Raw genomic sequence first — 144,179 nt, 5'->3', positions numbered from 1 at the left:
AATGAGAATGGCGCTCTAACTGCCAGCAAAATGTTGCACGCAGTGCACTTTTGCGATATACGCACATCACAGGCACTGCAAGGATTTACCGCAGTGCTTTGCTGAATACCGGCTATCAGCAAAGAGCAGAAACACTACCCACCAAAGCACCCCAAGAGTGAACTGGCCCTTAAGAGAACTTGATTGGTGATTACAAATTGTTGCAACCTGCAGAGTAGAACTCAGGGGTGTATTTAAAATGATTTAAATACACCCCCAAATTCTAATAATGGCCTCCTCCTCCCCATAGCCATACCAATCCTCACCAAAAAGGGACAAAGCATAGAAACGCAAACAAAACAAAAAAAGATGCAGGCCAACAATTGTAATTCTGGAAAATACCAATTGCACTAGCAAAAACCCGGCAATGCAATGTGCATGTTCATCGCCGTGCTGTTGCTATTGGCAAAATGGGAACGATACAATTTTTAAATCGAAATGTGCTTAATAAAAAAGGGCCCTAATTAGTTAATCTCCATCTAAGATAGTTTATTATATTCTTTTTTTAACAGAGTCCTTTGGCTAATCCAGTTGGCTAAAAGTAAATCACATTTTGGCAAATAGGATTGTAAGCCGGCCCACCATGGTAAGGTAGACTCTATTAGGGCGGGTTAGGTGATGGGAGTGAGAGAGGAATAGAGTATAGTGTTTTGGAGAGGGAAGAGGGGGATAGGTGGTCTTAAAGGGTACCACTCTTACACCCTCAAGTGCAAAGTTGGGGAACACAACGACCACCTGATAATTAATTGGGATCCAGCTGGTCCCCCTTAGGCCGGGTTCAACACAAAGGCAAATCACAATCGCCTACGGAGTATGATTGCATTTCTACTAAGCAACTGTGGCTCCATGTTGCAGTGATTGCGTTTTTCGGTCTCATTCCAGAGAATGAGAATGGTGTTCTAACTGCCAGCAAAATGTTGCACGCAGTGCACTTTTGCGATTTACGCACATCACAGGCACTGCAAGGATTTACCGCAGTGCTTTGCTGAATACCGGCTATCAGCAAAGAGCAGAAACACTACCCACCAAAGCACCCTAAGAGTGAACTGGCCCTTAAGAGAACTTGATTGGTGATTACAAATTGTTGCAACCTGCAGAGTAGAACTCAGGGGTGTATGTAAAATGATTTAAATACACCCCCAAATTCTAATAATGGCGTCCTCCTCCCCATAGCCATACCAATCCTCACCAAAAAGGTATAAAGCATAGAAACGCAACAAAAAACAAAAAAAGATGCAGACCAACAATTGTAATTCTGGAAAATACCAATTGCACTAGCAAAAACCCGGCAATGCAATGTGCATGTTCATCGCCGTGCTGTTGCTATTGGCAAAATGGGAACGATACCATTTTTAAATCGGAATGTGCTTAATAAAAAAGGGCCCTAATTAGTTAATCTCCATCTAAGATAGTTTATTATATTCTTTTTTTAACAGAGTCCTTTGGCTAATCCAGTTGGCTAAAAGTAAATCACATTTTGGCAAATAGGATTGTAAGCCGGCCCACCATGGTAAGGTAGACTTTATTAGGGCTGGTTAGGTGATGGGAGTGAGAGAGGAATAGAGTATAGTGTTTTGGAGAGGGAAGAGAGGGATAGGTGGACTTAAAGGGTACCACTCTTACACCCTCAAGTGCAAAGTCGGGGAACACAACGACCACCTGATAAATAATTGGGATCCAGCTGGTCCCCCTTAGGCCGGGTTCAACACTGGGATCGCAAAAGGCAAATCACAATCGCCTACGGAGTGTGATTGCATTTCTACTAAGCAATTGTGGCTCCATGTTGCAGTGATTGCGTTTTTCGGTCTCATTCCAGAGAATGAGAATGGTGTTCTAACTGCCAGCAAAATGTTGCACGTAGTGCACTTTTGCGATTTACACACATCACAGGCACTGCAAGGATTTACCGCAGTGCTTTGCTGAATACCGACTATCAGCAAAGAGCAGAAAAACCACTTATTAAAGCACCCCAAGTGTGAACTGGCCCTTAAGAGAACTTTATTGGTGATTACAAATTGTTGCAACCTGCAGAGTAGAACTCAGGGGCATATTTAAAATGATTTAAATATACCCCCAAATTCTAATAATGGCCTCCTCCTCCCCATAGCCATACCAATCCTCACCAAAAAGGTACAAAGCATAGAAACGCAAACAAAACAAAAAAAAGATGCAGGCCAACAATTGTAATTCTGGGAACTACCAATTGCACTAGCAAAAACCCAGCAATGCAATTTACATGTTCATCGCCGTGCTGTTGCTAAGGGCAACATGGGAACGATACAATTTTTAAATCGAAACGTGCTTAATAAAAAAGGGCCCTAATTAGTTAATCTCCATCTAAGATCGTTTATTATATTCTTTTTTTAACAGAGTCCTTTGGCTAATCCAGTTGGCTAAAACTAAATCACATTTTGGCCAATAGGATTGTAAGCCGGCCCACCATGGTAAGGTAGACTCTATTAGGGCGGGTTAGGGGATGGGAGTGAGTGAGGAATAGGGGATGGCGTTTTGGAGAGGGAAGATAGGATAGGTGGTCTTAAGGCGTACCATTCTTACACCCTCAAGTGCAAAGTCGGGGAACACAACGACCACCTGATAAATAATTGGGATCCAGCTGGTCCCCCTTAGGCCGGTTCAACACTGGGATCGCAAAAGGCAAATCGCAATCGCCTATGGAGTGTGATTGCATTTCTACTAAGCAATTGTGGCTCCATGTTGCAGTGATTGCGTTTTTCGGTCTCATTCCAGAGAATGAGAATGGCGCTCTAACTGCCAGCAAAATGTTGCACGCAGTGCACTTTTGCGATATACGCACATCACAGGCACTGCAAGGATTTACCGCAGTGCTTTGCTGAATACCGGCTATCAGCAAAGAGCAGAAACACTACCCACCAAAGCACCCTAAGAGTGAACTGGCCCTTAAGAGAACTTGATTGGTGATTACAAATTGTTGCAACCTGCAGAGTAGAACTCAGGGGCATATTTAAAATGATTTAAATATACCCCCAAATTATAATAATGGCCTCCTCCTCCCCATAGCCATACCAATCCTCACCAAAAAGGTACAAAGCATAGAAACGCAAACAAAACAAAAAAAATGCAGGCCAACAATTGTAATTCTGGAAAATACCAATTGCACTAGCAAAAACCCGGCAATGCAATTTACATGTTCATCGCCGTGCTGTTGCTATTGGAAAAATGGGAACGATACAATTTTTAAATTGAAACGTGCTTAATAAAAAAGGGCGCTAATTAGTTAATCTCCATCTAAGAGAGTTTATTATCTTCTTTTTTTAACAGAGTCCTTTGGCTAATCCAGTTGGCTAAAACTAAATCACATTTTGGCAAATAGGATTGTAAGCCGGCCCACCATGGTAAGGTAGACTCTATTAGGGCGGGTTAGGTGATGGGAGTGAGAGAGGAATAGAGTATAGCGTTTTGGAGAGGGAAGAGGGGGATAGGTGGTCTTAAAGGGTACCACTCTTACACCCTCAAGTGCAAAGTCGGGGAACACAACGACCACCTGATAAATAATTGGGATCCAGCTGGTCCCCCTTAGGCCGCTTCAACACTGGGATCGCAAAAGGCAAATCACAATCGCCTACGGAGTGTGATTGCATTTCTACTAAGCAACTGTGGCTCCATGTTGCAGTGATTGCGTTTTTCGGTCTCATTCCAGAGAATGAGAATGGTGTTCTAACTGCCAGCAAAATGTTGCACGCAGTGCACTTTTGCGATTTACGCACATCACAGGCACTGCAAGGATTTACCGCAGTGCTTTGCTGAATGCCGGCTATCAGCAAAGAGCAGAAACACTACCCACCAAAGCACCCTAAGAGTGAACTGGCCCTTAAGAGAACTTGATTGGTGATTACAAATTGTTGCAACCTGCAGAGTAGAACTCAGGGGCATATTTAAAATGATTTAAATATACCCCCAAGTTCTAATAATGGCCTCCTCCTCCCCATAGCCATACCAATCCTCACCAAAAAGGTACAAAGCATAGAAACGCAAACAAAACAAAAAAAGATGCAGGCCAACAATTGTAATTCTGGAAAATACCAATTGCACTAGCAAAAACCCGGCAATGCAATTTACATGTTCATCGCCGTGCTGTTGCTATTGGCAAAATGGGAACGATACAATTTTTAAATCGAAACGTGCTTAATAAAAAAGGGCGCTAATTAGTTAATCTCCATCTAAGATAGTTTATTATATTCTTTTTTTAACAGAGTCCTTTGGCTAATCCAGTTGGCTAAAAGTAAATCACATTTTGGCAAATAGGATTGTAAGCCGGCCCACCATGGTAAGGTAGACTCTATTAGGGCGGGTTAGGTGATGGGAGTGAGAGAGGAATAGAGTATAGTGTTTTGGAGAGGGAAGATGGGGAGATAGGTGGACTTAAAGGGTACCACTCTTACACCCTCAAGTGCAAAGTCGGGGAACACAACGACCACCTGATAATTAATTGGGATCCAGCTGGTCCCCCTTAGGCCGGGTTCAACACAAAGGCAAATCACAATCGCCTACGGAGTATGATTGCATTTCTACTAAGCAACTGTGGCTCCATGTTGCAGTGATTGAGTTTTTCAGTCACATTCCAGAGAATGAGAATGGTGTTCTAACTGCCAGCAAAATGTTGCACGCAGTGCACTTTTGCGATTTAAGCACATCACAGGCACTGCAAGGATTTACCGCAGTGCTTTGCTGAATACCGGCTATCAGCAATGAGCAGAAAAACTACTTATTAAAGCACCCCAAGAGTGAACTGGCCCTTAAGAGAACTTTATTGGTGATTACAAATTGTTGCAACCTGCAGAGTAGAACTCAGGGGCATATTTAAAATGATTTAAATATACCCCCAAATTCTAATAATGGCCTCCTCGTCCCCATAGCCATACCAATCCTCACCAAACAGGTACAAAGCATAGAAACGCAAACAAAACAAAAGAAAGATGCAGGCCAACAATTGTAATTCTGGGAACTACCAATTGCACTAGCAAAAACCCAGCAATGCAATTTACATGTTCATCGCCGTGCTGTTGCTAAGGGCAACATGGGAACGGTACAATTTTTAAATCGAAACGTGCTTAATAAAAAAGGGCCCTAATTAGTTAATCTCCATCTAAGATCGTTTATTATATTCTTTTTTTAACAGAGTCCTTTGGCTAATCCAGTTGGCTAAAACTAAATCACATTTTGGCCAATAGGATTGTAAGCCGGCCCACCATGGTAAGGTAGACTCTATTAGGGCGGGTTAGGGGATGGGAGTGAGTGAGGAATAGGGGATGGCGTTTTGGAGAGGGAAGATAGGATAGGTGGTCTTAAGGCGTACCATTCTTACACCCTCAAGTGCAAAGTCGGGGAACACAACGACCACCTGATAAATAATTGGGATCCAGCTGGTCCCCCTTAGGCCGGTTCAACACTGGGATCGCAAAAGGCAAATCGCAATCGCCTATGGAGTGTGATTGCATTTCTACTAAGCAATTGTGGCTCCATGTTGCAGTGATTGCGTTTTTCGGTCTCATTCCAGAGAATGAGAATGGCGCTCTAACTGCCAGCAAAATGTTGCACGCAGTGCACTTTTGCGATATACGCACATCACAGGCACTGCAAGGATTTACCGCAGTGCTTTGCTGAATACCGGCTATCAGCAAAGAGCAGAAACACTACCCACCAAAGCACCCCAAGAGTGAACTGGCCCTTAAGAGAACTTGATTGGTGATTACAAATTGTTGCAACCTGCAGAGTAGAACTCAGGGGTGTATTTAAAATGATTTAAATACACCCCCAAATTCTAATAATGGCCTCCTCCTCCCCATAGCCATACCAATCCTCACCAAAAAGGGACAAAGCATAGAAACGCAAACAAAACAAAAAAAGATGCAGGCCAACAATTGTAATTCTGGAAAATACCAATTGCACTAGCAAAAACCCAGCAATGCAATTTACATGTTCATCGCCGTGCTGTTGCTATTGGCAAAATGGGAACGATACAATTTTTAAATCGAAACGTTCTTAATAAAAAAGGGCCCTAATTAGTTAATCTCCATCTAAGATAGTTTATTATATTCTTTTTTTAACAGAGTCCTTTGGCTAATCCAGTTGGCTAAAAGTAAATCATATTTTGGCAAATAGGATTGTAAGCCGGCCCACCATGGTAAGGTAGACTCTATTAGGGCGGGTTAGGTGATGGGAGTGAGAGAGGAATAGAGTATAGTGTTTTGGAGAGGGAAGAGGGGGATAGGTGGACTTAAAGGGTACCACTCTTACACCCTCAAGTGCAAAGTCGGGGAACACAACGACCACCTGATAAATAATTGGGATCCAGCTGGTCTCCCTTAGGCCGGGTTCAACACTGGGATCGCAAAAGGCAAATCACAATCGCCTACGGAGTGTGATTGCATTTCTACTAAGCAACTGTGGCTCCATGTTGCAGTGATTGCGTTTTTCGGTCTCATTCCAGAGAATGAGAATGGTGTTCTAACTGCCAGCAAAATGTTGCACGCAGTGCACTTTTGCGATTCACGCACATCACAGGCACTGCAAGGATTTACCGCAGTGCTTTGCTGAATACAGGCTATCAGCAAAGAGCAGAAACACTACCCACCAAAGCACCCTAAGAGTGAACTGGCCCTTAAGAGAACTTGATTGGTGATTACAAATTGTTGCAACCTGCAGAGTAGAACTCAGGGGTGTATTTAAAATGATTTAAATACACCCCCAAATTCTAATAATGGCCTCCTCCTCCCCATAGCCATACCCATCCTCACCAAAAAGTTATAAAGCATAGAAACGCAAAAAAAAACAAAAAAAGATGCAGACCAACAATTGTAATTCTGGAAAATACCAATTGCACTAGCAAAAACCCGGCAATGCAATTTACATGTTCATCGCCGTGTTGTTGCTATTGGCAAAATGAGAACGATACAATTTTTAAATCGAAACGTTCTTAATAAAAAAGGGCCCTAATTAGTTAATCTCCATCTAAGATAGTTTATTATATTCTTTTTTTAACAGAGTCCTTTGGCTAATCCAGTTGGCTAAAAGTAAATCACATTTTGGCAAATAGGATTGTAAGCCGGCCCACCATGGTAAGGTAGACTCTATTAGGGCGGGTTAGGTGATGGGAGTGAGAGAGGAATAGAGTATAGTGTTTTGGAGAGGGAAGATGGGGAGATATGTGGACTTAAAGGGTACCACCCTTACACCCTCAAGTGCAAAGTCGGGGAACACAACGACCACCTGATAAATAATTGGGATCCAGCTGGTCCCCCTTAGGCCGGGTTCAACACTGGGATCGCAAAAGGCAAATCACAATCGCCTACGGAGTGTGATTGCATTTCTACTAAGCAACTGTGGCTCCATGTTGCAGTGATTGCGTTTTTCGGTCTCATTCCACAGAATGAGAATGGTGTTCTAACTGCCAGCAAAATGTTGCACGCAGTGCACTTTTGCGATTTACGCACATCACAGGCACTGCAAGGATTTACCGCAGTGCTTTGCTGAATACCATCTATCAGCAAAGAGCAGAAACACTACCCACCAAAGCACCCCAAGAGGAGCTGGCCCTTAAGAGAACTTGATTGGTGATTACAAATTGTTGGAACCTGCAGAGTAGATTTCAGGGGCGTATTTAAAATGATTTAAATATACCCCCAAATTCTAATAATGGCCTCCTCCTACCCATAGCCATACCAATCCTCACCAAAAAGATACAAAGCATAGAAACGCAAACAAAACAAAAAAAGATGCAGGCCAACAATTGTAATTCTGGAAAATACCAATTGCACTAGCAAAAACCCGGCAATGCAATTTACATGTTCATCGCCGTGCTGTTGGTATTGGCAAAATGAGAACGATACAATTTTTAAATCGAAACGTTCTTAATAAAAAAGGGCCCTAATTAGCTAATCTCCATCTAAGATAGTTTATTATATTCTTTTCTTAACAGAGTCCTTTGGCTAATCCAGTTGGCTAAAAGTAAATCACATTTTGGCAAATAGGATTGTAAGCCGGCCCACCATGGTAAGGTAGACTCTATTAGGCCTGGAACCCACTGAAAACCGCAAACGCAAAACGCAACCGCTAGCGTTTTGTCTGAGCGGTTTGCAAGCGGATTCATGCGCGTTTTTGGTCGTGTTTCGCAACATTGTATTTTTTTCCCCAGCGGGTGCCTAGCGTTTTGCGTTTTGCGTTTTTATCCTGATTGGTCCTGTGAATTATTTTTCATTTTGTTACAGTGTGCTGAACCGCAAAACGCTAGCAAAACCGCTCAGTTTAGGTTTTGCTGAGCGTTTCTGCTAGCGTTTCAATACTTTACATTGAAGCGCTAACGCTCCCAAAATGCTGCAGGTCCTGTGTTTGCGTTTCTGGGAAACGCAAACGCTCCTGTGGAAGTTGCCCCATCCATTAACATTAGCCCAGCGTTTTGGCAAACTGCTAGCGTATCGCAGTGCTGCCAAAACGCTGCCAAAAGCGCTCCTGTGGGTTCCAGCCCTTAGGGCGGGTTAGGTGATGGGAGTGAGAGAGGAATAGAGTATAGTGTTTTGGAGAGGGAAGAGGGGGATAGGTGGACTTAAAGGGTACCACTCTTACACCCTCAAGTGCAAAGTCGGGGAACACAACGACCACCTGATAAATAATTGGGATCCAGCTGGTCCCCCTTAGGCCGGTTCAACACTGGGATCGCAAAAGGCAAATCACAATCGCCTACGGAGTGTGATTGCATTTCTACTAAACAACTGTGGCTCCATGTTTCAGTGATTGTGTTTTTCGGTCTCATTCCAGAGAATGAGAATGGTGTTCTAACTGCCAGCAAAATGTTGCACGCAGTGCACTTTTGCGATTTACGCACATCACAGGCACTGCAAGGATTTACCGCAGTGCTTTGCTGAATACCATCTATCAGCAAAGAGCAGAAACACTACCCACCAAAGCACCCCAAGAGGAGCTGGCCCTTAAGAGAACTTGATTGGTGATTACAAATTGTTGGAACCTGCAGAGTAGAACTCAGGGGCGTATTTAAAATGATTTAAATATACCCCCAAATTCTAATAATGGCCTCCTCCTCCCCATAGCCATACCAATCCTCACCAAAAAGATACAAAGCATAGAAACGCAAACAAAACAAAAAAAGATGCAGGCCAACAATTGTAATTCTGGAAAATACCAATTGCACTAGCAAAAACCCGGCAATGCAATTTACATGTTCATCGCCGTGCTGTTGCTATTGGCAAAATGAGAACGATACAATTTTTAAATCGAAACGTTCTTAATAAATAAGGGCCCTAATTAACTAATCTCCATCTAAGATAGTTTATTATATTCTTTTTTTAACAGAGTCCTTTGGCTAATCCAGTTGGCTAAAAGTAAATCACATTTTGGCAAATAGGATTGTAAGCCGGCCCACCATGGTAAGGTAGACTCTATTAGGCCTGGAATCCACTGAAAACCGCAAACGCAAAACGCAACCGCTAGCGTTTTGTCTGAGCGGTTTGCAAGCGGATTCATGCGCGTTTTTGGTCGTGTTTTGCAACATTGTATTTTTTTCCCCAGCGGGTGCCTAGCGTTTTGCGTTTTGCGTTTTTATCCTGATTGGTCCTGTGAATTATTTTTCATTTTGTTACAGTGTGCTGAACCGCAAAACACTAGCAAAACCGCTCAGTTTAGGTTTTGCTGAGCGTTTCTGCTAGCGTTTCAATACTTTACATTGAAGCGCTAACGCTCCCAAAATGCTGCAGGTCCTGTGTTTGCGTTTCTGGGAAACGCAAACGCTCCTGTGGAAGTTGCCCCATCCATTAACATTAGCCCAGCGTTTTGGCAAACTGCTAGCGTATCGCAGTGCTGCCAAAACGCTGCCAAAAGCGCTCCTGTGGGTTCCAGCCCTTAGGGCGGGTTAGGTGATGGGAGTGAGAGAGGAATAGAGTATAGTGTTTTGGAGAGGGAAGAGGGGGATAGGTGGACTTAAAGGGTACCACTCTTACACCCTCAAGTGCAAAGTCGGGGAACACAACGACCACCTGATAAATAATTGGGATCCAGCTGGTCCCCCTTAGGCCGGTTCAACACTGGGATCGCAAAAGGCAAATCACAATCGCCTACGGAGTGTGATTGCATTTCTACTAAGCAACTGTGGCTCCATGTTTCAGTGATTGCGTTTTTCGGTCTCATTCCAGAGAATGAGAATGGTGTTCTAACTGCCAGCAAAATGTTGCACGCAGTGCACTTTTGCGATTTACGCACATCACAGGCACTGCAAGGATTTACCGCAGTGCTTTGCTGAATACCGGCTATCAGCAAAGAGCAGAAACACTACCCACCAAAGCACCCCAAGAGTGAACTGGCCCTTAAGAGAACTTGATTGGTGATTACAAATTGTTGCAACCTGCAGAGTAGAACTCAGGGGTGTATTTAAAATGATTTAAATACACCCCCAAATTCTAATAATGGCCTCCTCCTCCCCATAGCCATACCCATCCTCACCAAAAAGTTATAAAGCATAGAAACGCAAAAAAAAAACAAAAAAAGATGCAGACCAACAATTGTAATTCTGGAAAATACCAATTGCACTAGCAAAAACCCGGCAATGCAATTTACATGTTCATCGCCGTGTTGTTGCTATTGGCAAAATGAGAACGATACAATTTTTAAATCGAAACGTTCTTAATAAAAAAGGGCCCTAATTAGTTAATCTCCATCTAAGATAGTTTATTATATTCTTTTTTTAACAGAGTCCTTTGGCTAATCCAGTTGGCTAAAAGTAAATCACATTTTGGCAAATAGGATTGTAAGCCGGCCCACCATGGTAAGGTAGACTCTATTAGGGCGGGTTAGGTGATGGGAGTGAGAGAGGAATAGAGTATAGTGTTTTGGAGAGGGAAGATGGGGAGATATGTGGACTTAAAGGGTACCACCCTTACACCCTCAAGTGCAAAGTCGGGGAACACAACGACCACCTGATAAATAATTGGGATCCAGCTGGTCCCCCTTAGGCCGGGTTCAACACTGGGATCGCAAAAGGCAAATCACAATCGCCTACGGAGTGTGATTGCATTTCTACTAAGCAACTGTGGCTCCATGTTGCAGTGATTGCGTTTTTCGGTCTCATTCCACAGAATGAGAATGGTGTTCTAACTGCCAGCAAAATGTTGCACGCAGTGCACTTTTGCGATTTACGCACATCACAGGCACTGCAAGGATTTACCGCAGTGCTTTGCTGAATACCATCTATCAGCAAAGAGCAGAAACACTACCCACCAAAGCACCCCAAGAGGAGCTGGCCCTTAAGAGAACTTGATTGGTGATTACAAATTGTTGGAACCTGCAGAGTAGATTTCAGGGGCGTATTTAAAATGATTTAAATATACCCCCAAATTCTAATAATGGCCTCCTCCTACCCATAGCCATACCAATCCTCACCAAAAAGATACAAAGCATAGAAACGCAAACAAAACAAAAAAAGATGCAGGCCAACAATTGTAATTCTGGAAAATACCAATTGCACTAGCAAGAACCCGGCAATGCAATTTACATGTTCATCGCCGTGCTGTTGCTATTGGCAAAATGAGAACGATACAATTTTTAAATCGAAACGTTCTTAATAAAAAAGGGCCCTAATTAGCTAATCTCCATCTAAGATAGTTTATTATATTCTTTTCTTAACAGAGTCCTTTGGCTAATCCAGTTGGCTAAAAGTAAATCACATTTTGGCAAATAGGATTGTAAGCCGGCCCACCATGGTAAGGTAGACTCTATTAGGCCTGGAACCCACTGAAAACCGCAAACGCAAAACGCAACCGCTAGCGTTTTGTCTGAGCGGTTTGCAAGCGGATTCATGCGCGTTTTTGGTCGTGTTTCGCAACATTGTATTTTTTTCCCCAGCGGGTGCCTAGCGTTTTGCGTTTTGCGTTTTTATCCTGATTGGTCCTGTGAATTATTTTTCATTTTGTTACAGTGTGCTGAACCGCAAAACGCTAGCAAAACCGCTCAGTTTAGGTTTTGCTGAGCGTTTCTGCTAGCGTTTCAATACTTTACATTGAAGCGCTAACGCTCCCAAAATGCTGCAGGTCCTGTGTTTGCGTTTCTGGGAAACGCAAACGCTCCTGTGGAAGTTGCCCCATCCATTAACATTAGCCCAGCGTTTTGGCAAACTGCTAGCGTATCGCAGTGCTGCCAAAACGCTGCCAAAAGCGCTCCTGTGGGTTCCAGCCCTTAGGGCGGGTTAGGTGATGGGAGTGAGAGAGGAATAGAGTATAGTGTTTTGGAGAGGGAAGAGGGGGATAGGTGGACTTAAAGGGTACCACTCTTACACCCTCAAGTGCAAAGTCGGGGAACACAACGACCACCTGATAAATAATTGGGATCCAGCTGGTCCCCCTTAGGCCGGTTCAACACTGGGATCGCAAAAGGCAAATCACAATCGCCTACGGAGTGTGATTGCATTTCTACTAAGCAACTGTGGCTCCATGTTTCAGTGATTGTGTTTTTCGGTCTCATTCCAGAGAATGAGAATGGTGTTCTAACTGCCAGCAAAATGTTGCACGCAGTGCACTTTTGCGATTTACGCACATCACAGGCACTGCAAGGATTTACCGCAGTGCTTTGCTGAATACCATCTATCAGCAAAGAGCAGAAACACTACCCACCAAAGCACCCCAAGAGGAGCTGGCCCTTAAGAGAACTTGATTGGTGATTACAAATTGTTGGAACCTGCAGAGTAGAACTCAGGGGCGTATTTAAAATGATTTAAATATACCCCCAAATTCTAATAATGGCCTCCTCCTCCCCATAGCCATACCAATCCTCACCAAAAAGATACAAAGCATAGAAACGCAAACAAAACAAAAAAAGATGCAGGCCAACAATTGTAATTCTGGAAAATACCAATTGCACTAGCAAAAACCCGGCAATGCAATTTACATGTTCATCGCCGTGCTGTTGCTATTGGCAAAATGAGAACGATACAATTTTTAAATCGAAACGTTCTTAATAAATAAGGGCCCTAATTAACTAATCTCCATCTAAGATAGTTTATTATATTCTTTTTTTAACAGAGTCCTTTGGCTAATCCAGTTGGCTAAAAGTAAATCACATTTTGGCAAATAGGATTGTAAGCCGGCCCACCATGGTAAGGTAGACTCTATTAGGCCTGGAATCCACTGAAAACCGCAAACGCAAAACGCAACCGCTAGCGTTTTGTCTGAGCGGTTTGCAAGCGGATTCATGCGCGTTTTTGGTCGTGTTTTGCAACATTGTATTTTTTTCCCCAGCGGGTGCCTAGCGTTTTGCGTTTTGCGTTTTTATCCTGATTGGTCCTGTGAATTATTTTTCATTTTGTTACAGTGTGCTGAACCGCAAAACACTAGCAAAACCGCTCAGTTTAGGTTTTGCTGAGCGTTTCTGCTAGCGTTTCAATACTTTACATTGAAGCGCTAACGCTCCCAAAATGCTGCAGGTCCTGTGTTTGCGTTTCTGGGAAACGCAAACGCTCCTGTGGAAGTTGCCCCATCCATTAACATTAGCCCAGCGTTTTGGCAAACTGCTAGCGTATCGCAGTGCTGCCAAAACGCTGCCAAAAGCGCTCCTGTGGGTTCCAGCCCTTAGGGCGGGTTAGGTGATGGGAGTGAGAGAGGAATAGAGTATAGTGTTTTGGAGAGGGAAGAGGGGGATAGGTGGACTTAAAGGGTACCACTCTTACACCCTCAAGTGCAAAGTCGGGGAACACAACGACCACCTGATAAATAATTGGGATCCAGCTGGTCCCCCTTAGGCCGGTTCAACACTGGGATCGCAAAAGGCAAATCACAATCGCCTACGGAGTGTGATTGCATTTCTACTAAGCAACTGTGGCTCCATGTTTCAGTGATTGCGTTTTTCGGTCTCATTCCAGAGAATGAGAATGGTGTTCTAACTGCCAGCAAAATGTTGCACGCAGTGCACTTTTGCGATTTACGCACATCACAGGCACTGCAAGGATTTACCGCAGTGCTTTGCTGAATACCGGCTATCAGCAAAGAGCAGAAACACTACCCACCAAAGCACCCCAAGAGTGAACTGGCCCTTAAGAGAACTTGATTGGTGATTACAAATTGTTGCAACCTGCAGAGTAGAACTCAGGGGTGTATTTAAAATGATTTAAATACACCCCCAAATTCTAATAATGGCCTCCTCCTCCCCATAGCCATACCAATCCTCACCAAAAAGGGACAAAGCATAGAAACGCAAAAAAAAAAAAAAAAAAAAGATGCAGACCAACAATTGTAATTCTGGAAAAAACCAATTGCACTAGCAAAAACCCGGCAATGCAATGTGCATGTTCATCGCCGTGCTGTTGCTATTGGCAAAATGGGAACGATACAATTTTTAAATCGAAATGTGCTTAATAAAAAAGGGCCCTAATTAGTTAATCTCCATCTAAGATAGTTTATTATATTCTTTTTTTAACAGAGTCCTTTGGCTAATCCAGTTGGCTAAAAGTAAATCACATTTTGGCAAATAGGATTGTAAGCCGGCCCACCATGGTAAGGTAGACTCTATTAGGGCGGGTTAGGTGATGGGAGTGAGAGAGGAATAGAGTATAGTGTTTTGGAGAGGGAAGAGGGGGATAGGTGGACTTAAAGGGTACCACTCTTACACCCTCAAGTGCAAAGTCGGGGAACACAACGACCACCTGATAAATAATTGGGATCCAGCTGGTCCCCCTTAGGCCGCGTTCAACACTGGGATCGCAAAAGGCAAATCACAATCGCCTACGGAGTGTGATTGCATTTCTACTAAGCAACTGTGGCTCCATGTTGCAGTGATTGCGTTTTTCGGTCTCATTCCAGAGAATGAGAATGGTGTTCTAACTGCCAGCAAAATGTTGCACGCAGTGCACTTTTGCGATTTACGCACATCACAGGCACTGCAAGGATTTACCGCAGTGCTTTGCTGAATACCGGCTATCAGCAAAGAGCAGAAACACTACCCACCAAAGCACCCTAAGAGTGAACTGGCCCTTAAGAGAACTTGATTGGTGATTACAAATTGTTGCAACCTGCAGAGTAGAACTCAGGGGTGTATTTAAAATGATTTAAATACACCCCCAAATTCTAATAATGGCCTCCTCCTCCCCATAGCCATACCCATCCTCACCAAAAAGGTATAAAGCATAGAAACGCAAAAAAAAACAAAAAAAGATGCAGACCAACAATTGTAATTCTGGAAAATACCAATTGCACTAGCAAAAACCCAGCAATGCAATTTACATGTTCATCGCCGTGCTGTTGCTATTGGCAAAATGAGAACGATACAATTTTTAAATCGAAACGTTCTTAATAAAAAAGGGCCCTAATTAGTTAATCTCCATCTAAGATAGTTTATTATATTCTTTTTTTAACAGAGTCCTTTGGCTAATCCAGTTGGCTAAAAGTAAATCACATTTTGGCAAATAGGATTGTAAGCCGGCCCACCATGGTAAGGTAGACTCTATTAGGGCGGGTTAGGTGATGGGAGTGAGAGAGGAATAGAGTATAGTGTTTTGGAGAGGAAAGATGGGGAGATATGTGGACTTAAAGGGTACCACTCTTACACCCTCAAGTGCAAAGTCGGGGAACACAATGACCACCTGATAAATAATTGGGTTCCAGCTGGTCCCCCTTAGGCCGGGTTCAACACTGGGATCGCAAAAGGCAAATCACAATCGCCTACGGAGTGTGATTGCATTTCTACTAAGCAATTGTGGCTCCATGTTGCAGTGATTGCGTTTTTGGGTCTCATTCCAGAGAATGAGAATGGCGCTCTAACTGCCAGAAAAATGTTGCACGCAGTGCACTTTTGCGATATACGCACATCACAGGCACTGCAAGGATTTACCGCAGTGCTTTGCTGAATACCGGCTATCAGCAAAGAGCAGAAACACTACCCACCACAGCACCCCAAGAGTGAACTGGCCCTTAAGAGAACTTGATTGGTGATTACAAATTGTTGCAACCTGCAGAGTAGAACTCAGGGGTGTATTTAAAATGATTTAAATACACCCCCAAATTCTAATAATGGCCTCCTCCTCCCCATAGCCATACCAATCCTCACCAAAAAGGGACAAAGCATAGAAACGCAAACAAAACAAAAAAAGATGCAGGCCAACAATTGTAATTCTGGAAAATACCAATTGCACTAGCAAAAACCCAGAAATGCAATTTACATGTTCATCGCCGTGCTGTTGCTAAGGGCAACATGGGAACGATACAATTTTTAAATCGAAATGTGCTTAATAAAAAAGGGCCCTAATTAGTTAATCTCCATCTAAGATCGTTTATTATATTCTTTTTTTAACAGAGTCCTTTGGCTAATCCAGTTGGCTAAAACTAAATCACATTTTGGCCAATAGGATTGTAAGCCGGCCCACCATGGTAAGGTAGACTCTATTAGGGCGGGTTAGGGGATGGGAGTGAGTGAGGAATAGGGGATGGCGTTTTGGAGAGGGAAGATAGGATAGGTGGTCTTAAGGCGTACCATTCTTACACCCTCAAGTGCAAAGTCGGGGAACACAACGACCACCTGATAAATAATTGGGATCCAGCTGGTCCCCCTTAGGACGGTTCAACACTGGGATCGCAAAAGGCAAATCGCAATCGCCTATGGAGTGTGATTGCATTTCTACTAAGCAATTGTGGCTCCATGTTGCAGTGATTGCGTTTTTCGGTCTCATTCCAGAGAATGAGAATGGCGCTCTAACTGCCAGCAAAATGTTGCACGCAGTGCACTTTTGCGATATACGCACATCACAGGCACTGCAAGGATTTACCGCAGTGCTTTGCTGAATACCGGCTATCAGCAAAGAGCAGAAACACTACCCACCAAAGCACCCCAAGAGTGAACTGGCCCTTAAGAGAACTTGATTGGTGATTACAAATTGTTGCAACCTGCAGAGTAGAACTCAGGGGTGTATTTAAAATGATTTAAATACACCCCCAAATTCTAATAATGGCCTCCTCCTCCCCATAGCCATACCAATCCTCACCAAAAAGGGACAAAGCATAGAAACGCAAACAAAACAAAAAAAGATGCAGGCCAACAATTGTAATTCTGGAAAATACCAATTGCACTAGCAAAAACCCAGCAATGCAATTTACATGTTCATCGCCGTGCTGTTGCTATTGGCAAAATGGGAACGATACAATTTTTAAATCGAAACGTTCTTAATAAAAAAGGGCCCTAATTAGTTAATCTCCATCTAAGATAGTTTATTATATTCTTTTTTTAACAGAGTCCTTTGGCTAATCCAGTTGGCTAAAAGTAAATCATATTTTGGCAAATAGGATTGTAAGCCGGCCCACCATGGTAAGGTAGACTCTATTAGGGCGGGTTAGGTGATGGGAGTGAGAGAGGAATAGAGTATAGTGTTTTGGAGAGGGAAGAGGGGGATAGGTGGACTTAAAGGGTACCACTCTTACACCCTCAAGTGCAAAGTCGGGGAACACAACGACCACCTGATAAATAATTGGGATCCAGCTGGTCTCCCTTAGGCCGGGTTCAACACTGGGATCGCAAAAGGCAAATCACAATCGCCTACGGAGTGTGATTGCATTTCTACTAAGCAACTGTGGCTCCATGTTGCAGTGATTGCGTTTTTCGGTCTCATTCCAGAGAATGAGAATGGTGTTCTAACTGCCAGCAAAATGTTGCACGCAGTGCACTTTTGCGATTCACGCACATCACAGGCACTGCAAGGATTTACCGCAGTGCTTTGCTGAATACAGGCTATCAGCAAAGAGCAGAAACACTACCCACCAAAGCACCCTAAGAGTGCACTGGCCCTTAAGAGAACTTGATTGGTGATTACAAATTGTTGCAACCTGCAGAGTAGAACTCAGGGGTGTATTTAAAATGATTTAAATACACCCCCAAATTTTAATAATGGCCTCCTCCTCCCCATAGCCATACCCATCCTCACCAAAAAGTTATAAAGCATAGAAACGCAAAAAAAAAACAAAAAAAGATGCAGACCAACAATTGTAATTCTGGAAAATACCAATTGCACTAGCAAAAACCCGGCAATGCAATTTACATGTTCATCGCCGTGTTGTTGCTATTGGCAAAATGAGAACGATACAATTTTTAAATCGAAACGTTCTTAATAAAAAAGGGCCCTAATTAGTTAATCTCCATCTAAGATAGTTTATTATATTCTTTTTTTAACAGAGTCCTTTGGCTAATCCAGTTGGCTAAAAGTAAATCACATTTTGGCAAATAGGATTGTAAGCCGGCCCACCATGGTAAGGTAGACTCTATTAGGGCGGGTTAGGTGATGGGAGTGAGAGAGGAATAGAGTATAGTGTTTTGGAGAGGGAAGATGGGGAGATATGTGGACTTAAAGGGTACCACCCTTACACCCTCAAGTGCAAAGTCGGGGAACACAACGACCACCTGATAAATAATTGGGATCCAGCTGGTCCCCCTTAGGCCGGGTTCAACACTGGGATCGCAAAAGGCAAATCACAATCGCCTACGGAGTGTGATTGCATTTCTACTAAGCAACTGTGGCTCCATGTTGCAGTGATTGCGTTTTTCGGTCTCATTCCACAGAATGAGAATGGTGTTCTAACTGCCAGCAAAATGTTGCACGCAGTGCACTTTTGCGATTTACGCACATCACAGGCACTGCAAGGATTTACCGCAGTGCTTTGCTGAATACCATCTATCAGCAAAGAGCAGAAACACTACCCACCAAAGCACCCCAAGAGGAGCTGGCCCTTAAGAGAACTTGATTGGTGATTACAAATTGTTGGAACCTGCAGAGTAGATTTCAGGGGCGTATTTAAAATGATTTAAATATACCCCCAAATTCTAATAATGGCCTCCTCCTACCCATAGCCATACCAATCCTCACCAAAAAGATACAAAGCATAGAAACGCAAACAAAACAAAAAAAGATGCAGGCCAACAATTGTAATTCTGGAAAATACCAATTGCACTAGCAAAAACCCGGCAATGCAATTTACATGTTCATCGCCGTGCTGTTGCTATTGGCAAAATGAGAACGATACAATTTTTAAATCGAAACGTTCTTAATAAAAAAGGGCCCTAATTAGCTAATCTCCATCTAAGATAGTTTATTATATTCTTTTCTTAACAGAGTCCTTTGGCTAATCCAGTTGGCTAAAAGTAAATCACATTTTGGCAAATAGGATTGTAAGCCGGCCCACCATGGTAAGGTAGACTCTATTAGGCCTGGAACCCACTGAAAACCGCAAATGCAAAACGCAACCGCTAGCGTTTTGTCTGAGCGGTTTGCAAGCGGATTCATGCGCGTTTTTGGTCGTGTTTCGCAACATTGTATTTTTTTCCCCAGCGGGTGCCTAGCGTTTTGCGTTTTGCGTTTTTATCCTGATTGGTCCTGTGAATTATTTTTCATTTTGTTACAGTGTGCTGAACCGCAAAACGCTAGCAAAACCGCTCAGTTTAGGTTTTGCTGAGCGTTTCTGCTAGCGTTTCAATACTTTACATTGAAGCGCTAACGCTCCCAAAATGCTGCAGGTCCTGTGTTTGGGTTTCTGGGAAACGCAAACGCTCCTGTGGAAGTTGCCCCATCCATTAACATTAGCCCAGCGTTTTGGCAAACTGCTAGCGTATCGCAGTGCTGCCAAAACGCTGCCAAAAGCGCTCCTGTGGGTTCCAGCCCTTAGGGCGGGTTAGGTGATGGGAGTGAGAGAGGAATAGAGTATAGTGTTTTGGAGAGGGAAGAGGGGGATAGGTGGACTTAAAGGGTACCACTCTTACACCCTCAAGTGCAAAGTCGGGGAACACAACGACCACCTGATAAATAATTGGGATCCAGCTGGTCCCCCTTAGGCCGGTTCAACACTGGGATCGCAAAAGGCAAATCACAATCGCCTACGGAGTGTGATTGCATTTCTACTAAGCAACTGTGGCTCCATGTTTCAGTGATTGTGTTTTTCGGTCTCATTCCAGAGAATGAGAATGGTGTTCTAACTGCCAGCAAAATGTTGCACGCAGTGCACTTTTGCGATTTACGCACATCACAGGCACTGCAAGGATTTACCGCAGTGCTTTGCTGAATACCATCTATCAGCAAAGAGCAGAAACACTACCCACCAAAGCACCCCAAGAGGAGCTGGCCCTTAAGAGAACTTGATTGGTGATTACAAATTGTTGCAACCTGCAGAGTAGAACTCAGGGGTGTATTTAAAATGATTTAAATACACCCCCAAATTCTAATAATGGCCTCCTCCTCCCCATAGCCATACCCATCCTCACCAAAAAGTTATAAAGCATAGAAACGCAAAAAAAAAACAAAAAAAGATGCAGACCAACAATTGTAATTCTGGAAAATACCAATTGCACTAGCAAAAACCCGGCAATGCAATTTACATGTTCATCGCCGTGTTGTTGCTATTGGCAAAATGAGAACGATACAATTTTTAAATCGAAACGTTCTTAATAAAAAAGGGCCCTAATTAGTTAATCTCCATCTAAGATAGTTTATTATATTCTTTTTTTAACAGAGTCCTTTGGCTAATCCAGTTGGCTAAAAGTAAATCACATTTTGGCAAATAGGATTGTAAGCCGGCCCACCATGGTAAGGTAGACTCTATTAGGGCGGGTTAGGTGATGGGAGTGAGAGAGGAATAGAGTATAGTGTTTTGGAGAGGGAAGATGGGGAGATATGTGGACTTAAAGGGTACCACCCTTACACCCTCAAGTGCAAAGTCGGGGAACACAACGACCACCTGATAAATAATTGGGATCCAGCTGGTCCCCCTTAGGCCGGGTTCAACACTGGGATCGCAAAAGGCAAATCACAATCGCCTACGGAGTGTGATTGCATTTCTACTAAGCAACTGTGGCTCCATGTTGCAGTGATTGCGTTTTTCGGTCTCATTCCACAGAATGAGAATGGTGTTCTAACTGCCAGCAAAATGTTGCACGCAGTGCACTTTTGCGATTTACGCACATCACAGGCACTGCAAGGATTTACTGCAGTGCTTTGCTGAATACCATCTATCAGCAAAGAGCAGAAACACTACCCACCAAAGCACCCCAAGAGGAGCTGGCCCTTAAGAGAACTTGATTGGTGATTACAAATTGTTGCAACCTGCAGAGTAGATTTCAGGGGCGTATTTAAAATGATTTAAATATACCCCCAAATTCTAATAATGGCCTCCTCCTACCCATAGCCATACCAATCCTCACCAAAAAGATACAAAGCATAGAAACGCAAACAAAACAAAAAAAGATGCAGGCCAACAATTGTAATTCTGGAAAATACCAATTGCACTAGCAAAAACCCGGCAATGCAATTTACATGTTCATCGCCGTGCTGTTGCTATTGGCAAAATGAGAACGATACAATTTTTAAATCGAAACGTTCTTAATAAAAAAGGGCCCTAATTAGCTAATCTCCATCTAAGATAGTTTATTATATTCTTTTCTTAACAGAGTCCTTTGGCTAATCCAGTTGGCTAAAAGTAAATCACATTTTGGCAAATAGGATTGTAAGCCGGCCCACCATGGTAAGGTAGACTCTATTAGGCCTGGAACCCACTGAAAACCGCAAACGCAAAACGCAACCGCTAGCGTTTTGTCTGAGCGGTTTGCAAGCGGATTCATGCGCGTTTTTGGTCGTGTTTCGCAACATTGTATTTTTTTCCCCAGCGGGTGCCTAGCGTTTTGCGTTTTGCGTTTTTATCCTGATTGGTCCTGTGAATTATTTTTCATTTTGTTACAGTGTGCTGAACCGCAAAACGCTAGCAAAACCGCTCAGTTTAGGTTTTGCTGAGCGTTTCTGCTAGCGTTTCAATACTTTACATTGAAGCGCTAACGCTCCCAAAATGCTGCAGGTCCTGTGTTTGGGTTTCTGGGAAACGCAAACGCTCCTGTGGAAGTTGCCCCATCCATTAACATTAGCCCAGCGTTTTGGCAAACTGCTAGCGTATCGCAGTGCTGCCAAAACGCTGCCAAAAGCGCTCCTGTGGGTTCCAGCCCTTAGGGCGGGTTAGGTGATGGGAGTGAGAGAGGAATAGAGTATAGTGTTTTGGAGAGGGAAGAGGGGGATAGGTGGACTTAAAGGGTACCACTCTTACACCCTCAAGTGCAAAGTCGGGGAACACAACGACCACCTGATAAATAATTGGGATCCAGCTGGTCCCCCTTAGGCCGGTTCAACACTGGGATCGCAAAAGGCAAATCACAATCGCCTACGGAGTGTGATTGCATTTCTACTAAGCAACTGTGGCTCCATGTTTCAGTGATTGTGTTTTTCGGTCTCATTCCAGAGAATGAGAATGGTGTTCTAACTGCCAGCAAAATGTTGCACGCAGTGCACTTTTGCGATTTACGCACATCACAGGCACTGCAAGGATTTACCGCAGTGCTTTGCTGAATACCATCTATCAGCAAAGAGCAGAAACACTACCCACCAAAGCACCCCAAGAGGAGCTGGCCCTTAAGAGAACTTGATTGGTGATTACAAATTGTTGGAACCTGCAGAGTAGAACTCAGGGGCGTATTTAAAATGATTTAAATATACCCCCAAATTCTAATAATGGCCTCCTCCTCCCCATAGCCATACCAATCCTCACCAAAAAGATACAAAGCATAGAAACGCAAACAAAACAAAAAAAGATGCAGGCCAACAATTGTAATTCTGGAAAATACCAATTGCACTAGCAAAAACCCGGCAATGCAATTTACATGTTCATCGCCGTGCTGTTGCTATTGGCAAAATGAGAACGATACAATTTTTAAATCGAAACTTTCTTAATAAAAAAGGGCCCTAATTAACTAATCTCCATCTAAGATAGTTTATTATATTCTTTTTTTAACAGAGTCCTTTGGCTAATCCAGTTGGCTAAAAGTAAATCACATTTTGGCAAATAGGATTGTAAGCCGGCCCACCATGGTAAGGTAGACTCTATTAGGCCTGGAATCCACTGAAAACCGCAAACGCAAAACGCAACCGCTAGCGTTTTGTCTGAGCGGTTTGCAAGCGGATTCATGCGCGTTTTTGGTCGTGTTTTGCAACATTGTATTTTTTTCCCCAGTGGGTGCCTAGCGTTTTGCGTTTTGCGTTTTGCGTTTTTATCCTGATTGGTCCTGTGAATTATTTTTCATTTTGTTACAGTGTGCTGAACCGCAAAACACTAGCAAAACCGCTCAGTTTAGGTTTTGCTGAGCGTTTCTGCTAGCGTTTCAATACTTTACATTGAAGCGCTAACGCTCCCAAAATGCTGCAGGTCCTGTGTTTGCGTTTCTGGGAAACGCAAACGCTCCTGTGGAAGTTGCCCCATCCATTAACATTAGCCCAGCGTTTTGGCAAACTGCTAGCGTATCGCAGTGCTGCCAAAACGCTGCCAAAAGCGCTCCTGTGGGTTCCAGCCCTTAGGGCGGGTTAGGTGATGGGAGTGAGAGAGGAATAGAGTATAGTGTTTTGGAGAGGGAAGAGGGGGATAGGTGGACTTAAAGGGTACCACTCTTACACCCTCAAGTGCAAAGTCGGGGAACACAACGACCACCTGATAAATAATTGGGATCCAGCTGGTCCCCCTTAGGCCGGTTCAACACTGGGATCGCAAAAGGCAAATCACAATCGCCTACGGAGTGTGATTGCATTTCTACTAAGCAACTGTGGCTCCATGTTTCAGTGATTGCGTTTTTCGGTCTCATTCCAGAGAATGATAATGGTGTTCTAACTGCCAGCAAAATGTTGCACGCAGTGCACTTTTGCGATTTACGCACATCACAGGCACTGCAAGGATTTACCGCAGTGCTTTGCTGAATACCGGCTATCAGCAAAGAGCAGAAACACTACCCACCAAAGCACCCCAAGAGTGAACTGGCCCTTAAGAGAACTTGATTGGTGATTACAAATTGTTGCAACCTGCAGAGTAGAACTCAGGGGTGTATTTAAAATGATTTAAATACACCCCCAAATTCTAATAATGGCCTCCTCCTCCCCATAGCCATACCAATCCTCACCAAAAAGGGACAAAGCATAGAAACGCAAAAAAAAAAAAAAAAAAAAGATGCAGACCAACAATTGTAATTCTGGAAAAAACCAATTGCACTAGCAAAAACCCGGCAATGCAATGTGCATGTTCATCGCCGTGCTGTTGCTATTGGCAAAATGGGAACGATACAATTTTTAAATCGAAATGTGCTTAATAAAAAAGGGCCCTAATTAGTTAATCTCCATCTAAGATAGTTTATTATATTCTTTTTTTAACAGAGTCCTTTGGCTAATCCAGTTGGCTAAAAGTAAATCACATTTTGGCAAATAGGATTGTAAGCCGGCCCACCATGGTAAGGTAGACTCTATTAGGGCGGGTTAGGTGATGGGAGTGAGAGAGGAATAGAGTATAGTGTTTTGGAGAGGGAAGAGGGGGATAGGTGGACTTAAAGGGTACCACTCTTACACCCTCAAGTGCAAAGTCGGGGAACACAACGACCACCTGATAAATAATTGGGATCCAGCTGGTCCCCCTTAGGCCGCGTTCAACACTGGGATCGCAAAAGGCAAATCACAATCGCCTACGGAGTGTGATTGCATTTCTACTAAGCAACTGTGGCTCCATGTTGCAGTGATTGCGTTTTTCGGTCTCATTCCAGAGAATGAGAATGGTGTTCTAACTGCCAGCAAAATGTTGCACGCAGTGCACTTTTGCGATTTACGCACATCACAGGCACTGCAAGGATTTACCGCAGTGCTTTGCTGAATACTGGCTATCAGCAAAGAGCAGAAACACTACCCACCAAAGCACCCTAAGAGTGAACTGGCCCTTAAGAGAACTTGATTGGTGATTACAAATTGTTGCAACCTGCAGAGTAGAACTCAGGGGTGTATTTAAAATGATTTAAATACACCCCCAAATTCTAATAATGGCCTCCTCCTCCCCATAGCCATACCCATCCTCACCAAAAAGGTATAAAGCATAGAAACGCAAAAAAAAAACAAAAAAAGATGCAGACCAACAATTGTAATTCTGGAAAATACCAATTGCACTAGCAAAAACCCGGCAATGCAATTTACATGTTCATCGCCGTGCTGTTGCTATTGGCAAAATGAGAACGATACAATTTTTAAATCGAAACGTTCTTAATAAAAAAGGGCCCTAATTAGTTAATCTCCATCTAAGATAGTTTATTATATTCTTTTTTTAACAGAGTCCTTTGGCTAATCCAGTTGGCTAAAAGTAAATCACATTTTGGCAAATAGGATTGTAAGCCGGCCCACCATGGTAAGGTAGACTCTATTAGGGCGGGTTAGGTGATGGGAGTGAGAGAGGAATAGAGTATAGTGTTTTGGAGAGGGAAGATGGGGAGATATGTGGACTTAAAGGGTACCACTCTTACACCCTCAAGTGCAAAGTCGGGGAACACAATGACCACCTGATAAATAATTGGGTTCCAGCTGGTCCCCCTTAGGCCGGGTTCAACACTGGGATCGCAAAAGGCAAATCACAATCGCCTACGGAGTGTGATTGCATTTCTACTAAGCAATTGTGGCTCCATGTTGCAGTGATTGCGTTTTTGGGTCTCATTCCAGAGAATGAGAATGGCGCTCTAACTGCCAGAAAAATGTTGCACGCAGTGCACTTTTGCGATATACGCACATCACAGGCACTGCAAGGATTTACCGCAGTGCTTTGCTGAATACCGGCTATCAGCAAAGAGCAGAAACACTACCCACCACAGCACCCCAAGAGTGAACTGGCCCTTAAGAGAACTTGATTGGTGATTACAAATTGTTGCAACCTGCAGAGTAGAACTCAGGGGTGTATTTAAAATGATTTAAATACACCCCCAAATTCTAATAATGGCCTCCTCCTCCCCATAGCCATACCAATCCTCACCAAAAAGGGACAAAGCATAGAAACGCAAACAAAACAAAAAAAGATGCATGCCAACAATTGTAATTCTGGAAAATACCAATTGCACTAGCAAAAACCTGGCAATGCAATTTACATGTTCATCGCCGTGCTGTTGCTATTGGCAAAATGGGAACGATACAATTTTTAAATCGAAACGTGCTTAATAAAAAAGGGCCCTAATTAGTTAATCTCCATCTAAGATAGTTTATTATATTCTTTTTTTAACAGAGTCCTTTGGCTAATCCAGTTGGCTAAAACTAAATCACATTTTGGCAAATAGGATTGTAAGCCGGCCCACCATGGTAAGGTAGACTCTATTAGGCCTGGAACCCACTGAAAACCGCAAACGCAAAACGCAACCGCTAGCGTTTTGTCTGAGCGGTTTGCAAGCGGATTCATGCGCGTTTTTGGTCGTGTTTTGCAACATTGTATTTTTTTCCCCAGCGGGTGCCTAACGTTTTGCGTTTTGCGTTTTTATCCTGATTGGTCCTGTGAATTATTTTTCATTTTGTTACAGTGTGCTGAACCGCAAAACGCTAGCAAAACCGCTCAGTTTAGGTTTTGCTGAGCGTTTCTGCTTGCAATACTTTACATTGAAGCGCTAACGCTCCCAAAATGCTGCAGGTCCTGCGTTTGCGTTTCTGGGAAACGCAAACGCTCCTGTGGAAGTTGGCCCATCCATTAACATTAGCCCAGCGTTTTGGCAAACTGCTAGCGTATCGCAGTGCTGCCAAAACGCTGCCAAAAGCGCTCCTGTAGGTTCCAGCCCTTAGGGCGGGTTAGGTGATGGGAGTGAGAGAGGAATAGAGTATAGTGTTTTGGAGAGGGAAGATGGGGAGATAGGTGGACTTAAAGGGTACCACTCTTACACCCTCAAGTGCAAAGTCGGGGAACACAACGACCACCTGATAAATAATTGGGATCCAGCTGGTCCCCCTTAGGCCGGTTCAACACTGGGATCGCAAAAGGCAAATCGCAATCGCCTATGGAGTGTGATTGCATTTCTACTAAGCAATTGTGGCTCCATGTTGCAGTGATTGCGTTTTTCGGTCTCATTCCAGAGAATGAGAATGGCGCTCTAACTGCCAGCAAAATGTTGCACGCAGTGCACTTTTGCGATATACGCACATCACAGGCACTGCAAGGATTTACCGCAGTGCTTTGCTGAATACCGGCTATCAGCAAAGAGCAGAAACACTACCCACCAAAGCACCCCAAGAGTGAACTGGCCCTTAAGAGAACTTGATTGGTGATTACAAATTGTTGCAACCTGCAGAGTAGAACTCAGGGGTGTATTTAAAATGATTTAAATACACCCCCAAATTCTAATAATGGCCTCCTCCTCCCCATAGCCATACCAATCCTCACCAAAAAGGGACAAAGCATAGAAACGCAAAAAAAAAAACAAAAAAAGATGCAGACCAACAATTGTAATTCTGGAAAATACCAATTGCACTAGCAAAAACCCGGCAATGCAATTTACATGTTCATCGCCGTGCTGTTGCTATTGGCAAAATGGGAACGATACAATTTTTAAATCGAAATGTGCTTAATAAAAAAGGGCCCTAATTAGTTAATCTCCATCTAAGATAGTTTATTATATTCTTTTTTTAACAGAGTCCTTTGGCTAATCCAGTTGGCTAAAAGTAAATCACATTTTGGCAAATAGGATTGTAAGCCGGCCCACCATGGTAAGGTAGACTCTATTAGGGCGGGTTAGGTGATGGGAGTGAGAGAGGAATTAGAGTATAGTGTTTTGGAGAGGGAAGAGGGGGATAGGTGGTCTTAAAGGGTACCACTCTTACACCTTCAAGTGCAAAGTTGGGGAACACAACGACCACCTGATAATTAATTGGGATCCAGCTAGTCCCCCTTAGGCTGGGTTCAACACTGGGATCGCAAAAGGCAAATCACAATCAACTACGGAGTGTGATTGCATTTCTACTAAGCAACTGTGGCTCCATGTTGCAGTGATTGCGTTTTTCGGTCTCATTCCAGAGAATGAGAATGGTGTTCTAACTGCCAGCAAAATGTTGCACGCAGTGCACTTTTGCGATATACGCACATCACAGGCACTGCAAGGATTTACCGCAGTGCTTTGCTGAATACCGGCTATCAGCAAAGAGCAGAAAAACTACTTATTAAAGCACCCCAAGTGTGAACTGGCCCTTAAGAGAACTTGATTGGTGATTACAAATTGTTGCAACCTGCAGAGTAGAACTCAGGGGCATATTTAAAATGATTTAAATATACCCCCAAATTCTAATAATGGCCTCCTCCTCCACATAGCCATACCAATCCAATTTACATGTTCATCGCCCTGCTGTTGCTATTAGAAGAATGTGAACGATACAATTTTTTAAATCGAAACGTGTTTAATAAAAAAGGGCCCTAATTAGTTAATCTCCATCTAAGATATTTCATTATATTCTTTTTTTAACAGAGTCCTTTGGCTAATCCAGTTGGCTAAAACTAAATCACATTTTGGCCAATAGGATTGTAAGCCGGCCCACCATGGTAAGGTAGACTCTATTAGGGCGGGTTAGGGGATGGGAGTGAGAGAGGAATAGGGGATGGCGTTTTGGAGAGGAAAGAGGGGGATAGTTGGTCTTAAGGGGTACCACTCTTACACCCTCAAGTGCAAAGTCGGGGAACACAACGACCACCTGATAAATAATTGGGATCCAGCTGGTCCCCCTTAGGCCGGGTTCAACACTGGGATCGCAAAAGGCAAATCGCAATCGCCTGTGGAGTGTGATTTTTGTTGCACGATTGTGGCTCCATGTTTTCGATTACTATTCCAAAGAATGAGAATTGCATTCCAACTGCTAGCAAAATGTTGTATGGAGTGCGTCTTTGCTATATATGCACATCGCAAGCACTGCAGGGATTTACCAAAGTGCTTTGCTGAATACCGGCTATCAGCAAAGAGCAAAAACATTCCCCACCAAAAGCACCCCAAATGCCAACAAATTTCTGTGTGCGATACAAAGTAAGGAAAAACAGAGAGTGCATTGTAATACAGAAATTGGTAAACATCATAAATAAACAATGGCTCAAAATACAGAATTGGTTGACAAAGTAAGTACAGTGACAAATGTTACATGATGAATAAAATGTAGAACACATTACACACAAAATGGTGAGAGAGCCTTGTCCTTGTGAGCTTCCTATCTACAGGAATGGGAGGATGGGGTAGTAAACAATATGTACAGTATACCAAGAGGTGATGTGTTTTTAGGTTACCTAATGAGGAGCAAAACTTGGCCAAAGACTGATGAGGGAATGGTCTAAGTTGGAGTTTGTTTCTCTGTTGTATGAAAGAACTGGAAAATTATCACCACCTTGTCATCCTTTAAGTTGTGACCTCAGACTACTATTGAGTGTGACCATTATTTTAGGGTCATATACAGTTGTCAATCATTTGTAAATGGTGGTGATAAATGACTTTGGGTACCTCTTCCATTTGTAGTGCTGCAAGACTGTCTTACAGGATGTATTCTCTGCAGAATCCTGCACCTGGCCTCCAGTACTACAGAGTGAACAGGAGCTGCTTTCCATTCCTCCCTCTTCCCCAATGTGTATCCAGACTAGAACAGCAGTGAAAAGCACCACCTGAGAGGGTGTGTGCCAGAGACTCCCAGCATCCTCTATCTATGCCCAGCTTAGTATTGTGAGGCCATAAAGAAATCCCAGCATCCTCCTAGCTGAGTATTGTGAGGCCATCAGGTAATCCCAGCATCCTCTATCTATACCCAGCTTAGTATTGTGAGGTTATAAGGTAATCCCAGCATCCTCCTAGCTGAGTATTGTGAGGCCATCAGGTAATCCCAGCATCCTCTATCTATACCCAGCTGAGTATTGTGAGGCCATCAGGTAATCCCAGCATCCTCTATCTATACCCATCTTAGTATTGTGAGGCCATAAAGAAATCCCAGCATCCTCCTAGCTGAGTATTGTGAGGCCATCAGGTAATCCCAGCATCCTCTATCTATACCCAGCTGAGTACTGTGAGGCCATCAGGTAATCCCAGCATCCTCTATCTATACCCAGCTTAGTATTGTGAGGCCATAAAGAAATTCCAGCATCCTCCTAGCTGAGTATTGTGAGGCCATCAAGTAATCCCAGCATCCTCGATCTATACCCAGCTGAGTATTGTGAGGCCATCAGGTAATCCCAGCATCCTCTATTTTTATCCAGCTGAGTATTGTGAGGTTATAAGGTAATCCCAGCATCCTATTTTCATACCCAAGTTGAGTATTGTGAGGTCATCAGGTAATACATAAAACAGCTGTATCTGGTTGGTGATTTTTTTTATCTGGAAACACATCAGGATTGCAGCACATCAGGATTGTTTGAATTTCATTGATAGTCTGTTCTGTATTGGAGATAGGCAATTTGATGCAAATAAAGCCAAGTTGGTGCAAAATTATGCAACTCTAATGCAAATATATGGCTTGGCCAAATAAATGAAGGCTAGGTGGGATTTGATTGCTTACTAAAGTTTGCATAATTCTGCATCAACTCAGAACTATTTGCATCTCATTGATCATCCTCATTCTGACCCAGATCATCCCATAACCAGACAGGAAGAAACAAGTGGGATAATACCTGACGTAATACCTATCACTTGAGGAGGTGGGAAATAATTCTGAATTGATGCAGAATTATGCAGCTTAAAAATTGACCTATTACATTCCCCCAAGGTTGAATACTATTGGTCCATTTTTAAAATGCATACATTCACATAATTCTACATCATCTTAGAATTATTCCTTTAGAACTAGGTTAAGGTCAATGAGATGCAAAGAATTCCAACCTGATGCAAACTTTGTATGCAGCTAAATGACCACTGGAATTCCAGCTTGTCAGGATTCTATTGGTCTATTTTTCAAACTGCATAAATGTACATACAAAACCTGCATCAACTCATAATTATTTGCATCTCAATTGCCACGCCCAATTTCTAACCTGACACTGTAGGAAAATATGATCTTCCTACCTTTCACAGGTTAAAAATGAAAAGCACCACCTCAGATTTCTGGTCTCTCACACTGTGTGGATCTGTGAGCAGAGACAGGGTGAAGTCCCCCTCAGGATAAAGACACTGATCATTTATATTTGCTATCAAAAGGAATTCAAGGCTGTTTTTTTTTTTTTTTTTTTTAAGTAATCGATCAACTCAGGATAGCTGCCATAAACCCATTTATGTTATTAGAAATCTAATGCTATCGCCTCTATCCTACCTCACTGTGTAATTCCTGCTACCGGCCGCTAGGAGGAGCTCCGGGATAACTGCTGGTTCCTTCCTGGAGCTTCTGCCGGAGAATGTCGGGGCTGAGAGCTCCTGGCTATCGGGGATACAGAGAGAGACGCTGCATGTCTGTCTCTAATGCTGCCGCAGCTCTGTCTGTGAGGAGGATGAGTGCCTGGGTGACATCATAGAAGCTATTGTGACGCATGTGTGCAGGTGGGCCTCACGTGTACCGCTGAGGATGGCACCTGCAGTGACACGTGGCCACGCCCCTCTGCTATTGCTGTGCCAATGCTAGTGGATGGAGGTGAGGCATTATGTGCAATAGGGAAAGGTGAGGGAGCGCGTGCTGCGCTGTATATTCTGCTGTACATGCATCATGCAGCTATGTACTCAGTGAAGTGCATATGCCTATCCACACTCAAGCTTGATACACACATCCAATTCTGATTGGCCAATCTTATCACTGCCATGTCGTATGAGAGGCTTACTTGCACAAGCTGGTCTTAGTATTTAAAGTCTCTCACTCTACATTGAGGTGGTAAAAGTGGCTAGCAATTGGCCAATCAATTTTGGATGTGTGTATGCACCCAAAGTTACTTTCCCTCTATCTTCAATGCTGGGGTTATGTGATATACACAGGGCTCGGCTGTCTAGAGTACTCTGGCCCGCCCCTTAGAATGTGGCTGCTCCTCCCCTTCTTAGGCCTCTATTCATAAAACTTTTTCCGCCAGTTTAACGCTCAAAACAGCTGACTTTCCCGTCCATTTAGCAAAATGCGCATTCATAAAAGCTGTTTCCGCATGATAAGCTACTATTCCCCAGCAGAGCGAGAAATTTCCGCCTTGTGCTGTGTTTTTCTAGATTTATCTAGAAAAAGTTACAAAACGTCAGTTCATAAAGATTAGAGGAAGCGTTATGCGGACGGGAAATGCTGCTTCCTATGATGTAGCGAGCAGAGTTCGGATTACATGAAAGTGAATGGGACAGACCTCCCAGAGAGAGCAGCGCACGGAGGGACTGCCGGCTTCAGTGTTTCCGCATGCCTTCCGACAGCTTACCGTCACCCTACAGTGGGAGATCTCCGCACTTGTATCACAGCGGGCAACATTTTTATGAATAACCACCCAGAAGTCTAAAATACCGCTGCGGTATTTTACCTCCACGAGTTTTTTCTCTACTTTTGTTTTATGAATAGAGGCCTTAGTGCTGTCAGACTGGGCAGCTCCGCCCCCTGATCTCCAAACAATACAGCAGAAGCTGTCACCTTGTTAGCCACAGCTTGGCACTGACACACTGGCCTGCCCTTCAGTATGTCGCTGCTCCTCCCCTCCTCAATGCTGCTGGTGCACCCAGAGAAGCATATAGTAAAATATCTGTAGATTTAAGGCCTGTATACACTGAAAATCACCAAACGCAGTGTGGTGCATTTTGCTGAGGCTATCTGTTGCTGGTTTTGTGATTGTTACGTTATAAAATGCAATGAAAAGTACCAGTATGAGCTGCTGGGCGGCGGGGAGAGCACTACTGTCTGCTCAGTGAGAGGCGACCTGCAGCCATACTACAGAGGCAGTATCAGGAAGCTTGGAAGGCCCCATTCACCTGTAGTGTCGGCGGTTGGGGTGAGCAGCACAGGCAGCCTGCTGTGGACAGTACTTCTTCCCTGCAGTGACCTGCGCCACCAACACAGGCCTACCCTGCAGTCACTGATGTACCCAGCAGTCACCTTGCTTTGATGATTGAACCCCCATTGCACTGTGTTTACCTAAGCAGCCTGCCATGTGCAGCATCAGCGCCCCTGATCACGTGCAGCTCAGTCTGCAGCCACTTGCATCCATATACAGCCGCCCTGTCCCTTCCAGCAGCCTAACTACTGTATTCCCCAGACTCACACCATACACAGGTTCTCAGAGGGCTCCCATAGAACTGGCTCCTAACAGCATCTATTTACATCAATAAGACATTCTATAGCGGCCACACGGGGGAGCTCCGCACACAAGTTCCATGGACATTTTTACAGTCCGGCCACAAGAGGGAGCTCCGCACACAATGCTGCCAGCTTACATACGCGATCCTGGTTCCTGGCTGCTCCGTTTGATGCCTCCAGAAGGTAGGCGGATTCTCGTCCTCGGCTGTGCAGAGCGGAGACTCGTCCACCTCCTCCGGCTGTCAGTCTCTTGAGCATGCTGTGTCCACGGAGGGCGTGTTTCCGGTCACCTCACCTGTTGCAGATGCCTCGCGCTTCCAGCTCACCCGGCCAGTGCTATATGTAACGTATGCAATAGCATTGCTGACTATACTGTAATATATATGCTGTATATTAATAGAAGATTAATACTAGGCACAACATATATTGTCAGGCTGTATAATGGTAAAGCACAGCTTTTATGCAATGATGTAACACTTGTTTCTGCAACTAGGTTTACAATCATTACCTTTGTGCTGTTACTGTGGACTTATCATTCTGGTGGACTATATTTACATTGATAACACAGTCCACTTCAGCTTATAGGAGGGCTATCTAACTCTGGGCTCACCTCCATCTCTTTCCCTGAACTCTAGCAATCATTAGGGCTCTTTCACATCACAGAACGTGTGCAGGAACCAATTTCGTGCACGCATTATTACCTGCGGCATGAAAGTCGTGAAGTTGCGGTGCAACGCTCATTAGTGGCGGTAGTTCTAATTCACCCGACGGGAGAACGCCGAGGCTGGACGTTACGAAGCTCCCACATGTGTTGCAGCGTATTTGCTCTGGAATGCTTTGTCTAATGTGAAAGTTAACATGAAAGTCAAATAGGATTTCATGTTACCTTCCTAAACACAGCCTAGGAGGGATCCGTCAAAACGCACAGTGCAGCTCCTAGTGTGAAAGAGCCCTTACTGGTTCAGCTGCAGATCAAGTTGCACAGCTGCTGAGTCATAAAACATCACCTGCAATTCTTCTTAGGGCTCATTTACACTAAGTGCTGCGCTGTCAGTTTTGACGCATTGCACATAGTGTGCCATCCACATGGTAACATGAAAGCCCATAGACTTTCATGTTACTATTCACCGTACAGCTGTGCGTTCCCTGGCATTGCGATATAACGCGACTGGGAACATCTTATCACACAACGAATGCGTTTTCCCAATGGGTTCTACTGTGTTGCTGCTGCCAATGTCTGCGCTTTGAGACCCCTCGATGTGCATTCCGTGTGATGGAGACGCATGCACAAAATCGCATTCATGCATGTGTTCTGTAGTGTGACTGAGCTCTTAGCAATGATGCTGGGGATATCATGTTTAACAGAGGCCTCCTGACCTGAATCTTGGGCCTGTCATCTGGCATACTGTGATCTTCTAGGCTGTGTCTATAACCTGAGGTCCGTGTATGGGGTGATGCTGAGCGATATTATACCTGAGGTCTGTGTATGGGGTGATGCTGAGCGATATTATACCTGAGTTCTGTGTATGGGGCGATGCTGAGCGATATTATACATGAGGTCTGTGTATGGGGCGATGCTGAGCGATATTATACCTGAGGTCTGTGTATGGGGTGATGCTGAGCGATATTATACCTGAGGTCTGTGTATGGGGTGATGCTGAGCGATATTATACCTGAGGTCTGTGTATGGGGCAATGCTGAACGATATTATACCTGAGGTCTGTGTATGGGGCGATGCTGAGCGATATTATACCTGAGGTCTGTGTATGGGGCCATGCTGAGTGATATTATACCTGAGGTCTGTGTATGGGGTGATGCTGAGCAATATTATACCTGAGGTCTGTGTATGGGGCCATGCTAAGCGATATTATACATGAGGTCTGTGTATGGGGCGATGCTGAGCGATATTATACCTGAGGTCTGTGTATGGGGCGATGCTGAGCAATATTATACCTGAGATCTGTGTATGGGGCGATGCTGAGCGATATTATACCTGAGGTCTGTGTATGGGGCGATGCTGAGCGATATTATATCTGAGGTCTGTGTATGGGGCCATGCTGAGCGATATTATACCTGAGGTCTGTGTATGGAGCGATGCTGAGCGATATTATACCTGAGGTCCGTGTATGGGGCGATGCTGAGTAATATTATACCTGAGGTCTGTGTATGAGGCCATGCTGAGCGATATTATACCTGAGGTCTGTGTATGGGGCAATGCTGAACGATATTATACCTGAGGTCTGTGTATGGGGCGATGCTGAGTGATATTATACCTGAGGTCCGTGTATGGGGCGATGCTGAGTAATATTATACCTGAGGTCTGTGTATGGGGTGATGCTGAGCGATATTATACCTAAGGTCTGTGTATGGGGCAATACTGAGCGATATTATACCTGAGGTCTGTGTATGGGGCGATGCTGAGCAATATTATACCTGAGGTCCGTGTATGGGGCGATGCTGAGCGATATTATACCTGAGGTCTGTGTATGGGGCGATGCTGAGCAATATTATACCTGAGGTCCGTGTATGGGGCGATGCTGAGCGATATTATACCTGAGGTCTGTGTATGGGGCGATGCTGAGCGATATTATACCTGAGGTCTGTGTATGGGGCAATACTGAGTGATATTATACCTGAGGTCCGTGTATGGGGCGATGCTGAGTAATATTATACCTGAGGTCTGTGTATGGGGCGATGCTGAGTGATATTATACCTGAGGTCCGTGTATGGGGCGATGCTGAGCGATATTATACCTGAGGTCTGTGTATGGGGCGATGCTGAGCGATATTATACATGAGGTCTGTGTATGGGGCGATGCTGAGCGATATTATACCTGAGGTCTGTGTATGGGGCGATGCTGAGCGATATTATACATGAGGTCTATGTATGGGGCGATGCTGAGCGATATTATACCTGAGGTCTGTGTATGGGGCCATGCTGAGCGATATTATACCTGAGGTCTGTGTATGAAGCCATGCTGAGCGATATTATACCTGAGGTCTGTGTATGGGGCGATGCTGAGCGATATTATACCTGAGGTCTGTGTATGGGGCAATGCTGAGCGATATTATACCTGAGATCTGTGTATGGGGCGATGCTGAGTGATATTATACCTGAGGTCTGTGTATAGGGCGATGCTGAGCGATATTATACCTGAGATCTGTGTATGGGGCGATGCTGAGTGATATTATACCTGAGGTCTGTGTATAGGGCGATACTGAGCGATATTATACCTGAGGTCTGTGTATGGGGTGATGCTGAGCGATATTATACCTGAGGTCTGTGTATGGGGCCATGCTGAGCGATATTATACCTGAGATCTGTGTATGGGGTGATGCTGAGCGATATTATACCTGAGGTCTGTGTATGGGGTGATGCTGAGCGATATTATACCTGAGGTCTGTGTATGGGGCGCTACTGAGCGATATTATACCTGAGGTCTGTGTATGGGGCCATGCTGAGCGATATACCTGAGGTCTGTGTATGGGGCGATGCTGAGCCATATTATGGTGCAGTTTGGGAAGGGGAGGTGGGGAGTTTAGCTGGCAGTGTGTAGGGCCGGATCATATTCCACAAGGTGGCTGCTATGGTTTCAATACGCTAAAGCTACGTACACACATGCGAGAAATGTCACCCATAAGAGATCGAGAAACGATCCCTCGGGCAATAATTCGGGGAATGATGTTGTACAGACATGCCCCTAGCCTTGAGGCCAGCAATGTGCTCTGTTGCTATGTAGGAGGGCAGAGGGACAACAATCAGCGTATGACGGAGGTGCTTTAATTAATGGGCGGGGCTAGTAAAAAGCATTGTGAATAGTTGTGCTCAGGCATCGGGGATCGTTAAAAATCCTACAGGACGGATCTTCAATGTTGCCCGAGCAATAGCGATCTGCAGCCTCTGTACACACATAATGATCGTCAGTTGAAACTGAAACAGCGGATAACGACAGACGCATGTGTGTGCGTAGCTTTAGGGTGCATATACACATGCAGTTTTGATTGGACAATAATTGACATATTTTTCCACCTCTATGTAGTGTGAGGGCCAATAGACTGCATAATATGAGCAGACTGTGTAGGTAAAACCTCATACTGCACGGAAGTAGTAAAATTGGTCGATCAGAAGTGAAGCAGGCATGTACAGGGAGCAGTCCTCATGCTCACTGCCCCCCCCCCTATTCACCTCTGTCCCCCCTGTTCTCTCCTAAATGCCAGCAGAAGCTGCTTCAGGGTTGGTAGGCACTAGGCCCGGCGTGTGCGCGTCATTGACTTGTGCACAATGATGTGTGCTGCCGGGCCTAACGCTTGCGCACTGCTGCTGACCCGGAAGCAGCTTTTGCTGGCTTCTAGGAGAGAGCAGAGGGGGATAGAAGTGAATGGGGAGGGGGCGGGGGGGGGGGGACAGTGGGCATGAGGACTACTCCCTGTACCTGCCTGCTTCAATTCTGATTGGCCAATTTTACTACTTCCATGCAGTATGAGGTTTGAGGCTTAAGAGCCCCTTGAAAGCGGATCAGAGATGAAAAACTAACTATAACAAGTAACTTGTTTATATATCTTATCTAAAGTTTAGATAGTTCACACAGCATATCTAGCTGCAAACAGCTTCAAAAGTTTATGATTATTTATTCCTATGATACAATGAGGGAAGCCATGTTCTGTTTGTCACATTGTCACAGGCTGAGGGCTGGAGATGCTATCAGTCTATAGCGGCGCTCAGTGAGTAACGTCGGCTCCGTCAGAAGACGGAGCCGAAGTTGCTTAAAAAACACAATAATTCGGCCTCCAGCAATCGCTGGAAGCCAAATTATTTCATTCCCCCACTATCCATGGCGACCTGGAGGGGGAATAGTAATTAAAATGGCCCGGACTTGTGCAGCAGCAGGATCAGCCATATACCGCTGTATCCTGCGCCCAAGTCTACCGGCGCCGATTTGAAATGTACTCTATTGAGGAGCCGCATGTGCGCAGTGGCCAGTCAGTCTGGAAGAGGATCGCTGAGGGGGACTGGAGGGCAGCTTAGTGACAGCGTGGGCACAGGCCAGCTGCAGGGGGCTGGTAGAAGCCCAAGGTAAATTAAACCTGCTTTGATTTCTTTTTTTTCTTTTTTTACTTAATACGATTCCCTTTAACTCACCTCTCCAAGTTTGCATCCAGCTGCACACAAGCATATGACTGTAGGCGGAGCATAACAGACATTGGAGGTGGGGCTTATTGTGGTCTAGCGGGGGACGGGGCTGTGGTTCGATTTAGAGGCAGAGATTTGCAAGGGGACATTGGGCTCTATTCTCAAAGACTTCCCGCATGCGGTAAAGTGCATGCGGGAAGTTACTGACCAAAACACCGCCACATTGAAATTCTGAAAAGGTTCCGCATGTTTTTTCCGCATGCGGAAAAAAAGTGTGGTAAAAGTGCGGGATTCATGCAGAAAAATTTCCGCAAAAGTCGGTATTTTCCGTAATAAAAGATCAATTCTCAAAAATGTTCAGGCGCATCATTTCGTCGTTAATTACCGATTTCTCATCACCTACAAGTAGTAGGTGATATATTCCGCCTCCCATTGACTTTAATGAAGTGTGGAGGCTTAAGGGCTGTGCTTGCTGGACTTTAACTTTTTTTTAAACACTTTTTCATGCGACCTTTTTACTGCATGATTCCCGCATGAATAATGGCTGTTTCCGCATCTTTTTTTCCCTCATGCGGAAAATATTAATGAAATGTGGAAAAAATGCGGAGTTTACCGCTGGCGGGAATATAGCAGTAAAATTTTGCGGAAAATTTGGCTCTTTGAGAATAGAGCCCATTGTGGTCAATGACCGCTGCTCAGGGTAAAGTCCCCCTCAGGATAAAGACCCTAACCATGTATATTTGCTACCAAAACGATTCAAGGCAGTTTTTTTTTTTTAAGTAATTGACCAGCCCAGGATGGGTGCCATAAACCTATTTCTACTAGACATCTAATTGTATCGTATCCATCCTACCTCACTGTGTAATTCATGCTACCGGCCGCTAGGGGGAGCTCCGGTATAACTGCTTGTTCCTTCCTGGAGCTTCTGCCTGAGAATGTCGGGGCTGAGAGAGCTCCTGGCTATCGGGGATGCAGAGAGAGAGGCCGCACGTCTGCCTCCGATGTTGCTGCTGCTCCGTCTGCGAGCCGAGGAGGCTGAGTGCCGGGTGACGTCATAGAAGCTATTGTGACGCGTGTGCAGGTGGACCGCTCGAGACCGCTGAGGATGGCACCTGCAGTGACACGTGACCACGCCCCTCTGCTATTGCTGTGCCATGCTAGTGGATGGAGGTGACGTCATATCAGCTATTGTGACGCGCGTGTGCAGGTGGGCAGCTGGAGCACCGCTGAGGATGGCACCTGCAGTGACACGTGACCACGCCCCTCTGCTATTGCTGAGTCATGCTAGTGGATTGGTGAGGCATTATGTACAGTAGGGAAAGGTGAGGGAGCGCGTGTGCTGCGCTGTATATACTGCTGTACATGCATCATGCAGTTATGTACTCAGTGAGGTGCATATGCCTATCCACACTCAAGCTTGGGACACACATCCAATTTTGATTGGCCAATCATTGGCCAATTTTATCACAGCCATGTCACGAGAGGCTTACTTGCACAAGCTGGTCTCAGTATTTATAGTCTCTCACTCTACCTTGAGGTGGTAAAAGTGGCTAGCAATTGGCCAATCAATGTTGGATGTGTGTAGGCACCCTAAGTTACTTTCCCTCTATCTGCAATGCTGGGGTTATGTGATATACACAGGGCCCGGCTGTCTAGAGTATTCTGGCCCGCTCCTTAGAATGTGGCTGCTCCTCCCCTCAGTGCTGTCATACTGGGTAGCTCCGCCCCCTGATCTCCCAGCAATACAGCAGAAGCTGTCACCTTGTTAGCCACAGCTTGGCACTGACACACTGGCCTGCCCTTCAATATGTCGCTGCTCCTCCCCTCCTCAATGCTGCCGGTGCACCCAGAGCAGCATATAGTAACATGTCTGTAGATGTAAGGCCTGTATACAGTGAACATCACTAAACGCTAGGCCTGAACGATTTTAGGAAAAGATTGAATTGAACGATTTCTGCCAGAAATTGCGATTTCGATTCAATACACGATTTTCTACTCACAACGATGGATCAGATCGCTCTGACCATCCATGACACAAAACCTCAACGTGTGTGAACCCAGGCTTAACCCAGGTGTAGAATTTAGTAATAGGTGCCCCTTTTATGCAGCTTATTACTACTGGAAGAAAAAAATATATATAAGGCAGCACAGTGGCGTAGTGGTTAGTGCTCTTGCCTTGCAGCGCTGGGTCCCTGGTTCAAATTCTAGCCTGGTCCTAGCCCTGCGAGGAGTTTGTATGTTCTCTCCATGTCTGTTTGGGTTTCCTCTGGACACTTCGGTTTCCCCCCACATCCAAAAAAAACTACAGTTAAGTTAAAACCACCCTGGCGTTCTGATAAGATCGCCAGGGCGGCTGCGGGAGGGTTTTTTTTAAATAAAAAAAAACCTATTCCATGCAGCCAACTGAAAGTTGGCTGCATGAAAGCCCACTAGAGGGCGCTCCGGAGGCGTTCTTCAGATCGCCTCCGGCGGCCAGAAGTAACACGGAAGGCCGCAATGAGCGGCCTTCCGTGTTTCGCTTACCTCGTCGCCATGGCGACGAGCGGAGTGACGTCATGGACGTCAGCCGACGTCCTGACGTCAGCCGCCTCCGATCCAGCCCTTAGCGCTGGCCGGAACTGTTTGTTCCGGCTACGCTGGGCTCGGGCGGCTGGGGGGACCCTCTTTCGCCGCTGCACGCGGCGGATCGCCGCGCTGCAGCAGCGATCAGGCAGCACGCGGCTGGCAAAGTGCCGGCTGCGTGTGCTGCTTTTTATTTCATTCAAATCGGCCCAGCAGGGCCTGAGCGGCAGCCTCCGGCGGTGTTGGATGAGCTGAGCTCGTCCAGACCGCTCAGGTGGTTATTAATTGGCTACTGAAAATTCGGGTCAGGAAAATATGGCGTGGGGAAAAAATGGCGCACAGTGATAAATCTTTTAAAACGGTATTTATAGTTTTAAGGATATGCAGTAACTTTATTTAAAACGCTATTTATCGTTGGTCTGACCCCCGCCCCTCATGTCCTGCGGTGTCCCCCGGTTCCTGTCTTCTGCCTCCCCCGCCCCCCCCCTCGCACGTCCAATTTTGTCTCCCAGTGATTTCATCTCTGCCCCGGACTGGAGTGTAATGCTACAACAGTCCTACCTAAGCAGATCTTACGAACAGCTGGTGGATGTATCTGCTCGCTGCCGCTGGAGACTTTCTGATGCACCAATCACGCTGGGGGCGCTGCTCCAGAATTGCCAATCACCGCTGCTCATTTCTCTGCTCCGTCTGCTAATTGGACCCAATGCTCCCGCCTCCGAGACCATCGCGTCCAATTAGCAGACGGAGCAGAGACATGAGCAGCGGTGATTGGCAGTTCTGGAGCAGCGCCCCCAGCGTGATTGGTGCATCAGAAAGTCATCAGCGGCAGCGAGCAGATACATCCACCAGCTGTTCGTAAGATCTGCTTAGGTAGGACTGTTGTAGCATTACACTCCAGTCCGGGGCAGAGATGAAATCACTGGGAGACAAAATTGGACGTGCGAGGGGGGGGGCGGGGGAGGCAGAAGACAGGAACCGGGGGACACCGCAGGACATGAGGGGCGGGGGTCAGACCAACGATAAATAGCGTTTTAAATAAAGTTACTGCATATCCTTAAAACTATAAATACCGTTTTAAAAGATTTATCACTGCGCCATTTTTTCCCCACGCCATTTTTGACTGTACGCTGAAAATTGGCCCTATACTATGGTACATATATTGACATATGACTATGGTAGGAATTAGATTGTGAGCTCCTCTGAGGGACAGTTAAGTGACAAGACAATATAACCTGTACAGCGCTGCGTAAGAGATAGAGATATATCTATATATTTATAATCTATATTACCATACATTCTCAGTACTGTGTGACATCACATGACAACAATGACTCCCCATGTAGCCTATCAGGGTGACATTTTCAGTGTCAGTCACTGTCACCCAGGCACGCAGCAGCACACACCACAGGGCATGCAGAGAGGGGACCACAGTAATGGCCCGTACTCACGGGCTGCAGAAGTGGCCTGTCGCCAGCACACGTGAGCGTGTGGGCGACAGGCCGGCGACAGCTCCTCGCCAGGTCCCTCCGCGTACACACGCGGAAGAGGGACCAGCGGTGAGACGGAAGCTGTCGCCGACGTTCCTCCTCCCCCCGCCGGAAGCTCCATTTACCACAATGGAGGTTGCTGTCGCTAGTCTGCGTACTCACGCGGACTAGCGACAGTTGCGGGGGAGGTGCGGCGGCGACTGTCGCCATGCGATTGAAACTTTCAATCGCATGGCGACATGAGCGACGGGCGACAGTTCGGGGTGCGCGCGCGACGGCCCATACTCACGGGCGACCTGTCGCCGCAACACGCGCGCGCCGCGTGTTGAGGCGACAAAAGTCCCTCGTGAGTATGGGCCATAATAGTAGTTTGCTGACTGTCTCCTGCCAGGTAGAGAGCAGACAGAAGTGTTAATTAATTACTGCGTGAATGGCTCGGCTCCCCGGGCAGTGCGTGCGTCTCTCAGGCTCTTCTCATTTTCCGGGCGACGGGGGGGCGGGACAAGCCCATCCTTCCTGTGTATGCCTGTCTGCCCCATTAACCAGCCTGGCTGTCACCCGGAGAGGGAGGGGGAATGATCCGACTCATTAACCCCTCACTGGCCTCCTCTCCAGCACCTACAGGGAGCATTTCTGCTTTTGCTATACGCGACTGAGGAGGAGGGAGCCGGAAGCAGAGCAGGAATCAGCAGCTGCAAAAACTGCAGCTCTGACAATCTCAAGATCGTCACACTGCTGATCGCGATTTTCGGTTTAAAACCGAAAATCGTTCAGCCCTACTAAACGCAGTGTGATGCAATGTTGCTGAGGCTATCTGTTGCTGGTTTCATAATTGTTAGGGCCCGTTCAGATCACAAATGCGGATGGCCAGCGTGCGGAACGCGTGCGGACCGCAACGCGTACGAACGCATGGCCATCCGCGTTTGTGTGCGTTGCGTGGCTGATCCCATCACTGAAAAGTGAATGGGACAGCCACGCGTTTTGTCAAAATCTGCGTGCAGCATGCGTTCCCGGACCGCACAGGTCCGGAACGCATGCAGTGTGAACATCAGACATTGCACTCTATGCAATGTCTGATGTCGTGCGTGTCGGCCTCCTGCACGCGTTTCCAAAATGCGGCTGGAAATGCGTGCAGTGTGAACGGACTATAAAACACAATGCAAAGTACCAGTATGGGCTGCTGGCCGGGGGAGAGCACTCCTGTCTGCTTAGCCTGCCATGTGCAGCAGCAGCGCCCCTGACCACGTGCAGCTCAGTCTGCAGCCACCTGCATCCATATACAGCAGCCCTGTCCCTTACAGCAGGCTCAATCACTACTGTATTCCCCAGACTCACAATATATACACAGCCCTCCCATAGAACTGGCTCCTAACAGTGTCTATGTACATCAATAAGTCTTCTATAGCGGCCACACGGGGGAGCTCCGCACACAAGTTCCATGGACATTTTACAGTCCGGCCACAAGAGGGAGCTCCGCACACAATGTTGCCAGCTTACATACGCGATCCTGGTTCCTGGCTGCTCCGTGTGATGCCTCCAAGGGCGTAGGCGGGACTCTCCTCCTCGGCTGTGCAGAGCGGTGACTCGTCCACCTCCTCTGGCTGTCAGTGTCTCGAGCGTGCTGTGTCTGCAGAGGGCATGTTTCCGGTCACCTCACCTGCTGCAGATGCCTCGCGCTTCCAGCTCACCCGGCCAGTGCTATATGTAATGTATGCAATAGCATTGCTGACTATACTGTAATATATATATGCTGTATATTAATAGAAGATTAATACTAGGCACAGCATATATTGTCAGGCTGTATAATGGTAAAGCACAGCTTTTATGCAATGATGTAACACTTGTTTCTGCAACTAGGTTTACAATCATTACCTTTGTGCTGTTACTGTGGACTTATCATTCTGGTGGACTATATTTACATTGATAACACAGTCCACTTCAGCTTATAGGAGGGCTATCTAATTCTGGGCTCACCTCCATCTCTTTACCTGAACTCTAGCAATCATTAGGGCTCTTTCACATCACAGAACGTGTGCAGGAACCAATTTCGTGCACGCATTATTACCTGCGGCGTGAACGTCGGGAAGTTGCGGTGCAACGCTCATTAGTGGCGGTAGTTCTAATTCACCCGACGGGAGAACGCCGAGGCTGGACGTTACAAAGCTCCCACATGTGTTACAGCGTATTTGCTCTGGAATGCTTTGTCTGATGTGAAAGTTAGCTCAAAAGTCAAATAGGATTTCATGTTACCTCTCTAAACACAGCCAGGGAGCGGTCCGTCAAAACGCACACTGCAGCTCCTAGTGTGAAAGAGCCCTTACTGGTTCAGCTGTATCACACTGCAGACCAAGTTGCACAGCTGCTGAGCCATAAAACATCACCTGCAATTCTTCTTAGGGCTCATTCACACTAAGTGCTGCGCTGTCAGTTTTGACACATTGCACATAGTGTGCCATCGACATGGTCTATTGACTTTCATGTTACTTTTCACCTTTTCACTGTACACATTTTCCCAATGGGTTCTATTGTGTTGCTGCTGGCAATGTCTGCGCTTTGAGACACCTCAATGTGCATTCCATGCAATTGAAACGCATGCACAAAATTGCATTCATGCATGTGTTCTGTAGTGTGAATGAGCCCTTAGCAATGATGCTGGGGAAATCATGTTTAACAGAGGCCTCCTGACCTGAATCTCGGGCCTGTCATCTGGCATACTGTGATCTTCTGGGCTGTGTCTGTAACCTGAGGTCTGTGTATGGGGCGATGCTGAGCGATATTATACCTGAGGTTTGTGTATGGGGCGATGCTGAGCGATATTATACCTGAGGTCTGTGTATGGGGCGATACTGAGCGATATTATACCTGAGGTCTGTGTATGGGGCGATGCTGAGCGATATTATACCTGAGGTCTGTGTATGGGGCAATGCTGAGCGATATTATACCTGAGGTCTGTGTATGGGGCGATGCTGAGCGATATTATACCTGAGGTCTGTGTATGGGGCGATGCTGAGCGATATTATACCTGAGGTCTGTGTATGGGGCGATGCTGAGCGATATTATACCTGAGGTCTGTGTATGGGGCCATGCTGAGCGATATTATACCTGAGGTCTGTGTATGGGGCCATGCTGAGCGATATTATACCTGAGGTCTGTGTATGGGGCGATACTGAGCGATATTATACCTGAGGTCTGTGTATGGGGCCATGCTGAGCGATATTATACCTGAGGTCTGTGTATGGGGCCATGCTGAGCGATATTATACCTGAGGTCTGTGTATGGGGCGATGCTGAGCGATATTATACCTGAGGTCTGTGTATGGGGCCATGCTGAGCGATATTATACCTGAGGTCTGTGTATGGGGCGATGCTGAGCGATATTATACCTGAGGTCTGTGTATGGGGCCATGCTGAGCGATATTATACCTGAGGTCTGTGTATGGGGCAATACTGAGCGAAATTATACCTGAGGTCTGTGTATGGGGCAATGCTGAGCGATATTATACCTGAGGTCTGTGTATGGGGCAATGCTGAGCGATATTATACCTGAGGTCTGTGTATGGGGCAATACTGAGCGATATTATACCTGAGGTCTGTGTATAGGGCCATGCTGAGCGATATTATACCTGAGGTCTGTGTATGGGGCGATGCTGAGCGATATTATACCTGAGGTCTGTGTATGGGGCGATGCTGAGCGATATTATACCTGAGGTCTGTGTATGGGGCAATACTGAGCGATATTATACCTGAGGTCTGTGTATAGGGCCATGCTGAGCGATATTATACCTGAGGTCTGTGTATGGGGCGATGCTGAGCGATATTATACCTGAGGTCTGTGTATGGGGCAATGCTGAGCGATATTATACCTGAGGTCTGTGTATGGGGCAATACTGAGCGATATTATACCTGAGGTCTGTGTATAGGGCCATGCTGAGCGATATTATACCTGAGGTCTGTGTATGGGGCGATGCTGAGCGATATTATACCTGAGGTCTGTGTATGGGGCGATGCTGAGCGATATTATACCTGAGGTCTGTGTATAGGGCGCTACTGAGCGATATTATACCTGAGGTCTGTGTATGGGGCGATGCTGAGCAATATTATACCTGAGGTCTGTGTATGGGGCGATGCTGAGCGATATTATACCTGAGGTCTGTGTATGGGGTGATGCTCAGCCATATTATGGTGCAGTTTGGGAAGGGGAGGTGGGGAGTTTAGCTGGCAGTGTGTAGGGCTGGCTCATATTCCACAAGGTGGCTGCTATGGCTTCGATATGCTGAAGCTATGTACACACATGCGAGAAATGTCACCCATAAGAGATCGAGAAACGATCCCTCGGGCAATAATTCGGGGAATGATGTTGTACAGACATGCCTCTAGACTTGAGGCCAGCAATGTGCTCTGTTGCTATGGAGGTGGGCAGAGGGGACGACAATCTGCGTATGACGGAGGCGCTTTAATTAGTGGGTGGGGCTAGTAAAAAGCATTGTGAATGGTTGTGCTTGGGCATCGGGGATCATTAAAAATCCTACCGGACGGAACTTTACTGTTGCCCGAGCAATAGCGATCTGCGGCCTCTGCACACACATAATGATCGTCAGTTGAAACTGAAACAGCGGATAACGACAGACGCATGTGTGTCCCCATTCACCTCTATCCCCCTCTGTTCTCTCCTAAATGCCAGCAGGAGCTGCTTCAGGGTTGGCAGGCACTAGACCCGGCAGCAGGGCCGGGCCGAGGCAGAGGCTGAAGAGGCTCCAGCCTCAGGGCGCAGTGTAGGAGGGGGCGCACAATTCATTCAGCTGTCATTCCCAATTGTGTTTGAAGCACAAAGAAATAACAAAAGGGCATACATAGCAGTGACTGCAAGCCAGATAACTAGAGATTAAGGTGTTGGGGACGTTAGGGGCCCTGGGGCGCCTCTTAGTCTAATAGCAATTAGTGTGTGATGGCTGGGGTGGGAGGGATGCAGGGGCGCACTTTGCTGTCTCTGCCTTGGGTGCTGAAGGACCTTGTCCCGGCTCTGTGCTGCCAGGCCTAACGCTTGTGCACTGCTGCTGACCCAGATTAGCTTTTGCTGGCTCCTAGGAGAGAGCAGAGGGGGATGGAAGTGAATGTGGAGGGGGGGGGGGGCAGTGGGCATGAGGACTACTCACTGTACCTGCTTCAATTCTGATTGGCCAATTTTACTACTTCCATGCAGTATGAGGTTTGAGGCTTAAGTGCCTCTTTAAAGGACTTACGAGGCGAAATTAAGAAAAAAAGTTAATCACCTGCCTCATCTTTTAAGGCACGGAGGACGCTCTCCGCACCCTCCGTGCCGATCTGCCGGGTCCCCCCGCTCATTAGCCCCCCGGGCCGGCTGCCGACCCCACGGCCCGGGTCGGGCTCTCCTGCCTCTCGTAAAATGGCCGCTTGCTCTGGCCGCGGCTGCATAGCGTGGATCGGGGGGGATGGCCCTAGAGCTGCGCAGCCGCACTCGCGGCTATGCGGACTGCTCAGCCGCAGCCAGAGCAAGCGGCCATTTTACGAGAGGCAGGAGAGCTCGACCCGGGCCGTGGGGTCGGCAGCCGGCCCGGGGGGCTAATGAGCGGGGGGACCCGGCGGATCGGCACAGAGGGCGCGGACGGCGTCCTCCGTGCCTTAAAAGATGAGGCAGGTCATTAACTTTTTTTCTTAACTTCGCCTCGTAAGTCCTTTAACCTCCCTGGCGGTAAGCCCGAGCTGAGCTCGGGCTATGCCGCGCAGGGGGAGATCTCAGCCCCTGGTGCGGCGATTTACAAGCTGTAAAGTGCTGTGCGCGCAGCCAACACTTTGCTAGCCGCGCGCACAGCTTGATCGCCGCCGCTCTGCGGCGATCGGCCGCACGCAGCGGCTAAAGAGGGCCCCCCCCCGCCAGAGCCCTACGCTGCCCGGATCAATGAGTTCCGGGCAGCGCTATGGGCTGGATCGGGTGTGCCTGACGTCAGGACGTCGGCTGACGTCCATGACGTCATCCCGATCGTCGCCATGGCGACAGAAGAAGCCAAACAGGGGAACGTGTTATATACGCGTTCCCCTGTTTGCAATAGATGCCGGCGACGATCGGACTAGAGGGCCACATGCGCCCTCTAGTGGTGTTTCATGTAGCTACCACTCTGGTAGCTTTACATGAAACAAAAATTTATTTATTTTTAAAAAAAGGATTTTTTCAATTTGGAAAAAAAAAATTAACCGCCAGGGAGGTTAAAGCAGATCCGAGATGAAAAACTAACTATAACAAGTAACTTGTCTATATATCTTATCTAAAGTTTAGATAGTTTACACAGCATATCTAGCTGCAAACAGGTTCAAACGTTTATGATTATTTATTCCTGTGATACAATGAGGGCAGCCATGTTCTGTTTGTCACATTGTCACAGGCTAAGGGCTGGAGATGCTATCAGCTTGCCTGTGTGTAAATGTAGTCCCCTCTCCTCCTCCATCCTCCCCTCTGCCTCTGAAATAAATGGCTAGTAACAACCTCCTCCTCCTCCTGCCCAGACTGAGCTCCCATAAGCCCTTGCTACAGTGCCAAGGCACAATAGGAGCTGTGGGCGAGGCCTGTTTAGTTTTAGGGAATTTAGAGTATTAAAACAAAACAAAAAAGTATTTGGCTTGAGGAATGCCCCATAAACTAAATGAAAGGAACACAATTATGCAATGAGTAAAAGTTTATCTCGGATCCACGTTAAGTTTTGGGTAGGTTGGAAAATGAGAAGCGCCTTTAAAGACCCTTGATGTGACAGAAAATGAGAGAATGTATCTAGGTTCCAGCAACTGAAAATTTCAAATGCAAATAAACTTTTTTATTGTTGATTGTGTCCTCACTTTTATAACAGTCCGGTATAACAGGGAGGTCGAGTGTGTAATATGAAGCTGCTGTAGCCCCCTTCTGGTTACTTATATTTTATTTAGGCTAATTTCACACCAGGACGTTGCGTTAGAGGTTAAGGTTAAGGTCGCATAACGTCCCCCTAACGGAACACCTGGTGGTGCTGGATCTGGACGTCAGAGTGAGCCGCGTTGTGCAGCTCACTCTGGCGTCAGTGATGCCGTGATGCGCACTCTTATGCGCATGCGGCATCACGTGGTCCCGCCGGCCAATCACCGCACAGAGCGGCTGCTCCATGAAGTAAACACTGCACGTCATAATGTGCAGTGAATATTAATTAGCCATGTGCCTGGCCGCTCTCCGTTCCTCCCCCACATTACTGAGCATGTGCAAGCAGTCTAACGCGGCTCAGCCGCGTCCAAAGTACTGCATGCAGTACGTTGTCTTGTGACGCAGCATTACAATGTAACGCAACGTCCGCACTGTGAACAGCCCCATTGATTTTTCATTACTGTGCGGTGGGCTGCGTTACAGGCTGCTCTAACGTGCGCCTGTAACGTCCCACTGTGAAACCAGCCTTAGTAACTTCAGATCCAGATAGACATCTGCTGATGGTTGTGTAGCCTTAGGGCTTCTTTCCATTGAAGCGCAGAGCCCAGTGGCTACACGTCACACTCGGCGGATGAGCGGGGCTTGCGACGGGCTAAAGCACCCCGAAATGCAGCAAACCATGAGCGATTCAGCGCTGAATCACCGTGCATGAATGGTAATGGCAGACAGTGCAGTCTATGCACTGTCTGCTGTCCCTGCGATTGCATTTCCATAAGTGTACATAAAAGTGCACTATATGGAAACGAGCCCTTATTTTGTATTTAGTGCCAGTAGAGAGGGTTAGCACACAGCTGACTTCCATGCATCCAGATTTGCTTGCTAATGCTGTCCCTTTCTTCTGTATCAATACAGATGTCTCTAAATATCTGTTTTTGCCTAGAAAAAGTGTGATCACCTGACCAGCCTGAACCGCAATGTTCATCCCACTAGCATTCTGGGACATACAAATCTGCCATGGCACTCTATGGGGCTCTACATCATTACCTTTGGATGCAGCCCCTGGCTCACAAGAAACAAGATACACGGAGGACAACATTATCTCTGAGAAAAAAAAGGTATGAAAGACCATCTTTGAGTAAAACAAAGCAGAAAAAAATGAATACCTTAAAGAGAACCCGAGGTGTGTTTAAAGAATGTTATCTGCATACAGAGGCTGGATCTGCCTATACAGCCCAGCCTCTGTTGCTATCCCAAACCCCACTAAGGTCCCCCTGCACTCTGCAATCCCTCATAAATCACAGCCATGCTGTGAGGCTGTGTTTACATCTGTAGTGTCAGTCTCAGCTGCTCCCCCGCCTCCTGCATAGCTCCGGTCCCTGCCCCCATCCCTTCCCTCCAATCAGCAGAGAGGGAAGGGATGCAGGTGGAGACTGGAGTTCTGCAGGAGGTGGGGAGAGCAGCAGACTGACACTATAGAGATAAACACAGCCAGCTCTGACAAGCTGTTTGTCAGCAGCGTGGCTGTGATTTATGAGGGATTGCAGAGTGCAGGGGGACCTTAGGGGGGTTTGGGATAGCAACAGAGGCTGGGCTGTATAGGCAGATCCAGCCTCTGTATGCAGATAATATTCTTCAAACCCACCTCGGGTTCTCTTTAAGGCCCCTGTTTCCGTTAGGGTTTTTTTGTGTCTGACTTCACATGCAGTGATGCTCAAATCCGGATCCAGAAGGCATCCGGATAGTTCTATCCGAATATCTCCCCGTTAACTGTGCGGGGGGGGGGGGTCAATCTTACCTGTCTGATGTCTTCTTTGGTCCGTCCCTCGGTGCCTCCCACGATGCGGTCCAAGCGGCGGTCACGTGATTACAAACACGTCCTCCTTCCGGGTTGAAGGAGGAAGTGTTTGTAATCATGTGACGCGTGTGGAACGCATCGTGCGAGGCACCGAGGGACGGACGAAAAAGACTTCAGACAGATAAGATTGACCCCCCCTCCCCCCCCCCCCCCGCACAGGTTTACTGGGAGATATCCAGATAGCAACTATCCGGGCATCTCCCGGATCCGGATTTGAGCAGCACTGTTCACATGCACACATCTAAATTCAGAATTGCAGCCTATTGAAATCAATGGGCTGCTTCACAATTTGTGTGCATGAAGAAAAACAGAAGCACTGCTTTTCTTCTTTCTCTGCCTGAAAGAGGTAATATTGTATTATGCAACTAAAAGTGCCCATACATCAGGCTATTTGGCGGTCCATTGACCAACCAATCCGATTATTATCGAATTGGTTGAAAATCGGTGCCATCAAGTGCAGACCCAATCGATGATACAACCAATTTGAGACCGAAAGTTGGTTGCTCGGGTATGCGGCGGTATGGCGGCCGATTTTGAAATGAGCACGAAACCCCCGCCGCTGCCGCCTTAATGTATAAATGTGCCCACCTGTGTGTGCATTTTTACATTACCTGTCCTGTAGCAGCCTCCTCACGGTGTCTGTAACCTCCGGGTGGCCTCCGTACACGCCACCAGCGCACAGCGTGCAACGCCAGACACTATGCGCCAGTGGCGTGTACAGAGAGCCGCTCGGACGTTACGGACACTGCGCAGAGGCTGCTACAGGACAGGTAATGTATAAATGCACACACTGGGGGGGCACATTTATACATTAGGGGGGCAGCGGCTGGGCGGACGCGGTGGGCACAGCCGATTCCCTTAAGATTTCATGCTTAAATCGGACGGGAATTGGCCTGCAGTATATGGGCAGCTTTGGTTAACAGACAAATTTATCTAATCAAATTCGATTAGAGTTAAATTTGTCTTTGTCGAACCTGCCCATGATCTCCTGATATATGGGCACCTTAACAGTTTTTCTCCAGTCAGGACCCAGTGAGACTACTGATAAGGAATTACAGAGCCATAAACTACTTTACTCTAGGAAGCCCAGTTCTCTGCCAGGAGAGGATAGAAATATAAAAAGGTCAATATTTCATATTTCTGAATAGAGCACTAGTGGCTGGATAGTGTACTGGTTAAGGGCACTGCCTTTGACATGGGAGACCAGGGTTTGAATCCTGGCTAGGGTCAGTACCTATTCAGTAAGAAGTTCAAGGCAAGACTCCCTAACACTGCAGGGTGGCCTCTTGAATGCGTCCCAGTGGCTGCAGCTCTTGAGCGCTTAGAGTCTGAAAGGAGAAAAGCGCTATATAAATGTTCGGTTTATTATTATATATTTCAGCACTCTGAGGCACAGAGACAGACTGTTACATTCAGCTGAGACAAAACAATAAATACGCTTTCTTTAAGTTTTTAAAAATAGAACACAAAACCGTGGGATATCTAAAAGTCATTTTACCTCTTCACTTAAGTGGCACTTTAAATGACTGGTAGCGTGTCCCTTGAATAACATCAGTATGTCCTGCAAATCAGGTGATTAAGGGCCCTTTTCCACGAGCAGTTGATAAGCAGTGAAAAGCGCGCAGTTCAGCCGCTTGTGGAAAAGGGCCTTGAAGGAAACCTAAAGCAAAAAGAAAACGGTTTCACTTCTACCAACAGCCTGCAGCTGCCCTGTGCTCGTGCCGTGATCCTGCCATGCTCCAGTCACCCGCAGTGCCGCAGCTAGATTCACAGGCCCGGTCTACGCACCTCCTGATTGCATCCCCATGGATTTGTGTAGTATGGGAAAATCTATACTTCATATGCACAGAGCAAAGCAACCAGCATTGTTTACAAGGAAATAAATATGGCAGCCTCCATGTGCTGCTTTTATCATAATTTAGGCTTCGTCTTTTAATGGCGCCCAAATTACTGGCTGAGCGCTGCTATAGCCGTAATTCACATGGCACCTATTGCAGCTCCCAAATCTCCAGCGCTGTTCTTGCCCGATTACCCCTGAGACTGATCCCCGTCCATCCAGGAAACTGCATACTGCATTAGAGGACCCTTTGTTTCTCATAAATCTACCCCCTTCGGGTCCCGAACCAGCTGCAGAGTGAACTCACCAGTCCGGCGACACGCTCCTCCATCAGTCCATGCGCTGCTGTCTTCCTCTCTGCAGGGGCCCCTCTGCACCGTGACCTGGCGGTATGTTGTTATGTAATAATATGCCATGAAGAGGCAGCTAGAGGAAAGACGGGAGCACACATACTGACGGAGGAGCGAGCCGGCCGGACAGGGGAGTTCACTTTGCAGCTGAACACTCTGCAGAGTACAAGAAAGTTGGGGAGACCTGGGGGTGTGGCAGCGGGCTCAGGGGCCCTTAGCTTTACCCTATGAAAATGCCGGCTCTGGGTTTGTGAGGCAGAACCTGAATTTTGCAGAAGCTAAACCGATATGGGAGCTGCAGAGTTACACCGCCGGCAGATAACGCATCTTAATTGTACAGTTGTTCTGCACTCTCTATTAGTCGCTGTGCATTTTCCTGCACATTTGTATGTATTGGGCCATAATGCATAAAAAGTACATGCAGCAGTGGGTTATGAAAAGCTTTTATTTAAAGGAATGCTGAGCAGTCGTAAAAAATTAAATTAGTACTCACCTGGGGCTTCCTCCAGCCCACCATAGGCTGCAAGGTCCCCCGGTGTCCTACTGGCTCCTCTCCCAGCCCTGCTGGTGGCTCTGGTAATGGCGACTTTTGGGCTGAAAGTTGTCCGTATACTTCCAGGAAGACCATGCTCTGCGTCCTCATGCCAGCCGCTACGCATCATCACGCTGGCCGGAGTGACAATCCTGCGTCAGACTGTAACATTGGCCGTCATGCTGACGCGGAACGTGAACTTCCTGGAAGTATATGGACAACTTTCAGCCCAAAAGTCACTGTTAACAGAGCCACCAGCAGGACTGGGAGAGGAGCCAAGAGGACCCTGGGGGACCTCGCAGCCTACGGTGGGCTGGAGGAAGCCCCAGGTAAGTACCAATATCATTTTTAATTCAGGGTCCCTTTAAAAACACATAGATGCAGGGCTGGTTTACACTGAATCAGCTGCTTTCAGCTATATCGCAATGTACAATTAATGCTCAGTGCAGGTAAAGGAATTTTCCATGTTTCCCTAAAGCCCGGTACACACTTTCAATCTTGATTGGCCAATCACTGACCAATTTTATCATCTCCATGTAGTATGAGTTTCAACAGATATTGAAAACTACGAACAGATTGGGTAGGTAATCTCTCATTACTACACCCATTTGGTAAAATTGGTCAGTGATTGGCCAATCATAATTGAAAGTGTGGTGATGCGCTGATCCTACTTTTTTGCGCAATTTTCAATTTTACTTGGTAGCGCGCCCAGGCTATGCATATGCATAGGTAGGATTTAGTTAGTGTTAGGTCCCCTCCCATGGAGGAAAGACTTCTTCGACAGTGGGAGGGACGAGTACTTAACAAGTTGCATGCAAACTGTTAAAGGAAACCAACATCCTCCAAGTGGTAGACAGGTCATGTGTATGCTCAGTGTGTATTTTATCCCATAAGTGGGGCTTGCACTCTTTTGCAGGTAGGCACTCATCTGTTTTTAAGTAGCGCTGTTCATTTCTTTGCTATGTACTAATTTAATTTATTTTTGGTCAGCTGCTCCCTCTTAACAGCTTTGCTTTTGGTGTATATGCAGAGCCTCTGTTTGGGTTCAAGGTGCGTTTGTAGTTTCTGGGGGGGCTCAGCACATCTCTGAGCAGAGGCCATTCGGAGGCGGCCTGGTGATGTTCTGCTCCCACTTTTTTGCGCAATTTTCAATTTTACTTGGTAGCGCGCCCAGGCTATGCATATGCATAGGTAGGATTTAGTTAGTGTTAGGTCCCCTCCCATGGAGGAAAGACTTCTTCGACAGTGGGAGGGACGAGTACTTAACAAGTTGCATGCAAGCTGTTACAGGAAACCAACATCCTCCAAGTGGTAGACAGGTCATGTGTATGCTCAGTGTGTATTTTATCCCATAAGTGGGGCTTGCACTTTTTTGCAGGTAGGCACGCATCTGTTTTTAAGTAGCGCTGTTCATTTCTTTGCTATGTAAGTGCCATTTATTACAAAGTGATTTACAACTTACCACGAATTTACCAAGCATTCACCCAGGAATTCAAACAGGATTCAACAGCCACAGGACTCTGCTGGAAACTACTACTCTGTATCCACAACTGCCTCCAATGCTATTGCTAAAAATGCCACTGCTGGACATATGTTGCACAGCCAGGTACACTCTGCTTCTTCATTTACACAGGTTTGCTTGCACTAACTGCATACTCATATAAACTGTTTAGGATTTACTGCAGTGCTTTGCTAAATACCGGCTATCAGCAAAGAGCAGAAACACTACCCACCAAAGCACCCCAAGTGTGAACTGGGGTGCTAACTGCATTTTGCAAAATGTTGCATGCAGTGCACTTTTGCGATATACGCACATCACAGGCACTGCAAGGATTTACTGCAGTGCTTTGCTGAATACCGGCTATCAGCAAAGAGCAGAAAAACTACTTACCAAAGCACCCCAAGTGTGAACTGGCCCTTAAGGGCCCTTTCACACCAGAGGACTTTTTCGGCGTTTTAACGCCACAGCCGAAGTTGGTGTTTTCTAAGGTGAAATGAAAGTCCATAGACTTTCATTTTACCTTTCACATCTAACTCGGCGTTTTGGAGCGTTGCGTTTCAACGCTCCCAGGAGCTTTTTCAGGGCTGTTTACAGCCGAAGTTGGCTGTCGGCGTTTCAATGATAGTCAATGGAAAACGCCAACTTCAGCGTTTTCAAAGCATTTTACAGCTGACTTGTTCACTTATTTTTATAGAAATAAAAAGGACGTTTTCATATGAGCTGTAAAACTCTTTGAAAACGCTATGTATTGGCGTTAAGCAAAAGGCTGACTTTCAGCCTTTTCTACCGCAGCCTCTAGTGTGAAAGAGCCCTAAGGGAACTTGATTGGTGATTACAAATTGTTGCAACCTACAGAGTAGAACTCAGGGGTGTATTTAAAATGATTTAAATACACCCCCAAATTCTAATAATGGCCTCCTCCTCCCCATAGCCATACCAATCCTCACCAAAAAGGTACAAAGCATAAAAACACAAACAAAACAAAAAAAGAAGCAGGCCAACAATTGTAATTCTGGAAAATACCAATTGCACTAGCAAAAACTCAGCAATGCAATTTACATGTTCATCGCCGTGCTGTTACTAAGGGCAAAATGGGAACGATACAATTGTTAAATCGAAACGTGATTAATAAAAAAGGGCCCTAATTAGTTAATCTCCATCTAAGATCGTTTATTATATTCTTTTTTTTACAGAGTCCTTTAAATAATCCAGTTGGCTAAAACTAAATCACTTTTTTGGCAAATAGGATTGTAAGCTGGCCCACCATGGTAAGGTAGACTCTATTAGGGCGGGTTAGCACCTATACCATTTATACCAATATGCATTTATACCAAGCAATTGTGGCTCCATGTTAACAGTGATTGAGTTTTTCGGTCACATTCCAGAGAATGAGTATGGTGTTCTAACTGCCAGCAAAATGTTGCACGCAGTGCACTTTTGCGATATACGCACAGGCACTGCAAGGATTTACTGCAGTGCTTTGCTGAATACCGGCTATCAGCAAAGAGCAGAAACACTACCCACCAAAGCACCCCAAGTGTGAACTGGCCCTTAAGAGAACTTGATTGGTGATTACAAATTGTTGCAACCTACAGAGTAGAACTCAGGGGCGTATTTAAAATGATTTAAATACACCCCCAAATTCTAATAATGGCGTCCTCCTCCCCATAGCCATACCAATCCTCACCAAAAAGGTACAAAGCATAGAAACGCAAACAAAACAAAAAAAGATGCAGGCCAACAATTGTAATTCTGGAAAATACCAATTGCACTAGCAAAAACCCGGCAATGCAATTTACATGTTCATCGCCGTGCTGTTGCTATTGGCAAAATGGGAACGATACAATTTTTAAATCGAAACGTGCTTAATAAAAAAGGGCCCAAATTAGTTAATCTCCATCTAAGATCGTTTATTATATTATTTTTTTTAGTCCTTTGGCTAATCCAGTTGGCTAAAACTAAATTACATTTTGTCCAATAGGATTGTAAGCTGGCCCACCATAGTAAGGTAGACTCTATTAGGTCGGGTTAGGGAATGGGAGTGAGAGAGGAATAGGGGATAGCGTTTTGGAGAGGGAAGATGGGGATAGGTGGTCTTAAAGAGTGAGCAATCAGGAAAACACAACCGCTCGACTGCACTGTGGAAGGCAGTGCTGGACCATAGGCAGCCAGGCCTGGACACTGTAGTAAAGATGAAAGATGCGGTCCGCAACAAGTCTCTCCACAGTCTCTCCATACAGCCCTTAATCATTGCTATGATTAAGGGCTGTATGGCCCGAAACATGTCAGCCTTGTACTTTTTTTAATTGCTGTGAGGATACGTCCTAAATAAACTACAAGACTGTGGAGAGACTTGTTGCGGACCGCATCTTTCATCTTTACTTGGTCTTAAAGAGACTCTGAAGCGAGAATAAATCTCGCTTCAGAGCTCAAAGTTAGCAGGGGCACGTGTGCCCCTGCTAAACCGCCGCTATCTCGACGCTAAACGGGGGTCCCTTCACCCCCAAACCCACCACTGCAACACTTGGTTGCAGACTTGGTCGCTCCTGGAGGCAGGGCTAACCGCCGCAGCCCTGCCTCCAGTCGTGTCTATCAGCGGCGCATCGCCGCCTCTCCCCCGCCCCTCTCAGTGAAGGAAGACTGAGAGGGGCGGGGGAGAGGCGGAGATACGCGCTGACAGACGCGCGTGGGGCAGGGCTGCGGCGGTTAGCCCTGCCCCAACCAGGAAGCGCTCCCCCTCTGCACCGAGGGGATTTGGGGGATCAGGGCCCCCCGTTAAGCCGCGGGATAGCGGCGGTTTAGCAGGGGCACACATGCCCCTGCTATTTATGAGGTCTGAAGTGAGATTTATTCTCGCTTCAGGCTCTCTTTAAGGGGTACCACTCTTACACCATCAAGTGCAAAGTCAGGGAACACAACGACCACCAGATAAATAAATGGGATCCAGCTGGTCCCCCTTAGGCCGGGTTCAACACTGGCATCGCAAAAGGCAAATCGCAATCACCTATGGAGTGTAATTGCATTTCTACCAAGCAATTGTGGCTCCATGTTACAGTGATTGCGTTTTTCGGTCTTATTCCAGAGAATGAGAATGGCGTTCTAACTGCCAGCAAAATGTTGAACGCAGTGCACTTTTGCGATATACGCACATCACAGGCACTGCAAGGATTTACTGCAGTGCTTTGCTGAATACTGGCTATCAGCAAAGAGCAGAAACACTACCCACCAAAGCACCCCAAGTGTGAACTGGCCCTTAAGAGAACTTGATAAGTGATTACAAATTGTTGCAACCTGCAGAGTAGAACTCAGGGGCATATTTAAAATGATTTAAATATACCCCCAAATTCTAATAATGGCAAACAGTAAATTCGGGCGCCTGAGGCTAGTGGACAAATCGGGCGCCGCCATTCACTCCTATAATAAATATCGTTTAATGGGCGCCCGATAGGAAAAAAGGGCGCCGGTGAAAAATAACGTTTTAAAAGCGGCGCCCGGAGACTTAATGTTTTATTACTGCTTCTCATGATTACACATTATTTAATGATTTATACATTTTAAATATTATTTTTAAACGAAAAACAGTACAATATTTTTTTTCAAACATTATTTTTAAACGAAAAAAAGTACATTTTTTTTTTTTTACATTATTTTTAAACGAAAAAACCAACAGGGGGGTCTTAGGTTTAGGCACCAACAGGGGGGTCTTAGGTTTAGGAATCAACAGGGGGGGTCTTAGGTTTAGGCACCAACAGGGGGTCTTAGGTTTAGGCACCAAAAGGGGGGTCTTAGGTTTAGGCACCAACAGGGGGGTCTTAGGTTTAGGCACCAACAGGGGGGTCTTAGGTTTAGGCACCAACAGGGGGGTCTTAGGTTTAGGCACCAACAGGGGGGTCTTAGGTTTAGGCACCCACAGGGGGGTCTTAGGTTTAGGCACTAACAGGGGGGTCTAGGGGTTAGGGGTAGGTACAGGGAGGGTTACTTAGTAATTTTTTTTTTTTTTAACGTTATTATACGTTTCAGTATTTAAACGAAAGATTAACGTTTTTACAATTGCCGATTTAATGCACATTATTTAATGATTTATAACTTTAAAAAACATTAATTTTAAACGAAATATAGTACAATACATTTTTAAACGTTATCCATGCTTATCGTTAAAAACCCGGCGCCCTTTTTTCCCAGCGCCCCTTTTTAACGTACGCCTAATAATGGCCTCCTCCTCCCCATAGCCATACCAATCCTCACCAAAAAGATACAAAGCATAGAAACGCAAACAAAACAAAAAAAGATGCAGGTCAACAATTGTAATTCTGGAAAATACCAATTGCACTAGCAAAAACCCGGCAATGCAATTTACATGTTCATCGCCGTGCTGTTGCTATTGGCAAAATGGGAACGATACAATTTTTAAATCAAAACTTGCTTAATAAAAAAGGGCGCTAATTAGTTAATCTCCATCTAAGATCGTTTATTATATTCTTTTTTAACAGAGTCCTTTGGCTAATCCAGTTGGCTAAAACTAAATTACATTTTGGCCAATAGGATTGTAAGCCGGCCCACCATGGTAAGGTAGACTCTATTAGGGCGGGTTAGGGAATGGGAGTGAGAGAGGAATAGGGGATAGCGTTTTGGAGAAGGAAGATGGGGATAGGTGGTCTTAAAGGGTACCACTCTTACACCCTCAAGTGCAAAGTTGGGGAACACAACGACCACCTGATAATTAATTGGGATCCAGCTGGTCCCCCTTAGGCCAGGTTCAACACTGGGATCGCAAAAGGCAAATCACAATCGCCTACGGAGTATGATTGCATTTCTACTAAGCAACTGTGGCTCCATGTTGCAGTGATTGCGTTTTTCGGTCTCATTCCAGAGAATGAGAATGGTGTTCTAACTGCCAGCAAAATGTTGCACGCAGTGCACTTTTGCGATTTACGCACATCACAGGCACTGCAAGGATTTACCGCAGTGCTTTGCTGAATACCGGCTATCAGCAAAGAGCAGAAACACTACCCACCAAAGCACCCTAAGAGTTAACTGGCCTTTAAGAGAACTTGATTGGTGATTACAAATTGTTGCAACCTGCAGAGTAGAACTCAGGGGTGTATGTAAAATGATTTAAATACACCCCCAAATTCTAATAATGGCGTCCTCCTCCCCATAGCCATACCAATCCTCACCAAAAAGGTATAAAGCATAGAAACGCAACAAAAAACAAAAAAAGATGCAGACCAACAATTGTAATTCTGGAAAATACCAATTGCACTAGCAAAAACCCGGCAATGCAATGTGCATGTTCATCGCCGTGCTGTTGCTATTGGCAAAATGGGAACGATACCATTTTTAAATCGGAATGTGCTTAATAAAAAAGGGCCCTAATTAGTTAATCTCCATCTAAGATAGTTTATTATATTCTTTTTTTAACAGAGTCCTTTGGCTAATCCAGTTGGCTAAAAGTAAATCACATTTTGGCAAATAGGATTGTAAGCCGGCCCACCATGGTAAGGTAGACTTTATTAGGGCTGGTTAGGTGATGGGAGTGAGAGAGGAATAGAGTATAGTGTTTTGGAGAGGGAAGAGAGGGATAGGTGGACTTAAAGGGTACCACTCTTACACCCTCAAGTGCAAAGTCGGGGAACACAACGACCACCTGATAAATAATTGGGATCCAGCTGGTCCCCCTTAGGCCGGGTTCAACACTGGGATCGCAAAAGGCAAATCACAATCGCCTACGGAGTGTGATTGCATTTCTACTAAGCAATTGTGGCTCCATGTTGCAGTGATTGCGTTTTTCGGTCTCATTCCAGAGAATGAGAATGGTGTTCTAACTGCCAGCAAAATGTTGCACGCAGTGCACTTTTGCGATTTACACACATCACAGGCACTGCAAGGATTTACCGCAGTGCTTTGCTGAATACCGGCTATCAGCAAAGAGCAGAAAAACTACTTATTAAAGCACCCCAAGAGTGAACTGGCCCTTAAGAGAACTTGATTGATGATTACAAATTGTTGCAACCTGCAGAGTAGAAGTCAGGGGTGTATTTAAAATGATTTAAATACACCCCCAAATTCTAATAATGGCCTCCTCCTCCCCATAGCCATACCAATCCTCACCAAAAAGGGACAAAGCATAGAAACGCAAACAAAACAAAAAAAGATGCAGGCCAACAATTGTAATTCTGGAAAATACCAATTGCACTAGCAAAAACCCGGCAATGCAATTTACATGTTCATCGCCGTGCTGTTGCTATTGGCAAAATGGGAATGATACAATTTTTAAATCGAAACGTTCTTAATAAAAAAGGGCGCTAATTAGTTAATCTCCATCTAAGAGAGTTTATTATATTCTTTTTTTAACAGAGTCCTTTGGCTAATCCAGTTGGCTAAAACTAAATCACATTTTGGCAAATAGGAGTGTAAGCCGGCCCAGCATGGTAAGGTAGACTCTATTAGGGCGGGTTAGGTGATGGGAGTGAGAGAGGAATAGAGTATAGCGTTTTGGAGAGGGAAGAGGGGGATAGGTGGTCTTAAAGGGTACCACTCTTACACCCTCAAGTGCAAAGTCGGGGAACACAACGACCACCTGATAAATAATTGGGATCCAGCTGGTCCCCCTTAGGCCGGTTCAACACTGGGATCGCAAAAGGCAAATCGCAATCGCCTATGGAGTGTGATTGCATTTCTACTAAGCAATTGTGGCTCCATGTTGCAGTGATTGCGTTTTTCGGTCTCATTCCAGAGAATGAGAATGGCGCTCTAACTGCCAGCAAAATGTTGCACGCAGTGCACTTTTGCGATATACGCACATCACAGGCACTGCAAGGATTTACCGCAGTGCTTTGCTGAATACCGGCTATCAGCAAAGAGCAGAAACACTACCCACCAAAGCACCCAAGAGTGAACTGGCCCTTAAGAGAACTTGATTGGTGATTACAAATTGTTGCAACCTGCAGAGTAGAACTCAGGGGTGTATGTAAAATGATTTAAATACACCCCCAAATTCTAATAATGGCGTCCTCCTCCCCATAGCCATACCAATCCTCACCAAAAAGGTATAAAGCATAGAAACGCAACAAAAAACAAAAAAAGATGCAGACCAACAATTGTAATTCTGGAAAATACCAATTGCACTAGCAAAAACCCGGCAATGCAATGTGCATGTTCATCGCCGTGCTGTTGCTATTGGCAAAATGGGAACGATACAATTTTTAAATCGGAATGTGCTTAATAAAAAAGGGCCCTAATTAGTTAATCTCCATCTAAGATAGTTTATTATATTCTTTTTTTAACAGAGTCCTTTGGCTAATCCAGTTGGCTAAAAGTAAATCACATTTTGGCAAATAGGATTGTAAGTAGGCCCACCATGGTAAGGTAGACTTTATTAGGGCTGGTTAGGTGATGGGAGTGAGAGAGGAATAGAGTATAGTGTTTTGGAGAGGGAAGAGAGGGATAGGTGGACTTAAAGGGTACCACTCTTACACCCTCAAGTGCAAAGTCGGGGAACACAACGACCACCTGATAAATAATTGGGATCCAGCTGGTCCCCCTTAGGCCGGGTTCAACACTGGGATCGCAAAAGGCAAATCACAATCGCCTACGGAGTGTGATTGCATTTCTACTAAGCAATTGTGGCTCCATGTTGCAGTGATTGCGTTTTTCGGTCTCATTCCAGAGAATGAGAATGGTGTTCTAACTGCCAGCAAAATGTTGCACGCAGTGCACTTTTGCGATTTACACACATCACAGGCACTGCAAGGATTTACCGCAGTGCTTTGCTGAATACCGACTATCAGCAAAGAGCAGAAAAACCACTTATTAAAGCACCCCAAGTGTGAACTGGCCCTTAAGAGAACTTTATTGGTGATTACAAATTGTTGCAACCTGCAGAGTAGAACTCAGGGGCGTATTTAAAATGATTTAAATATACCCCCAAATTCTAATAATGGCCTCCTCCTCCCCATAGCCATACCAATCCTCACCAAAAAGGTACAAAGCATAGAAACGCAAACAAAACAAAAAAAATGCAGGCCAACAATTGTAATTCTGGAAAATACCAATTGCACTAGCAAAAACCCGGCAATGCAATTTACATGTTCATCGCCGTGCTGTTGCTATTGGCAAAATGGGAACGATACAATTTTTAAATCGAAACGTGCTTAATAAAAAAGGGCGCTAATTAGTTAATCTCCATCTAAGATAGTTTATTATATTCTTTTTTTAACAGAGTCCTTTGGCTAATCCAGTTGGCTAAAACTAAATCACATTTTGGCAAATAGGATTGTAAGCCGGCCCACCATGGTAAGGTAGACTCTATTAAGGCGGGTTAGGTGATGGGAGTGAGAGAGGAATAGAGTATAGCGTTTTGGAGAGGGAAGAGGGGGATAGGTGGTCTTAAAGGGTACCACTCTTACACCCTCAAGTGCAAAGTCGGGGAACACAACGACCACCTGATAAATAATTGGGATCCAGCTGGTCCCCCTTAGGCCGGTTCAACACTGGGATCGCAAAAGGCAAATCGCAATCGCCTATGGAGTGTGATTGCATTTCTACTAAGCAATTGTGGCTCCATGTTGCAGTGATTGTGTTTTTCGGTCTCATTCCAGAGAATGAGAATGGCGCTCTAACTGCCAGCAAAATGTTGCACGCAGTGCACTTTTGCGATTCACGCACATCACAGGCACTGCAAGGATTTACCGCAGTGCTTTGCTGAATACAGGCTATCAGCAAAGAGCAGAAACACTACCCACCAAAGCACCCTAAGAGTGAACTGGCCCTTAAGAGAACTTGATTGGTGATTACAAATTGTTGCAACCTGCAGAGTAGAACTCAGGGGTGTATTTAAAATGATGTAAATACACCCCCAAATTCTAATAATGGCCTCCTCCTCCCCATAGCCATACCAATCCTCACCAAAAAGGGACAAAGCATAGAAACGCAAACAAAACAAAAAAAGATGCAGGCCAACAATTGTAATTCTGGAAAATACCAATTGCACTAGCAAAAACCCGGCAATGCAATTTACATGTTCATCGCTGTGCTGTTGCTATTGGCAAAATGGGAACGATACAATTTTTAAATCGAAACATTCTTAATAAAAAAGGGCCCTAATTAGTTAATCTCCATCTAAGATAGTTTATTATATTCTTTTTTTAACAGAGTCCTTTGGCTAATCCAGTTGGCTAAAAGTAAATCACATTTTGGCAAATAGGATTGTAAGCCGGCCCACCATGGTAAGGTAGACTCTATTAGGGCGGGTTAGGTGATGGGAGTGAGAGAGGAATAGAGTATAGTGTTTTGGAGAGGGAAGAGGGGGATAGGTGGTCTTAAAGGGTACCACTCTTACACCCTCAAGTGCAAAGTTGGGGAACACAACGACCACCTGATAATTAATTGGGATCCAGCTGGTCCCCCTTAGGCCGGGTTCAACACTGGGATCGCAAAAGGCAAATCACAATCGCCTAGGGAGTATGATTGCATTTCTACTAAGCAACTGTGGCTCCATGTTGCAGTGATTGCGTTTTTCGGTCTCATTCCAGATAATGAGAATGGTGTTCTAACTGCCAGCAAAATGTTGCACGCAGTGCACTTTTGCGATTTAAGCACATCACAGGCACTGCAAGGATTTACCACAGTGCTTTGCTGAATACCGGCTATCAGCAATGAGCAGAAAAACTACTTATTAAAGCACCCCAAGAGTGAACTGGCCCTTAAGAGAACTTGATTGGTGATTACAAATTGTTGCAACCTGCAGAGTAGAACTCAGGGGTGTATTTAAAATGATTTAAATACACCCCCAAATTCTAATAATGGCCTCCTCCTCCCCATAGCCATTCCAATCCTCACCAAAAAGGGACAAAGCATAGAAACGCAAACAAAACAAAAAAAGATGCAGGCCAACAATTTTAATTCTGGAAAATACCAATTGCACTAGCAAAAACCCGGCAATGCAATTTACATGTTCATCGCCGTGCTGTTGCTATTGGCAAAATGGGAACGATACAATTTTTGAATCGAAACGTTCTTAATAAAAAAGGGCCCTAATTAGTTAATCTCCATCTAAGATAGTTTATTATATTCTTTTTTTAACAGAGTCCTTTGGCTAATCCAGTTGGCTAAAAGTAAATCACATTTTGGCCAATAGGATTGTAAGCCGGCCCACCATGGTAAGGTAGACTCTATTAGGGCGGGTTAGGTGATGGGAGTGAGAGAGGAATAGAGTATAGTGTTTTGGAGAGGGAAGAGGGGGATAGGTGGTCTTAAACGGTACCACTCTTACACCCTCAAGTGCAAAGTTGGGGAACACAACGACCACCTGATAATTAATTGGGATCCAGCTGGTCCCCCTTAGGCCGGGTTCAACACAAAGGCAAATCACAATCGCCTACGGAGTATGATTGCATTTCTACTAAGCAACTGTGGCTCCATGTTGCAGTGATTGCGTTTTTCGGTCTCATTCCAGAGAATGAGAATGGTGTTCTAACTAGTGTTGGGCGAACAGTGTTCGCCACTGTTCGGGTTCTGCAGAACATCACCCTGTTCGGGTGATGTTCGAGTTCGGCCGAACACCTGACGGTGCTCGGCCAAACCGTTCGGCCATATGGCCGAACTAAGAGCGCATGGCCGAACGTTCCCCGAACGTTCGGCTAGCGCTGTGATTGGCCGAACGGGTCACGTGGTTCGGACCCGAACGCGCTCTGATTGGCCGAACGGTCACGTGGTTCGGGTAAATAAATACCCGAACCACGTCATATCTCCGCCATTTGTCTGTGGGTTTAGCTTTGGGTAGGCAGGCAGGGTAGTTCGCGCTCCAGCCACGCTAGCCAGGGTCCCCCCTGTCATTGTGTCACTGCTGGGAACAGTAGTACACCGCTTGCTCAGCCACACTATATAGCATTCTGTTTACTGCCACTCTGTGTACCTCGCTCAGCCACACTATATAGCATTCTGTTTACTGCCACTCTGTGTCTGCTGGGAATAGTAGTACACCGCTTGCTCAGCCACACTATATAGCATTCTGTTTACTGCCACTCTGTGTACCTCGCTCAGCCACACTATATAGCATTCTGTTTACTGCCACTCTGTGTCTGCTGGGAATAGTGGTACACCGCTCGCTCAGCCACACTATATAGCATTCTGTTCACTGTTCTGTGTCTGCTTGGAATAGTGGTACACCGCTCGCTCAGCCACACTATATAGCATTCTGTTTACTGTTCTGTGTCTGCTGGGAATAGTGGTACACCGCTCGCTCAGCCACACTATATAGCATTCTGTTTACTGTTCTGTGTCTGCTGGGAATAGTGGTACACCGCTCGCTCAGCCACACTATATAGCATTCTGTTCACTGTTCTGTGTCTGCTGGGAATAGTGGTACACCGCTCGCTCAGCCACACTATATAGCATTCTGTTCACTGTTCTGTGTCTGCTGGGAATAGTGGTACACCGCTCGCTCAGCCACACTATATAGCATTCTGTTTACTGTTCTGTGTCTGCTGGGAATAGTGGTACACCGCTCGCTCATCCACACTATATAGCATTCTGTTCACTGTTCTGTGTCTGCTGGGAATAGTGGTACACCGCTCGCTCAGCCACACTATATAGCATTCTGTTCACTGTTCTGTGTCTGCTGGGAATAGTGGTACACCGCTCGCTCAGCCACACTATATAGCATTCTGTTCACTGTTCTGTGTCTGCTGGGAATAGTGGTACACCGCTCGCTCAGCCACACTATATAGCATTCTGTTTACTGTTCTGTGTCTGCTGGGAACAGTAGTACACCGCTCGCTCAGCCAGAGTATATAGCATTGTGTTTACTGCCACTCTGTGTACACCGCTCAGCCAGACTATATACCATTGTTTACTGACACTCTGTGTACACCGCTCAGCCAGACTATATACCATTGTTTACTGACACTCTGTGTACACCGCTCAGCCAGACTATATACCATTGTTTACCGCCACTCTGATTCTGCTGGGAACAGTAGTACACCGCTCGCTCAGCCAGACTATATAGCATTGTGTTTACTGCCACTCTGTGTACACCGCTCAGCCAGACTATATACCATTGTTTACTGACACTCTGTGTACACCGCTCAGCCAGACTATATACCATTGTTTACTGAAACTCTGTGTACACCGCTCAGCCAGACTATATACCATTGTTTACTGCCACTCTGTTTCTGCTGGGAACAGTAGTACACCGCTCGCTCAGCCAGACTATATACCATTGTTTACTGACACTATATAGCAGACTATATAGCATTGTGTGTACACCGCTCAGCCAGACTATATACCATTGTTTACTGACACTCTGTGTACACCGCTCAGCCAGACTATATACCATTGTTTACTGCCACTCTGATTCTGCTGGGAACAGTAGTACACCGCTCGCTCAGCCAGACTATATACCATTGTTTACTGACACTCTGTGTACACCGCTCAGCCAGACTATATACCATTGTTTACTGCCACTCTGATTCTGCTGGGAACAGTAGTACACCGCTCGCTCAGCCAGACTATATACCATTGTTTACTGACACTATATAGCAGACTATATAGCATTGTGTGTACACCGCTCAGCCAGACTATATACCATTGTTTACTGACACTCTGTGTACACCGCTCAGCCAGACTATATACCATTGTTTACTGCCACTCTGATTCTGCTGGGAACAGTAGTACACCGCTCGCTCAGCCAGACTATATAGCATTGTGTTTACTGCCACTCTGTGTACACCGCTCAGCCACACTATATAGCATTGCGTACTCTGCCAGTCAGTGTGTATATTGCTGGGATCAGTAATACTCCACTCACCGTCAACCACTATATGAGCTCAACATGAGTTCCCCAGAGACCTCCGCCGTGAGCAGCACTCCCAACAACAGCAACAGCCAACGCCCCACGCAAGCTATAACATCCACCCCAGCAGCCAGTGGTCAGCAGCAGCCCTCCCCGGAGGAGAACGTTGTGTCCATCAGTCCGTCGCCAGAGCGATTAATGAGGGCTGCCATTGAGGAGATGATGGGGCCTGATGTGGAGGAGGAGGTCTGGCTCAGGCCAGCATCCCAAGTTAATGTTGAGGACGATGAGGGGTCTGTGTCTGGGGATGTTGGGGTGGCAGAGGTGGTGGGTGGGTCAGACTCAGGAGAAGAGTTGTATGATGAGGATGATGATCGGGACCATCTGTATGTGCCTCAGAGTCCGACCCCGGAAAACATGTTGTATCGTGTGTTTAGGTACTAAAATCTGCGTTCCCTCCCAGTAGTGTTGGGCGAACAGTGTTTGCCACTGTTCGGGTTCTGCAGAACATCACCCTGTTCGGGGTGACTATATAGCAGACTATATAGCATTGTGTTTAATGCCACTCTGTGTACACGGCTCAGCCACACTATATAGCATTGTGTTTACTTCCACTCTGTGTCTGCTGGGAACAGTAGTACACCGCTCACCCGCCACTGTATAGCATTGTGCTCTGTGTCACTGCTGACAATAGTGGTACACCGCTCACCCACCACTGTATAGCATTTCTGTACTGCCACTGTACTGCTGCCAGTCAGCGTGTACTTTAAGGATAAGTGAAATGAGGAAGAAATCCGGTGAAAGAGGGAGGGGCAAGGGAAGAGGTGTTTCCCCTGACGGTTCACGTACAGGCCACAGGGGAGCACCCAAGAAAACCCACTCAATACTGCCCATGTTGTCCAGGACAACAACCCTCACAGATCCAAAAGAACAGGACCAGATAATTACTTGGATGACCTCTCAAGCGTCCAGCAGTGGGTTAAGCAGCACCAGCACATCACGCACGAGGTCCGAGTCCTCAGCCAGTTAAAGTCTGGGCTTTCTTTGAAGACTGCACTGAGGATGTTACCATGGCGATTTGCAAGGTGTGCAAGACCCGCCTGAGCAGGGGGAAAAGTATTAACAACCTCTCCACCACCAGCATGAGCCGCCACATTCTATCCAAACATCCCACTCTGTGGGCAAACGCGGCAGGACAGGGTACCACCAGCAACACTGCCTCCCTTGGGTTCACCAGACTCACCACCAGACCCGCCTCAGCAGCAGCAGTAGCCCAGCCATTGCGTGGTTCACAACATTCACAAACATCAGACGATGCTGACACTGTCACTTTCCGGACTAGTGCTCTTGAGGTCTCCCAGTGTTCATCAAACACAACAACCAACAGCCCTTCGGTGTGCAGCGCTACGGTTGAGTTGTCTGTCTCTGAGATGTTTGAGCACAAGAGGAAATTGCCAGCAAATGACCCCCGGGCCGTGGCAGTAACAGCCAGCCAGCATAGCCAAGCTTCTGGCCTGCGAAATGCTGCCATATCGAGTGGTGGAGACAAACAGCTTCAAGGGCATGATGTCAGTGGCCATCCCACGTTACGTGGTTCCCAGCCGCTACCACTTTGCGCGCTCTGCAGTGCCTGAGTTGCATGAGCACGTGGTCAGCTAAATAACCCGAAGCTTGAAGAATGCCGTTGCCTGCAAGGTTCACCTCACCACTGACACCTGGACGAGTGCGTTCGGCCAGGGTCGATACATCTCCCTTACCGCGCACTGGGTGAACCTTGTGGAGCCTGGCAGCGATTCCTCACCTGCTACGGCGCGGGTGTTGCCCACGCCGCAAACAGCTGGATAACAACAGCAGCACCTACCTCTCTGACTCCTTCTCCTCCAACGCATCTCAAAGCTGTACCTCATCCGGAAATGCTAACCCAGCACCAGCAGCAGTAGGATCGTGGAAGCAGTGCAGCACAGCTGTTGGCATGCGTCAGCAAGCGTTGCTGAAGCTGATCTGCCTTGGGGATAAGCAGCACACAGGGGAGGAAATTTGGAGGGGAATAAAGGAACAGACGGATTTGTGGCTGGCACCGCTGGACCTGAAACCGGGCATGAAGCTAGACACCTGGCACGAACTGGCAATGTACGCAATAGAGGTGCTGGCTTGCCCGGCAGCCAGCGTTATGTCGGAACGCTGTTTCAGTGCTGCCGGAGGCATCATCACAGATCGGCGTATCCGCCTCTCCACAGAAAATGCAGACCGTCTGACTCAAATTAAAATGAATCAATCCTGGATTGGAAACGACTACGCAACACTCCTGGACCCCAACCAAGTAACATGACCGATGAACATCTGGGATGGTTTAGCGTTTCCGGTCCCTGTTTATTGAACCTCTCATCTGTATTACATTTATGACTGCATGGCGGCAAAAAGCATTGCTGCTATATCCGCACGCTTTTTGTCCTCATGCAAGGCCTGGGTTGTTGTGTCTCACAAAGCGTGGCCTTCTCCTCCTGCGCCTCCTCCTGTTCCATCACGTGTGCTGCTGCTGCTGCTGCTGCTGCTGGGTTACCGTTGCCGGTCCCTGTTTATGGAACCTCTTATCTTTATTACATTTATGACTACATGGCGGTACAAAGCATGCTATCCGCACGCTTTTTGTCCTCATGCAAGGCCTGGGTTGTTGTGTCTCACAAAGCGTGGCCTTCTCCTCCTGCGCCTCCTCCTGTTCCATCACGTGTGCTGCTGCTGCTGCTGCTGCTGCTGGGTTACCGTTGCCGGTTTCTGTTTATGGAACCTCTTATCTTTATTACATTTATGACTACATGGCGGTACAAAGCATGCTATCCGCACGCTTTTTGTCCTCATGCAAGGCCTGGGTTGTTGTGTCTCACAAAGCGTGGCCTTCTCCTCCTGCGCCTCCTCCTGTTCCATCACGTGTGCTGCTGCTGCTGCTGCTGCTGGGTTAGCGTTGCCGCGTGGTCCCTGTTTATTGAACCTCTTATCTTTATTACATTTATGACTACATGGCGGTACAAAGCATGCTATCCGCACGCTTTTTGTCCTCATGCAAGGCCTGGGTTGTTGTGTCTCACAAAGCGTGGCCTTCTCCTCCTGCGCCTCCTCCTGTTCCATCACGTGTGCTGCTGCTGGGTTAGCGTTGCCGCGTGGTCCCTGTTTATTGAACCACTTATCTTTATTACATTTATGACTGCATGGTGGTACAAAGCATGCTATCCGCACACTTCTTGTCCTCATGCAAGGCCTGGGTTGTTGTGTCTCAAAGCGTGGCCTTCTCCTCCTGCGCCACCCTCCTCCTGTTCCATCACGTGTGCTGCTGCTGGGTTAGCATTACCGGTCCCTTTTCCTGGAACCTCTTATATGTATTACATTTATGACTGCATGCCGACAAAAAGCATGTTACCTGTGCAAAGAAAACAGACATTTCCCGCATTTAAAAGACAGTTTTCCCTTTGAAACTTTAAAATCGATTTTCTCAAAAACTATAAGCTCTTTTTGCTAAATTTTTTTTTCCTCTTGTACCCACTCCCAAGGTGCACATACCCTGTAAATTTGGGGTATGTAGCATGTAAGGAGGCTTTACAAACCACAAAAGTTCGGGTCCCCATTGACTTCCATTATGTTCGGAGTTCGGGTCGAACACCCGAACATCGCGGCCATGTTCGGCCTGTTCGGCCCGAACCCGAACATCTAGATGTTCGCCCAACACTAGTTCTAACTGCCAGCAAAATGTTGCACGCAGTGCACTTTTGCGATTTACGCACATCACAGGCACTGCAAGGATTTACCGCAGTGCTTTGCTGAATACCGGCTATCAGCAAAGAGCAGAAACACTACCCACCAAAGCACCCTAAGAGTGAACTGGCCCTTAAGAGAACTTGATTGGTGATTACAAATTGTTGCAACCTGCAGAGTAGAACTCAGGGGTGTATGTAAAATGATTTAAATACACCCCCAAATTCTAATAATGGCGTCCTCCTCCCCATAGCCATACCAATCCTCACCAAAAAGGTATAAAGCATAGAAACGCAACAAAAAACAAAAAAAGATGCAGACCAACAATTGTAATTCTGGAAAATACCAATTGCACTAGCAAAAACCCGGCAATGCAATGTGCATGTTCATCGCCGTGCTGTTGCTATTGGCAAAATGGGAACGATACAATTTTTAAATCGAAATGTGCTTAATAAAAAAGGGCCCTAATTAGTTAATCTCCATCTAAGATAGTTTATTATATTCTTTTTTTAACAGAGTCCTTTGGCTAATCCAGTTGGCTAAAAGTAAATCACATTTTGGCAAATAGGATTGTAAGCCGGCCCACCATGGTAAGGTAGACTTTATTAGGGCTGGTTAGGTGATGGGAGTGAGAGAGGAATAGAGTATAGTGTTTTGGAGAGGGAAGAGAGGGATAGGTGGACTTAAAGGGTACCACTCTTACACCCTCAAGTGCAAAGTCGGGGAACACAACGACCACCTGATAAATAATTGGGATCCAGCTGGTCCCCCTTAGGCCGGGTTCAACACTGGGATCGCAAAAGGCAAATCACAATCGCCTACGGAGTGTGATTGCATTTCTACTAAGCAACTGTGGCTCCATGTTGCAGTGATTGCGTTTTTCGGTCTCATTCCAGAGAATGAGAATGGTGTTCTAACTGCCAGCAAAATGTTGCACGCACTGCACTTTTGCGATTTACGCACATCACAGGCACTGCAAGGATTTACTGCAGTGCTTTGCTGAATACCGGCTATCAGCAAAGAGCAGAAACACTACCCACCAAAGCACCCTAAGAGTGAACTGGCCCTTAAGAGAACTTGATTGGTGATTACAAATTGTTGCAACCTGCAGAGTAGAACTCAGGGGCATATTTAAAATGATTTAAATATACCCCCAAATTCTAATAATGGCCTCCTCCTCCCCATAGCCATACCAATCCTCACCAAAAAGGTACAAAGCATAGAAACGCAAACAAAACAAAAAAAGATGCAGGCCAACAATTGTAATTCTGGAAAATACCAATTGCACTAGCAAAAACCCGGCAATGCAATTTACATGTTCATCGCCGTGCTGTTGCTATTGGCAAAATGGGAACGATACAATTTTTAAATCGAAACGTGCTTAATAAAAAAGGGCGCTAATTAGTTAATCTCCATCTAAGATAGTTTATTATATTCTTTTTTTAACAGAGTCCTTTGGCTAATCCAGTTGGCTAAAACTAAATCACATTTTGGCAAATAGGATTGTAAGCCGGCCCACCATGGTAAGGTAGACTCTATTAGGGCGGGTTAGGTGATGGGAGTGAGAGAGGAATAGAGTATAGCGTTTTGGAGAGGGAAGAGGGGGATAGGTGGTCTTAAAGGGTACCACTCTTACACCCTCAAGTGCAAAGTCGGGGAACACAACGACCACCTGATAAATAATTGGGATCCAGCTGGTCCCCCTTAGGCCGGTTCAACACTGGGATCGCAAAAGGCAAATCGCAATCGCCTATGGAGTGTGATTGCATTTCTACTAAGCAATTGTGGCTCCATGTTGCAGTGATTGCGTTTTTCGGTCTCATTCCAGAGAATGAGAATGGCGCTCTAACTGCCAGCAAAATGTTGCACGCAGTGCACTTTTGCGATATACGCACATCACAGGCACTGCAAGGATTTACCGCAGTGCTTTGCTGAATACCGGCTATCAGCAAAGAGCAGAAACACTACCCACCAAAGCACCCCAAGAGTGAACTGGCCCTTAAGAGAACTTGATTGGTGATTACAAATTGTTGCAACCTGCAGAGTAGAACTCAGGGGTGTATTTAAAATGATTTAAATACACCCCCAAATTCTAATAATGGCCTCCTCCTCCCCATAGCCATACCAATCCTCACCAAAAAGGGACAAAGCATAGAAACGCAAACAAAACAAAAAAAGATGCAGGCCAACAATTGTAATTCTGGAAAATACCAATTGCACTAGCAAAAACCCAGCAATGCAATTTACATGTTCATCGCCGTGCTGTTGCTATTGGCAAAATGGGAACGATACAATTTTTAAATCGAAACGTTCTTAATAAAAAAGGGCCCTAATTAGTTAATCTCCATCTAAGATAGTTTATTATATACTTTTTTTAACAGAGTCCTTTGGCTAATCCAGTTGGCTAAAAGTAAATCATATTTTGGCAAATAGGATTGTAAGCCGGCCCACCATGGTAAGGTAGACTCTATTAGGGCGGGTTAGGTGATGGGAGTGAGAGAGGAATAGAGTATAGTGTTTTGGAGAGGGAAGAGGGGGATAGGTGGACTTAAAGGGTACCACTCTTACACCCTCAAGTGCAAAGTCGGGGAACACAACGACCACCTGATAAATAATTGGGATCCAGCTGGTCCCCCTTAGGCCGGGTTCAACACTGGGATCGCAAAAGGCAAATCACAATCGCCTACGGAGTGTGATTGCATTTCTACTAAGCAACTGTGGCTCCATGTTGCAGTGATTGCGTTTTTCGGTCTCATTCCAGAGAATGAGAATGGTGTTCTAACTGCCAGCAAAATGTTGCACGCAGTGCACTTTTGCGATTCACGCACATCACAGGCACTGCAAGGATTTACCGCAGTGCTTTGCTGAATACAGGCTATCAGCAAAGAGCAGAAACACTACCCACCAAAGCACCCTAAGAGTGAACTGGCCCTTAAGAGAACTTGATTGGTGATTACAAATTGTTGCAACCTGCAGAGTAGAACTCAGGGGTGTATTTAAAATGATTTAAATACACCCCCAAATTCTAATAATGGCCTCCTCCTCCCCATAGCCATACCCATCCTCACCAAAAAGTTATAAAGCATAGAAACGCAAAAAAAAACAAAAAAAGATGCAGACCAACAATTGTAATTCTGGAAAATACCAATTGCACTAGCAAAAACCCGGCAATGCAATTTACATGTTCATCGACGTGCTGTTGCTATTGGCAAAATGAGAACGATACAATTTTTAAATCGAAACGTTCTTAATAAAAAAGGGCCCTAATTAGTTAATCTCCATCTAAGATAGTTTATTATATTCTTTTTTTAACAGAGTCCTTTGGCTAATCCAGTTGGCTAAAAGTAAATCACATTTTGGCAAATAGGATTGTAAGCCGGCCCACCATGGTAAGGTAGACTCTATTAGGGCGGGTTAGGTGATGGGAGTGAGAGAGGAATAGAGTATAGTGTTTTGGAGAGGGAAGAGGGGGATAGGTGGTCTTAAAGGGTACCACTCTTACACCCTCAAGTGCAAAGTTGGGGAACACAACGACCACCTGATAATTAATTGGGATCCAGCTGGTCCCCCTTAGGCCGGGTTCAACACTGGGATCGCAAAAGGCAAATCACAATCGCCTAGGGAGTATGATTGCATTTCTACTAAGCAACTGTGGCTCCATGTTGCAGTGATTGCGTTTTTCGGTCTCATTCCAGATAATGAGAATGGTGCTCTAACTGCCAGCAAAATGTTGCACGCAGTGCACTTTTGCGATTTAAGCACATCACAGGCACTGCAAGGATTTACCACAGTGCTTTGCTGAATACCGGCTATCAGCAATGAGCAGAAAAACTACTTATTAAAGCACCCCAAGAGTGAACTGGCCCTTAAGAGAACTTGATTGGTGATTACAAATTGTTGCAACCTGCAGAGTAGAACTTAGGGGTGTATTTAAAATGATTTAAATACACCCCCAAATTCTAATAATGGCCTCCTCCTCCCCATAGCCATACCCATCCTCACCAAAAAGGTATAAAGCATAGAAACGCAAAAAAAACAAAAAAAGATGCAGACCAACAACTGTAATTCTGGAAAATACCAATTGCACTAGAAAAAACCCGGCAATGCAATTTACATGTTCATCGCCGTGCTGTTGCTATTGGCAAAATGAGAACGATACAATTTTTAAATCGAAACGTTCTTAATAAAAAAGGGCCCTAATTAGTTAATCTCCATCTAAGATAGTTTATTATATTCTTTTTTTAACAGAGTCCTTTGGCTAATCCAGTTGGCTAAAAGTAAATCACATTTTGGCAAATAGGATTGTAAGCCGGCCCACCATGGTAAGGTAGACTCTATTAGGGCGGGTTAGGTGATGGGAGTGAGAGAGGAATAGAGTATAGTGTTTTGGAGAGGGAAGAGGGGGATAGGTGGTCTTAAAGGGTACCACTCTTACACCCTCAAGTGCAAAGTTGGGGAACACAACGACCACCTGATAATTAATTGGGATCCAGCTGGTCCCCCTTAGGCCGGGTTCAACACTGGGATCGCAAAAGGCAAATCACAATCGCCTAGGGAGTATGATTGCATTTCTACTAAGCAACTGTGGCTCCATGTTGCAGTGATTGCGTTTTTCGGTCTCATTCCAGATAATGAGAATGGTGTTCTAACTGCCAGCAAAATGTTGCACGCAGTGCACTTTTGCGATTTAAGCACATCACAGGCACTGCAAGGATTTACCACAGTGCTTTGCTGAATACCGGCTATCAGCAATGAGCAGAAAAACTACTTATTAAAGCACCCCAAGAGTGAACTGGCCCTTAAGAGAACTTGATTGGTGATTACAAATTGTTGCAATCTGCAGAGTAGAACTCAGGGGTGTATTTAAAATGATTTAAATACACCCCCAAATTCTAATAATGGCCTCCTCCTCCCCATAGCCATTCCAATCCTCACCAAAAAGGGACAAAGCATAGAAACGCAAACAAAACAAAAAAAGATGCAGGCCAACAATTTTAATTCTGGAAAATACCAATTGCACTAGCAAAAACCCGGCAATGCAATTTACATGTTCATCGCCGTGCTGTTGCTATTGGCAAAATGAGAACGATACAATTTTTAAATCGAAACGTTCTTAATAAAAAAGGGCCCTAATTAGTTAATCTCCATCTAAGATAGTTTATTATATTCTTTTTTTAACAGAGTCCTTTGGCTAATCCAGTTGGCTAAAAGTAAATCACATTTTGGCAAATAGGATTGTAAGCCGGCCCACCATGGTAAGGTAGACTCTATTAGGGCGGGTTAGGTAATGGGAGTGAGAGAGGAATAGAGTATAGTGTTTTGGAGAGGGAAGAGGGGGATAGGTGGTCTTAAACGGTACCACTCTTACACCCTCAAGTGCAAAGTTGGGGAACACAACGACCACCTGATAATTAATTGGGATCCAGCTGGTCCCCCTTAGGCCGGGTTCAACACAAAGGCAAATCACAATCGCCTACGGAGTATGATTGCATTTCTACTAAGCAACTGTGGCTCCATGTTGCAGTGATTGCGTTTTTCGGTCTCATTCCAGAGAATGAGAATGGTGTTCTAACTGCCAGCAAAATGTTGCACGCAGTGCACTTTTGCGATTTACGCACATCACAGGCACTGCAAGGATTTACCGCAGTGCTTTGCTGAATACCGGCTATCAGCAAAGAGCAGAAACACTACCCACCAAAGCACCCTAAGAGTGAACTGGCCCTTAAGAGAACTTGATTGGTGATTACAAATTGTTGCAACCTGCAGAGTAGAACTCAGGGGTGTATGTAAAATGATTTAAATACACCCCCAAATTCTAATAATGGCGTCCTCCTCCCCATAGCCATACCAATCCTCACCAAAAAGGTATAAAGCATAGAAACGCAACAAAAAACAAAAAAAGATGCAGACCAACAATTGTAATTCTGGAAAATACCAATTGCACTAGCAAAAACCCGGCAATGCAATGTGCATGTTCATCGCCGTGCTGTTGCTATTGGCAAAATGGGAACGATACAATTTTTAAATCGGAATGTGCTTAATAAAAAAGGGCCCTAATTAGTTAATCTCCATCTAAGATAGTTTATTATATTCTTTTTTTAACAGAGTCCTTTGGCTAATCCAGTTGGCTAAAAGTAAATCACATTTTGGCAAATAGGATTGTAAGCCGGCCCACCATGGTAAGGTAGACTTTATTAGGGCTGGTTAGGTGATGGGAGTGAGAGAGGAATAGAGTATAGTGTTTTGGAGAGGGAAGAGAGGGATAGGTGGACTTAAAAGGTACCACTCTTACACCCTCAAGTGCAAAGTCGGGGAACACAACGACCACCTGATAAATAATTGGGATCCAGCTGGTCCCCCTTAGGCCGGGTTCAACACTGGGATCGCAAAAGGCAAATCACAATCGCCTACGGAGTGTGATTGCATTTCTACTAAGCAATTGTGGCTCCATGTTGCAGTGATTGCGTTTTTCGGTCTCATTCCAGAGAATGAGAATGGTGTTCTAACTGCCAGCAAAATGTTGCACGCAGTGCACTTTTGCGATTTACGCACATCACAGGCACTGCAAGGATTTACTGCAGTGCTTTGCTGAATACCGGCTATCAGCAAAGAGCAGAAACACTACCCACCAAAGCACCCTAAGAGTGAACTGGCCCTTAAGAGAACTTGATTGGTGATTACAAATTGTTGCAACCTGCAGAGTAGAACTCAGGGGCGTATTTAAAATGATTTAAATATACCCCCAAATTCTAATAATGGCCTCCTCCTCCCCATAGCCATACCAATCCTCACCAAAAAGGTACAAAGCATAGAAACGCAAACAAAACAAAAAAAATGCAGGCCAACAATTGTAATTCTGGAAAATACCAATTGCACTAGCAAAAACCCGGCAATGCAATTTACATGTTCATCGCCGTGCTGTTGCTATTGGAAAAATGGGAACGATACAATTTTTAAATTGAAACGTGCTTAATAAAAAAGGGCGCTAATTAGTTAATCTCCATCTAAGAGAGTTTATTATCTTCTTTTTTTAACAGAGTCCTTTGGATAATCCAGTTGGCTAAAACTAAATCACATTTTGGCAAATAGGATTGTAAGCCGGCCCACCATGGTAAGGTAGACTCTATTAGGGCGGGTTAGGTGATGGGAGTGAGAGAGGAATAGAGTATAGCGTTTTGGAGAGGGAAGAGGGGGATAGGTGGTCTTAAAGGGTACCACTCTTACACCCTCAAGTGCAAAGTCGGGGAACACAACGACCACCTGATAAATAATTGGGATCCAGCTGGTCCCCCTTAGGCCGCTTCAACACTGGGATCGCAAAAGGCAAATCACAATCGCCTACGGAGTGTGATTGCATTTCTACTAAGCAACTGTGGCTCCATGTTGCAGTGATTGCGTTTTTCGGTCTCATTCCAGAGAATGAGAATGGTGTTCTAACTGCCAGCAAAATGTTGCACGCACTGCACTTTTGCGATTTACGCACATCACAGGCACTGCAAGGATTTACTGCAGTGCTTTGCTGAATACCGGCTATCAGCAAAGAGCAGAAACACTACCCACCAAAGCACCCTAAGAGTGAACTGGCCCTTAAGAGAACTTGATTGGTGATTACAAATTGTTGCAACCTGCAGAGTAGAACTCAGGGGCATATTTAAAATGATTTAAATATACCCCCAAATTCTAATAATGGCCTCCTCCTCCCCATAGCCATACCAATCCTCACCAAAAAGGTACAAAGCATAGAAACGCAAACAAAACAAAAAAAGATGCAGGCCAACAATTGTAATTCTGGAAAATACCAATTGCACTAGCAAAAACCCGGCAATGCAATTTACATGTTCATCGCCGTGCTGTTGCTATTGGCAAAATGGGAACGATACAATTTTTAAATCGAAACGTGCTTAATAAAAAAGGGCGCTAATTAGTTAATCTCCATCTAAGATAGTTTATTATATTCTTTTTTTAACAGAGTCCTTTGGCTAATCCAGTTGGCTAAAACTAAATCACATTTTGGCAAATAGGATTGTAAGCCGGCCCACCATGGTAAGGTAGACTCTATTAGGGCGGGTTAGGTGATGGGAGTGAGAGAGGAATAGAGTATAGCGTTTTGGAGAGGGAAGAGGGGGATAGGTGGTCTTAAAGGGTACCACTCTTACACCCTCAAGTGCAAAGTCGGGGAACACAACGACCACCTGATAAATAATTGGGATCCAGCTGGTCCCCCTTAGGCCGGTTCAACACTGGGATCGCAAAAGGCAAATCGCAATCGCCTATGGAGTGTGATTGCATTTCTACTAAGCAATTGTGGCTCCATGTTGCAGTGATTGCGTTTTTCGGTCTCATTCCAGAGAATGAGAATGGCGCTCTAACTGCCAGCAAAATGTTGCACGCAGTGCACTTTTGCGATTTACGCACATCACAGGCACTGCAAGGATTTACCGCAGTGCTTTGCTGAATACCGGCTATCAGCAAAGAGCAGAAACACTACCCACCAAAGCACCCCAAGAGTGAACTGGCCCTTAAGAGAACTTGATTGGTGATTACAAATTGTTGCAACCTGCAGAGTAGAACTCAGGGGTGTATGTAAAATGATTTAAATACACCCCCAAATTCTAATAATGGCGTCCTCCTCCCCATAGCCATACCAATCCTCACCAAAAAGGTATAAAGCATAGAAACGCAACAAAAAACAAAAAAAGATGCAGACCAACAATTGTAATTCTGGAAAATACCAATTGCACTAGCAAAAACCCGGCAATGCAATGTGCATGTTCATCGCCGTGCTGTTGCTATTGGCAAAATGGGAACGATACAATTTTTAAATCGGAATGTGCTTAATAAAAAAGGGCCCTAATTAGTTAATCTCCATCTAAGATAGTTTATTATATTCTTTTTTTAACAGAGTCCTTTGGCTAATCCAGTTGGCTAAAAGTAAATCACATTTTGGCAAATAGGATTGTAAGCCGGCCCACCATGGTAAGGTAGACTTTATTAGGGCTGGTTAGGTGATGGGAGTGAGAGAGGAATAGAGTATAGTGTTTTGGAGAGGGAAGAGAGGGATAGGTGGACTTAAAAGGTACCACTCTTACACCCTCAAGTGCAAAGTCGGGGAACACAACGACCACCTGATAAATAATTGGGATCCAGCTGGTCCCCCTTAGGCCGGGTTCAACACTGGGATCGCAAAAGGCAAATCACAATCGCCTACGGAGTGTGATTGCATTTCTACTAAGCAATTGTGGCTCCATGTTGCAGTGATTGCGTTTTTCGGTCTCATTCCAGAGAATGAGAATGGTGTTCTAACTGCCAGCAAAATGTTGCACGTAGTGCACTTTTGCGATTTACACACATCACAGGCACTGCAAGGATTTACCGCAGTGCTTTGCTGAATACCGACTATCAGCAAAGAGCAGAAAAACCACTTATTAAAGCACCCCAAGTGTGAACTGGCCCTTAAGAGAACTTTATTGGTGATTACAAATTGTTGCAACCTGCAGAGTAGAACTCAGGGGCGTATTTAAAATGATTTAAATATACCCCCAAATTCTAATAATGGCCTCCTCCTCCCCATAGCCATACCAATCCTCACCAAAAAGGTACAAAGCATAGAAACGCAAACAAAACAAAAAAAATGCAGGCCAACAATTGTAATTCTGGAAAATACCAATTGCACTAGCAAAAACCCGGCAATGCAATTTACATGTTCATCGCCGTGCTGTTGCTATTGGAAAAATGGGAACGATACAATTTTTAAATTGAAACGTGCTTAATAAAAAAGGGCGCTAATTAGTTAATCTCCATCTAAGAGAGTTTATTATCTTCTTTTTTTAACAGAGTCCTTTGGCTAATCCAGTTGGCTAAAACTAAATCACATTTTGGCAAATAGGATTGTAAGCCGGCCCACCATGGTAAGGTAGACTCTATTAGGGCGGGTTAGGTGATGGGAGTGAGAGAGGAATAGAGTATAGCGTTTTGGAGAGGGAAGAGGGGGATAGGTGGTCTTAAAGGGTACCACTCTTACACCCTCAAGTGCAAAGTCGGGGAACACAACGACCACCTGATAAATAATTGGGATCCAGCTGGTCCCCCTTAGGCCGCTTCAACACTGGGATCGCAAAAGGCAAATCACAATCACCTACGGAGTGTGATTGCATTTCTACTAAGCAACTGTGGCTCCATGTTGCAGTGATTGCGTTTTTCGGTCTCATTCCAGAGAATGAGAATGGTGTTCTAACTGCCAGCAAAATGTTGCACGCAGTGCACTTTTGCGATTTACGCACATCACAGGCACTGCAAGGATTTACTGCAGTGCTTTGCTGAATACCGGCTATCAGCAAAGAGCAGAAACACTACCCACCAAAGCACCCTAAGAGTGAACTGGCCCTTAAGAGAACTTGATTGGTGATTACAAATTGTTGCAACCTGCAGAGTAGAACTCAGGGGTGTATTTAAAATGATTTAAATACACCCCCAAATTCTAATAATGGCCTCCTCCTCCCCATAGCCATACCAATCCTCACCAAAAAGGGACAAAGCATAGAAACGCAAACAAAACAAAAAAAGATGCAGGCCAACAATTGTAATTCTGGAAAATACCAATTGCACTAGCAAAAACCCAGCAATGCAATTTACATGTTCATCGCCGTGCTGTTGCTATTGGCAAAATGGGAACGATACAATTTTTAAATCGAAACGTTCTTAATAAAAAAGGGCCCTAATTAGTTAATCTCCATCTAAGATAGTTTATTATATTCTTTTTTTAACAGAGTCCTTTGGCTAATCCAGTTGGCTAAAAGTAAATCATATTTTGGCAAATAGGATTGTAAGCCGGCCCACCATGGTAAGGTAGACTCTATTAGGGCGGGTTAGGTGATGGGAGTGAGAGAGGAATAGAGTATAGTGTTTTGGAGAGGGAAGAGGGGGATAGGTGGACTTAAAGGGTACCACTCTTACACCCTCAAGTGCAAAGTCGGGGAACACAACGACCACCTGATAAATAATTGGGATCCAGCTGGTCCCCCTTAGGCCGGGTTCAACACTGGGATCGCAAAAGGCAAATCACAATCGCCTACGGAGTGTGATTGCATTTCTACTAAGCAACTGTGGCTCCATGTTGCAGTGATTGCGTTTTTCGGTCTCATTCCAGAGAATGGTGTTCTAACTGCCAGAAAAATGTTGCACGCAGTGCACTTTTGCGATTCACGCACATCACAGGCACTGCAAGGATTTACCGCAGTGCTTTGCTGAATACAGGCTATCAGCAAAGAGCAGAAACACTACCCACCAAAGCACCCTAAGAGTGAACTGGCCCTTAAGAGAACTTGATTGGTGATTACAAATTGTTGCAACCTGCAGAGTAGAACTCAGGGGTGTATTTAAAATGATTTAAATACACCCCCAAATTCTAATAATGGCCTCCTCCTCCCCATAGCCATACCCATCCTCACCAAAAAGTTATAAAGCATAGAAACGCAAAAAAAAACAAAAAAAGATGCAGACCAACAATTGTAATTCTGGAAAATACCAATTGCACTAGCAAAAACCCGGCAATGCAATTTACATGTTCATCGCCGTGTTGTTGCTATTGGCAAAATGAGAACGATACAATTTTTAAATCGAAACGTTCTTAATAAAAAAGGGCCCTAATTAGTTAATCTCCATCTAAGATAGTTTATTATATTCTTTTTTTAACAGAGTCCTTTGGCTAATCCAGTTGGCTAAAAGTAAATCACATTTTGGCAAATAGGATTGTAAGCCGGCCCACCATGGTAAGGTAGACTCTATTAGGGCGGGTTAGGTGATGGGAGTGAGAGAGGAATAGAGTATAGTGTTTTGGAGAGGGAAGATGGGGAGATAGGTGGACTTAAAGGGTACCACTCTTACACCCTCAAGTGCAAAGTCGGGGAACACAACGACCACCTGATAAATAATTGGGATCCAGCTGGTCCCCCTTAGGCCGGGTTCAACACTGGGATCGCAAAAGGCAAATCGCAATCGCCTATGGAGTGTGATTGCATTTCTACTAAGCAATTGTGGCTCCATGTTGCAGTGATTGCGTTTTCGGTCTCATTCCAGAGAATGAGAATGGCGCTCTAACTGCCAGCAAAATTTTGCACGCAGTGCACTTTTGCGATATACGCACATCACAGGCACTGCAAGGATTTACCGCAGTGCTTTGCTGAATACCGGCTATCAGCAAAGAGCAGTAACACTACCCACCAAAGCACCCCAAGAGTGAACTGGCCCTTAAGAGAACTTGATTGGTGATTACAAATTGTTGCAACCTGCAGAGTAGAACTCAGGGGTGTATTTAAAATGATTTAAATACACCCCCAAATTCTAATAATGGCCTCCTCCTCCCCATAGCCATACCAATCCTCACCAAAAAGGTATAAAGCATAGAAACGCAACAAAAAACAAAAAAAGATGCAGACCAACAATTGTAATTCTGGAAAATACCAATTGCACTAGCAAAAACCCGGCAATGCAATGTGCATGTTCATCGCCGTGCTGTTGCTATTGGCAAAATGGGAACGATACAATTTTTAAATCGAAATGTGCTTAATAAAAAAGGGCCCTAATTAGTTAATCTCCATCTAAGATAGTTTATTATATTCTTTTTTTAACAGAGTCCTTTGGCTAATCCAGTTGGCTAAAAGTAAATCACATTTTGGCAAATAGGATTGTAAGCCGGCCCACCATGGTAAGGTAGACTCTATTAGGGCGGGTTAGGTGATGGGAGTGAGAGAGGAATAGAGTATAGTGTTTTGAAGAGGGAAGAGAGGGATAGGTGGACTTAAAGGGTACCACTCTTACACCCTCAAGTGCAAAGTCGGGGAACACAACGACCACCTGATAAATAATTGGTATCCAGCTGGTCCCCCTTAGGCCGGGTTCAACACTGGGATCGCAAAAGGCAAATCACAATCGCCTACGGAGTGTGATTGCATTTCTACTAAGCAATTGTGGCTCCATGTTGCAGTGATTGCGTTTTTCGGTCTCATTCCAGAGAATGAGAATGGTGTTCTAACTGCCAGCAAAATGTTGCACGCAGTGCACTTTTGCGATTTACACACATCACAGGCACTGCAAGGATTTACCGCAGTGCTTTGCTGAATACCGGCTATCAGCAATGAGCAGAAAAACTACTTATTAAAGCACCCCAAGAGTGAACTGGCCCTTAAGAGAACTTGATTGATGATTACAAATTGTTGCAACCTGCAGAGTAGAAGTCAGGGGTGTATTTAAAATGATTTAAATACACCCCCAAATTCTAATAATGGCCTCCTCCTCCCCATAGCCATACCAATCCTCACCAAAAAGGGACAAAGCATAGAAACGCAAACAAAACAAAAAAAGATGCAGGCCAACAATTGTAATTCTGGAAAATACCAATTGCACTAGCAAAAACCCGGCAATGCAATTTACATGTTCATCGCCGTGCTGTTGCTATTGGCAAAATGGGAATGATACAATTTTTAAATGGAAACGTTCTTAATAAAAAAGGGCGCTAATTAGTTCATCTCCATCTAAGAGAGTTTATTATATTCTTTTTTTAACAGAGTCCTTTGGCTAATCCAGTTGGCTAAAACTAAATCACATTTTGGCAAATAGGATTGTAAGCCGGCCCAGCATGGTAAGGTAGACTCTATTAGGGCGGGTTAGGTGATGGGAGTGAGAGAGGAATAGAGTATAGCGTTTTGGAGAGGGAAGAGGGGGATAGGTGGTCTTAAAGGGTACCACTCTTACACCCTCAAGTGCAAAGTCGGGGAACACAACGACCACCTGATAAATAATTGGGATCCAGCTGGTCCCCCTTAGGCCGGTTCAACACTGGGATCGCAAAAGGCAAATCGCAATCGCCTATGGAGTGTGATTGCATTTCTACTAAGCAATTGTGGCTCCATGTTGCAGTGATTGCGTTTTTCGGTCTCATTCCAGAGAATGAGAATGGCGCTCTAACTGCCAGCAAAATGTTGCACGCAGTGCACTTTTGCGATATACGCACATCACAGGCACTGCAAGGATTTACCGCAGTGCTTTGCTGAATACCGGCTATCAGCAAAGAGCAGAAACACTACCCACCAAAGCACCCCAAGAGTGAACTGGCCCTTAAGAGAACTTGATTGGTGATTACAAATTGTTGCAACCTGCAGAGTAGAACTCAGGGGTGTATTTAAAATGATTTAAATACACCCCCAAATTCTAATAATGGCCTCCTCCTCCCCATAGCCATACCAATCCTCACCAAAAAGGGACAAAGCATAGAAACGCAAACAAAACAAAAAAAGATGCAGGCCAACAATTGTAATTCTGGAAAATACCAATTGCACTAGCAAAAACCCGGCAATGCAATGTGCATGTTCATCGCCGTGCTGTTGCTATTGGCAAAATGGGAACGATACAATTTTTAAATCGAAATGTGCTTAATAAAAAAGGGCCCTAATTAGTTAATCTCCATCTAAGATAGTTTATTATATTCTTTTTTTTAACAGAGTCCTTTGGCTAATCCAGTTGGCTAAAACTAAATCACATTTTGGCAAATAGGATTGTAAGCCGGCCCAGCATGGTAAGGTAGACTCTATTAGGGCGGGTTAGGTGATGGGAGTGAGAGAGGAATAGAGTATAGCGTTTTGGAGAGGGAAGAGGGGGATAGGTGGTCTTAAAGGGTACCACTCTTACACCCTCAAGTGCAAAGTCGGGGAACACAACGACCACCTGATAAATAATTGGGATCCAGCTGGTCCCCCTTAGGCCGGTTCAACACTGGGATCGCAAAAGGCAAATCGCAATCGCCTATGGAGTGTGATTGCATTTCTACTAAGCAATTGTGGCTCCATGTTGCAGTGATTGCGTTTTTCGGTCTCATTCCAGAGAATGAGAATGGCGCTCTAACTGCCAGCAAAATGTTGCACGCAGTGCACTTTTGCGATATACGCACATCACAGGCACTGCAAGGATTTACCGCAGTGCTTTGCTGAATACCGGCTATCAGCAAAGAGCAGAAACACTACCCACCAAAGCACCCCAAGAGTGAACTGGCCCTTAAAGAGAATCTGTACTCTGAAATTCTTACAATAAAAAGCATACCATTCTATTCATTATGTGCTCCTGGTCCCCTCTGTGCTGTTTCTGCCATTCTCTGCTGCAAACCTGGCTTGTAATTGCCAGTTTTAGGCAGTGTTTACAAACAAACTAACCAGCTTCTAATAGGCTCAGCTAAGCAGAGTGTGTTAGTCACACAGAGCCTGCAGGGGGTGTGTACAGCTTCTAGCTAATCACAAGCAGCCCTGCACATTCCAGTCTGACTGCCTCAGCCTGACTGTGCCGACTATAGAGAGAAGATTAGATCATATAACAGAGATAACACAGCTACTGTGCAATTAGGAAAAGCTGCAGTAAGCCAGACCACATTAGAAAAGGCATAGGAACTTATAGCATAGAAGAAATAAAGATAAACAATTTGTTACAGAGTCTCTTTAAGAGAACTTGATTGGTGATTACAAATTGTTGCAACCTGCAGAGTAGAACTCAGGGGTGTATTTAAAATGATTTAAATACACCCCCAAATTCTAATAATGGCCTCCTCCTCCCCATAGCCATACCAATCCTCACCAAAAAGGGACAAAGCATAGAAACGCAAACAAAACAAAAAAAGATGCAGGCCAACAATTGTAATTCTGGAAAATACCAATTGCACTAGCAAAAACCCGGCAATGCAATGTGCATGTTCATCGCCGTGCTGTTGCTATTGGCAAAATGGGAACGATACAATTTTTAAATCGAAATGTGCTTAATAAAAAAGGGCCCTAATTAGTTAATCTCCATCTAAGATAGTTTATTATATTCTTTTTTTAACAGAGTCCTTTGGCTAATCCAGTTGGCTAAAAGTAAATCACATTTTGGCAAATAGGATTGTAAGCCGGCCCACCATGGTAAGGTAGACTCTATTAGGGCGGGTTAGGTGATGGGAGTGAGAGAGGAATAGAGTATAGTGTTTTGGAGAGGGAAGATGGGGAGATAGGTGGACTTAAAGGGTACCACTCTTACACCCTCAAGTGCAAAGTCGGGGAACACAACGACCACCTGATAAATAATTGGGATCCAGCTGGTCCCCCTTAGGCCGGTTCAACACTGGGATCGCAAAAGGCAAATCGCAATCGCCTATGGAGTGTGATTGCATTTCTACTAAGCAATTGTGGCTCCATGTTGCAGTGATTGCGTTTTTCGGTCTCATTCCAGAGAATGAGAATGGCGCTCTAACTGCCAGCAAAATGTTGCACGCAGTGCACTTTTGCGATATACGCACATCACAGGCACTGCAAGGATTTACCGCAGTGCTTTGCTGAATACCGGCTATCAGCAAAGAGCAGAAACACTACCCACCAAAGCACCCCAAGAGTGAACTGGCCCTTAAGAGAACTTTATTGGTGATTACAAATTGTTGCAACCTGCAGAGTAGAACTCAGGGGTGTATTTAAAATGATTTAAATACACCCCCAAATTCTAATAATGGCCTCCTCCTCCCCATAGCCATACCAATCCTCACCAAAAAGGGACAAAGCATAGAAACGCAAACAAAACAAAAAAAGATGCAGGCCAACAATTGTAATTCTGGAAAATACCAATTGCACTAGCAAAAACCCGGCAATGCAATGTGCATGTTCATCGCCGTACTGTTGCTATTGGCAAAATGGGAACGATACAATTTTTAAATCGAAATGTGCTTAATAAAAAAGGGCCCTAATTAGTTAATCTCCATCTAAGATAGTTTATTATATTCTTTTTTTAACAGAGTCCTTTGGCTAATCCAGTTGGCTAAAAGTAAATCACATTTTGGCAAATAGGATTGTAAGCCGGCCCACCATGGTAAGGTAGACTCTATTAGGGCGGGTTAGGTGATGGGAGTGAGAGAGGAATAGAGTATAGTGTTTTGGAGAGGGAAGAGAGGGATAGGTGGACTTAAAGGGTACCACTCTTACACCCTCAAGTGCAAAGTCGGGGAACACAACGACCACCTGATAAATAATTGGTATCCAGCTGGTCCCCCTTAGGCCGGGTTCAACACTGGGATCGCAAAAGGCAAATCACAATCGCCTACGGAGTGTGATTGCATTTCTACTAAGCAATTGTGGCTCCATGTTGCAGTGATTGCGTTTTTCGGTCTCATTCCAGAGAATGAGAATGGTGTTCTAACTGCCAGCAAAATGTTGCACGCAGTGCACTTTTGCGATTTACACACATCACAGGCACTGCAAGGATTTACCGCAGTGCTTTGCTGAATACCGGCTATCAGCAATGAGCAGAAAAACTACTTATTAAAGCACCCCAAGAGTGAACTGGCCCTTAAGAGAACTTGATTGATGATTACAAATTGTTGCAACCTGCAGAGTAGAAGTCAGGGGTGTATTTAAAATGATTTAAATACACCCCCAAATTCTAATAATGGCCTCCTCCTCCCCATAGCCATACCAATCCTCACCAAAAAGGGACAAAGCATAGAAACGCAAACAAAACAAAAAAAGATGCAGGCCAACAATTGTAATTCTGGAAAATACCAATTGCACTAGCAAAAACCCGGCAATGCAATTTACATGTTCATCGCCGTGCTGTTGCTATTGGCAAAATGGGAATGATACAATTTTTAAATCGAAACGTTCTTAATAAAAAAGGGCGCTAATTAGTTAATCTCCATCTAAGAGAGTTTATTATATTCTTTTTTTAACAGAGTCCTTTGGCTAATCCAGTTGGCTAAAACTAAATCACATTTTGGCAAATAGGATTGTAAGCCGGCCCAGCATGGTAAGGTAGACTCTATTAGGGCGGGTTAGGTGATGGGAGTGAGAGAGGAATAGAGTATAGCGTTTTGGAGAGGGAAGAGGGGGATAGGTGGTCTTAAAGGGTACCACTCTTACACCCTCAAGTGCAAAGTCGGGGAACACAACGACCACCTGATAAATAATTGGGATCCAGCTGGTCCCCCTTAGGCCGGTTCAACACTGGGATCGCAAAAGGCAAATCGCAATCGCCTATGGAGTGTGATTGCATTTCTACTAAGCAATTGTGGCTCCATGTTGCAGTGATTGCGTTTTTCGGTCTCATTCCAGAGAATGAGAATGGCGCTCTAACTGCCAGCAAAATGTTGCACGCAGTGCACTTTTGCGATATACGCACATCACAGGCACTGCAAGGATTTACCGCAGTGCTTTGCTGAATACCGGCTATCAGCAAAGAGCAGAAACACTACCCACCAAAGCACCCCAAGAGTGAACTGGCCCTTAAGAGAACTTGATTGGTGATTACAAATTGTTGCAACCTGCAGAGTAGAACTCAGGGGTGTATTTAAAATGATTTAAATACACCCCCAAATTCTAATAATGGCCTCCTCCTCCCCATAGCCATACCAATCCTCACCAAAAAGGGACAAAGCATAGAAACGCAAACAAAACAAAAAAAGATGCAGGCCAACAATTGTAATTCTGGAAAATACCAATTGCACTAGCAAAAACCCGGCAATGCAATGTGCATGTTCATCGCCGTGCTGTTGCTATTGGCAAAATGGGAACGATACAATTTTTAAATCGAAATGTGCTTAATAAAAAAGGGCCCTAATTAGTTAATCTCCATCTAAGATAGTTTATTATATTCTTTTTTTAACAGAGTCCTTTGGCTAATCCAGTTGGCTAAAAGTAAATCACATTTTGGCAAATAGGATTGTAAGCCGGCCCACCATGGTAAGGTAGACTCTATTAGGGCTGGTTAGGTGATGGGAGTGAGAGAGGAATAGAGTATAGTGTTTTGGAGAGGGAAGAGGGGGATAGGTGGTCTTAAAGGGTACCACTCTTACACCCTCAAGTGCAAAGTTGGGGAACACAACGACCACCTGATAATTAATTGGGATCCAGCTGGTCCCCCTTAGGCCGGGTTCAACACTGGGATCGCAAAAGGCAAATCACAATCGCCTAGGGAGTATGATTGCATTTCTACTAAGCAACTGTGGCTCCATGTTGCAGTGATTGCGTTTTTCGGTCTCATTCCAGAGAATGAGAATGGTGTTCTAACTGCCAGCAAAATGTTGCACGCAGTGCACTTTTGCGATTTAAGCACATCACAGGCACTGCAAGGATTTACCACAGTGCTTTGCTGAATACCGGCTATCAGCAATGAGCAGAAAAACTACTTATTAAAGCACCCCAAGAGTGAACTGGCCCTTAAGAGAACTTGATTGGTGATTACAAATTGTTGCAACCTGCAGAGTAGAACTCAGGGGTGTATTTAAAATGATTTAAATACACCCCCAAATTCTAATAATGGCCTCCTCCTCCCCATAGCCATACCAATCCTCACCAAAAAGGGACAAAGCATAGAAACGCAAACAAAACAAAAAAAGATGCAGGCCAACAATTTTAATTCTGGAAAATACCAATTGCACTAGCAAAAACCCGGCAATGCAATTTACATGTTCATCGCCGTGCTGTTGCTATTGGCAAAATGGGAACGATACAATTTTTGAATCTAAACGTTCTTAATAAAAAAGGGCCCTAATTAGTTAATCTCCATCTAAGATAGTTTATTATATTCTTTTTTTAACAGAGTCCTTTGGCTAATCCAGTTGGCTAAAAGTAAATCACATTTTGGCCAATAGGATTGTAAGCCGGCCCACCATGGTAAGGTAGACTCTATTAGGGCGGGTTAGGTGATGGGAGTGAGAGAGGAATAGAGTATAGTGTTTTGGAGAGGGAAGAGGGGGATAGGTGGTCTTAAACGGTACCACTCTTACACCCTCAAGTGCAAAGTTGGGGAACACAACGACCACCTGATAATTAATTGGGATCCAGCTGGTCCCCCTTAGGCCGGGTTCAACACAAAGGCAAATCACAATCGCCTACGGAGTATGATTGCATTTCTACTAAGCAACTGTGGCTCCATGTTGCAGTGATTGCATTTTTCGGTCTCATTCCAGAGAATGAGAATGGTGTTCTAACTGCCAGCAAAATGTTGCACGCAGTGCACTTTTGCGATTTACGCACATCACAGGCACTGCAAGGATTTACCGCAGTGCTTTGCTGAATACCGGCTATCAGCAAAGAGCAGAAACACTACCCACCAAAGCACCCTAAGAGTGAACTGGCCCTTAAGAGAACTTGATTGGTGATTACAAATTGTTGCAACCTGCAGAGTAGAACTCAGGGGTGTATGTAAAATGATTTAAATACACCCCCAAATTCTAATAATGGCGTCCTCCTCCCCATAGCCATACCAATCCTCACCAAAAAGGTATAAAGCATAGAAACGCAACAAAAAACAAAAAAAGATGCAGACCAACAATTGTAATTCTGGAAAATACCAATTGCACTAGCAAAAACCCGGCAATGCAATGTGCATGTTCATCGCCGTGCTGTTGCTATTGGCAAAATGGGAACGATACCATTTTTAAATCGGAATGTGCTTAATAAAAAAGGGCCCTAATTAGTTAATCTCCATCTAAGATAGTTTATTATATTCTTTTTTTAACAGAGTCCTTTGGCTAATCCAGTTGGCTAAAAGTAAATCACATTTTGGCAAATAGGATTGTAAGCCGGCCCACCATGGTAAGGTAGACTTTATTAGGGCTGGTTAGGTGATGGGAGTGAGAGAGGAATAGAGTATAGTGTTTTGGAGAGGGAAGAGAGGGATAAGTGGACTTAAAGGGTACCACTCTTACACCCTCAAGTGCAAAGTCGGGGAACACAACGACCACCTGATAAATAATTGGGATCCAGCTGGTCCCCCTTAGGCCGGGTTCAACACTGGGATCGCAAAAGGCAAATCACAATCGCCTACGGAGTGTGATTGCATTTCTACTAAGCAATTGTGGCTCCATGTTGCAGTGATTGCGTTTTTCGGTCTCATTCCAGAGAATGAGAATGGTGTTCTAACTGCCAGCAAAATGTTGCACGTAGTGCACTTTTGCGATTTACACACATCACAGGCACTGCAACGATTTACCGCAGTGCTTTGCTGAATACCGACTATCAGCAAAGAGCAGAAAAACCACTTATTAAAGCACCCCAAGTGTGAACTGGCCCTTAAGAGAACTTTATTGGTGATTACAAATTGTTGCAACCTGCAGAGTAGAACTCAGGGGCATATTTAAAATGATTTAAATATACCCCCAAATTCTAATAATGGCCTCCTCCTCCCCATAGCCATACCAATCCTCACCAAAAAGGTACAAAGCATAGAAACGCAAACAAAACAAAAAAAGATGCAGGCCAACAATTGTAATTCTGGAAAATACCAATTGCACTAGCAAAAACCCGGCAATGCAATTTACATGTTCATCGCCGTGCTGTTGCTATTGGCAAAATGGGAACGATACAATTTTTAAATCGAAACGTGCTAAATAAAAAAGGGCGCTAATTAGTTAATCTCCATCTAAGATAGTTTATTATATTATTTTTTTAACAGAGTCCTTTGGCTAATCCAGTTGGCTAAAACTAAATCACATTTTGGCAAATAGGATTGTAAGCCGGCCCACCATGGTAAGGTAGACTCTATTAGGGCGGGTTAGGTGATGGGAGTGAGAGAGGAATAGAGTATAGCGTTTTGGAGAGGGAAGAGGGGGATAGGTGGTCTTAAAGGGTACCACTCTTACACCCTCAAGTGCAAAGTCGGGGAACACAACGACCACCTGATAAATAATTGGGATCCAGCTGGTCCCCCTTAGGCCGGTTCAACACTGGGATCGCAAAAGGCAAATCGCAATCGCCTATGGAGTGTGATTGCATTTCTACTAAGCAATTGTGGCTCCATGTTGCAGTGATTGCGTTTTTCGGTCTCATTCCAGAGAATGAGAATGGCGCTCTAACTGCCAGCAAAATGTTGCACGCAGTGCACTTTTGCGATATACGCACATCACAGGCACTGCAAGGATTTACCGCAGTGCTTTGCTGAATACCGGCTATCAGCAAAGAGCAGAAACACTACCCCCCAAAGCACCCCAAGAGTGAACTGGCCCTTAAGAGAACTTGATTGGTGATTACAAATTGTTGCAACCTGCAGAGTAGAACTCAGGGGTGTATTTAAAATGATTTAAATACACCCCCAAATTCTAATAATGGCCTCCTCCTCCCCATAGCCATACCAATCCTCACCAAAAAGGGACAAAGCATAGAAATGCAAACAAAACAAAAAAAAGATGCAGGCCAACAATTGTAATTCTGGAAAATACCAATTGCACTAGCAAAAACCCGGCAATGCAATGTGCATGTTCATCGCCGTGCTGTTGCTATTGGCAAAATGGGAACGATACAATTTTTAAATCGAAATGTGCTTAATAAAAAAGGGCCCTAATTAGTTAATCTCCATCTAAGATAGTTTATTATATTCTTTTTTTAACAGAGTCCTTTGGCTAATCCAGTTGGCTAAAAGTAAATCACATTTTGGCAAATAGGATTGTAAGCCGGCCCACCATGGTAAGGTAGACTCTATTAGGGCGGGTTAGGTGATGGGAGTGAGAGAGGAATAGAGTATAGTGTTTTGGAGAGGGAAGAGGGGGATAGGTGGTCTTAAAGGGTACCACTCTTACACCCTCAAGTGCAAAGTTGGGGAACACAACGACCACCTGATAATTAATTGGGATCCAGCTGGTCCCCCTTAGGCCGGGTTCAACACAAAGGCAAATCACAATCGCCTACGGAGTATGATTGCATTTCTACTAAGCAACTGTGGCTCCATGTTGCAGTGATTGAGTTTTTCAGTCACATTCCAGAGAATGAGAATGGTGTTCTAACTGCCAGCAAAATGTTGCACGCAGTGCACTTTTGCGATTTAAGCACATCACAGGCACTGCAAGGATTTACCGCAGTGCTTTGCTGAATACCGGCTATCAGCAATGAGCAGAAAAACTACTTATTAAAGCACCCCAAGAGTGAACTGGCCCTTAAGAGAACTTTATTGGTGATTACAAATTGTTGCAACCTGCAGAGTAGAACTCAGGGGCATATTTAAAATGATTTAAATATACCCCCAAATTCTAATAATGGCCTCCTCCTCCCCATAGCCATACCAATCCTCACCAAAAAGGTACAAAGCATAGAAACGCAAACAAAACAAAAAAAAGATGCAGGCCAACAATTGTAATTATGGGAACTACCAATTGCACTAGCAAAAACCCAGCAATGCAATTTACATGTTCATCGCCGTGCTGTTGCTAAGTGCCTCCTCCTCCCCATAGCCATACCAATCCTCACCAAAAAGGTACAAAGCATAGAAACGCAAACAAAACAAAAAAAAGATGCAGGCCAACAATTGTAATTCTGGGAACTACCAATTGCACTAGCAAAAACCCAGCAATGCAATTTACATGTTCATCGCCGTGCTGTTGCTAAGGGCAACATGGGAACGATACAATTTTTAAATCGAAACGTGCTTAATAAAAAAGGGCCCTAATTAGTTAATCTCCATCTAAGATTGTTTATTATATTCTTTTTTTAACAGAGTCCTTTGGCTAATCCAGTTGGCTAAAACTAAATCACATTTTGGCCAATAGGATTGTAAGCCGGCCCACCATGGTAAGGTAGACTCTATTAGGGCGGGTTAGGGGATGGGAGTGAGTGAGGAATAGGGGATGGCGTTTTGGAGAGGGAAGATAGGATAGGTGGTCTTAAGGCGTACCATTCTTACACCCTCAAGTGCAAAGTCGGGGAACACAACGACCACCTGATAAATAATTGGGATCCAGCTGGTCCCCCTTAGGCCGGTTCAACACTGGGATCGCAAAAGGCAAATCGCAATCGCCTATGGAGTGTGATTGCATTTCTACTAAGCAATTGTTGCTCCATGTTGCAGTGATTGCGTTTTTCGGTCTCATTCCAGAGAATGAGAATGGCGCTCTAACTGCCAGCAAAATGTTGCACGCAGTGCACTTTTGCGATATACGCACATCACAGGCACTGCAAGGATTTACCGCAGTGCTTTGCTGAATACCGGCTATCAGCAAAGAGCAGAAACACTACCCACCAAAGCACCCCAAGAGTGAACTGGCCCTTAAGAGAACTTGATTGGTGATTACAAATTGTTGCAACCTGCAGAGTAGAACTCAGGGGTGTATTTAAAATGATTTAAATACACCCCCAAATTCTAATAATGGCCTCCTCCTCCCCATAGCCATACCAATCCTCACCAAAAAGGGACAAAGCATAGAAACGCAAACAAAACAAAAAAAGATGCAGGCCAACAATTGTAATTCTGGAAAATACCAATTGCACTAGCAAAAACCCAGCAATGCAATTTACATGTTCATCGCCGTGCTGTTGCTATTGGCAAAATGGGAACGATACAATTTTTAAATCGAAACGTTCTTAATAAAAAAGGGCCCTAATTAGTTAATCTCCATCTAAGATAGTTTATTATATTCTTTTTTTAACAGAGGCCTTTGGCTAATCCAGTTGGCTAAAAGTAAATCATATTTTGGCAAATAGGATTGTAAGCCGGCCCACCATGGTAAGGTAGACTCTATTAGGGCGGGTTAGGTGATGGGAGTGAGAGAGGAATAGAGTATAGTGTTTTGGAGAGGGAAGAGGGGGATAGGTGGACTTAAAGGGTACCACTCTTACACCCTCAAGTGCAAAGTCGGGGAACACAACGACCACCTGATAAATAATTGGGATCCAGCTGGTCCCCCTTAGGCCGGGTTCAACACTGGGATCGCAAAAGGCAAATCACAATCGCCTACGGAGTGTGATTGCATTTCTACTAAGCAACTGTGGCTCCATGTTGCAGTGATTGCATTTTTCGGTCTCATTCCAGAGAATGAGAATGGTGTTCTAACTGCCAGCAAAATGTTGCACGCAGTGCACTTTTGCGATTCACGCACATCACAGGCACTGCAAGGATTTACCGCAGTGCTTTGCTGAATACAGGCTATCAGCAAAGAGCAGAAACACTACCCACCAAAGCACCCTAAGAGTGAACTGGCCCTTAAGAGAACTTGATTGGTGATTACAAATTGTTGCAACCTGCAGAGTAGAACTCAGGGGTGTATTTAAAATGATTTAAATACACCCCCAAATTCTAATAATGGCCTCCTCCTCCCCATAGCCATACCCATCCTCACCAAAAAGTTATAAAGCATAGAAACGCAAAAAAAAACAAAAAAAGATGCAAACCAACAATTGTAATTCTGGAAAATACCAATTGCACTAGCAAAAACCCGGCAATGCAATTTACATGTTCATCGCCGTGTTGTTGCTATTGGCAAAATGAGAACGATACAATTTTTAAATCGAAATGTTCTTAATAAAAAAGGGCCCTAATTAGTTAATCTCCATCTAAGATAGTTTATTATATTCTTTTTTTAACAGAGTCCTTTGGCTAATCCAGTTGGCTAAAAGTAAATCACATTTTGGCAAATAGGATTGTAAGCCGGCCCACCATGGTAAGGTAGACTCTATTAGGGCGGGTTAGGTGATGGGAGTGAGAGAGGAATAGAGTATAGTGTTTTGGAGAGGGAAGATGGGGAGATATGTGGACTTAAAGGGTACCACCCTTACACCCTCAAGTGCAAAGTCGGGGAACACAACGACCACCTGATAAATAATTGGGATCCAGCTGGTCCCCCTTAGGCCGGGTTCAACACTGGGATCGCAAAAAGCAAATCACAATCGCCTACGGAGTGTGATTGCATTTCTACTAAGCAACTGTGGCTCCATGTTGCAGTGATTGCGTTTTTCGGTCTCATTCCACAGAATGAGAATGGGGTTCTAACTGCCAGCAAAATGTTGCACGCAGTGCACTTTTGCGATTTACGCACATCACAGGCACTGCAAGGATTTACCGCAGTGCTTTGCTGAATACCGGCTATCAGCAAAGAGCAGAAACACTACCCACCAAAGCACCCCAAGAGTGAACTGGCCCTTAAGAGAACTTGATTGGTGATTACAAATTGTTGCAACCTGCAGAGTAGAACTCAGGGGTGTATTTAAAATGATTTAAATACACCCCCAAATTCTAATAATGGCCTCCTCCTCCCCATAGCCATACCAATCCTCACCAAAAAGGGACAAAGCATAGAAACGCAAACAAAACAAAAAAAAGATGCAGGCCAACAATTTTAATTCTGGAAAATACCAATTGCACTAGCAAAAACCCAGCAATGCAATTTACATGTTCATCGCCGTGCTGTTGCTATTGGCAAAATGGGAACGATACAATTTTTAAATCGAAACGTTCTTAATAAAAAAGGGCCCTAATTAGTTAATCTCCATCTAAGATAGTTTATTATATTCTTTTTTTAACAGAGTCCTTTAACTAATCCAGTTGGCTAAAAGTAAATCATATTTTGGCAAATAGGATTGTAAGCCGGCCCACCATGGTAAGGTAGACTCTATTAGGGCGGGTTAGGTGATGGGAGTGAGAGAGGAATAGAGTATAGTGTTTTGGAGAGGGAAGAGAGGGATAGGTGGACTTAAAGGGTACCACTCTTACACCCTCAAGTGCAAAGTCGGGGAACACAACGACCACCTGATAAATAATTGGTATCCAGCTGGTCCCCCTTAGGCCGGGTTCAACACTGGGATCGCAAAAGGCAAATCACAATCGCCTACGGAGTGTGATTGCATTTCTACTAAGCAATTGTGGCTCCATGTTGCAGTGATTGCGTTTTTCGGTCTCATTCCAGAGAATGAGAATGGTGTTCTAACTGCCAGCAAAATGTTGCACGCAGTGCACTTTTGCGATTTACACACATCACAGGCACTGCAAGGATTTACCGCAGTGCTTTGCTGAATACCGGCTATCAGCAATGAGCAGAAAAACTACTTATCAAAGCACCCCAAGAGTGAACTGGCCCTTAAGAGAACTTGATTGATGATTACAAATTGTTGCAACCTGCAGAGTAGAAGTCAGGGGTGTATTTAAAATGATTTAAATACACCCCCAAATTCTAATAATGGCCTCCTCCTCCCCATAGCCATACCAATCCTCACCAAAAAGGGACAAAGCATAGAAACGCAAACAAAACAAAAAAAGATGCAAGCCAACAATTGTAATTCTGGAAAATACCAATTGCACTAGCAAAAACCCGGCAATGCAATTTACATGTTCATCGCCGTGCTGTTGCTATTGGCAAAATGGGAATGATACAATTTTTAAATCGAAACGTTCTTAATAAAAAAGGGCGCTAATTAGTTAATCTCCATCTAAGAGAGTTTATTATATTCTTTTTTTAACAGAGTCCTTTGGCTAATCCAGTTGGCTAAAACTAAATCACATTTTGGCAAATAGGATTGTAAGCCGGCCCAGCATGGTAAGGTAGACTCTATTAGGGCGGGTTAGGTGATGGGAGTGAGAGAGGAATAGAGTATAGCGTTTTGGAGAGGGAAGAGGGGGATAGGTGGTCTTAAAGGGTACCACTCTTACACCCTCAAGTGCAAAGTCGGGGAACACAATGACCACCTGATAAATAATTGGGATCCAGCTGGTCCCCCTTAGGCCGGTTCAACACTGGGATCGCAAAAGGCAAATCGCAATCGCCTATGGAGTGTGATTGCATTTCTACTAAGCAATTGTGGCTCCATGTTGCAGTGATTGCGTTTTTCGGTCTCATTCCAGAGAATGAGAATGGCGCTCTAACTGCCAGCAAAATGTTGCACGCAGTGCACTTTTGCGATATACGCACATCACAGGCACTGCAAGGATTTACCGCAGTGCTTTGCTGAATACCGGCTATCAGCAAAGAGCAGAAACACTACCCCCCAAAGCACCCCAAGAGTGAACTGGCCCTTAAGAGAACTTGATTGGTGATTACAAATTGTTGCAACCTGCAGAGTAGAACTCAGGGGTGTATTTAAAATGATTTAAATACACCCCCAAATTCTAATAATGGCCTCCTCCTCCCCATAGCCATACCAATCCTCACCAAAAAGGGACAAAGCATAGAAACGCAAACAAAACAAAAAAAGATGCAGGCCAACAATTGTAATTCTGGAAAATACCAATTGCACTAGCAAAAACCCGGCAATGCAATGTGCATGTTCATCGCCGTGCTGTTGCTATTGGCAAAATGGGAACGATACAATTTTTAAATCGAAATGTGCTTAATAAAAAAGGGCCCTAATTAGTTAATCTCCATCTAAGATAGTTTATTATATTCTTTTTTTAACAGAGTCCTTTGGCTAATCCAGTTGGCTAAAAGTAAATCACATTTTGGCAAATAGGATTGTAAGCCGGCCCACCATGGTAAGGTAGACTCTATTAGGGCGGGTTAGGTGATGGGAGTGAGAGAGGAATAGAGTATAGAGTTTTGGAGAGGGAAGATGGGGAGATAGGTGGACTTAAAGGGTACCACTCTTACACCCTCAAGTGCAAAGTCGGGGAACACAACGACCACCTGATAAATAATTGGGATCCAGCTGGTCCCCCTTAGGCCGGTTCAACACTGGGATCGCAAAAGGCAAATCGCAATCGCCTATGGAGTGTGATTGCATTTCTACTAAGCAATTGTGGCTCCATGTTGCAGTGATTGCGTTTTTCGGTCTCATTCCAGAGAATGAGAATGGCGCTCTAACTGCCAGCAAAATGTTGCACGCAGTGCACTTTTGCGATATACGCACATCACAGGCACTGCAAGGATTTACCGCAGTGCTTTGCTGAATACCGGCTATCAGCAAAGAGCAGAAACACTACCCCCCAAAGCACCCCAAGAGTGAACTGGCCCTTAAGAGAACTTGATTGGTGATTACAAATTGTTGCAACCTGCAGAGTAGAACTCAGGGGTGTATTTAAAATGATTTAAATACACCCCCAAATTCTAATAATGGCCTCCTCCTCCCCATAGCCATACCAATCCTCACCAAAAAGGGACAAAGCATAGAAACGCAAACAAAACAAAAAAAGATGCAGGCCAACAATTGTAATTCTGGAAAATACCAATTGCACTAGCAAAAACCCGGCAATGCAATGTGCATGTTCATCGCCGTGCTGTTGCTATTGGCAAAATGGGAACGATACAATTTTTAAATCGAAATGTGCTTAATAAAAAAGGGCCCTAATTAGTTAATCTCCATCTAAGATAGTTTATTATATTCTTTTTTTAACAGAGTCCTTTGGCTAATCCAGTTGGCTAAAAGTAAATCACATTTTGGCAAATAGGATTGTAAGCCGGCCCACCATGGTAAGGTAGACTCTATTAGGGCGGGTTAGGTGATGGGAGTGAGAGAGGAATAGAGTATAGTGTTTTGGAGAGGGAAGATGGGGAGATAGGTGGACTTAAAGGGTACCACTCTTACACCCTCAAGTGCAAAGTCGGGGAACACAACGACCACCTGATAAATAATTGGGATCCAGCTGGTCCCCCTTAGGCCGGGTTCAACACTGGGATCGCAAAAGGCAAATCGCAATCGCCTATGGAGTGTGATTGCATTTCTACTAAGCAATTGTGGCTCCATGTTGCAGTGATTGCGTTTTCGGTCTCATTCCAGAGAATGAGAATGGCGCTCTAACTGCCAGCAAAATTTTGCACGCAGTGCACTTTTGCGATATACGCACATCACAGGCACTGCAAGGATTTACCGCAGTGCTTTGCTGAATACCGGCTATCAGCAAAGAGCAGAAACACTACCCACCAAAGCACCCCAAGAGTGAACTGGCCCTTAAGAGAACTTGATTGGTGATTACAAATTGTTGCAACCTGCAGAGTAGAACTCAGGGGTGTATTTAAAATGATTTAAATACACCCCCAAATTCTAATAATGGCCTCCTCCTCCCCATAGCCATACCAATCCGCACCAAAAAGGGACAAAGCATAGAAACGCAAACAAAACAAAAAAAGATGCAGGCCAACAATTGTAATTCTGGAAAATACCAATTGCACTAGCAAAAACCCGGCAATGCAATTTACATGTTCATCGCCGTGCTGTTGCTATTGGCAAAATGGGAACGATACAATTTTTAAATCGAAACATTCTTAATAAAAAAGGGCCCTAATTAGTTAATCTCCATCTAAGATAGTTTATTATATTCTTTTTTTAACAGAGTCCTTTGGCTAATCCAGTTGGCTAAAAGTAAATCACATTTTGGCAAATAGGATTGTAAGCCGGCCCACCATGGTAAGGTAGACTCTATTAGGGCGGGTTAGGTGATGGGAGTGAGAGAGGAATAGAGTATAGTGTTTTGGAGAGGGAAGAGAGGGATAGGTGGACTTAAAGGGTACCACTCTTACACCCTCAAGTGCAAAGTCGGGGAACACAACGACCACCTGATAAATAATTGGTATCCAGCTGGTCCCCCTTAGGCCGGGTTCAACACTGGGATCGCAAAAGGCAAATCACAATCGCCTACGGAGTGTGATTGCATTTCTACTAAGCAATTGTGGCTCCATGTTGCAGTGATTGCGTTTTTCGGTCTCATTCCAGAGAATGAGAATGGTGTTCTAACTGCCAGCAAAATGTTGCACGCAGTGCACTTTTGCGATTTACACACATCACAGGCACTGCAAGGATTTACCGCAGTGCTTTGCTGAATACCGGCTATCAGCAATGAGCAGAAAAACTACTTATCAAAGCACCCCAAGAGTGAACTGGCCCTTAAGAGAACTTGATTGATGATTACAAATTGTTGCAACCTGCAGAGTAGAAGTCAGGGGTGTATTTAAAATGATTTAAATACACCCCCAAATTCTAATAATGGCCTCCTCCTCCCCATAGCCATACCAATCCTCACCAAAAAGGGACAAAGCATAGAAACGCAAACAAAACAAAAAAAGATGCAAGCCAACAATTGTAATTCTGGAAAATACCAATTGCACTAGCAAAAACCCGGCAATGCAATTTACATGTTCATCGCCGTGCTGTTGCTATTGGCAAAATGGGAATGATACAATTTTTAAATCGAAACGTTCTTAATAAAAAAGGGCGCTAATTAGTTAATCTCCATCTAAGAGAGTTTATTATATTCTTTTTTTAACAGAGTCCTTTGGCTAATCCAGTTGGCTAAAACTAAATCACATTTTGGCATATAGGATTGTAAGCCGGCCCAGCATGGTAAGGTAGACTCTATTAGGGCGGGTTAGGTGATGGGAGTGAGAGAGGAATAGAGTATAGCGTTTTGGAGAGGGAAGAGGGGGATAGGTGGTCTTAAAGGGTACCACTCTTACACCCTCAAGTGCAAAGTCGGGGAACACAATGACCACCTGATAAATAATTGGGATCCAGCTGGTCCCCCTTAGGCCGGTTCAACACTGGGATCGCAAAAGGCAAATCGCAATCGCCTATGGAGTGTGATTGCATTTCTACTAAGCAATTGTGGCTCCATGTTGCAGTGATTGCGTTTTTCGGTCTCATTCCAGAGAATGAGAATGGCGCTCTAACTGCCAGCAAAATGTTGCACGCAGTGCACTTTTGCGATATACGCACATCACAGGCACTGCAAGGATTTACCGCAGTGCTTTGCTGAATACCGGCTATCAGCAAAGAGCAGAAACACTACCCACCAAAGCACCCCAAGAGTGAACTGGCCCTTAAGAGAACTTGATTGGTGATTACAAATTGTTGCAACCTGCAGAGTAGAACTCAGGGGTGTATTTAAAATGATTTAAATACACCCCCAAATTCTAATAATGGCCTCCTCCTCCCCATAGCCATACCAATCCTCACCAAAAAGGGACAAAGCATAGAAACGCAAACAAAACAAAAAAAGATGCAGGCCAACAATTGTAATTCTGGAAAATACCAATTGCACTAGCAAAAACCCGGCAATGCAATGTGCATGTTCATCGCCGTGCTGTTGCTATTGGCAAAATGGGAACGATACAATTTTTAAATCGAAATGTGCTTAATAAAAAAGGGCCCTAATTAGTTAATCTCCATCTAAGATAGTTTATTATATTCTTTTTTTAACAGAGTCCTTTGGCTAATCCAGTTGGCTAAAAGTAAATCACATTTTGGCAAATAGGATTGTAAGCCGGCCCACCATGGTAAGGTAGACTCTATTAGGGCGGGTTAGGTGATGGGAGTGAGAGAGGAATAGAGTATAGTGTTTTGGAGAGGTAAGATGGGGAGATAGGTGGACTTAAAGGGTACCACTCTTACACCCTCAAGTGCAAAGTCGGGGAACACAACGACCACCTGATAAATAATTGGGATCCAGCTGGTCCCCCTTAGGCCGGTTCAACACTGGGATCGCAAAAGGCAAATCGCAATCGCCTACGGAGTGTGATTGCATTTCTACTAAGCAATTGTGGCTCCATGTTGCAGTGATTGCGTTTTTCGGTCTCATTCCAGAGAATGAGAATGGCGCTCTAACTGCCAGCAAAATGTTGCACGCAGTGCACTTTTGCGATATACGCACATCACAGGCACTGCAAGGATTTACCGCAGTGCTTTGCTGAATACCGGCTATCAGCAAAGAGCAGAAACACTACCCACCAAAGCACCCCAAGAGTGAACTGGCCCTTAAGAGAACTTGATTGGTGATTACAAATTGTTGCAACCTGCAGAGTAGAACTCAGGGGTGTATTTAAAATGATTTAAATACACCCCCAAATTCTAATAATGGCCTCCTCCTCCCCATAGCCATACCAATCCTCACCAAAAAGGGACAAAGCATAGAAACGCAAACAAAACAAAAAAAGATGCAGGCCAACAATTGTAATTCTGGAAAATACCAATTGCACTAGCAAAAACCCGGCAATGCAATGTGCATGTTCATCGCCGTGCTGTTGCTATTGGCAAAATGGGAACGATACAATTTTTAAATCGAAACATTCTTAATAAAAAAGGGCCCTAATTAGTTAATCTCCATCTAAGATAGTTTATTATATTCTTTTTTTAACAGAGTCCTTTGGCTAATCCAGTTGGCTAAAAGTAAATCACATTTTGGCAAATAGGATTGTAAGCCGGCCCACCATGGTAAGGTAGACTCTATTAGGGCGGGTTAGGTGATGGGAGTGAGAGAGGAATAGAGTATAGTGTTTTGGAGAGGGAAGAGGGGGATAGGTGGTCTTAAAGGGTACCACTCTTACACCCTCAAGTGCAAAGTTGGGGAACACAACGACCACCTGATAATTAATTGGGATCCAGCTGGTCCCCCTTAGGCCGGGTTCAACACTGGGATCGCAAAAGGCAAATCACAATCGCCTAGGGAGTATGATTGCATTTCTACTAAGCAACTGTTGCTCCTTGTTGCAGTGATTGCGTTTTTCGGTCTCATTCCAGAGAATGAGAATGGTGTTCTAACTGCCAGCAAAATGTTGCACACAGTGCACTTTTGCGATTTACGCACATCACAGGCACTGCAAGGATTTACCGCAGTGCTTTGCTGAATACCGGCTATCAGCAAAGAGCAGAAACACTACCCATCAAAGCACCCTAAGAGTGAACTGGCCCTTAAGAGAACTTGATTGGTGATTACAAATTGTTGCAACCTGCAGAGTAGAACTCAGGGGTGTATGTAAAATGATTTAAATACACCCCCAATTTCTAATAATGGCCTCCTCCTCCCCATAGCCATACCAATCCTCACCAAAAAGGTACAAAGCATAGAAACGCAAACAAAACAAAAAAAGATGCAGGCCAACAATTGTAATTCTGGAAAATACCAATTGCACTAGCAAAAACCCGGCAATGCAATTTACATGTTCATCGCCGTGCTGTTGCTATTGGAAAAATGGGAACGATACAATTTTTAAATTGAAACGTGCTTAATAAAAAAGGGCGCTAATTAGTTAGTCTCCATCTAAGAGAGTTTATTATATTCTTTTTTTTAACAGAGTCCTTTGGCTAATCCAGTTGGCTAAAACTAAATCACATTTTGGCAAATAGGATTGTAAGCCGGCCCACCATGGTAAGGTAGACTCTATTAGGGCAGGTTAGGTGATGGGAGTGAGAGAGGAATAGAGTATAGCGTTTTGGAGAGGGAAGAGGGGGATAGGTGGTCTTAAAGGGTACCACTCTTACACCCTCAAGTGCAAAGTCGGGGAACACAACGACCACCTGATAAATAATTGGGATCCAGCTGGTTCCCCTTAGGCCGGGTTCAACACTGGGATCGCAAAAGGCAAATCGCAATCGCCTACGGAGTGTGATTGCATTTCTACTAAGCAATTGTGGCTCCATGTTGCAGTGATTGCGTTTTTCGGTCTCATTCCAGAGAATGAGAATGGTGTTCTAACTGCCAGCAAAATGTTGCACGCAGTGCACTTTTGCGATTTACACACATCACAGGCACTGCAAGGATTTACCGCAGTGCTTTGCTGAATACCGACTATCAGCAAAGAGCAGAAAAACCACTTATTAAAGCACCCCAAGTGTGAACTGGCCCTTAAGAGAACTTTATTGGTGATTACAAATTGTTGCAACCTGCAGAGTAGAACTCAGGGGCGTATTTAAAATGATTTAAATATACCCCCAAATTCTAATAATGGCCTCCTCCTCCCCATAGCCATACCAATCCTCACCAAAAAGGTACAAAGCATAGAAACGCAAACAAAACAAAAAAAGATGCAGACCAACAATTGTAATTCTGGAAAATACCAATTGCACTAGCAAAAACCCGGCAATGCAATGTGCATGTTCATCGCCGTGCTGTTGCTATTGGCAAAATGGGAACGATACAATTTTTAAATCGAAATGTGCTTAATAAAAAAGGGCCCTAATTAGTTAATCTCCATCTAAGATAGTTTATTATATTCTTTTTTTAACAGAGTCCTTTGGCTAATCCAGTTGGCTAAAAGTAAATCACATTTTGGCAAATAGGATTGTAAGCCGGCCCACCATGGTAAGGTAGACTCTATTAGGGCGGGTTAGGTGATGGGAGTGAGAGAGGAATAGAGTATAGTGTTTTGGAGAGGGAAGAGAGGGATAGGTGGACTTAAAGGGTACCACTCTTACACCCTCAAGTGCAAAGTCGGGGAACACAACGACCACCTGATAAATAATTGGTATCCAGCTGGTCCCCCTTAGGCCGGGTTCAACACTGGGATCGCAAAAGGCAAATCACAATCGCCTACGGAGTGTGATTGCATTTCTACTAAGCAATTGTGGCTCCATGTTGCAGTGATTGCGTTTTTCGGTCTCATTCCAGAGAATGAGAATGGTGTTCTAACTGCCAGCAAAATGTTGCACGCAGTGCACTTTTGCGATTTACACACATCACAGGCACTGCAAGGATTTACCGCAGTGCTTTGCTGAATACCGGCTATCAGCAATGAGCAGAAAAACTACTTATTAAAGCACCCCAAGAGTGAACTGGCCCTTAAGAGAACTTGATTGATGATTACAAATTGTTGCAACCTGCAGAGTAGAAGTCAGGGGTGTATTTAAAATGATTTAAATACACCCCCAAATTCTAATAATGGCCTCCTCCTCCCCATAGCCATACCAATCCTCACCAAAAAGGGACAAAGCATAGAAACGCAAACAAAACAAAAAAAGATGCAGGCCAACAATTGTAATTCTGGAAAATACCAATTGCACTAGCAAAAACCCGGCAATGCAATTTACATGTTCATCGCCGTGCTGTTGCTATTGGCAAAATGGGAATGATACAATTTTTAAATCGAAACGTTCTTAATAAAAAAGGGCGCTAATTAGTTAATCTCCATCTAAGAGAGTTTATTATATTCTTTTTTTAACAGAGTCCTTTGGCTAATCCAGTTGGCTAAAACTAAATCACATTTTGGCAAATAGGATTGTAAGCCGGCCCAGCATGGTAAGGTAGACTCTATTAGGGCGGGTTAGGTGATGGGAGTGAGAGAGGAATAGAGTATAGCGTTTTGGAGAGGGAAGAGGGGGATAGGTGGTCTTAAAGGGTACCACTCTTACACCCTCAAGTGCAAAGTCGGGGAACACAACGACCACCTGATAAATAATTGGGATCCAGCTGGTCCCCCTTAGGCCGGTTCAACACTGGGATCGCAAAAGGCAAATCGCAATCGCCTATGGAGTGTGATTGCATTTCTACTAAGCAATTGTGGCTCCATGTTGCAGTGATTGCGTTTTTCGGTCTCATTCCAGAGAATGAGAATGGCGCTCTAACTGCCAGCAAAATGTTGCACGCAGTGCACTTTTGCGATATACGCACATCACAGGCACTGCAAGGATTTACCGCAGTGCTTTGCTGAATACCGGCTATCAGCAAAGAGCAGAAACACTACCCCCCAAAGCACCCCAAGAGTGAACTGGCCCTTAAGAGAACTTGATTGGTGATTACAAATTGTTGCAACCTGCAGAGTAGAACTCAGGGGTGTATTTAAAATGATTTAAATACACCCCCAAATTCTAATAATGGCCTCCTCCTCCCCATAGCCATACCAATCCTCACCAAAAAGGGACAAAGCATAGAAACGCAAACAAAACAAAAAAAGATGCAGGCCAACAATTGTAATTCTGGAAAATACCAATTGCACTAGCAAAAACCCGGCAATACAATGTGCATGTTCATCGCCGTGCTGTTGCTATTGGCAAAATGGGAACGATACAATTTTTAAATCGAAATGTGCTTAATAAAAAAGGGCCCTAATTAGTTAATCTCCATCTAAGATAGTTTATTATATTCTTTTTTTAACAGAGTCCTTTGGCTAATCCAGTTGGCTAAAAGTAAATCACATTTTGGCAAATAGGATTGTAAGCCGGCCCACCATGGTAAGGTAGACTCTATTAGGGCGGGTTAGGTGATGGGAGTGAGAGAGGAATAGAGTATAGTGTTTTGGAGAGGGAAGATGGGGAGATAGGTGGACTTAAAGGGTACCACTCTTACACCCTCAAGTGCAAAGTCGGGGAACACAACGACCACCTGATAAATAATTGGGATCCAGCTGGTCCCCCTTAGGCCGGTTCAACACTGGGATCGCAAAAGGCAAATCGCAATCGCCTATGGAGTGTGATTGCATTTCTACTAAGCAATTGTGGCTCCATGTTGCAGTGATTGCGTTTTTCGGTCTCATTCCAGAGAATGAGAATGGCGCTCTAACTGCCAGCAAAATGTTGCACGCAGTGCACTTTTGCGATATACGCACATCACAGGCACTGCAAGGATTTACCGCAGTGCTTTGCTGAATACCGGCTATCAGCAAAGAGCAGAAACACTACCCCCCAAAGCACCCCAAGAGTGAACTGGCCCTTAAGAGAACTTGATTGGTGATTACAAATTGTTGCAACCTGCAGAGTAGAACTCAGGGGTGTATTTAAAATGATTTAAATACACCCCCAAATTCTAATAATGGCCTCCTCCTCCCCATAGCCATACCAATCCTCACCAAAAAGGTATAAAGCATAGAAACGCAACAAAAAACAAAAAAAGATGCAGACCAACAATTGTAATTCTGGAAAATACCAATTGCACTAGCAAAAACCCGGCAATGCAATGTGCATGTTCATCGCCGTGCTGTTGCTATTGGCAAAATGGGAACGATACAATTTTTAAATCGAAATGTGCTTAATAAAAAAGGGCCCTAATTAGTTAATCTCCATCTAAGATAGTTTATTATATTCTTTTTTTAACAGAGTCCTTTGGCTAATCCAGTTGGCTAAAAGTAAATCACATTTTGGCAAATAGGATTGTAAGCCGGCCCACCATGGTAAGGTAGACTCTATTAGGGCGGGTTAGGTGATGGGAGTGAGAGAGGAATAGAGTATAGTGTTTTGGAGAGGGAAGATGGGGAGATAGGTGGACTTAAAGGGTACCACTCTTACACCCTCAAGTGCAAAGTCGGGGAACACAACGACCACCTGATAAATAATTGGGATCCAGCTGGTCCCCCTTAGGCCGGGTTCAACACTGGGATCGCAAAAGGCAAATCGCAATCGCCTATGGAGTGTGATTGCATTTCTACTAAGCAATTGTGGCTCCATGTTGCAGTGATTGCGTTTTCGGTCTCATTCCAGAGAATGAGAATGGCGCTCTAACTGCCAGCAAAATTTTGCACGCAGTGCACTTTTGCGATATACGCACATCACAGGCACTGCAAGGATTTACCGCAGTGCTTTGCTGAATACCGGCTATCAGCAAAGAGCAGAAACACTACCCACCAAAGCACCCCAAGAGTGAACTGGCCCTTAAGAGAACTTGATTGGTGATTACAAATTGTTGCAACCTGCAGAGTAGAACTCAGGGGTGTATTTAAAATGATTTAAATACACCCCCAAATTCTAATAATGGCCTCCTCCTCCCCATAGCCATACCAATCCGCACCAAAAAGGGACAAAGCATAGAAACGCAAACAAAACAAAAAAAGATGCAGGCCAACAATTGTAATTCTGGAAAATACCAATTGCACTAGCAAAAACCCGGCAATGCAATTTACATGTTCATCGCCGTGCTGTTGCTATTGGCAAAATGGGAACGATACAATTTTTAAATCGAAACATTCTTAATAAAAAAGGGCCCTAATTAGTTAATCTCCATCTAAGATAGTTTATTATATTCTTTTTTTAACAGAGTCCTTTGGCTAATCCAGTTGGCTAAAAGTAAATCACATTTTGGCAAATAGGATTGTAAGCCGGCCCACCATGGTAAGGTAGACTCTATTAGGGCGGGTTAGGTGATGGGAGTGAGAGAGGAATAGAGTATAGTGTTTTGGAGAGGGAAGAGAGGGATAGGTGGACTTAAAGGGTACCACTCTTACACCCTCAAGTGCAAAGTCGGGGAACACAACGACCACCTGATAAATAATTGGTATCCAGCTGGTCCCCCTTAGGCCGGGTTCAACACTGGGATCGCAAAAGGCAAATCACAATCGCCTACGGAGTGTGATTGCATTTCTACTAAGCAATTGTGGCTCCATGTTGCAGTGATTGCGTTTTTCGGTCTCATTCCAGAGAATGAGAATGGTGTTCTAACTGCCAGCAAAATGTTGCACGCAGTGCACTTTTGCGATTTACACACATCACAGGCACTGCAAGGATTTACCGCAGTGCTTTGCTGAATACCGGCTATCAGCAATGAGCAGAAAAACTACTTATCAAAGCACCCCAAGAGTGAACTGGCCCTTAAGAGAACTTGATTGATGATTACAAATTGTTGCAACCTGCAGAGTAGAAGTCAGGGGTGTATTTAAAATGATTTAAATACACCCCCAAATTCTAATAATGGCCTCCTCCTCCCCATAGCCATACCAATCCTCACCAAAAAGGGACAAAGCATAGAAACGCAAACAAAACAAAAAAAGATGCAAGCCAACAATTGTAATTCTGGAAAATACCAATTGCACTAGCAAAAACCCGGCAATGCAATTTACATGTTCATCGCCGTGCTGTTGCTATTGGCAAAATGGGAATGATACAATTTTTAAATCGAAACGTTCTTAATAAAAAAGGGCGCTAATTAGTTAATCTCCATCTAAGAGAGTTTATTATATTCTTTTTTTAACAGAGTCCTTTGGCTAATCCAGTTGGCTAAAACTAAATCACATTTTGGCAAATAGGATTGTAAGCCGGCCCAGCATGGTAAGGTAGACTCTATTAGGGCGGGTTAGGTGATGGGAGTGAGAGAGGAATAGAGTATAGCGTTTTGGAGAGGGAAGAGGGGGATAGGTGGTCTTAAAGGGTACCACTCTTACACCCTCAAGTGCAAAGTCGGGGAACACAATGACCACCTGATAAATAATTGGGATCCAGCTGGTCCCCCTTAGGCCGGTTCAACACTGGGATCGCAAAAGGCAAATCGCAATCGCCTATGGAGTGTGATTGCATTTCTACTAAGCAATTGTGGCTCCATGTTGCAGTGATTGCGTTTTTCGGTCTCATTCCAGAGAATGAGAATGGCGCTCTAACTGCCAGCAAAATGTTGCACGCAGTGCACTTTTGCGATATACGCACATCACAGGCACTGCAAGGATTTACCGCAGTGCTTTGCTGAATACCGGCTATCAGCAAAGAGCAGAAACACTACCCCCCAAAGCACCCCAAGAGTGAACTGGCCCTTAAGAGAACTTGATTGGTGATTACAAATTGTTGCAACCTGCAGAGTAGAACTCAGGGGTGTATTTAAAATGATTTAAATACACCCCCAAATTCTAATAATGGCCTCCTCCTCCCCATAGCCATACCAATCCTCACCAAAAAGGGACAAAGCATAGAAACGCAAACAAAACAAAAAAAGATGCAGGCCAACAATTGTAATTCTGGAAAATACCAATTGCACTAGCAAAAACCCGGCAATGCAATGTGCATGTTCATCGCCGTGCTGTTGCTATTGGCAAAATGGGAACGATACAATTTTTAAATCGAAATGTGCTTAATAAAAAAGGGCCCTAATTAGTTAATCTCCATCTAAGATAGTTTATTATATTCTTTTTTTAACAGAGTCCTTTGGCTAATCCAGTTGGCTAAAAGTAAATCACATTTTGGCAAATAGGATTGTAAGCCGGCCCACCATGGTAAGGTAGACTCTATTAGGGCGGGTTAGGTGATGGGAGTGAGAGAGGAATAGAGTATAGAGTTTTGGAGAGGGAAGATGGGGAGATAGGTGGACTTAAAGGGTACCACTCTTACACCCTCAAGTGCAAAGTCGGGGAACACAACGACCACCTGATAAATAATTGGGATCCAGCTGGTCCCCCTTAGGCCGGTTCAACACTGGGATCGCAAAAGGCAAATCGCAATCGCCTATGGAGTGTGATTGCATTTCTACTAAGCAATTGTGGCTCCATGTTGCAGTGATTGCGTTTTTCGGTCTCATTCCAGAGAATGAGAATGGCGCTCTAACTGCCAGCAAAATGTTGCACGCAGTGCACTTTTGCGATATACGCACATCACAGGCACTGCAAGGATTTACCGCAGTGCTTTGCTGAATACCGGCTATCAGCAAAGAGCAGAAACACTACCCCCCAAAGCACCCCAAGAGTGAACTGGCCCTTAAGAGAACTTGATTGGTGATTACAAATTGTTGCAACCTGCAGAGTAGAACTCAGGGGTGTATTTAAAATGATTTAAATACACCCCCAAATTCTAATAATGGCCTCCTCCTCCCCATAGCCATACCAATCCTCACCAAAAAGGGACAAAGCATAGAAACGCAAACAAAACAAAAAAAGATGCAGGCCAACAATTGTAATTCTGGAAAATACTAATTGCACTAGCAAAAACCCGGCAATGCAATGTGCATGTTTATCGCCGTGCTGTTGCTATTGGCAAAATGGGAACGATACAATTTTTAAATCGAAATGTGCTTAATAAAAAAGGGCCCTAATTAGTTAATCTCCATCTAAGATAGTTTATTATATTCTTTTTTTAACAGAGTCCTTTGGCTAATCCAGTTGGCTAAAAGTAAATCACATTTTGGCAAATAGGATTGTAAGCCGGTCCACCATGGTAAGGTAGACTCTATTAGGGCGGGTTAGGTGATGGGAGTGAGAGAGGAATAGAGTATAGTGTTTTGGAGAGGGAAGATGGGGAGATAGGTGGACTTAAAGGGTACCACTCTTACACCCTCAAGTGCAAAGTCGGGGAACACAACGACCACCTGATAAATAATTGGGATCCAGCTGGTTCCCCTTAGGCCGGGTTCAACACTGGGATCGCAAAAGGCAAATCGCAATCGCCTACGGAGTGTGATTGCATTTCTACTAAGCAATTGTGGCTCCATGTTGCAGTGATTGCGTTTTTCGGTCTCATTCCAGAGAATGAGAATGGTGTTCTAACTGCCAGCAAAATGTTGCACGCAGTGCACTTTTGCGATTTACACACATCACAGGCACTGCAAGGATTTACCGCAGTGCTTTGCTGAATACCGACTATCAGCAAAGAGCAGAAAAACCACTTATTAAAGCACCCCAAGTGTGAACTGGCCCTTAAGAGAACTTTATTGGTGATTACAAATTGTTGCAACCTGCAGAGTAGAACTCAGGGGCGTATTTAAAATGATTTAAATATACCCCCAAATTCTAATAATGGCCTCCTCCTCCCCATAGCCATACCAATCCTCACCAAAAAGGTACAAAGCATAGAAACGCAAACAAAACAAAAAAAGATGCAGACCAACAATTGTAATTCTGGAAAATACCAATTGCACTAGCAAAAACCCGGCAATGCAATGTGCATGTTCATCGCCGTGCTGTTGCTATTGGCAAAATGGGAACGATACAATTTTTAAATCGAAATGTGCTTAATAAAAAAGGGCGCTAATTAGTTAGTCTCCATCTAAGAGAGTTTATTATATTCTTTTTTTAACAGAGTCCTTTGGCTAATCCAGTTGGCTAAAACTAAATCACATTTTGGCAAATAGGATTGTAAGCCGGCCCACCATGGTAAGGTAGACTCTATTAGGGCAGGTTAGGTGATGGGAGTGAGAGAGGAATAGAGTATAGCGTTTTGGAGAGGGAAGAGGGGGATAGGTGGTCTTAAAGGGTACCACTCTTACACCCTCAAGTGCAAAGTCGGGGAACACAACGACCACCTGATAAATAATTGGGATCCAGCTGGTTCCCCTTAGGCCGGGTTCAACACTGGGATCGCAAAAGGCAAATCGCAATCGCCTACGGAGTGTGATTGCATTTCTACTAAGCAATTGTGGCTCCATGTTGCAGTGATTGCGTTTTTCGGTCTCATTCCAGAGAATGAGAATGGTGTTCTAACTGCCAGCAAAATGTTGCACGCAGTGCACTTTTGCGATTTACACACATCACAGGCACTGCAAGGATTTACCGCAGTGCTTTGCTGAATACCGACTATCAGCAAAGAGCAGAAAAACCACTTATTAAAGCACCCCAAGTGTGAACTGGCCCTTAAGAGAACTTTATTGGTGATTACAAATTGTTGCAACCTGCAGAGTAGAACTCAGGGGCGTATTTAAAATGATTTAAATATACCCCCAAATTCTAATAATGGCCTCCTCCTCCCCATAGCCATACCAATCCTCACCAAAAAGGTACAAAGCATAGAAACGCAAACAAAACAAAAAAAGATGCAGACCAACAATTGTAATTCTGGAAAATACCAATTGCACTAGCAAAAACCCGGCAATGCAATGTGCATGTTCATCGCCGTGCTGTTGCTATTGGCAAAATGGGAACGATACAATTTTTAAATCGAAATGTGCTTAATAAAAAAGGGCCCTAATTAGTTAATCTCCATCTAAGATAGTTTATTATATTCTTTTTTTAACAGAGTCCTTTGGCTAATCCAGTTGGCTAAAAGTAAATCACATTTTGGCAAATAGGATTGTAAGCCGGCCCACCATGGTAAGGTAGACTCTATTAGGGCGGGTTAGGTGATGGGAGTGAGAGAGGAATAGAGTATAGTGTTTTGGAGAGGGAAGAGAGGGATAGGTGGACTTAAAGGGTACCACTCTTACACCCTCAAGTGCAAAGTCGGGGAACACAACGACCACCTGATAAATAATTGGTATCCAGCTGGTCCCCCTTAGGCCGGGTTCAACACTGGGATCGCAAAAGGCAAATCACAATCGCCTACGGAGTGTGATTGCATTTCTACTAAGCAATTGTGGCTCCATGTTGCAGTGATTGCGTTTTTCGGTCTCATTCCAGAGAATGAGAATGGTGTTCTAACTGCCAGCAAAATGTTGCACGCAGTGCACTTTTGCGATTTACACACATCACAGGCACTGCAAGGATTTACCGCAGTGCTTTGCTGAATACCGGCTATCAGCAATGAGCAGAAAAACTACTTATTAAAGCACCCCAAGAGTGAACTGGCCCTTAAGAGAACTTGATTGATGATTACAAATTGTTGCAACCTGCAGAGTAGAAGTCAGGGGTATATTTAAAATGATTTAAATACACCCCCAAATTCTAATAATGGCCTCCTCCTCCCCATAGCCATACCAATCCTCACCAAATAGGGACAAAGCATAGAAACGCAAACAAAACAAAAAAAGATGCAGGCCAACAATTGTAATTCTGGAAAATACCAATTGCACTAGCAAAAACCCGGCAATGCAATTTACATGTTCATCGCCGTGCTGTTGCTATTGGCAAAATGGGAATGATACAATTTTTAAATCGAAACGTTCTTTATAAAAAAGGGCGCTAATTAGTTAATCTCCATCTAAGAGAGTTTATTATATTCTTTTTTTAACAGAGTCCTTTGGCTAATCCAGTTGGCTAAAACTAAATCACATTTTGGCAAATAGGATTGTAAGCCGGCCCAGCATGGTAAGGTAGACTCTATTAGGGCGGGTTAGGTGATGGGAGTGAGAGAGGAATAGAGTATAGCGTTTTGGAGAGGGAAGAGGGGGATAGGTGGTCTTAAAGGGTACCACTCTTACACCCTCAAGTGCAAAGTCGGGGAACACAACGACCACCTGATAAATAATTGGGATCCAGCTGGTCCCCCTTAGGCCGGTTCAACACTGGGATCGCAAAAGGCAAATCGCAATCGCCTATGGAGTGTGATTGCATTTCTACTAAGCAATTGTGGCTCCATGTTGCAGTGATTGCGTTTTTCGGTCTCATTCCAGAGAATGAGAATGGCGCTCTAACTGCCAGCAAAATGTTGCACGCAGTGCACTTTTGCGATATACGCACATCACAGGCACTGCAAGGATTTACCGCAGTGCTTTGCTGAATACCGGCTATCAGCAAAGAGCAGAAACACTACCCACCAAAGCACCCCAAGAGTGAACTGGCCCTTAAGAGAACTTGATTGGTGATTACAAATTGTTGCAACCTGCAGAGTAGAACTCAGGGGTGTATTTAAAATGATTTAAATACACCCCCAAATTCTAATAATGGCCTCCTCCTCCCCATAGCCATACCAATCCTCACCAAAAAGGGACAAAGCATAGAAACGCAAACAAAACAAAAAAAGATGCAGGCCAACAATTGTAATTCTGGAAAATACCAATTGCACTAGCAAAAACCCGGCAATGCAATGTGCATGTTCATCGCCGTGCTGTTGCTATTGGCAAAATGGGAACGATACAATTTTTAAATCGAAATGTGCTTAATAAAAAAGGGCCCTAATTAGTTAATCTCTATCTAAGATAGTTTATTATATTCTTTTTTTAACAGAGTCCTTTGGCTAATCCAGTTGGCTAAAAGTAAATCACAATCCTCACCAAAAAGGGACAAAGCATAGAAACGCAAACAAAACAAAAAAAGATGCAGGCCAACAATTGTAATTCTGGAAAATACCAATTGCACTAGCAAAAACCTGGCAATGCAATGTGCATGTTCATCGCCGTGCTGTTGCTATTGGCAAAATGGGAACGATACAATTTTTAAATCGAAATGTGCTTAATAAAAAAGGGCCCTAATTAGTTAATATCCATCTAAGATAGTTTATTATATTCTTTTTTTAACAGAGTCCTTTGGCTAATCCAGTTGGTTAAAGTAAATCACATTTTGGCAAATAGGATTGTAAGCCGGCCCACCATGGTAAGGTAGACTCTATTAGGGCGGGTTAGGTGATGGGAGTGAGAGAGGAATAGAGTATAGTGTTTTGGAGAGGGAAGATGGGGAGATAGGTGGACGTAAAGGGTACCACTCTTACACCCTCAAGTGCAAAGTCGGGGAACACAACGACCACCTGATAAATAATTGGGATCCAGCTGGTCCCCCTTAGGCCGGGTTCAACACTGGGATCGCAAAAGGCAAATCGCAATCGCCTATGGAGTGTGATTGCATTTCTACTAAGCAATTGTGGCTCCATGTTGCAGTGATTGCGTTTTCGGTCTCATTCCAGAGAATGAGAATGGCGCTCTAACTGCCAGCAAAATGTTGCACGCAGTGCACTTTTGCGATATACGCACATCACAGGCACTGCAAGGATTTACCGCAGTGCTTTGCTGAATACCGGCTATCAGCAAAGAGCAGAAACACTACCCACCAAAGCACCCCAAGAGTGAACTGGCCCTTAAGAGAACTTGATTGGTGATTACAAATTGTTGCAACCTGCAGAGTAGAACTCAGGGGTGTATTTAAAATGATTTAAATACACCCCCAAATTCTAATAATGGCCTCCTCCTCCCCATAGCCATACCAATCCTCACCAAAAAGGGACAAAGCATAGAAACGCAAACAAAACAAAAAAAGATGCAGGCCAACAATTGTAATTCTGGAAAATACCAATTGCACTAGCAAAAACCCGGCAATGCAATTTACATGTTCATCGCCGTGCTGTTGCTATTGGCAAAATGGGAACGATACAATTTTTAAATTGAAACATTCTTAATAAAAAAGGGCCCTAATTAGTTAATCTCCATCTAAGATAGTTTATTATATTCTTTTTTTAACAGAGTCCTTTGGCTAATCCAGTTGGCTAAAAGTAAATCACATTTTGGCAAATAGGATTGTAAGCCGGCCCACCATGGTAAGGTAGACTCTATTAGGGCGGGTTAGGTGATGGGAGTGAGAGAGGAATAGAGTATAGTGTTTTGGAGAGGGAAGAGGGGGATAGGTGGTCTTAAAGGGTACCACTCTTACACCCTCAAGTGCAAAGTTGGGGAACACAACGACCACCTGATAATTAATTGGGATCCAGCTGGTCCCCCTTAGGCCGGGTTCAACACTGGGATCGCAAAAGGCAAATCACAATCGCCTAGGGAGTATGATTGCATTTCTACTAAGCAACTGTGGCTCCATGTTGCAGTGATTGCGTTTTTCGGTCTCATTCCAGAGAATGAGAATGGTGTTCTAACTGCCAGCAAAATGTTGCACGCAGTGCACTTTTACGATTTAAGCACATCACAGGCACTGCAAGGATTTACCACAGTGCTTTGCTGAATACCGGCTATCAGCAATGAGCAGAAAAACTACTTATTAAAGCACCCCAAGAGTGAACTGGCCCTTAAGAGAACTTGATTGGTGATTACAAATTGTTGCAACCTGCAGAGTAGAACTCAGGGGTGTATTTAAAATGATTTAAATACACCCCCAAATTCTAATAATGGCCTCCTCCTCCCCATAGCCATACCAATCCTCACCAAAAAGGGACAAAGCATAGAAACGCAAACAAAACAAAAAAAAGATGCAGGCCAACAATTTTAATTCTGGAAAATACCAATTGCACTAGCAAAAACCCGGCAATGCAATTTACATGTTCATCGCCGTGCTGTTGCTATTGGCAAAATGGGAACGATACAATTTTTGAATCGAAACGTTCTTAATAAAAAAGGGCCCTAATTAGTTAATCTCCATCTAAGATAGTTTATTATATTCTTTTTTTAACAGAGTCCTTTGGCTAATCCAGTTGGCTAAAAGTAAATCACATTTTGGCCAATAGGATTGTAAGCCGGCCCACCATGGTAAGGTAGACTCTATTAGAACGGGTTAGGTGATGGGAGTGAGAGAGGAATAGAGTATAGTGTTTTGGAGAGGGAAGAGGGGGATAGGTGGTCTTAAAGGGTACCACTCTTACACCCTCAAGTGCAAAGTTGGGGAACACAACGACCACCTGATAATTAATTGGGATCCAGCTGGTCCCCCTTAGGCCGGGTTCAACACAAAGGCAAATCACAATCGCCTACGGAGTATGATTGCATTTCTACTAAGCAACTGTGGCTCCATGTTGCAGTGATTGCGTTTTTCGGTCTCATTCCAGAGAATGAGAATGGTGTTCTAACTGCCAGCAAAATGTTGCACGCAGTGCACTTTTGCGATTTACGCACATCACAGGCACTGCAAGGATTTACCGCAGTGCTTTGCTGAATACCGGCTATCAGCAAAGAGCAGAAACACTACCCACCAAAGCACCCTAAGAGTGAACTGGCCCTTAAGAGAACTTGATTGGTGATTACAAATTGTTGCAACCTGCAGAGTAGAACTCAGGGGTGTATGTAAAATGATTTAAATACACCCCCAAATTCTAATAATGGCGTCCTCCTCCCCATAGCCATACCAATCCTCACCAAAAAGGTATAAAGCATAGAAACGCAACAAAAAACAAAAAAAGATGCAGACCAACAATTGTAATTCTGGAAAATACCAATTGCACTAGCAAAAACCCGGCAATGCAATGTGCATGTTCATCGCCGTGCTGTTGCTATTGGCAAAATGGGAACGATACAATTTTTAAATCGGAATGTGCTTAATAAAAAAGGGCCCTAATTAGTTAATCTCCATCTAAGATAGTTTATTATATTCTTTTTTTAACAGAGTCCTTTGGCTAATCCAGTTGGCTAAAAGTAAATCACATTTTGGCAAATAGGATTGTAAGCCGGCCCACCATGGTAAGGTAGACTTTATTAGGGCTGGTTAGGTGATGGGAGTGAGAGAGGAATAGAGTATAGTGTTTTGGAGAGGGAAGAGAGGGATAGGTGGACTTAAAGGGTACCACTCTTACACCCTCAAGTGCAAAGTCGGGGAACACAACGACCACCTGATAAATAATTGGGATCCAGCTGGTCCCCCTTAGGCCGGGTTCAACACAAAGGCAAATCACAATCGCCTACGGAGTATGATTGCATTTCTACTAAGCAACTGTGGCTCCATGTTGCAGTGATTGAGTTTTTCAGTCACATTCCAGAGAATGAGAATGGTGTTCTAACTGCCAGCAAAATGTTGCACGCAGTGCACTTTTGCGATTTAAGCACATCACAGGCACTGCAAGGATTTACCGCAGTGCTTTGCTGAATACCGGCTATCAGCAATGAGCAGAAAAACTACTTATTAAAGCACCCCAAGAGTGAACTGGCCCTTAAGAGAACTTTATTGGTGATTACAAATTGTTGCAACCTGCAGAGTAGAACTCAGGGGCATATTTAAAATGATTTAAATATACCCCCAAATTCTAATAATGGCCTCCTCCTCCCCATAGCCATACCAATCCTCACCAAAAAGGTACAAAGCATAGAAACGCAAACAAAACAAAAAAAAGATGCAGGCCAACAATTGTAATTCTGGGAACTACCAATTGCACTAGCAAAAACCCGGCAATGCAATTTACATGTTCATCGCCGTGCTGTTGCTATTGGAAAAATGGGAACGATACAATTTTTAAATTGAAACGTGCTTAATAAAAAAGGGCGCTAATTAGTTAATCTCCATCTAAGAGAGTTTATTATCTTCTTTTTTTAACAGAGTCCTTTGGCTAATCCAGTTGGCTAAAACTAAATCACATTTTGGCAAATAGGATTGTAAGCCGGCCCACCATGGTAAGGTAGACTCTATTAGGGCGGGTTAGGTGATGGGAGTGAGAGAGGAATAGAGTATAGCGTTTTGGAGAGGGAAGAGGGGGATAGGTGATCTTAAAGGGTACCACTCTTACACCCTCAAGTGCAAAGTCGGGGAACACAACGACCACCTGATAATTAATTGGGATCCAGCTGGTCCCCCTTAGGCCGCTTCAACACTGGGATCGCAAAAGGCAAATCACAATCGCCTACGGAGTGTGATTGCATTTCTACTAAGCAACTGTGGCTCCATGTTGCAGTGATTGCGTTTTTCAGTCTCATTCCAGAGAATGAGAATGGTGTTCTAACTGCCAGCAAAATGTTGCACGCAGTGCACTTTTGCGATTTACGCACATCACAGGCACTGCAAGGATTTACTGCAGTGCTTTGCTGAATACCGGCTATCAGCAAAGAGCAGAAACACTACCCACCAAAGCACCCTAAGAGTGAACTGGCCCTTAAGAGAACTTGATTGGTGATTACAAATTGTTGCAACCTGCAGAGTAGAACTCAGGGGTGTATTTAAAATGAATGCCATGCTGAGCGATATTATACCTGAGGTCTGTGTATGGGGCGATGCTGAGCGATATTATACCTGAGGTCTGTGTATGGGGCAATGCTGAGCGATATTATACCTGAGATCTGTGTATGGGGCGATGCTGAGTGATATTATACCTGAGGTCTGTGTATAGGGCGATGCTGAGCGATATTATACCTGAGATCTGTGTATGGGGCGATGCTGAGTGATATTATACCTGAGGTCTGTGTATAGGGCGATACTGAGCGATATTATACCTGAGGTCTGTGTATGGGGTGATGCTGAGCGATATTATACCTGAGGTCTGTGTATGGGGCCATGCTGAGCGATATTATACCTGAGATCTGTGTATGGGGTGATGCTGAGCGATATTATACCTGAGGTCTGTGTATGGGGTGATGCTGAGCGATATTATACCTGAGGTCTGTGTATGGGGCGCTACTGAGCGATATTATACCTGAGGTCTGTGTATGGGGCCATGCTGAGCGATATTATACCTGAGGTCTGTGTATGGGGCGATGCTGAGCCATATTATGGTGCAGTTTGGGAAGGGGAGGTGGGGAGTTTAGCTGGCAGTGTGTAGGGCCGGATCATATTCCACAAGGTGGCTGCTATGGTTTCAATACGCTAAAGCTACGTACACACATGCGAGAAATGTCACCCATAAGAGATCGAGAAACGATCCCTCGGACAATAATTCGGGAAATGATGTTGTACAGACACGCCCCTAGCCTTGAGGCCAGCAATGTGCTCTGTTGCTATGTAGGAGGGCAGAGGGACAACAATCAGCGTATGACGGAGGTGCTTTAATTAATGGGCGGGGCTAGTAAAAAGCATTGTGAATAGTTGTGCTCAGGCATCGGGGATCGTTAAAAATCTTACAGGACGGATCTTCAATGTTGCCCGAGCAATAGCGATCTGCAGCCTCTGTACACACATAATGATCGTCAGTTGAAACTGAAACAGCGGATAACGACAGACGCATGTGTGTGCGTAGCTTTAGGGTGCATATACACATGCAGTTTTGATTGGACAATAATTGACATATTTTTCCACCTCTATGTAGTGTGAGGGCCAATAGACTGCATAATATGAGCAGACTGTGTAGGTAAAACCTCATACTGCACGGAAGTAGTAAAATTGGTCGATCAGAAGTGAAGCAGGCATGTACAGGGAGCAGTCCTCATGCTCACTGCCCCCCCCCCCTATTCACCTCTGTCCCCCCTGTTCTCTCCTAAATGCCAGCAGAAGCTGCTTCAGGGTTGGTAGGCACTAGGCCCGGCGTGTGCGCGTCATTGACTTGTGCACAATGATGTGTGCTGCCGGGCCTAACGCTTGCGCACTGCTGCTGACCCGGAAGCAGCTTTTGCTGGCTTCTAGGAGAGAGCAGAGGGGGATAGAAGTGAATGGGGAGGGGGCAGGGGGGGGGGGAGAGAGGGCATGAGGACTACTCCCTGTACCTGCCTGCTTCAATTCTGATTGGCCAATTTTACTACTTCCATGCAGTATGAGGTTTGAGGCTTAAGAGCCCCTTGAAAGCGGATCAGAGATGAAAAACTAACTATAACAAGTAACTTGTTTATATATCTTATCTAAAGTTTAGATAGTTCACACAGCATATCTAGCTGCAAACAGCTTCAAAAGTTTATGATTATTTATTCCTATGATACAATGAGGGAAGCCATGTTCTGTTTGTCACATTGTCACAGGCTGAGGGCTGGAGATGCTATCAGTCTATAGCGGCGCTCAGTGAGTAACGTCGGCTCCGTCAGAAGACGGAGCCGAAGTTGCTTAAAAAACACAATAATTCGGCCTCCAGCAATCGCTGGAAGCCAAATTATTTCATTCCCCCACTATCCATGGCGACCTGGAGGGGGAATAGTAATTAAAATGGCCCGGACTTGTGCAGCAGCAGGATCAGCCATATACCGCTGTATCCTGCGCCCAAGTCTACCGGCGCCGATTTGAAATGTACTCTATTGAGGAGCCGCATGTGCGCAGTGGCCAGTCAGTCTGGAAGAGGATCGCTGAGGGGGACTGGAGGGCAGCTTAGTGACAGCGTGGGCACAGGCCAGCTGCAGGGGGCTGGTAGAAGCCCAAGGTAAATTAAACCTGCTTTGATTTCTTTTTTTTCTTTTTTTACTTAATACGATTCCCTTTAACTCACCTCTCCAAGTTTGCATCCAGCTGCACACAAGCATATGACTGTAGGCGGAGCATAACAGACATTGGAGGTGGGGCTTATTGTGGTCTAGCGGGGGACGGGGCTGTGGTTCGATTTAGAGGCAGAGATTTGCAAGGGGACATTGGGCTCTATTCTCAAAGACTTCCCGCATGCGGTAAAGTGCATGCGGGAAGTTACTGACCAAAACACCGCCACATTGAAATTCTGAAAAGGTTCCGCATGTTTTTTCCGCATGCGGAAAAAAAGTGTGGTAAAAGTGCGGGATTCATGCAGAAAAATTTCCGCAAAAGTCGGTATTTTCCGTAATAAAAGATCAATTCTCAAAAATGTTCAGGCGCATCATTTCGTCGTTAATTACCGATTTCTCATCACCTACAAGTAGTAGGTGATATATTCCGCCTCCCATTGACTTTAATGAAGTGTGGAGGCTTAAGGGCTGTGCTTGCTGGACTTTAACTTTTTTTTAAACACTTTTTCATGCGACCTTTTTACTGCATGATTCCCGCATGAATAATGGCTGTTTCCGCATCTTTTTTTCCCTCATGCGGAAAATATTAGTGAAATGTGGAAAAAATGCGGAGTTTACCGCTGGCGGGAATATAGCAGTAAAATTTTGCGGAAAATTTGGCTGTTTGAGAATAGAGCCCATTGTGGTCAATGACCGCTGCTCAGGGTAAAGTCCCCCTCAGGATAAAGACCCTAACCATGTATATTTGCTACCAAAACGATTCAAGGCAGTTTTTTTTTTTTAAGTAATTGACCAGCCCAGGATGGGTGCCATAAACCTATTTCTACTAGACATCTAATTGTATCGTATCCATCCTACCTCACTGTGTAATTCATGCTACCGGCCGCTAGGGGGAGCTCCGGTATAACTGCTTGTTCCTTCCTGGAGCTTCTGCCTGAGAATGTCGGGGCTGAGAGAGCTCCTGGCTATCGGGGATGCAGAGAGAGAGGCCGCACGTCTGCCTCCGATGTTGCTGCTGCTCCGTCTGCGAGCCGAGGAGGCTGAGTGCCGGGTGACGTCATAGAAGCTATTGTGACGCGTGTGCAGGTGGACCGCTCGAGACCGCTGAGGATGGCACCTGCAGTGACACGTGACCACGCCCCTCTGCTATTGCTGAGTCATGCTAGTGGATGGAGGTGACGTCATATCAGCTATTGTGACGCGCATGTGCAGGTGGGCAGCTGGAGCACCGCTGAGGATGGCACCTGCAGTGACACGTGACCACGCCCCTCTGCTATTGCTGAGTCATGCTAGTGGATTGGTGAGGCATTATGTACAGTAGGGAAAGGTGAGGGAGCGTGTGTGCTGCGCTGTATATACTGCTGTACATGCATCATGCAGTTATGTACTCAGTGAGGTGCATATGCCTATCCACACTCAAGCTTGGGACACACATCCAATTTTGATTGGCCAATCATTGGCCAATTTTATCACAGCCATGTCACGAGAGGCTTACTTGCACAAGCTGGTCTCAGTATTTATAGTCTCTCACTCTACCTTGAGGTGGTAAAAGTGGCTAGCAATTGGCCAATCAATGTTGGATGTGTGTAGGCACCCTAAGTTACTTTCCCTCTATCTGCAATGCTGGGGTTATGTGATATACACAGGGCCCGGCTGTCTAGAGTATTCTGGCCCGCTCCTTAGAATGTGGCTGCTCCTCCCCTCAGTGCTGTCATACTGGGTAGCTCCGCCCCCTGATCTCCCAGCAATACAGCAGAAGCTGTCACCTTGTTAGCCACAGCTTGGCACTGACACACTGGCCTGCCCTTCAATATGTCGCTGCTCCTCCCCTCCTCAATGCTGCCGGTGCACCCAGAGCAGCATATAGTAACATGTCTGTAGATGTAAGGCCTGTATACAGTGAACATCACTAAACGCTAGGCCTGAACGATTTTAGGAAAAGATTGAATTGAACGATTTCTGCCAGAAATTGCGATTTCGATTCAATACACGATTTTCTACTCACAACGATGGATCAGATCGCTCTGACCATCCATGACACAAAACCTCAACGTGTGTGAACCCAGGCTTAACCCAGGTGTAGAATTTAGTAATAGGTGCCCCTTTTATGCAGCTTATTACTACTGGAAGAAAAAAATATATATAAGGCAGCACAGTGGCGTAGTGGTTAGTGCTCTTGCCTTGCAGCGCTGGGTCCCTGGTTCAAATTCTAGCCTGGTCCTAGCCCTGCGAGGAGTTTGTATGTTCTCTCCATGTCTGTTTGGGTTTCCTCTGGACACTTCGGTTTCCCCCCACATCCAAAAAAAACTACAGTTAAGTTAAAACCACCCTGGCGTTCTGATAAGATCGCCAGGGCGGCTGCGGGAGGGTTTTTTTTAAATAAAAAAAAACCTATTCCATGCAGCCAACTGAAAGTTGGCTGCATGAAAGCCCACTAGAGGGCGCTCCGGAGGCGTTCTTCAGATCGCCTCCGGCGGCCAGAAGTAACACGGAAGGCCGCAATGAGCGGCCTTCCGTGTTTCGCTTACCTCGTCGCCATGGCGACGAGCGGAGTGACGTCATGGACGTCAGCCGACGTCCTGACGTCAGCCGCCTCCGATCCAGCCCTTAGCGCTGGCCGGAACTGTTTGTTCCGGCTACGCTGGGCTCGGGCGGCTGGGGGGACCCTCTTTCGCCGCTGCACGCGGCGGATCGCCGCGCTGCAGCAGCGATCAGGCAGCACGCGGCTGGCAAAGTGCCGGCTGCGTGTGCTGCTTTTTATTTCATTCAAATCGGCCCAGCAGGGCCTGAGCGGCAGCCTCCGGCGGTGTTGGACGAGCTGAGCTCGTCCAGACCGCTCAGGTGGTTATTAATTGGCTACTGAAAATTCGGGTCAGGAAAATATGGCGTGGGGAAAAAATGGCGCACAGTGATAAATCTTTTAAAACGGTATTTATAGTTTTAAGGATATGCAGTAACTTTATTTAAAACGCTATTTATCGTTGGTCTGACCCCCGCCCCTCATGTCCTGCGGTGTCCCCCGGTTCCTGTCTTCTGCCTCCCCCGCCCCCCCTCGCACGTCCAATTTTGTCTCCCAGTGATTTCATCTCTGCCCCGGACTGGAGTGTAATGCTACAACAGTCCTACCTAAGCAGATCTTACGAACAGCTGGTGGATGTATCTGCTCGCTGCCGCTGGAGACTTTCTGATGCACCAATCACGCTGGGGGCGCTGCTCCAGAATTGCCAATCACCGCTGCTCATTTCTCTGCTCCGTCTGCTAATTGGACCCAATGCTCCCGCCTCCGAGACCATCGCGTCCAATTAGCAGACGGAGCAGAGACATGAGCAGCGGTGATTGGCAGTTCTGGAGCAGCGCCCCCAGCGTGATTGGTGCATCAGAAAGTCATCAGCGGCAGCGAGCAGATACATCCACCAGCTGTTCGTAAGATCTGCTTAGGTAGGACTGTTGTAGCATTACACTCCAGTCCGGGGCAGAGATGAAATCACTGGGAGACAAAATTGGACGTGCGAGGGGGGGGGGCGGGGGAGGCAGAAGACAGGAACCGGGGGACACCGCAGGACATGAGGGGCGGGGGTCAGACCAACGATAAATAGCGTTTTAAATAAAGTTACTGCATATCCTTAAAACTATAAATACCGTTTTAAAAGATTTATCACTGCGCCATTTTTTCCCCACGCCATTTTTGACTGTACGCTGAAAATTGGCCCTATACTATGGTACATATATTGACATATGACTATGGTAGGAATTAGATTGTGAGCTCCTCTGAGGGACAGTTAAGTGACAAGACAATATACCCTGTACAGCGCTGCGTAAGAGATAGAGATATATCTATATATTTATAATCTATATTACTATACATTTCTCAGTACTGTGTGACATCACATGACAACAATGACTCCCCATGTAGCCTATCAGGGTGACATTTTCAGTGTCAGTCACTGTCACCCAGGCACGCAGCAGCACACACCACAGGGCATGCAGAGAGGGGACCACAGTAATGGCCCGTACTCACGGGCTGCAGAAGTGGCCTGTCGCCAGCACACGTGAGCGTGTGGGCGACAGGCCGGCGACAGCTCCTCGCCAGGTCCCTCCGCGTACACACGCGGAAGAGGGACCAGCGGTGAGACGGAAGCTGTCGCCGACGTTCCTCCTCCCCCCGCCGGAAGCTCCATTTACCACAATGGAGGTTGCTGTCGCTAGTCCGCGTACTCACGCGGACTAGCGACAGTTGCGGGGGAGGTGCAGCGGCGACTGTCGCCATGCGATTGAAACTTTCAATCGCATGGCGACATGAGCGACGGGCGACAGTTCGGGGTGCGCGCGCGACGGCCCATACTCACGGGCGACCTGTCGCCGCAACACGCGCGCGCCGCGTGTTGAGGCGACAAAAGTCCCTCGTGAGTATGGGCCATAATAGTAGTTTGCTGACTGTCTCCTGCCAGGTAGAGAGCAGACAGAAGTGTTAATTAATTACTGCGTGAATGGCTCGGCTCCCCGGGCAGTGCGTGCGTCTCTCAGGCTCTTCTCATTTTCCGGGCGACGGGGGGGCGGGACAAGCCCATCCTTCCTGTGTATGCCTGTCTGCCCCATTAACCAGCCTGGCTGTCACCCGGAGAGGGAGGGGGAATGATCCGACTCATTAACCCCTCACTGGCCTCCTCTCCAGCACCTACAGGGAGCATTTCTGCTTTTGCTATACGCGACTGAGGAGGAGGGAGCCGGAAGCAGAGCAGGAATCAGCAGCTGCAAAAACTGCAGCTCTGACGATCTCAAGATCGTCACACTGCTGATCGCGATTTTCGGTTTAAAACCGAAAATCGTTCAGCCCTACTAAACGCAGTGTGATGCAATGTTGCTGAGGCTATCTGTTGCTGGTTTCATAATTGTTAGGGCCCGGTCAGATCACAAATGCGGATGGCCAGCGTGCGGAACGCGTGCGGACCGCAACGCGTACGAACGCATGGCCATCCGCGTTTGTGTGCGTTGCGTGGCTGATCCCATCACTGAAAAGTGAATGGGACAGCCACGCGTTTTGTCAAAATCTGCGTGCAGCATGCGTTCCCGGACCGCACAGGTCCGGAACGCATGCAGTGTGAACATCAGACATTGCACTCTATGCAATGTCTGATGTCGTGCGTGTCGGCCTCCTGCACGCGTTTCCAAAATGCGGCTGGAAATGCGTGCAGTGTGAACGGACTATAAAACACAATGCAAAGTACCAGTATGGGCTGCTGGCCGGGGGAGAGCACTCCTGTCTGCTTAGCCTGCCATGTGCAGCAGCAGCGCCCCTGACCACGTGCAGCTCAGTCTGCAGCCACCTGCATCCATATACAGCAGCCCTGTCCCTTACAGCAGGCTCACTCACTACTGTATTCCCCAGACTCACAATATATACACAGCCCTCCCATAGAACTGGCTCCTAACAGTGTCTATGTACATCAATAAGTCTTCTATAGCGGCCACACGGGGGAGCTCCGCACACAAGTTCCATGGACATTTTACAGTCCGGCCACAAGAGGGAGCTCCGCACACAATGTTGCCAGCTTACATACGCGATCCTGGTTCCTGGCTGCTCCGTGTGATGCCTCCAAGGGCGTAGGCGGGACTCTCCTCCTCGGCTGTGCAGAGCGGTGACTCGTCCACCTCCTCTGGCTGTCAGTGTCTCGAGCGTGCTGTGTCTGCAGAGGGCATGTTTCCGGTCACCTCACCTGCTGCAGATGCCTCGCGCTTCCAGCTCACCCGGCCAGTGCTATATGTAATGTATGCAATAGCATTGCTGACTATACTGTAATATATATATGCTGTATATTAAAAGAAGATTAATACTAGGCACAGCATATATTGTCAGGCTGTATAATGGTAAAGCACAGCTTTTATGCAATGATGTAACACTTGTTTCTGCAACTAGGTTTACAATCATTACCTTTGTGCTGTTACTGTGGACTTATCATTCTGGTGGACTATATTTACATTGATAACACAGTCCACTTCAGCTTATAGGAGGGCTATCTAATTCTGGGCTCACCTCCATCTCTTTACCTGAACTCTAGCAATCATTAGGGCTCTTTCACATCACAGAACGTGTGCAGGAACCAATTTCGTGCACGCATTATTACCTGCGGCGTGAACGTCGGGAAGTTGCGGTGCAACGCTCATTAGTGGCGGTAGTTCTAATTCACCCGACGGGAGAACGCCGAGGCTGGACGTTACAAAGCTCCCACATGTGTTACAGCGTATTTGCTCTGGAATGCTTTGTCTGATGTGAAAGTTAGCTCAAAAGTCAAATAGGATTTCATGTTACCTCTCTAAACACAGCCAGGGAGCGGTCCGTCAAAACGCACACTGCAGCTCCTAGTGTGAAAGAGCCCTTACTGGTTCAGCTGTATCACACTGCAGACCAAGTTGCACAGCTGCTGAGCCATAAAACATCACCTGCAATTCTTCTTAGGGCTCATTCACACTAAGTGCTGCGCTGTCAGTTTTGACACATTGCACATAGTGTGCCATCGACATGGTCTATTGACTTTCATGTTACTTTTCACCTTTTCACTGTACACATTTTCCCAATGGGTTCTATTGTGTTGCTGCTGGCAATGTCTGCGCTTTGAGACACCTCAATGTGCATTCCATGCAATTGAAACGCATGCACAAAATTGCATTCATGCATGTGTTCTGTAGTGTGAATGAGCCCTTAGCAATAATGCTGGGGAAATCATGTTTAACAGAGGCCTCCTGACCTGAATCTCGGGCCTGTCATCTGGCATACTGTGATCTTCTAGGCTGTGTCTGTAACCTGAGGTCTGTGTATGGGGCGATGCTGAGCGATATTATACCTGAGGTCTGTGTATGGGGCGATGCTGAGCGATATTATACCTGAGGTTTGTGTATGGGGCGATGCTGAGCGATATTATACCTGAGGTCTGTGTATGGGGCGATACTGAGCGATATTATACCTGAGGTCTGTGTATGGGGCGATGCTGAGCGATATTATACCTGAGGTCTGTGTATGGGGCGATGCTGAGCGATATTATACCTGAGGTCTGTGTATGGGGCGATGCTGAGCGATATTATACCTGAGGTCTGTGTATGGGGCGATGCTGAGCGATATTATACCTGAGGTCTGTGTATGGGGCGATGCTGAGCGATATTATACCTGAGGTCTGTGTATGGGGCCATGCTGAGCGATATTATACCTGAGGTCTGTGTATGGGGCCATGCTGAGCGATATTATACCTGAGGTCTGTGTATGGGGCGATACTGAGCGATATTATACCTGAGGTCTGTGTATGGGGCCATGCTGAGCGATATTATACCTGAGGTCTGTGTATGGGGCGATGCTGAGCGATATTATACCTGAGGTCTGTGTATGGGGCGATGCTGAGCGATATTATACCTGAGGTCTGTGTATGGGGCCATGCTGAGCGATATTATACCTGAGGTCTGTGTATGGGGCGATGCTGAGCGATATTATACCTGAGGTCTGTGTATGGGGCCATGCTGAGCGATATTATACCTGAGGTCTGTGTATGGGGCAATACTGAGCGAAATTATACCTGAGGTCTGTGTATGGGGCAATGCTGAGCGATATTATACCTGAGGTCTGTGTATGGGGCAATGCTGAGCGATATTATACCTGAGGTCTGTGTATGGGGCAATACTGAGCGATATTATACCTGAGGTCTGTGTATAGGGCCATGCTGAGCGATATTATACCTGAGGTCTGTGTATGGGGCGATGCTGAGCGATATTATACCTGAGGTCTGTGTATGGGGCGATGCTGAGCGATATTATACCTGAGGTCTGTGTATGGGGCAATACTGAGCGATATTATACCTGAGGTCCGTGTATGGGGCGATGCTGAGCGATATTATACCTGAGGTCTGTGTATGGGGCAATGCTGAGCGATATTATACCTGAGGTCTGTGTATGGGGCGATGCTGAGCGATATTATACCTGAGGTCTGTGTATGGGGCAATACTGAGCGATATTATACCTGAGATCTGTGTATGGGGCCATGCTGAGCGATATTATACCTGAGTTCTGTGTATGGGGCGATGCTGAGCGATATTATACCTAAGGTCTGTGTATGGGGCGATGCTGAGCGATATTATACCTGAGGTCTGTGTATGGGGCAATGCTGAGCGATATTATACCTGAGGTCTGTGTATGGGGCAATACTGAGCGATATTATACCTGAGGTCTGTGTATAGGGCCATGCTGAGCGATATTATACCTGAGGTCTGTGTATGGGGCGATGCTGAGCGATATTATACCTGAGGTCTGTGTATGGGGCGATGCTGAGCGATATTATACCTGAGGTCTGTGTATAGGGCGCTACTGAGCGATATTATACCTGAGGTCTGTGTATGGGGCGATGCTGAGCGATATTATACCTGAGGTCTGTGTATGGGGCCATGCTGAGCGATATTATACCTGAGGTCTGTGTATAGGGCCATGCTGAGCGATATTATACCTGAGGTCTGTGTATAGGGCGCTACTGAGCGATATTATACCTGAGGTCTGTGTATGGGGCGATGCTGAGCAATATTATACCTGAGGTCTGTGTATGGGGCGATGCTGAGCGATATTATACCTGAGGTCTGTGTATAGGGCGCTACTGAGCGATATTATACCTGAGGTCTGTGTATGGGGCGATGCTGAGCAATATTATACCTGAGGTCTGTGTATGGGGCGATGCTGAGCGATATTATACCTGAGGTCTGTGTATGGGGTGATGCTCAGCCATATTATGGTGCAGTTTGGGAAGGGGAGGTGGGGAGTTTAGCTGGCAGTGTGTAGGGCTGGCTCATATTCCACAAGGTGGCTGCTATGGCTTCGATATGCTGAAGCTATGTACACACATGCGAGAAATGTCACCCATAAGAGATCGAGAAACGATCCCTCGGGCAATAATTCGGGGAATGATGTTGTACAGACATGCCTCTAGACTTGAGGCCAGCAATGTGCTCTGTTGCTATGGAGGTGGGCAGAGGGGACGACAATCTGCGTATGACGGAGGCGCTTTAATTAGTGGGTGGGGCTAGTAAAAAGCATTGTGAATGGTTGTGCTTGGGCATCGGGGATCATTAAAAATCCTACCGGACGGAACTTTACTGTTGCCCGAGCAATAGCGATCTGCGGCCTCTGCACACACATAATGATCGTCAGTTGAAACTGAAACAGCGGATAACGACAGACGCATGTGTGTCCCCATTCACCTCTATCCCCCTCTGTTCTCTCCTAAATGCCAGCAGGAGCTGCTTCAGGGTTGGCAGGCACTAGACCCGGCAGCAGGGCCGGGCCGAGGCAGAGGCTGAAGAGGCTCCAGCCTCAGGGCGCAGTGTAGGAGGGGGCGCACAATTCATTCAGCTGTCATTCCCAATTGTGTTTGAAGCACAAAGAAATAACAAAAGGGCATACATAGCAGTGACTGCAAGCCAGATAACTAGAGATTAAGGTGTTGGGGACGTTAGGGGCCCTGGGGCGCCTCTTAGTCTAATAGCAATTAGTGTGTGATGGCTGGGGTGGGAGGGATGCAGGGGCGCACTTTGCTGTCTCTGCCTTGGGTGCTGAAGGACCTTGTCCCGGCTCTGTGCTGCCAGGCCTAACGCTTGTGCACTGCTGCTGACCCAGATCAGCTTTTGCTGGCTCCTAGGAGAGAGCAGAGGGGGATGGAAGTGAATGTGGAGGGGGGGGGGGGCAGTGGGCATGAGGACTACTCACTGTACCTGCTTCAATTCTGATTGGCCAATTTTACTACTTCCATGCAGTATGAGGTTTGAGGCTTAAGTGCCTCTTTAAAGGACTTACGAGGCGAAATTAAGAAAAAAAGTTAATCACCTGCCTCATCTTTTAAGGCACGGAGGACGCTCTCCGCACCCTCCGTGCCGATCTGCCGGATCCCCCCGCTCATTAGCCCCCCGGGCCGGCTGCCGACCCCACGGCCCGGGTCGGGCTCTCCTGCCTCTCGTAAAATGGCCGCTTGCTCTGGCCGCGGCTGCATAGCGTGGATCGGGGGGGATGGCCCTAGAGCTGCGCAGCCGCACTCGCGGCTATGCGGACTGCTCAGCCGCAGCCAGAGCAAGCGGCCATTTTACGAGAGGCAGGAGAGCTCGACCCGGGCCGTGGGGTCGGCAGCCGGCCCGGGGGGCTAATGAGCGGGGGGACCCGGCGGATCGGCACAGAGGGCGCGGACGGCGTCCTCTGTGCCTTAAAAGATGAGGCAGGTCATTAACTTTTTTTCTTAACTTCGCCTCGTAAGTCCTTTAACCTCCCTGGCGGTAAGCCCGAGCTGAGCTCGGGCTATGCCGCGCAGGGGGAGATCTCAGCCCCTGGTGCGGCGATTTACAAGCTGTAAAGTGCTGTGCGCGCAGCCAACACTTTGCTAGCCGCGCGCACAGCTTGATCGCCGCCGCTCTGCGGCGATCGGCCGCACGCAGCGGCTAAAGAGGGCCCCCCCCCGCCAGAGCCCTGCGCTGCCCGGATCAATGAGTTCCGGGCAGCGCTATGGGCTGGATCGGGTGTGCCTGACGTCAGGACGTCGGCTGACGTCCATGACGTCATCCCGATCGTCGCCATGGCGACAGAAGAAGCCAAACAGGGGAACGTGTTATATACGCGTTCCCCTGTTTGCAATAGATGCCGGCGACGATCGGACTAGAGGGCCACATGCGCCCTCTAGTGGTGTTTCATGTAGCTACCACTCTGGTAGCTTTACATGAAACAAAAATTTATTTTTTTTTAAAAAAAGGATTTTTTCAATTTGGAAAAAAAAAATTAACCGCCAGGGAGGTTAAAGCAGATCCGAGATGAAAAACTAACTATAACAAGTAACTTGTCTATATATCTTATCTAAAGTTTAGATAGTTTACACAGCATATCTAGCTGCAAACAGGTTCAAACGTTTATGATTATTTATTCCTGTGATACAATGAGGGCAGCCATGTTCTGTTTGTCACATTGTCACAGGCTAAGGGCTGGAGATGCTATCAGCTTGCCTGTGTGTAAATGTAGTCCCCTCTCCTCCTCCATCCTCCCCTTTGCCTCTGAAATCAATGGCTAGTAACAACCTCCTCCTCCTCCTGCCCAGACTGAGCTCCCATAAGCCCTTGCTACAGTGCCAAGGCACAATAGGAGCTGTGGGCGAGGCCTGTTTAGTTGTAGGGAATTTAGAGTATTAAAACAAAACAAAAAAGTATTTGGCTTGAGGAATGCCCCATAAACTAAATGAAAGGAACACAATTATGCAATGAGTAAAAGTTTATCTCGGATCCACGTTAAGTTTTGGGTAGGTTGGAAAATGAGAAGCGCCTTTAAAGACCCTTGATGTGACAGAAAATGAGAGAATGTATCTAGGTTCCAGCAACTGAAAATTTCAAATGCAAATAAACTTTTTTATTGTTGATTGTGTCCTCACTTTTATAACAGTCCGGTATAACAGGGAGGTCGAGTGTGTAATATGAAGCTGCTGTAGCCCCCTTCTGGTTACTTATATTTTATTTAGGCTAATTTCACACCAGGACGTTGCGTTAGAGGTTAAGGTTAAGGTCGCATAACGTCCCCCTAACGGAACGCCTGGTGGTGCTGGATCTGGACGTCAGAGTGAGCCGCGTTGTGCAGCTCACTCTGGCGTCAGTGATGCCGTGATGCGCACTCTTATGCGCATGCGGCATCACGTGGTCCCGCCGGCCAATCACCGCACAGAGCGGCTGCTCCAGGAAGTAAACACTGCACGTCATAATGTGCAGTGAATATTAATTAGCCATGTGCCTGGCCGCTCTCCGTTCCTCCCCCACATTACTGAGCATGTGCAAGCAGTCTAACGCGGCTCAGCCGCGTCCAAAGTACTGCATGCAGTACGTTGTCTTGTGACGCAGCATTACAATGTAACGCAACGTCCGCACTGTGAACAGCCCCATTGATTTTTCATTACTGTGCGGTGGGCTGCGTTACAGGCTGCTCTAACGTGCGCCTGTAACGTCCCACTGTGAAACCAGCCTTAGTAACTTCAGATCCAGATATACATCTGCTGATGGTTGTGTAGCCTTAGGGCTTCTTTCCATTGAAGCGCAGAGCCCAGTGGCTACACGTCACACTCGGCGGATGAGCGGGGCTTGCGACGGGCTAAAGCACCCCGAAATGCAGCAAACCATGAGCGATTCAGCGCTGAATCACCGTGCATGAATGGTAATGGCAGACAGTGCAGTCTATGCACTGTCTGCTGTCCCTGCGATTGCATTTCCATAAGTGTACATAAAAGTGCACTATATGGAAACGAGCCCTTATTTTGTATTTAGTGCCAGTAGAGAGGGTTAGCACACAGCTGACTTCCATGCATCCAGATTTGCTTGCTAATGCTGTCCCTTTCTTCTGTATCAATACAGATGTCTCTAAATATCTGTTTTTGCCTAGAAAAAGTGTGATCACCTGACCAGCCTGAACCGCAATGTTCATCCCACTAGCATTCTGGGACATACAAATCTGCCATGGCACTCTATGGGGCTCTACATCATTACCTTTGGATGCAGCCCCTGGCTCACAAGAAACAAGATACACGGAGGACAACATCTCTGAGAAAAAAAAGGTATGAAAGACCATCTTTGAGTAAAACAAAGCAGAAAAAAATGAATACCTTAAAGAGAACCCGAGGTGTGTTTAAAGAATGTTATCTGCATACAGAGGCTGGATCTGCCTATACAGCCCAGCCTCTGTTGCTATCCCAAACCCCACTAAGGTCCCCCTGCACTCTGCAATCCCTCATAAATCACAGCCATGCTGTGAGGCTGTGTTTACATCTGTAGTGTCAGTCTCAGCTGCTCCCCCGCCTCCTGCATAGCTCCGGTCCCTGCCCCCATCCCTTCCCTCCAATCAGCAGAGAGGGAAGGGATGCAGGTGGAGACTGGAGTTCTGCAGGAGGCGGGGAGAGCAGCAGACTGACACTATAGAGATAAACACAGCCAGCTCTGACAAGCTGTTTGTCAGCAGCGTGGCTGTGATTTATGAGGGATTGCAGAGTGCAGGGGGACCTTAGGGGGGTTTGGGATAGCAACAGAGGCTGGGCTGTATAGGCAGATCCAGCCTCTGTATGCAGATAATATTCTTCAAACCCACCTCGGGTTCTCTTTAAGGCCCCTGTTTCCGTTAGGGTTTTTTTGTGTCTGACTTCACATGCAGTGATGCTCAAATCCGGATCCAGAAGGCATCCGGATAGTTCTATCCGAATATCTCCCCGTTAACTGTGCAGGAGGGGGGGGGGTCAATCTTACCTGTCTGATGTCTTCTTTGGTCCGTCCCTCGGTGCCTCCCACGATGCGGTCCAAGCGGCGGTCACGTGATTACAAACACGTCCTCCTTCCGGGTTGAAGGAGGAAGTGTTTGTAATCATGTGACGCGTGTGGAACGCATCGTGCGAGGCACCGAGGGACGGACGAAAAAGACTTCAGACAGATAAGATTGACCCCCCCTCCCCCCCCCCGCACAGGTTTACTGGGAGATATCCAGATAGCAACTATCCGGGCATCTCCCGGATCCGGATTTGAGCAGCACTGTTCACATGCACACATCTAAATTCAGAATTGCAGCCTATTGAAATCAATGGGCTGCTTCACAATTTGTGTGCATGAAGAAAAACAGAAGCACTGCTTTTCTTCTTTCTCTGCCTGAAAGAGGTAATATTGTATTATGCAACTAAAAGTGCCCATACATCAGGCTATTTGGCGGTCCATTGACCAACCAATCCGATTATTATCGAATTGGTTGAAAATCGGTGCCATCAAGTGCAGACCCAATCGATGATACAACCAATTTGAGACCGAAAGTTGGTTGCTCGGGTATGCGGCGGTATGGCGGCCGATTTTGAAATGAGCACGAAACCCCCGCCGCTGCCGCCTTAATGTATAAATGTGCCCACCTGTGTGTGCATTTTTACATTACCTGTCCTGTAGCAGCCTCCTCACGGTGTCTGTAACCTCCGGGTGGCCTCCGTACACGCCACCAGCGCACAGCGTGCAACGCCAGACACTATGCGCCAGTTGCGTGTACAGAGAGCCGCTCGGACGTTACGGACACTGCGCAGAGGCTGCTACAGGACAGGTAATGTATAAATGCACACACTGGGGGGGCACATTTATACATTAGGGGGGCAGCGGCTGGGCGGACGCGGTGGGCACAGCCGATTCCCTTAAGATTTCATGCTTAAATCGGACGGGAATTGGCCTGCAGTATATGGGCAGCTTTGGTTAACAGACAAATTTATCTAATCAAATTCGATTAGAGTTAAATTTGTCTTTGTCGAACCTGCCCATGATCTCCTGATATATGGGCACCTTAACAGTTTTTCTCCAGTCAGGACCCAGTGAGACTACTGATAAGGAATTACAGAGCCATAAACTACTTTATTCTAGGAAGCCCAGTTCTCTGCCAGGAGAGGATAGAAATATAAAAAGGTCAATATTTCATATTTCTGAATAGAGCACTAGTGGCTGGATAGTGTACTGGTTAAGGGCACTGCCTTTGACATGGGAGACCAGGGTTTGAATCCTGGCTAGGGTCAGTACCTATTCAGTAAGAAGTTCAAGGCAAGACTCCCTAACACTGCAGGGTGGCCTCTTGAATGCGTCCCAGTGGCTGCAGCTCTTGAGCGCTTAGAGTCTGAAAGGAGAAAAGCGCTATATAAATGTTCGGTTTATTATTATATATTTCAGCACTCTGAGGCACAGAGACAGACTGTTACATTCAGCTGAGACAAAACAATAAATACGCTTTCTTTAAGTTTTTAAAAATAGAACACAAAACCGTGGGATATCTAAAAGTCATTTTACCTCTTCACTTAAGTGGCACTTTAAATGACTGGTAGCGTGTCCCTTGAATAACATCAGTATGTCCTGCAAATCAGGTGATTAAGGGCCCTTTTCCACGAGCAGTTGATAAGCAGTGAAAAGCGCGCAGTTCAGCCGCTTGTGGAAAAGGGCCTTGAAGGAAACCTAAAGCAAAAAGAAAACGGTTTCACTTCTACCAACAGCCTGCAGCTGCCCTGTGCTCGTGCCGTGATCCTGCCATGCTCCAGTCACCTGCAGTGCCGCAGCTAGATTCACAGGCCCGGTCTACGCACCTCCTGATTGCATCCCCATGGATTTGTGTAGTATGGGAAAATCTATACTTCATATGCACAGAGCAAAGCAACCAGCATTGTTTACAAGGAAATAAATATGGCAGCCTCCATGTGCTGCTTTTATCATAATTTAGGCTTCGTCTTTTAATGGCGCCCAAATTACTGGCTGAGCGCTGCTATAGCCGTAATTCACATGGCACCTATTGCAGCTCCCAAATCTCCAGCGCTGTTCTTGCCCGATTACCCCTGAGACTGATCCCCGTCCATCCAGGAAACTGCATACTGCATTAGAGGACCCTTTGTTTCTCATAAATCTACCCCCTTCGGGTCCCGAACCAGCTGCAGAGTGAACTCACCAGTCCGGCGACACGCTCCTCCATCAGTCCATGCGCTGCTGTCTTCCTCTCTGCAGGGGCGCCTCTGCACCGTGACCTGGCGGTATGTTGTTATGTAATAATATGCCATGAAGAGGCAGCTAGAGGAAAGACGGGAGCACACATACTGACGGAGGAGCGAGCCGGCCGGACAGGGGAGTTCACTTTGCAGCTGAACACTCTGCAGAGTACAAGAAAGTTGGGGAGACCTGGGGGTGTGGCAGCGGGCTCAGGGGCCCTTAGCTTTACCCTATGAAAATGCCGGCTCTGGGTTTGTGAGGCAGAACCTGAATTTTGCAGAAGCTAAACCGATATGGGAGCTGCAGAGTTACACCGCCGGCAGATAACGCATCTTAATTGTACAGTTGTTCTGCACTCTCTATTAGTCGCTGTGCATTTTCCTGCACATTTGTATGTATTGGGCCATAATGCATAAAAAGTACATGCAGCAGTGGGTTATGAAAAGCTTTTATTTAAAGGAATGCTGAGCAGTCATAAAAAATTAAATTAGTACTCACCTGGGGCTTCCTCCAGCCCACCATAGGCTGCAAGGTCCCCCGGTGTCCTACTGGCTCCTCTCCCAGCCCTGCTGGTGGCTCTGGTAATGGCGACTTTTGGGCTGAAAGTTGTCCGTATACTTCCAGGAAGACCATGCTCTGCGTCCTCATGCCAGCCGCTACGCATCATCACGCTGGCCGGAGTGACAATCCTGCGTCAGACTGTAACATTGGCCGTCATGCTGACGCGGAACGTGAACTTCCTGGAAGTATATGGACAACTTTCAGCCCAAAAGTCACTGTTAACAGAGCCACCAGCAGGACTGGGAGAGGAGCCAAGAGGACCCTGGGGGACCTCGCAGCCTACGGTGGGCTGGAGGAAGCCCCAGGTAAGTACCAATATCATTTTTAATTCAGGGTCCCTTTAAAAACACATAGATGCAGGGCTGGTTTACACTGAATCAGCTGCTTTCAGCTATATCGCAATGTACAATTAATGCTCAGTGCAGGTAAAGGAATTTTCCATGTTTCCCTAAAGCCCGGTACACACTTTCAATCTTGATTGGCCAATCACTGACCAATTTTATCATCTCCATGTAGTATGAGTTTCAACAGATATTGAAAACTACGAACAGATTGGGTAGGTAATCTCTCATTACTACACCCATTTGGTAAAATTGGTCAGTGATTGGCCAATCATAATTGAAAGTGTGGTGATGCGCTGATCCTACTTTTTTGCGCAATTTTCAATTTTACTTGGTAGCGCGCCCAGGCTATGCATATGCATAGGTAGGATTTAGTTAGTGTTAGGTCCCCTCCCATGGAGGAAAGACTTCTTCGACAGTGGGAGGGACGAGTACTTAACAAGTTGCATGCAAACTGTTAAAGGAAACCAACATCCTCCAAGTGGTAGACAGGTCATGTGTATGCTCAGTGTGTATTTTATCCCATAAGTGGGGCTTGCACTCTTTTGCAGGTAGGCACTCATCTGTTTTTAAGTAGCGCTGTTCATTTCTTTGCTATGTACTAATTTAATTTATTTTTGGTCAGCTGCTCCCTCTTAACAGCTTTGCTTTTGGTGTATATGCAGAGCCTCTGTTTGGGTTCAAGGTGCGTTTGTAGTTTCTGGGGGGGCTCAGCGCATCTCTGAGCAGAGGCCATTCGGAGGCGGCCTGGTGATGTTCTGCTCCCACTTTTTTGCGCAATTTTCAATTTTACTTGGTAGCGCGCCCAGGCTATGCATATGCATAGGTAGGATTTAGTTAGTGTTAGGTCCCCTCCCATGGAGGAAAGACTTCTTCGACAGTGGGAGGGACGAGTACTTAACAAGTTGCATGCAAGCTGTTACAGGAAACCAACATCCTCCAAGTGGTAGACAGGTCATGTGTATGCTCAGTGTGTATTTTATCCCATAAGTGGGGCTTGCACTTTTTTGCAGGTAGGCACACATCTGTTTTTAAGTAGCGCTGTTCATTTCTTTGCTATGTAAGTGCCATTTATTACAAAGTGATTTACAACTTACCACGAATTTACCAAGCATTCACCCAGGAATTCAAACAGGATTCAACAGCCACAGGACTCTGCTGGAAACTACTACTCTGTATCCACAACTGCCTCCAATGCTATTGCTAAAAATGCCACTGCTGGACATATGTTGCACAGCCAGGTACACTCTGCTTCTTCATTTACACAGGTTTGCTTGCACTAACTGCATACTCATATAAACTGTTTAGGATTTACTGCAGTGCTTTGCTAAATACCGGCTATCAGCAAAGAGCAGAAACGCTACCCACCAAAGCACCCCAAGTGTGAACTGGGGTGCTAACTGCATTTTGCAAAATGTTGCATGCAGCGCACTTTTGCGATATACGCACATCACAGGCACTGCAAGGATTTACTGCAGTGCTTTGCTGAATACCGGCTATCAGCAAAGAGCAGAAAAACTACTTACCAAAGCACCCCAAGTGTGAACTGGCCCTTAAGGGCCCTTTCACACCAGAGGACTTTTTCGGCGTTTTAACGCCACAGCCGAAGTTGGTGTTTTCTAAGGTGAAATGAAAGTCCATAGACTTTCATTTTACCTTTCACATCTAACTCGGCGTTTTGGAGCGTTGCGTTTCAACGCTCCCAGGAGCTTTTTCAGGGCTGTTTACAGCCGAAGTTGGCTGTTGGCGTTTCAATGATAGTCAATGGAAAACGCCAACTTCAGCGTTTTCAAAGCATTTTACAGCTGACTTGTTCACTTATTTTTATAGAAATAAAAAGGACGTTTTCATATGAGCTGTAAAACTCTTTGAAAACGCTATGTATTGGCGTTAAGCAAAAGGCTGACTTTCAGCCTTTTCTACCGCAGCCTCTAGTGTGAAAGAGCCCTAAGGGAACTTGATTGGTGATTACAAATTGTTGCAACCTACAGAGTAGAACTCAGGGGTGTATTTAAAATGATTTAAATACACCCCCAAATTCTAATAATGGCCTCCTCCTCCCCATAGCCATACCAATCCTCACCAAAAAGGTACAAAGCATAAAAACACAAACAAAACAAAAAAAGAAGCAGGCCAACAATTGTAATTCTGGAAAATACCAATTGCACTAGCAAAAACTCAGCAATGCAATTTACATGTTCATCGCCGTGCTGTTACTAAGGGCAAAATGGGAACGATACAATTGTTAAATCGAAACGTGATTAATAAAAAAGGGCCCTAATTAGTTAATCTCCATCTAAGATCGTTTATTATATTCTTTTTTTTACAGAGTCCTTTGACTAATCCAGTTGGCTAAAACTAAATCACTTTTTTGGCAAATAGGATTGTAAGCTGGCCCACCATGGTAAGGTAGACTCTATTAGGGCGGGTTAGCACCTATACCATTTATACCAATATGCATTTATACCAAGCAATTGTGGCTCCATGTTAACAGTGATTGAGTTTTTCGGTCACATTCCAGAGAATGAGTATGGTGTTCTAACTGCCAGCAAAATGTTGCACGCAGTGCACTTTTGCGATATACGCACAGGCACTGCAAGGATTTACTGCAGTGCTTTGCTGAATACCGGCTATCAGCAAAGAGCAGAAACACTACCCACCAAAGCACCCCAAGTGTGAACTGGCCCTTAAGAGAACTTGATTGGTGATTACAAATTGTTGCAACCTACAGAGTAGAACTCAGGGGCGTATTTAAAATGATTTAAATACACCCCCAAATTCTAATAATGGCGTCCTCCTCCCCATAGCCATACCAATCCTCACCAAAAAGGTACAAAGCATAGAAACGCAAACAAAACAAAAAAAGATGCAGGCCAACAATTGTAATTCTGGAAAATACCAATTGCACTAGCAAAAACCCGGCAATGCAATTTACATGTTCATCGCCGTGCTGTTGCTATTGGCAAAATGGGAACGATACAATTTTTAAATCGAAACGTGCTTAATAAAAAAGGGCCCAAATTAGTTAATCTCCATCTAAGATCGTTTATTATATTATTTTTTTTAGTCCTTTGGCTAATCCAGTTGGCTAAAACTAAATTACATTTTGTCCAATAGGATTGTAAGCTGGCCCACCATAGTAAGGTAGACTCTATTAGGTCGGGTTAGGGAATGGGAGTGAGAGAGGAATAGGGGATCGTTTTGGAGAGGGAAGATGGGGATAGGTGGTCTTAAAGAGACTCTGAAGCGAGAATAAATCTCGCTTCAGAGCTCAAAGTTAGCAGGGGCACGTGTGCCCCTGCTAAACCGCCGCTATCTCGACGCTAAACGGGGGTCCCTTCACCCCCAAACCCACCACTGCAACACTTGGTTGCAGACTTGGTCGCTCCTGGAGGCAGGGCTAACCGCCGCAGCCCTGCCTCCAGTCGTGTCTATCAGCGGCGCATCGCCGCCTCTCCCCCGCCCCTCTCAGTGAAGGAAGACTGAGAGGGGCGGGGGAGAGGCGGAGATACGCGCTGACAGACGCGCGTGGGGCAGGGCTGCGGCGGTTAGCCCTGCCCCAACCAGGAAGCGCTCCCCCTCTGCACCGAGGGGATTTGGGGGATCAGGGCCCCCCGTTAAGCCGCGGGATAGCGGCGGTTTAGCAGGGGCACACATGCCCCTGCTATTTATGAGGTCTGAAGTGAGATTTATTCTCGCTTCAGGCTCTCTTTAAGGGGTACCACTCTTACACCATCAAGTGCAAAGTCAGGGAACACAACGACCACCAGATAAATAAATGGGATCCAGCTGGTCCCCCTTAGGCCGGGTTCAACACTGGCATCGCAAAAGGCAAATCGCAATCACCTATGGAGTGTAATTGCATTTCTACCAAGCAATTGTGGCTCCATGTTACAGTGATTGCGTTTTTCGGTCTTATTCCAGAGAATGAGAATGGCGTTCTAACTGCCAGCAAAATGTTGAACGCAGTGCACTTTTGCGATATACGCACATCACAGGCACTGCAAGGATTTACTGCAGTGCTTTGCTGAATACTGGCTATCAGCAAAGAGCAGAAACACTACCCACCAAAGCACCCCAAGTGTGAACTGGCCCTTAAGAGAACTTGATAAGTGATTACAAATTGTTGCAACCTGCAGAGTAGAACTCAGGGGCATATTTAAAATGATTTAAATATACCCCCAAATTCTAATAATGGGAAACAGTAAATTCGGGCGCCTGAGGCTAGTGGACAAATCGGGC

The 144,179-nt window shown here is 45.4% G+C and overlaps 1 long non-coding RNA gene across 1 annotated transcript; it reads left to right on the top strand.

The window, feature by feature from the left end:
- Nucleotides 1–39,148: 39,148 nt before the first annotated feature.
- Nucleotides 39,149–136,099, top strand: LOC137531594 (uncharacterized). Its single transcript, XR_011023679.1, has 3 exons — nt 39,149–39,431; nt 50,117–50,291; nt 135,944–136,099. It is a non-coding gene; the product is annotated as an uncharacterized lncRNA (long non-coding RNA).
- Nucleotides 136,100–144,179: the final 8,080 nt, after the last annotated feature.

Source organism: Hyperolius riggenbachi, chromosome 9 (genome assembly GCF_040937935.1).
Source record: "Hyperolius riggenbachi isolate aHypRig1 chromosome 9, aHypRig1.pri, whole genome shotgun sequence".
Classification (NCBI taxonomy): domain Eukaryota; kingdom Metazoa; phylum Chordata; class Amphibia; order Anura; family Hyperoliidae; genus Hyperolius; species Hyperolius riggenbachi.
This window is presented reverse-complemented; position numbering and strand designations above follow the sequence as displayed.